The following is a 144179-nucleotide window of genomic DNA, read 5'->3' on the forward strand; positions in this document are numbered from 1 at the left end:
ACCCAGTGGCCGCGTGCAGGGCCCGAGAGCCGAAAAGTGGCTTCAAAGGTTTTGGTAACGACTCTTCGGCCTTTATTTATGCCCCTATTAATACAATATCCATCATGTAGATATCGATCTTTATCCTTTAAACTGATACGCTGAGAATCAATTAGCCATGCAGATTACATTTCCTACATATCCAAATGTTAATCTCTTAGGCTCAGAGCCGGTGACATTATATTTTTGCAGCCAGATAGTATTAGATTTCTTTCAGAAAAAAAGAAGACGAAGAAGAACAGGAAGAAAGACTCTCCGAGGCTCCTTCCTCTTGGGGCTACTTGTCTTAACTCTTGGCCAGGCTGGGGCTGGGGTGCCCCTCACAGAGTTTTCCGGGGCCAAGAAGCGAGACCCCGAGGATGGTGCGCGCGCAGGGCCACGGCGGGGAGCCGGGCAGCTTTCTGCAAGAGGGCTGTGGGAGGTTGGCGGGTTATCGAGGGGTCTGCCCTTCTGCCGCGTGCTCCCTCCAAGCTAATCAACGCGTCTCCGTGGCCCCTTTCGATGGGTTTCTGTGTCGGAGATGGTCAGGTTTCATCTTTTTAGAATTTTTCCACCTGGTTCTCCAATCTCCAAGGTTCTGGATCAAAATTATTCTCCTGTCCCTCGCCCCCAAACCTACGACTTGTTTAAAGGTTCATCTCCAGAAAAAGAAACTTTATTTAAAAGAGGAAACGGGTGTTTTCTTGGGTGATGGGAGATGAAAAAGTTTAAGGTCTAGGAAGGAACTTAATGAAAGTCATATGTAGAAATTCAGGAAGCTGAGGCATCCTGCTTTGGTTGTGGTGATGAGAGTTTCTCCCCTCTTCCCTCGCCCACGCCTTCCCTCCATTCTTCCCTCACTTTAATATATTTTTTAAAAATTTATTTCCTTCTTTCTCTCTTTCCTTCTCCCTCTCTTTCTTCTTTTTCATCCCCTCCGCCTCTTCCCCAGTTTTGAAAGAGTGAGGGGTCGAGAGAGGACGTGTCCTAGGGTGGGCAGCCCTCCTGGGGTCTGTGGACTGCGGGCTCTCAGGAGACGCCCGGGTGGAGTCGAATATCTCCGAGAGGCAGGTGCGCGCAGCACGCTTCAAAACGCCTCTCTGCAGTCCCAGGTCCGCGCTCCCCAAGACTCTGGCCAGATTGCGCGGGGCTTGGCCCCTGACAACTCTGCCTCCTCCACCTGTCGCGTTTACTCCGTTTAGTTGGCTATGCAGTCTCTGGCCCCAGATGTGCTTTTAAAACCCGAGGAACGCGGGTGCCGGACTGATTCTCAGCCTCTTCCCTCGGGGTCCCATGATCCCACTGTGGCGAGCTTCCAGGCTTAGCGAGGAGATGTGGGTTTGAACATTCGTCTTCCATGTTTCTCTTTTCTTGCTCCTCGCGTCACTGGCCCCTCTTCCCTACCGCTGAAATCCGTCTCGAGGAGAAATTTTCTCCGAGGGTTCCAGAGACCCAGGCTGAGAAGCGGCTGCGGCTCACTGCGCTGGTTCAGGAGCTGGGGCCGCGTGGAGTCGGAAGGAGTCCAGTATGGATCTGAGCGAAATAAAGACCAGTTAGTTGTCCCCGCCCAGTACCCTCCTCCCCCAACAGCAGGACACACAGCCCCAGCTCTTTGTGTACAGGCGCCCGGGGGCAAGAGTTCCTGGAGTGGTCACTCGCCTACTTTTTTGCTCCAGGAATCAAGGAAACCAACGGACCCCAAGATTTCTTTTATTCACTTCTTCCAACTCTGTTCCCGCCCCGACCTCACTCACAGCCTTCGCCTGACTCTGCAGAGGTCAGACTTTCTGGTCTTTCCAAGGCCCAGGCTGCCTGCCTCCAATATAAGACGGTCCCTCAGCTAAGTAAGGCCCTTCAACTCTTACCCCTTTCACACACTCCAGGTTCTTTCACTCACACACATACACACAGCCCGAATACACACAGTCCCCGAATACACACACCAAAGAGCAGTTACCGAATTTCTCTTCTAAACATCACCTCCACCCCACCATGAACTTTTACCTAATTGAGTAGAACATTTTTTGGAAGATTAGACAGACTTACTCTAATTTTCTAAAAGACACCTTCCCCCACCCCCACCCCCCCCCCCCCGGAGAATCGGGCTTTGGAATCTTGTCTTCCTTGTTTTGCCTAAAAATAATTTTCTCAGACCCAAATGGACTAGGAGACCAACTGCGATGAGATGTATTCTCTCCCTCCCTCCCTGGCTTTAAAAACCTCTTTCTTCTTTCCCTCTTTTCTTTTTCCTTTCCTATTTTCCTTCTTCCTTTCCTATTTTCTGTCTTCCTTCCTTTCTTCCCACAAACCACATGTTCTTTATTGTAAACCCGCTCACAAGTTCCCTGGGGCTCCCCCAGCTGCAGGAACAAACCCACTTCGGCTGGCCTACACCACGTTTCAATGCGATGTCCACATCCTCATCCAGTCCCTTAATCCGAATTCATCCCGACTGATTTTTCGATGGGGAGAAGAGCGGCGCCAATGCTTTTGACAAATAACTGCGGGGGGCCTAATGGCGGTCACTGAGGCAGCGGCTGCGAAGGACCACGGGTTTAACCCGGGCATTCATCAATCCTGTATCATCACATCCGGACCGGAAGCTCATGATCAGGAACCTGGCGTTTCGATATCCTCCCCGTGAGCCCCCGGCAGCCTTTCTGTGGGACTGGGGGTTTCTCAGCGTTTGCCCAAATTTTACTGCATCCTAAGAGTCACGCCTGGGGCTGGGCGGGTGGCCAGGAGCTTCTCTGCTCGACCGTGTCAGCCTGCTAGAGCTTGGCCCTTCAGACAGGATGAAAAAGGCCTGGGTGGCAGACGCCAGTCCCGCTCCCTACTAGGTCAGGGACATTATTTTGAATAGATCATAATTTCCTCTTAAGACTTGTGTTTCACTGAGTATGAACTCATCCCTCAGAGGCCCGGAGAAATTCATGGGCCATGAAACCCTTGTGCCAGTGTCCTCAAGTGCGGAGGCTGTGCGCTGAAGGGTACTTCGCAGCCCAGACTGAAGTCACCCAAGCGCGACTAGGCTGTAGGTCCACGCATCCAAACGGGCTGCAAGGTAGAACCTTCAAGCCAACAAGGGGAAGCTCCACCCATGCCTGGACAGGCAGCCCACTGTTAATTTCACCTGCAGCGACTCTGAAATTGGAGGTAGAGGGGCAGAGGGGGCAACAGAAGCTATTTCCCCCGCCCCCCGTTTTTTTTTTTTTTTTTTTTTGTTTGTTTTGGGTTTTTTTTTTTTTTTTTTTTGGTCAAATTATCCAAGTACTGTCTTCAAGGCTCCGGTTTCATTTCGAACGTGCACAGAGCGTGAGTGGAGGCTAGGTTCGTTCACAACACCAAGAGTCCCCCTGATGCGTTCTGGGTAATTTGTTAGCCCGGGGAAACTCCACTGCCTCCCAAACCTGGGTTCAAGGATGCAGGCACGGGCCCTCGCCTTCCAAGCCCCACCGCTGGGGCATTCCTTTACCAATTAGCACCTGTACCGCGGCCAAATTTGGCACCAGGACTCCTTGGCTCACCGGCTCCGGATAGGGAAGTGGCCTGGACTCCCACCAAGCTGCGGGGATTGGGGGTGCGGTGGCTTGGGCTCCGGAGAGACTTCAGAAAGAAATAAACGGGAGGCTCAAGCCTCGGAGATGGAAAAAGAGTGGCTGGAATCACCCGACTTTCCTGAGACCTGTTGCGCCCAGTTCTGCGGAGTCCCCGGCTCTGAGCCGGGTTAACTTCGGCAGAGTGCGGGCGCCCTAGGCCGGGCAGCCTCAGCCAACATTACTGTCCTGGCCATCCCAGGTCGGACTTCTGGGACACAGGCCACAAGAAATTTAGATTCCCGAAGTCTTTGGATGTGGCCCAGCTGTCCAGAGCCTAAGGGTGCGCATCCATCCCTCTCCGTGTCTCCAGGCACCTTTGGCCACTGCCCGGTGGAGAAGGGCGGAGCTGATCATCTGGGTACATATGAACCTCAGAGCGCTTGGCAGAAGAGAAAGAGGCCGGAAAGGAGAGAAAATGAGTCACCCCCTGATTCCGGAGTCACATCCTCGTGGCCTCCATTTGTACGATTTTATAGCAAGTGGTGGCTAGTTTATGAACCAGCCCCCATGGACACTTAAGACTCGGCTCAGCCGGCAGTACCTCCGTTCAACGGTCTCGCGGACTCTGCAGTCTAAGGGACCCGGAGAAGGAAGCTTGAACAAGCGCCTCCCTCCAGCATCTGCCGGCTCTCAGGAGAGAAAACTGCCGGCAGGAGAGAGACGGGTGGACTCTGGGAGGGCTTGGCCAAGCCCCCGGCTCAAAAACAAATGAGACTCAGTCCTAGATGTTCTTTAACTGCTCGCGGGGTGCCAGAGTTTATTTTAGCTGAGAGTTGAGCCTGCATTTGCCTTCTTGAAATTACACTTCGGATACCTCCTTCACCCAACAATTACCGCTGACCCCAGAAAGTGCTCTGTCGGCTCTGCTCAACCTTTGGGAAGAAGAAAACTTGGAAAAAGTCTAACTCTCAAAACGCTGTCGCTGAGAAGTGGCTTAAAAAATAAGGACACAGGCTTTGGTGACCCCAGCTCCTTAAAAAGAAAATAAGACAATTTTCCCCTTGGAAAAAAATGGAATCATAATTTGTAAAACCAAGTTAAACAAGGCACATGCCTCCCTCATGGGTCCAGACATTTTTGGGAGTCTCCTGAGACCTGTCCCCGTGGCTCTGAGGGTCAACCAAGCCTTCTGGCATCAGGCAGGCTGAAAGCTTGTCTGTTTTCCCCTATGGTGGGTGGGTTTTTAAAGGACCAACTTGTGGACTGCTGAGCAGCTATACCCCAACCCCCTCACCCCCACCCCCACCATCTTGCCTTCTGAGTTTGCCTTAATTAGGGAATGGCGAAGTACGGTGGGGGCCCGAGTTCACGTCAAAACTGTCAAAGGAGGTGGGGGAGGGGGACAGAGAGAGAGGAGTGGAGAACTCCTGGCGCACGAAAAATTCAAAAATCGTAAAAGGAAAAGGGGGAACTTGAAGCCCAGAAGTCATTGTTTCCTTTATTTCAAAGGGAAAAACCTGCCCGATTCTCATCCTTTTGATTGATTAAGGCCCTGAATACCTCGCGGACCCGGAGTGACAGTCCCTGAATAGACTCGAGCGAATAAAGCGCAGTGCAGAGCGCGGGGCTGGCACTCGGGGGTGTAAAGGAGGCGAGTTCGCTGGCACTTACCAAGTTATAAATAAAAGGCTATGCACAATGGTACCTTCTCTGAGGACAGACAGTCTTTACAACACTCCTGGCGTCATATCCTGCTGGGGACACTTCAGCTCCTAGCCAAGACTTCGTTCCTTTTATTTTTCCAGCAGTTTAGTCTGAATGCCATAATAAATTCCTGAGAACAAACGCTGCAGCCGGGCAAAACTTTAACATATAGACACATCTCTGTCGACGCATCGGGGATCTATATGTGGAGATTTAGAGCCGCAGCTTGCCAGAGGGGTTTTTAAATCAAGGAGAGGAGCCGGGTTTTTTTCTGCACCCTCCCCCCATACCCCCAGCCTTCAACTAACGAGGGCTTGGGCCTAGCGACGGCTGCCTGTGCTTCACACTAGCCCAGCTTGCAGACGGAGAAGACAAAAGAACATCAGCGCACCCTGGACTCACTCCCGGGAGAAACCCCATCGAGAGGACCCCTTAACAAGCCTAGGCCAAGGGGCACTGACCATAGGAAGGAAAGCTAAATATGTCTGGGGCCCCAGATGCCTTCTTATTGGAATTGTGCCCCCTCCAGTGGCAGTAAGCCAAGAGAAATGAGAGCGAGACCTACAGGTAGAAAAAATGAGACATAGAGAGACACAGGAAATCACAAGAGGAATAGAGGCAGAGCGAGACACATAAAGAGAGACACAGAAAGAGACAGAGAGACAGAGAAATAGAAAGTCAAGGAAAGAGAGATCAGACACACACACACACACACACACACTCACACACACACACACACAGAGTGACAGAGACAGAGAGACGGAGACTCTTCTCCACCCTCAGCTACTGCCATTTCCCTAGGGCTGTCTCTCTCAGTTTCCACCGGGCCACCCTTCTCTCCTGGGCAAGGGGCGCAGCGCGGGTCCCCCTCGGGGCCGGCAGAGGCCTCGGCACCACCAGAGATGGGAAGAGAAAGTGGCCGCTGTCGCCCAATCAGCGCGTGTCTCCGCCACCCGGGACGGTCTCCCCATCGGCCAATCGCAGCTCAGGGCTCCTGACCAAGCTTTGGGTAAAAGAATTAATAAATGCTCCCGAGCCCGGATCCCCGCACTCGGTGTCACCACAGGAGGAGACTCAGGCAGGCCGCGCTCCCGCCTCACCCGACTCCCCGGCTTGCCGTGGCTCTCTGAGCCCCCTTTTCAGGGACCCCAGTCGCGGGAGCATTTGCCCGGACTCGCACCAAACTTTTCCGCCCTGGGCTCGGGATCCTGGACTCCGGGGCCTCCCCGCCCTCCCCTTTCCCGGGTTCCAGCTCCGGCCTCTGGACTAGGAACCGACAGCACCCCTCCCCGCGTCCTTCCCTCTCTCTCCAGCCGTTTTGGGGAGGGGCTCTCCACGCTCCGGATAGTTTCCGAGGGTCACTCGCACCGCACTCGCCTTTCCGTTTCGCCTTCACCTGGATATAATTTCCGAGCGAAGCTGCCCCCAGGATGACCACGCTGGCCGGCGCTGTGCCCAGGATGATGCGGCCGGGCCCGGGGCAGAACTACCCGCGCAGCGGGTTCCCTCTGGAAGGTAAGGGAGGGCCTCAGGGCGCCGCCTGGATCCCGGGGCCTGGGACCGGCTGCCTCACCCCATCTGCAGGCTCCACAGGCTCCTTTGGTGCTTCCAGTAAGCCCATTCCCCGGGCACCCCACACCCCAAGAAGCACCAGTCGGGGTAGAGGACCTACTCGATTTCCTTTCTGCAAATGGAGCGCGCTGCTCTCTTCAAATCCGGACGGAGCTGGGCGGCCAGGCCTGCAGCGGGCCGGGGCGACCTGCCCCTGTTGTTTTGGAAATGTCGCGGTGGAGAAAGGGTGAATCAGCTTCTGAGCTGCAGAAGCAACTTCTCCGCAATTTGTCCACTCGAAATTGTCTCGAAATTGTCCCGGCTGCGCCCACACTTGTGAAACATATGTTAGTTCAGGAAGCATTTTTTTGCCCTGCAAAATTGTGGTGGCTGACGCCGCGCCATTGTGATTGGAATTTTTAGAATAATTAAATAAATTAGAATTCTATTTGTGTCAAATAGCGTCTAGAATTTTCTGTAACTTGTTTAGGAATCGCCTTTCAGTCCACTTGAAGATTCTGGGAATCCCGAGGAGGCAGGAAGCCTTGTGCAAGCCTGAGCCGTTTCCAATGGTTTTCGAGGTTAGGGTGCTCCAGCAGAGATGCTCATCGCCCCCACCCCCACCCCCTTCACACCCAGCCTAGAGTAGAATGTAACACCCAGAGCAGGAATGGGGGCTAGGGGACCCAGGAGCAGTCCTGCCGCTGCTGTGGTCTCTGTCCCAAGATGTAACAGGTGACACAGGCACTGCTGCGTGGGCCTCCTTTCTGGACCCGCTTTGACTCTTGGCTGCTGCGCTTTTGGCTAGAAACCCCAAGGGCTATCAGCTCGCCCAAGTCCCTTAGAAAGGGAGCGATCCCAATTGGACAGGGATCGGTGGGATCAGAGTTCATCAAGGCCAGCGCCTGGGTGAACTTCTCTTCGCCAGGCGGCTGTTTCTAGAGCAAGCTAGACACTCTATGAGCTACAGGATCTCCTAAGTTGCCACTCCTCCCGGGCCCAAAATGGAAGATGCTTTCTCTGGGGAGAATTATTTTGCCCCACTTGCTGTCTTTACACAAGGTTACACGCGCTATATTGCTAAATAATTTGAACAAATGTGATTGAAAGGAGGTCTGGGTCTGGGAGTCCGATGTCGAGCAGTTTCAGTGTCGGTGCTGTAACATGAGGATGGGCCAGAAGACTGCGAAATTAAGTGCTGCTCTTCTTTGCTTTTTATTTTCCTCCAGTGACTTTTCCCTTCCCTTCCCTTTTTCCCTCTTTTTCACCTTCCCACAGTGTCCACTCCCCTCGGCCAGGGCCGCGTCAACCAGCTCGGCGGCGTTTTTATCAACGGCAGGCCGCTGCCCAACCACATCCGCCACAAGATCGTGGAGATGGCCCACCACGGCATCCGGCCCTGTGTCATCTCGCGCCAGCTGCGCGTGTCCCACGGCTGCGTCTCCAAGATCCTGTGCAGGTACCAGGAGACCGGCTCCATACGTCCTGGTGCCATCGGCGGCAGCAAGCCCAAGGTGAGAGGGCGGGCCTTGCCCTCCTGGCTCCCAGACTGTGGTCCCCTGTTTGGGGGAAGAGTGGGCAGGGGGGAATGGCTGGCATCTGGGGCTCTCCAATGAGTTATTTTTGAAGTTTGTGGAAGTGTGTAAAGGGGTGTGTGTGTGTATGTGTGTGCGTGCCCTGGACACTTCTTGATGAACACTTAGGGAAAGCTCTCTCCTTTTTGCAAAGGAAAAATCACATTTGTTTTTTACAGCCCATAAGCCTTGCAATCCTCATCAAATTATTTTAATAGATAAACACTTAAAGTAGGCAAGCTGTATGTGCCCACCTGTTGCCGACTTCTTCCTTAAGTGTCTTCCCAGCTCCCACCCATGGCACTGTCCTTTCCAAAACGAATGTAAGGAACCTCTTCAGGTTTTATACCGGTTTGTCTCCCAAACCCCGCCCTCAGTCTCCCCCAGTGCAAATTGTTTTCAATGAGTCAAAAACTAGGATGATTAGTTTTCTTTGTAATAAGCCAATGACTCCATTAAAAAATATAAGCAGTTTGGTGCTATCCTCAAATTATTTTGGTTCCCTTTTTAAAAAGAAAGAGTCACGCCAACTAGGGTTGAGTGGGAGGGAATTACACAAGGTCTGTCTTTTCTTCCAGTTGCCACGGGGCAAAATCAAGAGGGTTATGGTAAACCGAAGACCTCCAAACACCCTCCTCTTCCTTCCCATCTATTGAAACCCTTTCACAGCCTTTCTAAGAATCTTTGGAACCTTCTTCTTCTTTAAAAAATATATATACTGGCGGCGGAGAGAAGAGTCAGTCTCTCTTATTTATATTTGTCATCGACTCGAAGTTTTAAAAACCTAAATACGTACCTTTACATTTCAGTCTTCACTTTAGCATAACTATACCTTTGGAAAAGCACAAGTGGAAGATTTAACTTAATTTTTCAGCTCCTTTTTCAAGCATTGCTTTTTTAGTTTCGTTTTCATGTTGGTTCTGTGTAAGGAGTTGCCTTATTTCCAGGGATGAGAAAGTACAACCCCACCCCACCCCCATCAAGATGTTATAATTCTTTTGAATTTATCCCGGTTGTCTGGGGCCTGTCTCGGGGAGGTAGAGGCTTCCCAGGCTGCTCCGGAATGGGATGTGTTCTTGTCTGTCTCTTTCTAAAGTGCCTCGGAGAGTTGGGGTCTTTTTGCTAACAAAGGGGGACTGTCCCAGAGGATTCAGGGAGGAGCATCCCGACAGGCCCAGCGGCGGTGGGGCCGCCACCTGGCCCAGGGTACTGGGTACCAACGCCTGCCCGCCTGTTCTCTTAAAGCAGGTGACAACGCCTGACGTGGAGAAGAAAATTGAGGAATACAAAAGAGAGAACCCGGGCATGTTCAGCTGGGAAATCCGAGACAAATTACTTAAGGACGCGGTCTGTGATCGAAACACCGTGCCCTCAGGTACTAGGCCCATTAACGTCTCCCCGAGGCGCGATAGTCGCTATTACCCCGGCAGGTAGAACAAGACGTAATCACCCCAATTATCGATCTCAGCTATTGGAAGGTGGCCTCTCCCGAGGCCCTGAAATATTTAACAACCAGGCGTTCTTGGCACTTTATGGAGGGAGGGGTGAAATGCTTGTCCTGGGGGCGGAGGGTGGCGAGACCACCGCTGAGGACTCCCCAAAGAAGATTTCTGACAAGGAGGCAGGGCAGGAAACGTGAGGCGGAGGCAGAGCGTTTATTAATATTGATGTTCCCTTTTAAAGAGAAACAAATGTTTTGGTAACCCCAACCGAAGGGAGATGGGGCCCGCGCCGGGAGGGACTTTGCCGTGTGCGCAGGGCTGTGGAGGCTTTCACAACGGCCCCGATTGCCCCCGAGAGTCTCAGGGACGGTCAGGAGCCCCCTGCCGCGGCAGCCTGGGGGAGGCGGAGGGAGAAGAGGGGCGAGCACGGGGCCAGCTCGAGGGCGCACGGGAGGGTTTGTTTTTAATTAAAAGGAAACTCCCTTTTTCCCTCTGCGAGAAACATATATTTCAGAACATGGATTTGTTTACCAGACTGGAATCTGGAAAAAATAAGTGGGAGAGAGTGCATTTTCTTTTGATTTTTACAATAGGAAACGATTCTACAGTTGAAATTTAAACCCTTTATAGCCTTAAAAAAAAAAAAAAAAGGAAAGGAAAAGAAGAAACTTGATTTACGGGGGTGGGGGCGGGGGCGGTGGTGGACAGGTCAGCTTTGGTTCTTCCTCCCTTAAGGCGAACCGCAGGATCCATGCATTCAGGTGGGGAGGAAGGAGGATACCCAGTGGGCTGGTGGGAGAATTCTCTTAGATTGGAGACCTAGAGCCCGGTCTTTGGAGTCCAAGAAGGGAAACGCTTCCTGCCCAGAATCGAGGGACAAAGATGGCATCCGGCCCTAACCTGGAGGCGCGGTTTTCCCAGGCTCCGTCTTTCAGTACCGAGATACAGATAATAGGGAGGGGGGTTTGAATGGCAGGATGAGAGGGCTGGAGAAGGATGTGGATGCCCAGGGATGCAGGAGGGGACACCCGAGCAGTGCAGGGCAGCGGCTCTAGGGACCTGGCTAGGGGTTGGTGGGGGGGCCTCCTTCCCGCACAGTCCCTCTTGTCTCAGCTATGCGCACTCCCTTGCTTCCTTCCTCCTCCCGCCCTCAGTGAGTTCCATCAGCCGCATCCTGAGGAGTAAATTCGGGAAAGGTGAAGAGGAGGAGGCCGACTTGGAGAGGAAGGAGGCAGAGGAAAGCGAGAAGAAGGCCAAACACAGCATCGACGGCATCCTGAGCGAGCGAGGTAAGAGGTGGCGCCTTGGGCGGCGCACTCGCTGGGGACCTTGGCGGGCATCGGCTCCCTGACGTTGCGGATCTGAAGGCAGCCAAGCCCAGCTTGGATCAAGGTCCCTTCATGCGCGGAGTAAGGGCATGGAAGTGGAAGACCAGAGGGACACTAGGAATTAAAACAAACATTTCTATTCTGCTTAGTTTTTCCGTTTTGTAAATCTTTCTTTCTTACCACTGTCAGCCCCTGGGATTCTAGAACTGTGAATTGTGCTCTGTTGGAGGGGGCAGGGGAAGCTGTTACTCTCTTGCCATTAAACGGTATGAGACTGGGCATCTCTGAGCAATTGTAGGGCCTGGGATAGAGGGTACTTGAATCTTCAGAAGTTGAAGTAGCTTTTATGCTCTCAGGAAAGGCCCTGGTCTCCGGAGTTTCCCCGCAGTAAAGGAGAGAGAGAGAGAGAGAGAGAGAGAGAACTCTTTTGGGCAAGGGCCTTCCAAAAGTTGCCCCCACATTGGCTGCCTTATAAATGTGTGTGTGTGTTCACTGGTTTGATTTGTTTGAAATTAATTTTCAAATGTGACGGGGTTTAACCTGTGTGTGTCTGGGAATTGAAAGGAACCCAAGCTCTGGGTTACAAATTGAAGGGATCTGGGTTCTTAGAGTGCGGGCACCCTCTGTCTTCTAGGGGTACGGACCTCCGATTCCTTTTTGGCTGTGCACTGTCAGCACTAAGAAAAAAAAATCTCCCTCATGGGAGACAGAAGTGCAGCTCGCTTCCCCTTCACCCGCTGCAAGTCATCCTCAAACTTTAAGGGTACACACGCAAAAAGAAAAAAAGAAAAGAAAAGAAATGCCATCAGAGTTGAACCAGGGAGGGATCATTGCAGTGGGAGATGGGGGGATTGTGTCTCAGTGGCTTTGGCCTTGGAGATGGTTGCCCCTTTTCAAATGCACAAATGGTCAAGAGTGGCCAGCAGCCCCACTCGCGCCTGAAGTTACCCCACCTGGGACCTGGAGTTCACCGGGCAAAGTCAGTTTTGGAGTTGCCAGAGGGACAGGAGGCTTTCCAGGGGGGCTCAGAGCCGTCACCAACTGCGACTAGCTGGGTCTGAGCCCTTACCAGAGTGGCATCCAAGTGGGACTTCTTTTATCTTCATTGCCCAACTCTGGGGCAGCCACTGGCTCTCCTGAGCGGCTGCTTTACAAAGCAGTGCAAGATCTGTACACAACCTGGAAGGAACATTTAGATTTGGAAGTTACAGACCCAAATGGCTGATTTGAGGGAAAAACAAATGTAGATACTCTGATGCACACAAGAAATCAAAGACATGTCCAACTACAGCAGATTGGGAAGGGAGATGCTTCCTTTGCTGTATGAGAGAGGCCTCCTACGGACTCAGCCTAAATCCTCTTTTTAGAGAGTGCATTTTTCTGCCCTGGTCTCTGAGAAGATACCTTGGCTGTTATCCCAGGCCTAGCTGCAGCATAGAGGTGCTGAGAAGGGAGGAAGGTAGGGAGTCAGACAACCCCAAACCAAATGTGTTCCTGTGGGCAATGGGGAGAAGAGCCCGGAGCAGTCACAGAGGCTGGGGACTCACGGCTTTGCTACTTGTTGCTGGAGGCACTGGCGTGGCAGGCTGGCTGCTCTCTCGCAGTACAGGCGACTGAGGCCCAGGAGACAAAACGTCCCAAATGAGCTGGTCAAACATTTGTACAACTTTTCCAGCTTTTACAAAGAAGGCCTTCTCTACACAATCTACACTTGGAGATGAACTTGGGAGACAAAGCCTGGAGAGTCCATTGAAACTCACACTTTAGCTCAGCCCAGACAAAGCTCCAGCTCGGAGCAGCTTGATGTGAACAAAGGAAGGCAACCTTTTTATAATTCAAGGAGAAAGGAAGAGAAAACAGCACCACAAAAGGCTGAGAATAGACATTATGGGCTTGCAATGAGGGATGAATTATTCAATGAGCCCCAATAGCTGCTGCGCCAGGAAGTTTTATGGACTCTCCAGCGTGGAAAAAGTGGCCATTTCACCTACAAAATGTTTCTAGTCTTTTGGGCTGTCTAGCTGGGCCGGCTGCTATTCAAGGGCAATTGCTACCATTTTTAAAATCAGAGTATTCTCCCCAGTGGGGGCTGTGCTGTTGGAAACACACACACACACACACACACACACACACACACACACACACACACACACACCTTGGAGACTGAAGCCTAATTTAATTTGGGGTTGTCAAGGAAGATGCAGTGTCAGTCTCTTCAGCACCTCTAGCTCCTTTTTAGGTGAGCCCTGGAGGGCAACAGGGGCCCAGAGAAAGGACAGAGTGAGGTGTAGTTTGAAGTCTAGAAACTTCAAAAACTTCTTTCTGTTGTTTGGGCATCAAAAATCCCAGGCTGCCCGCTTGTAAAATAGAATGAATGCTGATAAAGCGCTCCTAGCGCCCTGGCAGAGAGGGAGGAGAAATCTGAGGGAGGAGGGACTTTGGGGTCCCCTGACCAGTGTGGTGTATTCTTGCCTGTTTCCAGTGAGTGGGTCTGGTGGGTGCTGTTGAGCCTGGCTTTTCAAGGGACATCTTTGGCCTGAGCTCTGCTTGGCAGACACTGGGACAAAAGGATTGAGCCACCTTGAATGAGGTCAGAATCACCCTCATTCTTCTCTCCAGTGTCTTTCTCTCAGATGGTCCTCTTAACTTTCCCAGCTTTCCCTTTTCCCTCGTTCAATCCAAGAGCTGAGTGGCTTGCGGAGCTAGTGCGCTCGGGCCCGCGCTCCCTAACGGGCGCGCACTAAGCATGATGCACCCTTGCTGCATCCATCCTTCCAGCTTCATAGCTCAGGAGAAAGGAGAGGGCTGGGCGGCTCAGGAACACTACCCCCGCCCGCTATCGCCAATCCCCCTAGCTCCTGGCCCGCGCTGAGACTGGAGCAGGGGCAGCCGGGGGAGCCAAGTCCTGGCCGAGGCATCCGGGGCTGTGGGCACGGCCCTGCGCAGCGGCCGCTCAATGGGCGCCTCTGTTCCTCCCCCGGCTCGGCCGAGCGGGCCCGCGGGCGCCGCCACAATGGGCTGGGCCCCCACTCCTGCGCTCTGCGCCAAAGCGCCGCGCCGCGCCGCCCCCTCCCCTACTCTCTGGACGGCTCGAAGCTTAGCTCGCCGGGCTGCAGCCGACTCAATTGCCTCCTTTATGTCCTTCTCACTTTCATCTAGACACAGCCCGCCTCCCCCCTTCTTCTCCTCTTTTTTTTTTCCTCCCTTGCCTGAGGCTCACATTAGTGAAATTTCTGCAACCTCCCCCTATTTTTTTCTTATTTTAAAGAAAGCCCTTAACACAAAAGCGGTGACTAATCAATAGAAACTGCCCCTTCATCATCTCCTCCTCCTCCTCCACCCCTCCTTCTTCTCCTCCAGCAGGGTGACGCTTTTCCTGTTTGTGAGTTTTGGGAAACATTTTTGCTTTGTGCAGTAATGGAATTAGAGGACAGTTGAGGACTGTAAATGGACACGCGACTGCAAGACTCTCGCTTAAATATTTAGATGCAACGTTACAATTACTGACTTGTTGTAGTGGCTTTGAAGTGGCAGCTCCGGAGTGCAGGGGGAGAGAGGCCAGATTGCCAAATTGATGTTTTGATTGGGGACTGGCGATACACTCTCATAAGACTTTCCTCCCTTTTAAAATCACAAGTGAGCGTGGGAGGTTTGCAACAATTTAAAAGATACCGCTAAGAGATCTCAAGCATAGTCGATTGGGGGCTTATATTCCTTTCCTATCTGTCCCCTCCTATTTGACGTTTACAAAAAAGAGTGCTTTCTTAAAAAATTGGAGAAAGTAAAAGTGACAAAAGTTTTGCTCAAGTTTCCATTTTATTTGTAAGCTTGTCAGCTTTTGTAAAGTTCACGAGGACGACTTCAGCTTTTTTGAGGGGAGGTAGGGGAAGATAAATCAGTTTAAAACGTAGAAAAGCATTAAAGGTCTTTGGAATATTTTATTTCCAGTGAAATCATGAAAAGAGCACTCTTATCATTAAGGGACTGCTGAAATCAAGGAAAACGAAGGGTCATTTCTTTTCCCGTTACTGAGCAGGAAGGGACATTTTGGTTCAAGGTTGGGAAGAAGGGAAGGCGGGAGACAAACTTTCCCATAGATTAAAATCATTGGGTGTAGGATCATAGGTTTATGGCCTCGGATCCTTTATTCAAGTGGACGGACCAGACCGCTCTCCAAGTCAATTTGTTAGGATCACGAATTTGACCTCAACGTCGTCTCGATTGTTTAGAGTAAACTTCATATTTTCTGAAGTCCTTGCAAAACTCAACAAAGAAATACCACCCATTTAAAAAAGTGTTGGAAGTATCAGAACTTGAATTCTATTAGAACACCACGCCGTGTTCTATCTGTTAATGTCGCGGTAACAATTTTCCTGCTGCAACGACTTGAAAGGAAACACCAGAGTTCAGCTCCTAGCTTTTTCTTTTCGCCTATTTGGTTTGGTTGACTGCTGTGTGCTTACCTGCTAGCCTTATTGAAAACATGTAGATTTTCTAATTAATGCTTGAAATCGTATGTTTATTTTGGGGTTTGATTTGATTGTTGATAGCACCGGAACCAGGACGTAGGGGCTTCTACTGCGTAATAATTACTGAAGGGTCATTTAAAAGTCCCCAGGGCTGAGCAGTAAAACCCACCCGGGCGGTGAGGCGGAACCAGTCAGCGCGCAGCGGTTCAGGCGAGTGGAATATACAGAAATCGATCACGTGAACAGGAGCGTGGCCGCTAAATCCGAATGGCTTCAGCGTCCATGAATGCATATATTTTGAGAACAACAACAAAAAATTCTTCCTACTGTGAGACTAAATGTTTAAGTTGTATATAAGTAGATGGCCAATGAAAATGAAAAGCTGCAACAGTAACAACAAACAAACGCCGAGAAATAGAGTTTGGCTTGGGCTGGAACAGAACATGTTTTAAGTTCGATTGGATTCTGTATGACAGGTACCCTTACCCAGGAGGGTAAATAAAGATTAAAGAACAGTTTAGAATGTACATATATAACTAACAAGACACTAAAAGGCAATTAAGCAGTCAGTTTAATGTCTTATCTCACTGGCTGCTCTGGGGTTGTTTTACAAGTGGGAATTAAAATCTGAAAAGGAAGTTTTCAGCAGCTCTGGCCAAATATTGATTAAGTAGCTGTTTGTGATACCATTGTTACGCATTAAAAGGCCGGGAGCGCGGCCCCTCAGTGGTCATCTTCCATTGTGCCGGGTTCTTAACCACAGAGATCAAAGCGGGATCATTTCAATTTATCTGTCCTGGAAAATCCTTCTTTTCCTCTGAAATCTCTAAGGAGGAATTGACCAAATTCTCTTTAAGAAATAGGAACTGAAACCAGTTACATGTTGTAGGTTTGTAGAGAAGACTCATGGGGTGTTTTTAATTATCCTATCGTGATTTCTTACTTAGAACTGAGGCTATGATGGTGAATTTATCATCAAATAGATTCTCATTTTGTCGAGGGGTGGGTGGCAGAAAGCACGGCAGCTACTACCTGCCTGTTGCTAAATTTCTAAATACAAAAGTTGCCCTAAAGTTGTCTTCCAAGCTGGAATTTAATGAAAACATAGCAGATTTTTATGTAAGATTAGGTGGGGAATAATTAAATATACAGGAATCTGAGAGTTATATTGACTACATCTCTCTACCCGTGTTTCCATAATTTCTGTGTTTATAGATGGTTAGGTGACTCTCATGTATATTTCTAATCCTCTATAATTTGGGAATAGATATGTGTTTATGTGTGCGGTATGTGTATTGTTAGAGTTTAATTATTACACTAAGAATTATGCTGGCACTAAACTATAGTTGCACAAAATGAAGATATGTTTGTCCTATGGATTGCACTTTCTCAAGTCATCAGAAACTGAGGTAACAGCACAGTCTCCCAGTTGTTGAATGCCAGGAGAAATATTTCCTTGAATCACTTTACGACTTTTTTAAACTGTTGATTCTGAGATGAACTATTAGACTTTTGTTTAAGAACTCAGTGTATTTGCATAGGTTTTTCTTTTATTATGAAAGCAAAACTTCTGCAAAGGAATCTTTTGGAAATACCATCTCTGCGCTTAATTTGCAAATTCCAACAAAGAGCACTAACTGAGGTTGTACAATTCATGCCAGATTTAGGCTTTGGATATATAACTGTGCATCATGAATCTGCCTGTGTGTGAGGTTTTCAAATCTCCTTCTTTGTGCTCATTTCATCACTAAAAAATTGTGCATGAGGCTTTATTATTTTATTTTTTACTCTTGTTCGCTCTTGAGCAAGATGAATCTTGACATAGAGAGCAGAATTTTGGTGGGTATTATCTAATATTTTCTATTAGAATCCTCCTATTAATTAATAATCTATCTGTGCTTAAATGCTCTCTGATGTAAAATATTTACTACCAAACATTGCAGTGTAGAACAACTGCCTGAAATAGATTAAGCCAGAAGTTACAGTTAGCTCAGATTTGTTACGGTTCCCATGTCCTGGGTCCAGATATAGCATTAAATAGTTCTTTGTCGTATATTTCAAATGTATATTTCATATACATACAGAGTTCAAGAACTTTTCATCCTTGTGTATTAGGCTGTGTATTCATACACTGCCCCAGGGACAGCAGCTTCCAGCTCCAAGCTGGGCCTCACCTCAGTACCAACTCAAAATTGCTGACCCAAGAACCGGCTGCCTTTAGTTGGGGAATTGTGAAAAGGAATTTCAGATATTTCTGAGAAAATTCAGATATTGCCATCTTTCTGGAAGATAGACACCAAAGCAGCAGTAAGTATTATAATTCTATAATAGGTGAATAATAGGTGTTATAATTTCTTACCTTCAATACCTATTTTATTTCTTTCCTTCCTAATAAAGGTTAGTGAGAAGACTAATCCCCTAATGGCCATCCTCTGCCCTATTGGGAAAGATATTTTTGTCCCATTCACACCAGTCTTTGGTAGAGCAAGATGCAACTCAGCTTTTAGCTCTACCCTACAGTGTTGGGAAATACTGAGCTCCAATAGCATTGTGAGCTTTTGCTGGAAGCAGAGCACCTCTCCTTTAGGAAAGCTTTCTTCAAATTATCTAAGCTGAGATTATGCTCCAAAATGAACAGAATACATATATTTCCAATTTTTAGTTGGAATATGCACAGTTATCAAAATGCCTATTTAACATTATAAAACACCGATTCAAGAGAGAAGAATTAGAAAGTTCACAACTGTCAAAGGGAGATATGAAAATCATGAAATATAGTTATTGAGGACAGTTGAAGAATAATAGGTGTTATAAATTCTTATCTTCTTCTTTTCCTTCTTTCCTTCCTGATAAATCTTTTTAAAAACCACCAACAGGTAATTGCTGCTGTTGAAGTGGCCACTTGTCTTTGAAAATGAAATTGTATTGAATAAAGGGCAACAGTGTTAACAATTTGATTTGATGCACATTTCTTCTAGGAGAAACGAAAATCTTGAGAAAGCATTTTGCCTCGCACATTGCATACAGCAAAGTTCATAGCATTTTACATTTTGCTGCAGGATTTTAAGTCAAACAAAACAAAACAAAACACCTCCACTTTGTGGTAAAGTAAGTTGATCAAAGTAGTCTGAGTTTTTATGTCCACCTCTTACTAAGGTGATTGATAAATTACCTTCCCTAGCAAAATAGATTAAAACTCAAGGTAGGCAACTATTAAACTAGCTGTATATTTGGCTCCTTAAACTCATTGCGTAATTCCTCGACTACACTTTCTTATGTACTTTTGTTTGGCCATATTTACTGTATCTGTAATAGTATGTGAATATCAACTCTGAATTCTATAAGCCAATTCCCCATGCACCTTGGACCTAATCCAATATATTCTGTTTAAAAATAGCTGATCAAGCAACCCAGCGCGGTGGCTCACGCCTGTAATCCCAGCACTTTGGGAGGCCGAGGGAGGTAGATCACCTGAGGTTGGGAGTTTGAGACCAGCCTGGCCAAATGATGAAACCTCATCTCTACTAAAAATATAAAAATTAGACGGGTGTGATGGCACACGTCTGTAACCCCAGCTACTTTGGAGGCTGAGGCAGGAGAATTGCTTGAACCTGGGAGACGGAGGTTGCAGTGAGCTGAGATCGTGCTACTGCACTTCAGCCTGGATGACAGAGCGAGACTCTGTTTCAGAAAAAAAAAAATAGGTGATCAAAATGCTTTGTGACAGGGACGGGAGACTTCTTGGTTGAACAACATAGGATTGAGAGAGAGGAAATACCACTGATTTTTAGCACTTAAAAATTTATAGGATCATATGGATAATTCAAGTAGTATAGGTTTATCAAGACTTAAATGTAGATTTTCAAAATTTTTATAATTGAAAAGTAGGCATATTTATGGAAACAATGGTAGAATTAAATACATTTGGTCTTGTGTTAATGATTGGAAATAATAAGTAAGTTAGGGTAGAATACTAAGAAAGAAAAGTTAACTGCTATGAAATTTGTGTTTCACCATGGAATTATTGTGTACTCTCATAGTAAATGCTGATATGGTCACATACACATTTGCATTTTTAATAGAAAGCCTGCATTTGCATTTTGTGATTTTTACAGGTACACAGATATGCTAAATGTATATATATACATAAAGTGAAAGTGACTTTTAAATATATCCCTCTTCTCCCCCCACGCTTTTTGTGGCAAACTCCAGTGTAGGCATAACTTACCCAGTTCACAGGCTCTTGGCTCTTACCCAGTTCATTGGCCCTTGCCTTTGAGTACTAACTTCCTAGTTTCCTTTATACTACCTCTTTCTTTCAAAAAGCGTTTCATTTTTAAATGATTATAGATTCATAGAATCTGTCTTCAAACATATATTTAAATTCTTTCAATATTCAAATGTAATATCATGATTAAGAAAATCTTGGCCACAGCGTGTGTGCATGTGTGTGTCTCAATCGTCATGGTTGAGCTTAACCTGAACTAAAGAAAATTAATTGGTCCAATTCATTTTATTATAAGAAAAGCAATAGGTTTCTTCTTTATGAATCCCCACTTGGCTAGTTTCCCAACTGAGGTTCACTAAAGCAATTGAATGCTTTTTGTCTTGTTTGATTTAAACACACTCCAAAGTACCTTTTCAGATCTTTGTTGCATTGTGAAAGCACAGTACCCAAGGTGAAAGTGGTCTGTTTTTGCATCACCAATTTTGCTCTAAAATTGAGACCAAGCACATTTTAGTTGTGACCTCTTGAACTTCAGTTTTGACATCTCTAAGGTAGGGAACTGCATACCAGCTTTCCAGGATTCTGTGAGAAAGAAACGAGAAGGTGCATATTATGTGCAAATTACACCTAGCAGTAAAACTCAAAAGTCTTGGTTGGAGGAAAAAATCTCTGAACATGCAGAAAATGACCAGCCTACAAACTAGCAGATGGGCTCTGCCCAAGGGCAGATAAAACCTAATTCAGGGCTTAGAAACAACAATGAAGACCAAACACACACACACACACACACACACACAGACACCCACCCACACCACTAAGTCCGCTTTCGCCAAGTCAAAAAATTGAGTTTATGAGCAACTATTTAATGTAAATAACTTCAATTTAATGGGTATAAAAAATAAAATTCTAAAACCATTAGCTGAGATGTCAAAACATGCTTCTTAATTACTTTTCCTCCCAGTTTAAAAGGTTACTTTGCTCTTTTAGATTAGCTTGGCTTTTTTTGAAACTACAACTCAAACTTTTTTTGTGTGTTTGGCACAAGTTTTTTCAGCGGAGCAGGAATTGACAAATAGGTTGCTTTTTGAAAATGAGTCTCATATATCCATTCCTATTCCTAAAATGCTGTTACAGTGTTTCATTTTGTGGAATTGTTTTTGCATAGTTTCTCATTATATCCCCTCTTCAGCCTGCGTCATTGTTCTTAAAGGTCTTTATGGCTCTGCACGTGAGGTTGTGTGCATTCTTTTTTCTTTGTGCATGATTCTTCTTAATTCCCTCTCCTTTAAAACTGGAGCTCAGAAGTTTTAAGGATACCTTCCAAAGTAGCACTCTTCAAGCTGAAGGATACATTTTAATGACCTTTCTGTTTCATTTTCCTCCATTTAGTTCCAAAATGTTGGAGGCTTCTGTGTTATTGGGGTGCAGTGTGAGAGTGAAAAAGAAAGTAACCTGGCTAGTAAGGCTCCTAGGAGCTGGAGAGCTCCTGCCCCCATGTTTCTCCTTCTGGCGCAGCTTGGCAGTGCAGCCAGTGGCGGCAAGGAAGGTTGTTTTCTTATCCCCGCATGCACTGGTCTGACCTGTCTCCAAAATAGGTCAGGCTGGGGCACAGCCAGTTTATGCAGCTGTTGCGGCTTAGGCTTCGCAGCAGGCAGCCGAGCTCCTTGGCCAGCCGGGCCCCCAGTGAACTGATAAAAATTCGCTGGCGAGCCATGGGGCCTTCCTTCTGGACGGTCCCGGCCCCCTGAAGGCTTTTAGATGCAAGGAGACTCCTGGATTATGGGGGCCAACTCTCAGCCTCCAAAGGGAAATGTTCTTTTATTCTGAGGATTGCACTCTTGTTGACCCAAACACTCAAGTGAAACATATACTTTGTCAGATTAAAAAAAATTATCGTATTTATTTTTGACTGGGTAAAACGTTCACTTTGCACAAAATTCAAAAGATATAAATGGATGTCCGGTGACTAGTTTTCCTCCCACCTCTGTCTGCTAGTGACCAGTATCTTGTCTATTTTTCCAGACACTCTATGCCAACCAAACAATTACATTTCTCTCTTTTTAAAAAAATATTATCTTACCCCTTTGGCAGAAATGGTAGTCTACCTGCAGTATAAACTTTTCTGCACCTTGATTTTTTTTCTACTTTAGAATATATCTCAGGAATTATTCTGCATAATGTCTTGTTTGTATAGCTGCATAGTACTCCATCATATTGGCAAAGGATGACTTATTTAACAACATGTAGATTGTTTTCAATCTGACAGCACCATTTGGCACCTGTGTGAGTTTATTTGTAAAATCATTCCTCCCTGGTAAGGACAAAAGGAAAGACATTTGTAATTCTGGTAGCTTTGGTGGAATTTGGGTTCTGCATTGAGAACAAATGGTGGGGGAAGTTCTTAGAAAGCATGGTGCAGGAGTGTGTTTGCTTTTGGTCACTTGCACAAGCAAAATGATATGTTTTCTCCTATCACTATATGTGAGTAGGAACATAGGTTTCAAAATTACTGCTTAGAGTTGTTCTGCTATCAGTGACTACCCTCTGGACATTCCTCCAATATTCTATTGCTTCTTCAAATGGAACATTCTCTAAATACAAGGAAAACTTTTTTCTTTGACTTACTGGTTCTTTTTAAAAAATTCTTTTCCCCTATTTGCTGTTCATTTAAGTTTGACAACATCAAAAGTAGTCTCTTTATGTTAAGTATTCTTATTTTTCTTTGTAAGCCAGAAAAATTGTGGGTAGTTTTATAATGACTTAGAGGCAACTTATTATAATTGTTTACTTACAAAAGAAAAGTTGTCTCCAAGGTCACCAAATTAGGTTTGAACTAGTAAGAGAGGGGTTTATGAATAAGAAAATATGGTCTTGTATTTATTTTTCAGAAGTGCTGCCGGATGCTCTAGGGGTTTCTTGAGTTTGGGAATGGCTGACTTTTAATTTGTGAATTTTTAGAGAGTATGTATCCATGCCCATCTCTGCACAAAAGACTTTTTATGTTTTTTCTGAAAGCCTTGCTTCCCCCAAATCATTTCAATCTATTTTCCCTTAAATCTGATGCTACAGAATTCCGTTGTTGCCCTGCTGAATACCTGGTCTACCTAAGCTAGACGTTTCAGTCCGTGAAATGAGCCAGAAAGGACTCTGCTCCAAGTACCTGAGAAAAACAACTCCCTCAAAATCCTCCCGAGAAAACTGGAGCTGTGAATGCCAATGAATATTATAGAGCAAATGTTTCCAGTCATTTCTTCTTAGGAATGGGCCTTTCAGAAATAGGAGAACAAGTTAGGGGTGAAGGATATTTCTGGAAATCAAAATCTTGATTTTGTTTTTAAAAAAATTACAGTAAAACAAAAACACGTCTTCTTTCTTGACTGTTCTTGTGGCCAGGCTCAGAATGTGCAGGACATAGTCTGCCGGTAAGGCAGGAGAATGCGTTTTCTTAATTCTAGAACTTTTGTTTGCGCTTAGATGGAAGACGGCTAGCAAGGTACCCTCAATTTCCTTCTTGCTTTCTCTCTGACTTGCCTATGGAAATCTAAAGGAGTCAGTTAGGGGATGGAAACAGGCCTGCATTAAGAGTGTCTACGAAGAGCTAAGAAAAATCAAAAGCAGCTTTTTAAAAACTCCCTGCTCTGCATAATTTGGGTTGAATCAGGCTCATAGTTTGTGGCATCTGATTACTACCTGTAAAAGTATGCAGCTCTCCACACAGGAAGGAAAGTCTACGGAGGATTAATATCAACATGGAAAAGTTTCATTTGTTCATGAAGTTGCTGTGATGTTCCCAACAAACATTTAGATCATGTAAAATAATTTGCTTCTAGGCCCATAGTGATCAAGCTTTAGGTGACTGACAGATCATCACACTGCTTTTATCCATACAGGTGAAGGGAAGTGGCAGGCAGAGCCATCCTCCAGGGAACTTAAACCTCCAGGCTTAATGTCAGAGAGCAGGTGTTTTGTGGGGAGAGCAGCCCTTTGCTTCTGATTTATAAACTTGCAAGTTTTTAAAAAATAGGAAGTAGATCACTAATTCATTTGAGGAAAGTGTTTCCATTTTCCATTTCATGATTCCCAAGTAGATGGGAACGGTTGGTTACATTTTGGGAAGTTCTGGGTCGTCTAAAACACCCTCTCAGACCATTTCTAAAGAAGGCTGAAAGTCCATTTCAAGTTGAGCAAATAAATGGTCTCCTCGCGGTGCCCCCGGTGGACTAGCAGTATGCCAGAGCAGAATATAATTTGGGAATTGATCCAGTGTGGAAACTTTCCAGGTGGTAGATATGCTTGGCTTTTGTGCAGACAGGGCACATCTGGGGCACGTGTGTACACGACACACATTTATCAGAGGGCAACAGAAAGGCAACTTTTACAGTTTCTCACTAGAAGCCAGTGTCCGTTTGTGGTCACTGGCCCTGCCAAGCTCCAAATACTTGCTGAATTTTTGTCTGAGAGCAGAAGTCGAATGGAAGACTGGGGATTTAGCACCATATCAGAAACTACAAAGAGCCAGGCTTAAGAGTGCAGGGGTTAGAGGAATGCCTGGGTACTGGGCAAGTCCCCATTATACAGGGAATTGGCTCCAAGGAGGAGGCCAGGATGGAAACTCAAGGCCTGTTCTACTTTGGATTCAGTTTCTGGGCTTCTCAGTAAACTTTTTGGGCCTTGGCTCCTCTGGGTCTTCTCCTTGTCTATGGAAAGTATCAGCTGGTCTTTCTTGGGGCATTCCTGAAAATAAAACCAATGGATAAGTGGGATGACTGTCTCATCTTGCTTTTGTAAGAGGCTCAATGTGTTGTCAGTAAAAAGTAGGGAAATACAACTCTTGTGGAGGTCAAAGCAAGTACTCACTCATTTCCTGGCATACCTCTGTCTTATATTATTTGTCCTTTTTAGAAAAATTGAAGCTAAGCCATTGCACAAGACTCTTTCTTTCTCTTTCTTCCTCTCCTCTCCTCTCCTCTCCTCTCCTCTCCTCTCCTCTCCTCCTCCCTCCCCCTCCCCTCCCCTTCCCCTCTCCCTTCCCCTCCCCTCCCCTTCCCCTCTCCCTTCCCCTCCCCTCCCCTTCCCCTCTCCCCTCCCCTCCCTCTTCCTCCCTTCCTCCTTCCCTCCCTCTCTCTTTCCCTCTCTTTCTCTTTTTCTCTTTCTCTCTCTCTTTCCTTCCTTCCTTCCTTCTTCCTTTCTTTCTTTCTTTCTTTCTTTCTTTCTTTCTTTCTTTCTTTCTTTCTTTCTTTCTTTCTTTCTTTCTTTCTTTCTTTCTTTCTTTCTTTCTTTCTTTCTTTCTTTCTTTCTTTCTTTCTTTCCTCCCTTCCCTTCCCTTCCCTTTCTTTCCTTCCTTTCTTCCCTCCCTCCCTCCCCCTTCCCCTCCCCCTCCCTCCCCTCCACCTCCCCCTCCCTGTCTCTCCCTCGCTCCTTACCTCCCTCTCTCCCTCTCTCTCTCCCTCCCTCTCTCTCTTTCTCTCTTTCTCTTTCTTTTCCTTCCTTCCTTCTTTCCTTCCTTCCTTCCTTCCTTCCTTCCTTCCTTCCTTCCTTCCTTCCTTCCTTCCTCCCTTCCTTCCTCTCTCTCTTTCTCTTTCTCTCTTTCTCTCTTTCTTTCCTTCCTGACAGAGTTTTGCTCTTTTTACCCTGGCTGCAGTGCAACAGCATAATCTCAGCTCATTGCAACCTCCACCTCCCACGTTCAAGCAATTCTCCTGTCTCAGCCTCCCGAATAGCTGGGATTACAGGCACGCACCACCACGTCTGGCTAATTTTTGTATTTTTAGTGGAGACAGGGTTTCACCATGTTGGCCAGGCTGGTCTCGAACTCCTGACCTCAGGTGATCCGCCCACCTCAGCCTCCCAAAGTGCTGGGATTACAGGTGTGAGCCACCATGCCTGACCTTGGACTCTATTCCTAATGGGGTGCTAGTATATACCTTGGTCAGATAAGGAGACCAACCATTTCTTTATTATAAAATACAAATGACACAGAGAGCCAAATTTTTTCTGAATCTTTGTTGGCTAACTTTCATCATTTTATTGAATTACTATAATTTAATGTTACTGGTTTAAACTAACAATTTTTCCCCTGAAATGAATCCTTTCTATTTTTTTGTAACATGAAAACCCAAATTAAATTCATTAGGTAAGACAATAACTGTCTTTCACATGGAAATTTCTGGTACTTGGAAAATTCTTATGGAAAAACTTCAGGAACAATAAAAGGAACTGTCACTCAAACTACAATTTACAGGAAATGATGTTACCAGAACAAGTGTAGGCTTTTCGCAGGCATACTTGAAAATTCCCCTACCTCCTAACCCTCCTCTCCCAAAGCCTTTGAAAATGTTTTCCCCCACTTTCCTTCCATAAAGGGCCCTGTGGGCTGACCTTAGGTGAAAAGAATGAAGTCAGTCTTGGGTGCTCTTCCCTCTCCTTTCCTGAATCCCTGTCCCTGCCTTTTGTCTTGTACGTTCCTGCTACTACTACTACCACTACTACTACAACAACACACACACACACACACACACACACACACACACACACACACACAGGCTTGCACCCAGCTATACCTCATTCGTATAGAAACTCAACTGGTTGGCTGGGTGCGGTGGCTCACGCCTGTAATCCTAGCACTTCGGGAGGCTGAGGAGGTCGGATCACTTGAGATCAGGAGGTTGAGACCAGCCTGGTCAATATGGTGAAATCCCATTTCTACTAAAAATACAAAAATTATCCAGGCGTGGTGGCAGGTGCCTGTAGTCCCAGCTACTTGGGAGGCTGAGGCAGGAGAATTGTTTGAACCTGGGAGGCAGAGGTTGCAGTGAGCCAAGATCACACCACTGCACTCCAGCCTGGGCAACAGAGTGAGACTCCATCTCAAAAACAAACAAACAAACAAAAACAAACAAACAAACAAAAACAAACAAACAAATAAACAAAAGAAACTCAACTGGGTAAGCCTTTAACTGGTTAAATGGAAAGTATTTGCTCTTTTCTAAAGGATGCCGAGAGCTGACAACTTAGCATGAAGGAATTAATCCCTAAAGGTAGAATCTCAGGTGTCCATGTTTGGTGGGGGCAGGAGATAGGTTCCTGATGCCCCTAAAATCACACTTCAGCAGATCCTGTCTTTACTGAGAAAGGACAGGATTAGCTCTGCTATGAGGGAGTTCTGTGCTGGTGGGCAGGACCTGCTAGGGCACAATTCCCCATTGAGCTGTCCAGGAGGAGACAGAGCCAGGTTGGACCAAGAACGACCCTCCACCACAGGTGGATTTCCCTCACTTCCTCAGTGCCAGGGAAGGGCCTTGGCTTGTGTCCTTTGGGCTCCCTGGCAAAAAGCAGAAGGACAGGAAGGGTCTCTTTGGCCCAGAGCTATAGACTGGGAAGGAACTGTGGAGCTCATCTCACCTTAAAACTCACAGCCCTCCCTAAGGAGCAGAGGTCTGGGCTGAGCTCTCACATCCCTAGTGGCTCCTGGACACTTGTCAGAGGTCTGAAGAAATGAGATTCCCCTCCTCTAGAGGAGTGGGGTACAAGGGATGTCTGTCATGGATCCGCTAGCTGTGGCTGGGGGTGGGGGAGGCTTCTGGCCAGCGGGGGGCCAGAGACTTAAATCTCTAGACACTCCTAGACTCTCAGTTTTGGGACTCTTGAGATCCTCAGAAACAAATCACTTTGGAGCATATAAACCAAAAGGGTCTCAGTGGAAGAACTGGGATTGAGTTCACCAACGATATCTGGGATTCAGAAACTGCCAGTGTATTCATGGACCATTTTCATCAGGGTGTCCAATCTTTTGGGTTCCCTGGGCCACACTGGAACAAGAAGAATTGTCTTGGGTCACACATAAAATACACTAACACTAACAAGATAGCTGATGAGCTAAAATAATAAATCACAAAAAATCTCAATTTTTTTTTTTTTTTGCGATGGCGTCTCACTCTGATGCCAGGCTGGAGTGCAGTGGCACGATCTCAGCTCACTGCAACCTCTGCCTCCCACGTTCAAGTGATTCTCCTGCCTCAGCCTCCCGAGTAGCTGGGACTACAGGCACATGCCACCATACCCGGCTAATTGTTGTATTTTTGGTAGAGACAGGGTTTCACCACGTTGGCCAGGCTGGTCTCGATCTCTTGACCTCGTGATCCGCCTACCTCGGCCTCCCAAAGTGCTGGGGTTACAGGTGTGAGCTACCACACGGGGCCAAAACTCATGTTTTAACGAAGTTTATGAATTTGTTTTGAGCTATATTCAAAAGCATCCAGGGCTGCATGTGGCCCACGAGCCACAGGTGGAACAAACTTGATTTAAATGATCTTGGGTTCCTATTGGATGGCCAAAGCCGGCACTCAGGCTTGATTTGTGTTTTATAAATATTAGGTAGTGAAACGGAGTATGAGCATCTAGAAAAACAGTCCACGTCTCCCCAGGAGGGGTTCCTGTAAGAGGCGGGTTCAGCACAGAGCTAAGGAACCTTTGTAGGTCCCTTCCAGGCACTGGGAGGAGCCCTAACGATATCTTTATGTCATTAGATTTTTGTAAATATTGTAAAATTAAGATATATTGTATTTATTTCTCAAGAGGAGTCCCCTAAATTGTGAAAGCTTCAGGTCCCACAAAACCATCTACCTTGTCCTTGTTCAGCAGAGGTGGGGAGAGATGGTACGCTTCTGTGTGTAAACTGTGAGTCAGCACACCATGTAAGAGCCAAATACTAACAGTGCCAACTTGCGTCTTGCACTTTAGAATATGCAGGGTGCTTCTTCATTTCCTGTGCCTTATCTTGCTTGCTTCAAGAAGTCAAAGTCTGGGTTTGACTAACAGTTTACTCATATGGTTCTTACTCCACACAGCATCCTCTGTCTCTGTAGGAAGACTCTTTGGGGGGATCTTGGACCGACTCCTCACGAGAAGATGAGAAACATCCACTCACTGCATAGGGGCAGGTGGGAAAAACCCTTCATTGGAGGATGCAGGGAGGCTTAGTTCCCTTAGCTGTAAAGGTTGTGTTAGGCAGTTTCTAGATGTTTCTTGGAGGTCTCCGAAACTATTACTGCAACCAGGTTGCTTTCCCTTTCTGGACCTCATTCTCCCCTCCTCTGACAAATGGAAGCTGTGGGCGAGGTGAAGGCCATGGTCTCTCCCAGCTCTAGCAGGCTGTGGCAGCTGTGGCAGCTGTGGCCCTGTCCACCTCTCAGCCGACTTGTAGAAGGTACAGGCAGCCACTGGAAGAAACCGTGGGGCCCGCAGGCAGCCGGGGAATCAGGGCAAGGATGGAGAGGACCAGGACCCTTGATATCTTAGAAGGTGAGCAACTCCTACCTTGCCTTGAGTTTGGGGGGAAAGATGCCTTTAGGTGCTGGAAGGAGGTGGGAAACGAAGCCTACTGGGAAGAAGCACTTCTGTGCAGTATCACAGGTGAACGCACCGGCTCTTCTCCATCCACGCGGGGAGATGCGTGTTTTCTTGCACCTCTTCTCAAAGCTGTGGCTTTCAGAAGAGGCTGGAAAGGCCTCCGGGTATTGTTTCAAGAGCTTCCCTTTCAATGGGTTGCTCATGATTCTGCCGGGAAGTTAGAGTTGCTTACACAGGAGGGTGAGACTCTCTCTTTCGTCTGTGCCTGAACGATTTTTTTCCTGTGTCCAGAGAGGGACACACAGGATTTCTGGTTACTGACCACAAAGTTAGAAGCTGTCTGGTCTTGAAGAGAAGGAGACTCAGACAATAGTGCATTCATTTCAGATGATTCTAAGTCATATCTTAAATGAACGCCCTAATGGCTCACACTTAGCGATTGTCCCAACTGATTGGGGCAAACAAGATTTTTCTGCTCTTAACTAAAACACACACATATACACTCACGTATTTAAAAATCTTATTTGAATAAATCAAAATTTTCAATGCCAAACAGAGTTTCAGAGAAAACTTGTAAAGATTAAACAGGAGAGCAGTTCAAATCTGAAAACTTTTGTTGTTTTTGTAAGGACATTGAAGCATTTAAAAACTTGGAAAGAATGTAAGAAATATTTTTTTGTTATATTGAAAACAATCCAAAGCAAAATGTCATAGCCTATCAAGGGGAGATTTTACTAAGTTTCATCCTCCCATTTTTTTACTATTTTACTTTTGTGGAGGAAAATTATTTCAAAAATCATCTACACAACATATTCAGCTATATATTCTGAAGGTAGACAATGATTCATTCAAATATTACACTTTTTAATTGCAAAGTCTGAATGGTAAAATTAACAACATAAAATGCACTTTGAAAATTTGGTGATTTTTTTTTTTTGTTCGAGAAAATTTTAGAGCATATAAAATATCCAAACTAATATTTGCATGCATAATTTTTTGTATGTACCTGATATCTATGGCTCAAACTTTATTGTAGGTTATCTTAAATAGGTTTGTGGAAACATATGTAAGCAAATATTGTCATAAAATATTTACTAATCTTTTAAAATAGAAGCCAAACATTATAAAACGAGAATGTTAGGAAGAGAAACTATACCCCTTTGTACATTCAGAATAATAAGCACTGCTGTTTACCATATGAAAGAGTTTGTCTCTATTTTTCTTAGTCATTATCCTGTACTCAGATCAAATATATTGCAATTTTGAACTTTGAATAAATAATTAAAATTTTTCTTTAATAAGAGAGAAAGTCACTACTTGACCTTTACATTAAAGAAGAAATCTGATCTTAGCCACTTCACTTCTAGCTAACATTAGAATTTTTCTTCAGTAATTCCATACAAATCAAAACAATTCAAATTATTAACTCCCTTTTCCGTATCCACAGACAAAACTCTGACAGATTCTGCCACATGAATTGGGTCCTAGCGGGTTTGAAGAAGTTGAATTTGTGAGAGATATGGCATGAATTTGTTTAATATAGTTTGAATAGCAAGATAACTGTATAGCTGTTAAAATGGCAGGCATTCATGATGCTTTGCCAAGCTTGGGGTGGTGAGCAGTACTCCATCTGAGTATTGATTTCCTCTACTTATTTTTTTTTCATGTTTTCTTAGGGAAGTGCTAGTTGAGATTCGAAGAAGAGTTGTTATTCTGTTTAACTATATAAAAACATTAAAACATTTTAGGGAATGCAAAAATACATATGCTTCAAGTTAAAATATTGAGACATCTTGGATATTTTAATAACATTTCCACTCTAAAGTAGCAAAAGCAGAGTTTTTTTCTTTTTTTAAAAAAGCTTCCTTTATAGAGATGATTATGTTTGCTGGTTAAAATAATTTGAACATTTAGAAAGAACGCTAACTCTACAGTGTTGAGACCTTTACTATTTTCCATTCTCTTCAAGAGATTTTAAAAAATTTAAAGTACGAAGAAGATTATTTTTACAGTTGGTCAGAGGGATTGTAATGTTAATATAAATATAAATTTATACTCATTAAGGAAACTGAGATTAAAAAATGCTAAAATGAAACTATAGAATGATTTCTATGAAAGAAGATAAATATATAGTTTGTCAAAATTACTTATATTAATCATGTGTAACAGGGCTTAAAGACTGTTGTACAATTCATTTTGGAGGTTTGAGATTAAAAATATCCTTTTAGAATTTGGAGAAAATGAAATTGTTGCATTTGAGAGGAGAGGGAGTGCGGAACAGAGCACAGTGGAGAGAGCACATTAAGGATTCTGTATATTTTATTTCACAAGTCCTTTGTAAAGTGAATTTCTCACATTAGGTTTAAAAAACTAATTTTTCTAGGAACCAAATAAGTACCAAACTCCGAATTTACTTGCAGGACAGTTTACAATTTATTCCTGCTTTTATTCAAATGATGGCCATTTTCTAATGAAGAGAGTGAATTGAGGAGCAAATTTTAAAAATTATAACACCTAATTTGCCATGTTTTAGTTGAAATTTTATTAGATTATAGTTCCAAGAGCTGTCAAATTACCTAAAGGAAACAATGAGTTTCTCAATAGGAAAAAAAAAAAAAAAAAAAGAAAAGAAGAAGAAAGGGAAATTATCCAAAAATGCTGCAACTAAATAACAATCGTTCCTGCTAAGCTTTGTGCAGCTTTAAATACAATTGAATATTAATTCTTTCAGAAATAGTTGACTTAAAAGCTAGGAAGGATCAGGAGCTGATTTTTGGCATTCCTTCATTTTTCCACTCTTTTGTTCACTTGACACACGGCTTTTATACACTGGCTTTGCAGGAACCACTGGCATGATCTCCGAACAATCTGTTTGAGGAGGAAAGGGTCCTTCCAACCAGCAGCCAGAGTTTTAATTAAATACTGCCCATCCTGTCTACCTTAAACAGTAGAAGAAACAGCTGTTGGCATAAAGGTACCGATGAACTTATGTTTCCTGGTGTTAATAGAGTAAAGAACCTTCTTGGTGTTTAAACACACACAGACACACACGAGTGTGCACACACACACACACCCCCAAAAATCATGTGGTTATATTTTTTAGTTAAGAAGAGTCACAATGAAGCCACAACCCTGTTCCATACTGCTAGATTCAGTATCATGTTGTTAGGAACATGCTGGTTGAAGAAATGATTTTGTTTATTAATTCAGGTTACATGTCCTGCCAGGCTGGCTGGAAGAGAAAGGAAAGAAAGGTGTAACTTTAAGCACACACTGATTTGTTCTTATTACATAACAAAAGTCTATTTCTTTATCATGTTATCATTCAGTTAATAAAAATTAGCTACAATAACAGCATCAACTTAAAAACCCCTCAAAGTCCAGGGGATTTTCTTTCACAATGAACATGAATACTGTTCAGAAATACAAACAGTCAAAGGATAACTTTAGGTCTGAAAGAGAAACCTGGCAAGGGTAATTGAATAAGCCTGGGTCCCCTGACTGTGTCATGGTGAGGGCAGTCAACATGTCATAATTAGGTTTATTGAGGGCCATTCCAACAATCTGCTTCTATTCTTCCTGCCTTATTGTCCACAGCTAGGCAAATAGCCAAGGGACAAAAGGAATCAAGTGCTGACAAAACATGAAAGAGGAAAAAGATTTAGCTGCTTTTATCAAAGAAACTGAGAAGGACTTTGTGTAAATAAAATAAGTGACTGGCCATCCCGCATTTAGGCAATGCCGTTTTCATTAGAATTAATTCTTGACATATTGGAAGAGTTCCAAGGGAAGGATTTCTACTTCTGACAAGTTTAATTTGTAAATTAAAAACAGTTGGTTAAACATGAGCCTCCATCAACAAAACTTAACCAAAGCCATACACGGTAAAGGCCTAAGCAGGTGAAAAAGAGAATTACTTTGAAAACAAAGTCTTCCCCAAAATTATGCAAATTCTTATTACTTCATAACAAATGTTACCCATTGAAGCCTACAGCAGGATGTCTGCTCCTAGAGGTTTGTTTAGATCACATTTTCTTCCCCTTTAAGCCTCTTTAGTTGACATAACACTTACTCCATGCTTGGGAAACATGCTGGTGCTTGGGAGAAGCGGCAGCAAGATTAGAAGAGGTATAATGACATTTTTAAAGAACTAAAGCTAATGCAGCTTTTGTAACTCTACAAATTTCAGAACGGCTTGCTTCACTTTTTTTTCTTTTTTTCCGTTGAAGACGAGAGCTTCTTCTAAGTGTGCCTCTGATTCCTAACTGGGATAAACAGTGGAGGCTACTATGCAGTGTCTCCTGAACTAAACATTCATCAGATCCCAGGTCAATGTTGTCTGGTAGGACAGTTTCATGCAACACGGTCAGCTTTGTGGTCATGACTTGGTGATGCGAAGAAAGTGAAACCTTCAGGAGAGACGTCCAGCAGGCATCTGGACGGACAAGGCTTTCATTTTAAGTCCAGGAAAATTCTTTCATAAAACAGCTCCTTGTGAAGTTGGCATACCTTTCTTGTTGCATTTTTGCAGCTTGCAGGTTAAGTCTTAGAAGGCTTCTTTCATGTGGAACTTAATTTCAGAAGCATCTTTTTGAAATTGCCAATGGGAAGGTAGCTAGGAGGAGGAAGCTGTCACGAATGATTTGTCCCTTGGGAATGTAAATTTCACTTGGGTATCAAATACCCCTCAGCTTTATTGAGAATTACATAGGAAATAAGAAACCTATTACTTAGGTAGCTTCAATGACTAGGTTATTTAGGTTTAAAAACTTCAAAATGCTTTACTTCCCTTGACGTCAAGGCACATTGCCTTATGCCTTGACACTTAAAGTGAAAAAAAGGTTTTTCCTTAACTCAAAGAATTATATAGTTACACCAAATAGTGAGTGTAAAAATACTTTAGGAAGTGCAGAGCCCTAGACAACTGCAAAATATAATCGTTACTGTCACCAGCACCATCATCATCAGCATCACCATTATTGCTATGTTTGGGATGGAACTTGTCACAGTTATATTTACATGACCATAGCATCCTGAGGAAGCGTTGCAATATGTGTTCCAAACATTTTTCTTGTGTCTTGTTAAGCTGGATTTGCAGAGGTCTTGACATTTATTCCACCTAATGGATTTTGGTAAAGAATCCACAGGACATCAGGCTGCCCAGGTCTAGTTCTGCACCAGATATAACCGTGACTTTATGAAAGGCTTTGGGATTAAGAGATTTGGGGTTTTGTCCTGGTTCACCCTCTGAATAGTTGTGATCATGGAAAAGTCACTCTCTGTTCTGAGCTGTCCTCACCTTTTCAATGTAGGTGATAGTATCTGCTCCACTACCTCAAAGGATTGTTGTGTGAGTGACCATGAACACATCACAAGTCCTTAGCGAATGTAAAGTATTATTTACTTAGAATCTGCTGATCGCTTTTGTACTCAACAACAAGGTTTGGTAGCTGATTGATTTGCCTTCTTGCTGTCTCAGAGTACAGTTTAACGAGGATTAAGTGCATCTTCCTGTGGTCAGTCTAAAATACATAGAACTAATTCTACATCTGGGACATAAGGGACCTAGTTGCTGGGATAACATTGCTTTCTTGCAAAGCAGCACACCGCTGCATATCTAGTGAAAAACTGGTATGGGGGAAACTGCTTTTAAGGGTTTGGATTTGGACAAAATAAGTCTTTTGATTTTCACATTGCTCTGATGCCTGTTGGCTCATGTCACAAGACTGGAAGGCCCAGCACGCCAGGAAGGAGTTTCTCTGGAAGGAGTTGGAGATTTATGCAGATTGGCTGACTCTCTGACATTTATTTGCTGCCCTTTTTCACTCTATTTTGGCAACTCTGAACCAGATGGATAAGCTCATGGAAAATAAGGCCAGTGAAGAGAAGATGCTTTTGATTTCCCTGAAGATAAGGCAAAGCTCTCTCTTTCTCTCTTTCTTTTAACATAGCAGTGACAATTTTATGTGCACGAATGTAAAATTGGCAACTCACTTTTGGAGACTGATGGAAACATCTGAACAAGGACCTCCCTTGTACGTCATTGAGGGTAACATAAACTCTGTTTACCAAAGCATCCAGTGAGGGGAGAGAAGCCCTGATGATGGTCCGAATGTTATGTCTACCAGGAGGCCAATCGTTCAGTTTGTAGCTGGGCACCAAGGATGCTAGTCGGAGCTTGAGCTAAGATGATAATTCACCAGGACTGAAATCCTTCTTTAATCATCAACCTCTCTACAAGGAGAATGATGAAGAGGGGGAAACAGGGCTTACTATTTCACTCTGTAATCATTTATGATTTGAGCTGTATTTTACCTTATGTTGACCTCTGGTGCTGTTGGTTTGCTCATTCTATAGCCGTGGCTACAGTGTTGCAAGGGGACACTGCAGACAGTGGTCACTGCATGGTGATTTCTCTGTAAGAAATGGAAAAATATTGTCTAAATGTGTAGATAGAGAGATACAATTTTACTATTTTAGGCTCAAACTAAATTCTCTGTACTAAAAGAAGTTAAGTGTTTAAGCACAAATGTTCATATCAAAAGTAATTCTGTCTTGAGCTCACTAGGACATTTTTTGTGAAAGTGGCATTTTTTTCCCTCTATTTTAAAGTCATCACATTTTCCCTCTGTGCTACCCATGGCACACAATTTCAAACTGAAAATACTTTATCTCAGGCATATTGTTGAGCTTTGCCCTTGGAATTTAAATGTTGAAATATGGTATTTAAAAATGGTGAAGGGATTTGCTGATTAAGTATGCCTTTTTTTTTTTTTTTTTCTTAATGGAAGGGTGGGAGGGAAATGTGCAGCTCGAGAATTTAGCCTTATTATTTATTTTATGTTGTCGTTGTTTGTAGGCTTTTTTTTTTAATTTGTTTACTCTTGTTTGTTTGCACTAATCACTACTTAGGGAGAAGTCCTCACAGGCCAGCCTCCTCTTCACGAAGCCTTTAGCCATGGTGACCGTTCAGGCATAAAAACGTGCTTATCTGCAAATGAATGGCAGCTCTTTGCTTCATTAAAGCCCCTTTCTCTTTTGGCACTCGCATTGTGACCCTTTGATATTAATTCAAAGGGCAATTAATGAATGCGGGCCATCTTTGAAGTAAGGCATTCGGGGCAAGGGTAGGGACGAACCTGGGCCTCTGATGGACTGTGCGCATTCAACAGGCCTTTTCAAGGCAGTTTGAAGTGAGTCAAAGAAAATGGGCAGGAGAAGGTCAAAGAGAAAAAAGGGGCTAAAGAAACAGTCTGTATTTGTTCGGAGTATTAGCCAAGAAAACTGCAAATAGCAACAAAATGAAACAGTTAATAGAGCAGCCAGACAGAGCCATGTCAATCACTTAACTTGAACAGCGTTAGGCTTACCAAGGCTCCTCCACTGAGTTACCTAATTATCTTGGGAAAAGCAGTAACTGGAAGTAATGGTATTGTATTTCTTTCTGCTTACTGCCCAGAAAAGGTGATAAATACTCACTGCTCCATAATTATGCAACATATATACATAAAGGAGTAGGAGGGGGTGGAAGGGAGCTGGGGGCTCGGAGGCTGCCTTGAAGTCGAGTTCCTAGTAAAATGTCAGAATATGGCACAAATATGGCATTTTCAAACATTAGCATGCTGGAGAATCGCTTAACTCGTTTCATCTGGAGCTGGCTGAAATATGCATGATCTCTCCTGGAACAACTCTTAAAGACAAACACGTTTACTCATCTAGGAAAGTTCTCTTTGAGAAAAAATAAAATAGCCTGCAAGAGCTGTGCTTAAATAATATGAAGGATTTGGCGATCACTCCCCTCTGCCCCCCAGCCCCCCGTGGAAACGAGGAGATTCAGAGTGAGGTAGGAAACTCAGCTCTTAGCTTTCCCCATTGTGCCTGGTTATTGAAACACCCTTGGGGAGAGACAGCCGGAAAGCCCTCCGTGGTAACCGCATAGCCACAGCGAGTTGCATATGTTACCTAGAGAGCGGGCAGATAGTAGGTAGGGCTGGGGGGTTGATTGGATATTTGATCGCTTTCTATTAGTGTGGTTAGGATGGATATTTTTGGATTCCGCTTTTATTAGTCACGATAAAAAACAAAACAACAGAAGCCAAGCACTTCTTTGAAAGTGTGAGTAAACCGGTTGAAAAAATATTTCCAGATTCCCCCAGGGGTGTATGGGTAAGGGAGGAGGAACCCAGGCACGCACATAAATGTCTGCAGATAGGTCGAATATGTGTCTGTAATTGCAAAACATGACCAGCCTTTAAAGAGGCCCCCAGGACTCTGCTCAGATTATTTGCAACATGGGCTGCTACAGATTGTTGTTTGATGTTGCATTTATGCATAATGGGTTTTGTTTAGAGGGACAGTAATAGATCTGAAGGATCTGTTATGCAGCTTTTGGACATACTGTTCCAGAATGTAGCTATTAATATAAAAGTTATGGCCTTTGTAAAAAGTCCATTATTGAACTAAGTACTCAGTTGCTCTGCATTTTAACAAAACAGTCATATACTGGTGTTCGAAAACTTCTCTTTTCTTAAAAAAATTCCAATTTGGGAGACACCCAGGATAAGTTGTATATAAAACTATGAATCACAAATTATATGATTTTAAAAAAAACATATTAGTAACTTCAGCTACTCAGTAGGATCAACCAATAAATTATACCTTCTGTCTCGTTTAATGGTACAACAGAACAATGTTTGAAGGGTTAGAGAGTGTCACTGTCTCAGACAGTCAATAGAGCAGTAGCTGCTTAACTAAACAGGAATCAAGTTGGTGGCATTGCAAATTTCCTTCGGTGTCTTAGGAAAAAAGTACCACAAAATGCCCCAAATAATAATAAAAATGTAATATAAAGTAAATTATAAAATAAGGGGAAACTCAAGTAATGGAATAAGCTAGGATACTTTTCCTAATAGTAAGCAGTAACTCTCTTCCACTTACAGAAAGAATAGATTTCTTTTTTCACAATAATTTTGAAAAAGTGTTTTATTTTAAAAAATACATAGCTTATTTTGGTGTCTTTTGAAAGGGTGACTAAATGTCATATATCTGGAAAGATTGGGAAATGTCTATCGTCTTATAATACTGAAAATATTGATGTACCTTGTAAGCTCACAATCAGTGACGTGCGAAGGGACATATGGAGTACTTTTTAATTGTATTCCCCCTCACACCTCCTAGGTGACTTGCACATTTCCATCAACTTTTGCCCTTCTAGTCTCTTTTTTCTTACTCCTTTTCCATGCAACTCAAAAACGTGTGTTATGAGGAGTGAAGGCTGGGCAGCAGTGGTAAGAGAGAACGCTTGTAGTTACTTTTGGTCTCCCATTTTAACTTCTCCCACCTCCTTGAACTATCAGTTAGAATCATGTGCAATCTCTGGGTAAGAGTGTGGCTGTGAATACATTTATCAAGATAAAATTGATCACTTGTTCTGCCTATGCTTTGGTGAATTTGAATTGAAGTGGCTCTATCTAACTTACAGAGCAGACTTCCAGTTATTGCACTTGTAGTGCCTGCTGTATACAGGTTCAATGCCACGTAATTTCATAGGTTGCAAAGGCAACAGACTGATTCTGTTATTTCCTAAGCTGCTTCCTAGAAGTACACAAGGAAATCCTGGGATCTGTATGATCTTTGGGATCTCATGATTTCAGTGGCTCTCTGAAATCATAGAGGAAGAGAATTTTCTCTCCCACCTCCTTTGGACATACATTTCTTCTTGGATCTGACAGGCATCCCCCTTCAAGGGCCAGGCAGACAGCCACAAAGCAGAAATAATAATGTACTAATTGTAAAGCTAAGGAAGCAGAAGTTTAGAGAGATTGTGTAGCAGCTATTAAGGGGCAGAACTGGGCTCAGAATCAGGTTTGCGCAACTCTAGAACCGGCACTTTTAACTGCCATGCTATGTGACTGGCTTGTGCCCTCTGGGAAGACAAATGGTATTAAGAAAGAACTGAGGAGGGGGCTACTCTCAGGGCATGGGTCTAGTGCCTCTGCAGTGGGTAGCTCTGTAAAGTGGGGCCAATAAAAGTATTCACCTTATAAAATTGTGATAAAGACTATATGAGAATATACAGGGATGCCAAGTTCCCCTCAGTAAGCATCAGGTATTGTTCTTGTTAATCTCATTTGTAGGGCCTGGCCCAGAGGGGGCTTTCCCAGGAAGCTAACAGAGCCTAAACTTTGGGACTCTTGCACCTATGAATTCCTGAGTGTGCTGAGGGTTTATTGAGTGCCGTCGTGTTCTAAGTGAGGAGGGGAAACCAGGATGCAATCAGGATGTGTTTCTGTGTAGGCATTCCTGGTAAATTGCCTCGAGAGATACATATAAAAGGAAGCTCCAGTAATTTGTTGTGATTTCTTTCCCATTCTAAACAAATATTCACTTTTTGAGCCAGATTTTGCGCTTGTAAATCTATGTTCTTTTTAAAAGAAAGTCTCCCAAATTTTACAAGCTTCAAGCTCTGCAAAACCTGGATCAACTGGCTGTCCCCACACTATTGGATTGGCCCTGCCTTCAAACCCTTCTACAGGTATCCCTGGGCCAGATTCTGGCAGGATGTAGGAGTTTGGTCATTTTGTTGATTGGTTGATTAAGAGTTTGATTCACCCACAGGTATGAACAAGAATTCTAGCTGTTCTGTCAGATTCTGTGTGTATATGCATAAACTAAAGAAGTCAAAGTCATCATCGTATTCTGGAATTGTTAAAAGTCTGACTTGCTAAATATTCTAACTCTCAGGGTCCTGAAAAGGTTAGAGGAAACATCAAAAATCAGTCTTTCCCTCCCTCCCTCCCTCCTTCCCTCCCTCCCTTCCTTCCTTCCTCTCTCTCTCTCTCTCTCTCTTTTTTTTTTTTTGTGGAGTCTTGCTCTGTCGCCCAGGCTGGAGTACAGTGGCATGATCTCAGCTCCCTGCAAGCTCTGCCTCCTGGGTTCACGCCATTCTCCTGCCTCAGCCTCCTGAGTAGCTGGGACTACAGGTGCCCACCACCATGCCCGGCTAATTTTGTATTTTTAGTAGAGATGGGGTTTCACCGTGTTAGCCAGGATGTCTCCATCTCCTGACATCGTAATCCACCCGCCTCGGCCTCCCAAAGTGCTGGGATTACAGGCCTGGCCGAGAAGAAAAATCTTGCTCCAAGTTTTAAGGATTCACGAGAGGCTAACAGAACTACTGGGAAAGTATAGAACCTAGGGAATAATAATTTATTTTAACGTAAAGGTAACAGGAGAAACTAGGCATTGCCCAGAAACCAATTTAGAGCCTTTTATGAGACATGTACAGCAAAATCCACACAAACAAGCCACTCTTGAATGCCTACTCCATGCTAGATACTGGAGAGAATAGTGATTAATAAGATATATTCTCTCTTTTCCAGAACCTATAGCCTGGAGGGGAAGATGGTCACATGAGCAGATCACAACAATCTCATGTGTTTAAGTACTTTTTAGAGTCCAAGGCACTGTGGGAATGCGGGGGATGGTCGTCTGGCCATTCCCAAGTTCAGGAAATGCTTCCTTGAAGAGAAGATCTCAGAGCTGAGTGTTAGAGGATGACTAATGAGCTGAAGAAGCAAAAAATAAATGGTATTACTGGCAGAGTGAACAGCATGGGCAAAGGTATGGAATGGTCACATAGTGTAGGTGAGAATGGCAAGAAGTTGAAGACAAGAGGTCCTGTCACCAGAATGCCTCAGTCTTCAAAGGCAAAAGCTGTGAGTGACCATTTTGTAGGAGCATTTTGGGAAAGAACAGAGCCTGATACACTGAAATGGGAAGTCCTTTGGAATTTAACAACTTAACTCTTCCTTTGTGCTTTGTTCAAGGAAGTAATCTAAGCATGGAGTTACAAATAATTATTACTTTTTTCTAGTTTCTTTCTTTTTATATGATTTTAAATTTATTTTTTGAAATTATCATGGTGAAATAGACTTTTTTGGATTACTTTGTGTTGGGGTGAAATTTGCATAACACAAAATTAACTATTTTAAAGTGAACAATTCAGTGGCATTTGGTATATTCACAACATATTGCAATCACCAGATCTATCTAATTCTAAAACATTTTAATCACCCAAAAAGAAAACCTGGGACCCGTTAAGCAATTGCTTCCCAATCCCCCATCCATCTCCTGGCAATCATCAATCTGCATTTTATCGCTATGGATTTATTTAACTATTCTGGTTATTTCACAAAAATAGACTCCTACAGTATGCGATCCTTTGTGTCTGGCTTCTTTCACTTAGCATTATGTCTTAGAGGTTCACATATATTGTAGCATGCATCAGTATTTCATTACTTTTTATGGCTGAGTAATATTCTATTGTATTATATATCCTAATTTGGTGATCCATTCATATACTGATGGACATTTGGGCTTCTACCTTTTGACTCAATAGTGCTGCTACGAACATGTATTTGATCTTTTTTTGGAGTCATAATCCATGCTAATTTATGCAATCATCATGACTGCTAGGACACAGCACAGTTCTACCACCCTAAAAACCTCACTTTGAAACTGTATTCTCTACTGCTCTTAGTCCCTGGAAGCTGCTGATCTGTTCCCTATCAATGTAGTTTTGTTCTTCAAGAATATCTTATAAGCGGGATCATACAGTGTGTGATATTTTGAGACTGGCTTCTTTCAATCAGTGTAATTACTTTGAGATTCACCCAAGTCATTGCATGTGTCAATATTTCATCCCTTTGTATTGCTGAGTAGTATTCTACTGATTGGGTATGTCACAGTTTGTTTATCCATCCACCTGTTGAGGAACAACCACCAGTTGAGGGTTTTGGTTATTTCCTAGTTTTGGTCATTATGAATAGAATTGCCATAAACATTTGTCTAGAGGTTTTGTGTGAACACAAGTTTTCATTTCCCTAAATACCTAGAAGTGTGATTTCTGGGTGATATGTTAACTGTATAGTTAACTTTATAAGAAACTGCCAGACTGTTTTATAGAGTAGCTCTATCCTTCTGCATTCCATCAGCAATACACAAAAGTCCCAGGTGCTCTGCATCTGTGCCAACCCTTGGTATTGTCAATATTTTTTATTTTGCCATTATAATATATTCTTACTGATATTTAACAATGGTTTTAATTCATTTTTCTCTAATGGCTAATGATGTTGGACAACTTTTCATGTCCTTATTTGCCAGCCATATATCCTCTTTGGTGAAGTGTCTATTCAACTCTTTTGCTCATTTTTAAAAATTGTTAAATATTTTGTTTTCACATTGTTGAGTTTTGAAAGTTCTTCTTATATTCTCAATACAGGTCTTTTGTCAGATATATGATTTGCAAATATTTCCTCTCAATCTCTACATTGTCTTTTCATTCTTTTAACAGTGTCTTTTGCAGAACCAAAATTTTATTTTGGTGAAGTCCAATTTTTCAATTTTTTAATTTTATCAGTTGTCCTTTAAAGCATCACATCTAAAAACTATTTGACTAGCCTTGGTCCTGAAAATATTCTGAAAATATAGATGGTACATTTATTTCTATGACCCATTTTGAGTTAATTTTTGTATGTGGTGGTGTTAGGTTTAGGGCAAGGTTTGTTAATGTATTTTTTGCATCTGTATGTCTAATTGTTTCAACACTGTTTGTTGAAAAGGAGTTCCTTTCTCCATTCAGTTGCATTTGCACTTTGTCAAAAATTGGCTGTCCATATTTTTGTGGTTGTTTCTGAATTATCTGTTCTGTTCCATATATATATCTGTGTCTTTCCTTATACCACAGTGTCTTGATCACTGTGGCTTCAGAGTAATTCTTAAAATCAAAAAATGTGATTCCTCTAACTTTATTCTTCTTTCTAAATTGTTTTTAGCTATTCTAGTCCTCTGTTTATCCACATAAATTTGTGAATTAATTTGTCTGTATCTACAAAAAAACAACCTTCTGAGAACAATTTACTTTCAAAAGATATTTTATATTGGTTTTAAAGAGTTTTGGAAATCAAAGGGTGATGAAAAAATGAATCTATTTCTATTACATACCCAATTAATAAAATTATCTGCCAAACTGAGGATGTCATTTTATTATAAATTTTTCCTCTATACAAGTGCTCAGTTTTAGTAAAATGGTGAGAGGGGTTGAGTAACGTCATGATATCTACACCTGAAAAAATTTGAATTGTCATGCATTTTTTTCGTTTGTTTGTTCTGTTGTTTTTTAAAAGAATGGTCATAGTAGCTTTATTTGTTATAGCCCAAAAAGGAAATAATCCCTAAGTCCACCAAAATAAAAATTGATAAAATGGATAAATAAATTGTGCTATATACACTATATTGGAGTACTGTTCAGTAATAAAATAAGAATGAACTACTTACATACGCAACAGCATGCATGAATCTGAAAAACGTTATGTTGAGCAAAAGAAGCCAAACGTATGAGTCTACATACACTGTCTGATTCTACTTATCTGGCATTCCAACACATGCAAAACCAATGGATTGTGGTAGAAATTAGAACAGTAACTGCCTCTTAGATGAACTGACCAAAGGGGCACAAAAAAACTATTTGGGGTGCTGGGAAAGTTCTACTTTGGGAACCCATTGGGATATTAGTTACCTGTCATGCTTGTTTAACCTGCTTTACTGATTTGTCATGCAACACTCAAAATTATTTTCAGAGAACACGAAGGCATACATGAAACATTTAATGTACATTCATAAAGAAAAGGTCAATCTCCTCATGGCTTTTATATCATTGATTTAATTTACATAGTTGTAAGCATTTGGGTCTTCTCAAAAACATTTGCAAATGTACAATATTATAAGGTTTGCAGGCCACTGTTATGACTCATGCATTAAAAACTACAATATCAGGAACTTGGGAAGGGAAGTAGAAGGTAAGAAGTTGGTGTTTCTTTTTCTTTTTCTTTTTGTTGTTGTTTCTTTCTGCTTGAGTGAAGACAGAAACCCACCCTCTGTTCTGCCTCAGAAGAGGACAATTAGAGAAATATTACAATCTTCTTGGTATCTTTTCCTCCTAATGTAGAATTTCATTGCATAGTTCCAGTGAACTTCGAACACTGTGTTGTAATGTTCCATACAAATTGACATGTGTGCTAGGTATTTAGTATTTTTTCTTCCTAGCCATTTGCTAACATTTCAAATAGGATTAAAATTTAACACTTACAAAGTCAATGTGAGCATTATGAAAATGAGCTTAAATATAATTAAGGATTCAACAAGTGAGTCTCAAATTTGGCCGAGGCTGCCTGTGAAACTCTTGGCTTTTTGAGAGAGGCTGTTATTAGTTGGTAGCTGTGGATATCCTGGCAGTCCACTGCGTGCATGCCAGCTCTGGCAAAATCGTTGTTTGCTGATATAATTTTGGAACTTCGGGTTAGATGAAGTCTGCATTTCAGGTTACTTAGAAAAAACTGTATATTGAGATGAATGTCTAAGGACAAAACTTATCAGTAAAGTAATTTTAAGAATTCTCTATCGAGGCTGTACTCACTGCATTGAAGGATGTGGTGCTGAGTGCTTCCGGCCACAGCCTGAGTCCATTTTAACTAGTTGTAAAAAGTCTAAGTGACTCCAGGTGATTATTCAATGGTTCTAAGGAAAGCATTATTTTTAAATCTTGTGTTGTGGCATGGTGCGGTGGCTTATGCCTATAATTCCAGCACTTTGGGAGGCCGAGGCAGAACGCTTGAGGTCAGGAGTTCGAGACCAGCCTGTCCAACATGATGAAATCCCGTCTCTACTAAAAACACAAAACTTAGCCGGGCATGGAGGTTCACACCTGTAATTCCAGCTACTCAGGAAGCTGAGGAGGAGAATTGCTTGAACCTGGAGGGTGGAGGTTGCGGTGAGCTGAGATCATGTCACTGCACTCCAACCTGGGCAACAGAGAGAGACTTCACCTCAAAAAAAAAAAAATCTTGTGTGCTTGAAATAGTCTTTTCATTCCTCCACCATAACCTTATGGTATTGAAATACAGACATGTGTAAATGAAAGGGAGTTTGATTTCTCAAAGAACAAGTAGAAAAATAGCACAGCAGGCCGGGCACGGTGGCTGAAGCCTGTAATCCCAGCACTTTGGGAGTCCGAGACAGGCGGATCACAAGGTCAGGAGATCGAGACTATCCTGGCTAACACGGTGAAACCTCGTCTCTACTAAAAAATACAAAAAAACTAGCCGGGCGAGGTGGCGGGCGCCTGTAGTCCCAGCTACTTGGGAGGCTGAGGCAGGAGAATGGGGTAAACCCAGGAGGGCGGAGCTTGCAGTGAGCTGAGATCCGGTCACTGCACTCCAGCCTGGGCGACAGAGAGGGACTTCGTCTCAAAAAAAAAAAAAAAAAAAAAAAAAAGCACAGCAAAACTCTGATAATCCAGCAGTGATCATTAAGAAATTTTCTTTTCCTATTGTTTTCTTTTTGAGAAAGGTCTTGCTCTGTTGCCCAGGCGGAGTGCAGTGGCATGATCATGGCTCACTGTAGCCTTGACCTCCCAGGCTCAAGCAATTCTTATTTTTCTATAGCTTTTTTTTTTTTTTTTTTTTTACATGTAGTCTTAATTTGCCACTTCAATCTTGTGATGTACAACAGAAGAGCATTAAGTTCCCCATCTTAAAGATAAACAGACCAGGCATAGTGGCTCATGCCTATAATCCCAGCACTTTGGGAGACTGAGGCAGGAGAATTGCCTGAGGCCAGGAGTTCCAGGCTAGCCTGGGCAACAAAGCTAGACCTCATTTCTACAAATTTTATTTTTTAAAAAATTATCCCAGCCCGGTGGTGTGTGCCTGTAGTCCCAGCTCCTCTGGAGGATTGCTTGAGTCCAGGAGCTGGAGGATGCAGTGAGCCATGATTGTGCCGCTGCACTCCAGCCTGGGTGACAGAGAGACGTCCTATCTCTTTAAAAAAAAAAAAAAAAAAAGAAAAGAAAGAAAAGAAAAGAAAAGAAAATGAGGATCAGAAAAGTTAAATGAAGCTAACTTCACTAGTAAGTAACTGCTAGTAAGTAGCAGAATCAAGATGATAACCTCATTCTCACACCAATCTAAAATGGCATTTTACTTTTAGGTAAAGCAAATTCCTATCTATATCTATTAGAAAAGAGACAGTATGACTTCAAAGTCCTGAATTTCTGATCCTGGGGCAAAAGTTATTAGGGTTTAAATTTTTTTTCCTTTAAGACAAGATGAAAAAAAGGTAAGAATGCTAAGTTTTGTAGCATCAACTCTGGCTTTGAAATGTTGAAAAAATATGAAAACTTGCGTTTTTCTTTCTTTAAACACAATCAGTGTTATTTCCCAATGTCACTTCTCTGTTTAGTTATAAACCCCTTTTATTCTGATGTTCTTAATAGATGTTGATTGGTATAATGCCATGCCTAGTCTTTATATTTGATATATTTCATATATTACCTACAGAGTGCTTATTTGTTTTGTACAATCTCTTGGCCTTACCTTTTGATCTAGATATAAAACAGGCAGAAGCAATGCGATTCCTGCCTTTAATGTCATATGATTCCAGGAATTAAGAATTTCCATCTCAGAATGTATCAGGAAGTGGAGAATGGGCTTATTCAAACAATGATGTTCTGTTGGATGAGTTGTGTTAGTTGCTTCCGTGTGTGTGTGTGTGTGTGCGCGTTCATTTTGAGGTATGTGTTCAAGGTAGTAAAAGTAGGTTTTCCCCTTCACAGGAAAGCACTTTTGGAAAGTAGATCTCAGCTGCTGCAGATGCAGCAAAACACAGAATAAATTTAGTTGAGGAAACTTGAAATGTTAAGATTTTTTTTTTGAAAAGAAGAAGGAGTTTCCTAATTCTAGTCCTCTTGTTGATGCTGGCTTAGTAGCTCACTCCACAGTATGCCTCAGGGTTTGAGATTTGTATAAAGTGTTTAAAATCAGCACCACACAGTCAACCCCAGATTTGGCTCTAGAGAACAAGACTCAGGAAAAAAAGAAGTCTCAGCATCACCAATAAGAGACTTTTTGTTGTTGTTAAGAACTGAATTTCAGATCCACCCATTAGAACATTAGAAAAATGTAATCCATACACAATAAAACTCAGATTTCAAAAATCCTCCATGTATGCCATATATTCTGTAATTGCAAACAGTACGCAAGATTGGGAAATCAAGTCCCAAGCTGAAAGGTTCTTCCTGGGCAGCTGCAGAGGAAGGGGAGAAGCATATTGATGCATGTCAGTTTCCAGACTCTGCGATCAAGCTGTTATTCTTAAAGGGAACAAGGCATCTTCAGAAAAAGTGTGATTATCAAACAACAGGTCAAAGTTTATCTCTAGGTCAACAAAAAGGCAGGGGCAGGATGGTGGTGGTGGTGGTGACGGTGTCATCATTCTGGTTGTGACTATAAGCTCCATATTTAAATAAATTTGTGGTAGTGTATTCAGATGTTTTTTCAAATTACCCTATTAGATTTACTAAGTATTATTTAATAATGAAAACAGAAAATTGTTCTTACTTATAATAATCTAACAATGGGTAATAATAATAAAGTTTCATATACATTACATAATTTAATCCTCACAGCAATGCTATGAGGTAAATATTATTCTCACTTTCCAGATGAAATAATTGAGGCTTAAAAACATGATTGCTTCCTTTAGGCATACAGATACATTGTTTTTTCCACCACTATAGTTCCCTCTGAAAAAGCTGGATGATGTAGTATGAATTCATCTTTTTTGGGTTTGCTTTTGTTTTTACTTGTTTCCACTAGGGTTGGAGGATTCATCTTAATTTGATTTAATTTAAAATATACATGCACTTGAAAGCACTCTAGAAAACTAAGTTTTAGAATAGAAGGGTGTCTCTTGAATAGAATATTCCTCTTTCTTGGAGCTGTTCTTTTTTCCTTCCCTTTTCCCCAGAAGGGTTTGCCGTCCATCCCTATTACAAAGCTCCTCTGTGCCCTGCCTGGATGTTCTCACAGAGGTGGTGTGGGAACTCCCTAAGCCAAGACCAATGCAGTCAGCAGCATGGGGGTGACCGTGGGGAGGCCCTGGTAGGCACAAAACAGCCCCATTTCCTGCCCAGCCTTGCGCTGCCTTGAGCCTCAGGAGGCCCCGACTTCTGACTTCTGCCCTGCTGTCAGATGCAAAGGGCCCTCTGGTCTTTATCACTCTTTATTGTTTTATTTTTTAAACATAATTCTGTGGGAGAACATATCGTACAGTGACCAGTGCTTGCATTCTTACTGGCATTTGAAATGATGAATTGAGACAGGTAGTCAATTTAGATGACTTTTTCAACACAAAATGAAGGATATGTTTAAAACAACGTCTGAAAAATAGACACTATCTCAGTGAAAGTCCCTGAGAACAAGTCCCAATAATTAGCATGGCAAAACAGCAATAATTAATTATTTTTTGAGCATTTACTAGCTATGGGGTTTCAAATTTTTTGTAGCTGCTGAGGTAGAAAAATAATTGTTCTAGCATAGTACTATGCTTAAAACATACAAGTACATTATTAATTGGCCCTTTATATTTGGCTTTATGAGTTAAAAGACATGAAAACAACATACATCTTGAATTGTCATAGCATGAAAACTTAAAAGTAAATTTCAATAGTAAGTGAGTGTGAAGGAACAAAAACTTATCTGAAAGTCAAAAAAAAAAAAAAATGCTGAGCCATTTATACAGCTGATGTTTACTGTGTCCCTGTTAAGAGGAAGGCACCTGGAGACATTTAAGCAAAGCATAGACATTGTAAAATATATATCTGTGTCAAAATTATCTTTGTCCCCAACTACTATTTTCCCTTACCATAAAAGAGGCCATGGTGGGGTGTGCCTGTGTGTGCCTATTCTGTGACTATTTCCCAGATTTTACCTACATATTGATTATATTTATTGTCTCGAATTAGCTTTATTATACAAACTATCTCACAATTGCAGGGTCCATTTCAATGATACGAATGAAAGCAAAGTTTAGAGTTTAGTGGTAGGTGGCCCTATCTGTCTTTTCAGAGGTAGAATAAGTCTTGGGCCAGTCTGTCGAATTTCAAAATGGAAAGCGAGTTCTTCAAGTGCCGTGACTGCTTTCTGAGATGACGTCAGGTTACTTTCTCTAAAACAAATTGTGTCATTGAAGCATAACATGAAAAATACTGCATTATTATTCACTTTATGATGTTTAGGAAGAGAAAATAGAAGAGTATTAGTTTTAAAAGTGCTGTTATATACAGCATATAATTTTGCATATACAGTATTTAATTTTGCATTCATGAGAAAATGAGACTTCCAGACTACTGGTAATGAAAAGTTAATTCCTTGCAGTAGAGAAATCAAAGAGCAGTTTCCGAGTCTCTGGGGCCGAAGGACTTGAAGGAGGTTAGGGGGTCTTTGTGCCTGAGGGATTGTCTCAGTGGGAGTGGAGAGGGAGAGAGAAGGATCAGGAAGTGCCTGCCTCAGTGTGAGCCCAAGGGATCAAGGAAGAACGGCAGGGGTCTCTGAGAGGCAGGGATGGCATTATTGGGATGCGAGGACGTCCTGCTCCTATCAAGGCGTCATCCAAAGGATGATGAGCACTGTCTGCAGGGCTGGCTGGAGGGAAGAATGGTTTTTTTGTAAACAGAGAAAGTCTTCCTACAAATTCTGAAAACCCTTACGAGGATCTGCCTGATGGCCAGTTTGCCTCCTTGGAATGTAATTGATTCTGGCGCATTCCAAATAGCAGAGGAAGAAAGGAGCCCATGACTCCAAGGTTTCAAGATCAGCGTTTGGTACAAGCTAAAGCTCATCCTCAAGGTAGGTGCTAACAACTTCGAGTAAAGAATATAATCAGGGCCAGGCGCGGTTGCTCACGCCTGTAATCCCAGCACCTTGGGAGGGCGAGGCGGGCGGATCACGAGGTCAGGGGATTGAGACCGTCCTGGCTAACACAAGGTGAAACCCCATCTCTACTACAAATACAAAAAAAAAAAAAATTAGCCAGGCGAGGTGGTGTGCGCCTGTAGTCCCAGCTACTTGGGAGGCTGAGGCAGGAGAATGGCCAATATCGCACCACTGCACTCCAGCCTGAGTGACAGAGTGAAACTCTGTCTCAAAAAAAAAAAAAAAAAAAAAAAAAAAAAAAAAAAGAGTGTTATTGGGCATGTCATTACTATTCTATTATAGACATGTGAAATAGCATGTGCTATGGTCACACTGCTAAATATGACAGATCAAGGAATTCACTTTATGTGCATCTTCCTTCAAAATCTAGGTAGGTATCTTCCTTCAAAATCTAGGTAGGTTAGTACTTCCCTACCATCAAGATATCTGAGCTGCCTGCAAGAGAACCTGAGTTCCTGTACGTAAAATGCCAAGAACACTGACGGACTGACATGGTAGATGCTAGATAGGTGTCAGTATTATTACAATTAATTTCTGAGGCCCTTGTTTAAAAAGAACATTTCTGGGACCACTTTAAGTGATTTTGATGTTGCAGTCTGAGGTGGGGCCCCCAGGTCTTCCTTTTTAACAAAGAGCTCAGGTGATTCTGATGCAGGTGCTGGTAGATGATTTGCATGAGATCGCCTAGTGGAGATTTTCCAGCTAGGAGGTCTCTATACTGCTCAGCTGATCTCCTTGAAGACTTCACCATATTTAGGCAGGGCAGGCATCTTCTATCACATGCCTCTACAGTGGAATGACCTCATTTAGTATCAAAATCAAATCCCATGACTCATATTTTTGAAGGCTGCACATTGTCTTCCCCCCAGTGAAATCTGTAAATGAATCTGGCCTGAACAAAACAAAATATCAATTTGTATTAATGCTGCAACTTGCCCTGCTGAGTCCCTGAGTTGAAAATGTAAAGCTTGCCAGGTGCGGTGGCTCAAGCCTGTAATTTCAGTACTTTGGGAGACCGAGGTGGGTGGATCACTTGAGGTCAGGAGTTCAAGACCAGCCTGGCCAACATGGTGAAACCCCATCTCTTCTAAAAATACAAAAATTAGCCAGGTGTGATGGTGGTGTGCCTGTAGTACCAGCTACTTGGGAGGCTGAGGTAGGAGAATCGCTTGAACCCAGGAGGCAGAGGTTGCAGTGAACCGAGATTGTGCCACTGCACTCTAGCCTGGCCAATAGAGCAAGACTAAGTTTCAGAAAAACAAAAAATAGAAAATGTAAAGCTTAATAGTGAACCTTAAATATATGAGAGTCTATGATAAATGCTATGTTGATGCTGAGTTTTTGACATGCTTATACTGTAGAGTATCATCAGAAACACTAAACAATATGAAATCATTGCTCGTTAACTCTCTCTAAGGGATCTTCTGGTAGTCCTAGCTAGCCACAATGTTCTCCTGCATCCTAAGTAATTATGACATTGATGGAGACATCAGTTTAGGGGCAGATCCAGAGATGGGTCTGCCAGATGCCTTTTTGATAAAATAATACTTGGTGACTGTGGGAAACCCAAATTTCCGAAGGTCTTCCTGGTCATCTAAGAAACTCTGAATTTCAAGCCGGGCGCGGTGGCTCAAGCCTGTAATCCCAGCACTTTGGGAGGCCGAGACGGGCGGATCACAAGGTCAGGAGATCGAGACCATCCTGGCTAACACGGTGAAACCCCGTCTCTACTACAAAATACAAAAAACTAGCCGGGCGAGGTGGCAGGCGCCTGTAGTCCCAGCTACTCGGGAGGCTGAGGCAGGAGAATGGCGTAAACCCGGGAGGCAGAGCTTGCAGTGAGCTGAGATCCGGCCACTGCACTCCAGCCTGGGTGACAGAGCGAGACTCCGTCTCAAAAAAAAAAAAAAAAAAAAAAAAAAAAAAAGAAACTCTGAATTTCAGACCCTTAGGGTAACATTATATGTCCGATGCACTGGACAACGCTTATTGCAAGAGGAAGCATGTCAGAACAGACGAGCATATTTCATACAACAAGACCAATCTACATGTAAGGTGAGAAAAGACTGACAAAATGTAAGATGAAAAAACACTGTGACAGCTACCCTCCTTTCCCCAGGCAAATAACATATCAACTGAACACAAAATGGGATTAGAAGTCCAACTATTATCAGGTTAACCATCTAACATGTCTGATTGAATACTTACAGTGAAACTTTCTGTTTAAAAAACATTTGTAATTGACATTTCCTGGAGATTGGATGTCATATTAAAAAAAAAAAAACAACGATATTCGCTGTACTATGAGCTCTGTTCTGCTCAGCTTCTTATGTGCACTGCTTTGCAGAGAACTGGAAATACTGTGGGCACTGAGTAAGTATTTGGTGAATAAATGAATGTAAATTTAGAGAAACATTTTGAAGAAAAAAAAGAAGGCCAGGTGTGGTGGCTCGTGTCTATATTTCCAGCACTTTGGGAGGCCAAGACAGGAGGATTGCTTGTGCCCAGGAGTTTGAGAACAGCCTGGGCAACATAATGAGAGCCCTATCTCTTAAAAAAAGTTAGCGGGATGTGGTGGCATGCTTCTGTAGTCCCAGCTACTTAACTACTCAGGGGGCTGAGGTGGGAGGATCACTTGAGCCTAGAAGGTTGAGGCTGCAGTGAGCTAGGATCATGACACTGCACTCCAGGCTGGGCAACAGGCTCTTTTCTTCTATCTCTAAAAGAAAATAAAAAGAAAGAAAAAGTGAGAAATTTTGTAGTGAGGTTGTTAAAAATTTTGACTTATTTTTTTTTCTTGGGAAAGAAAACGTATGCCTAAATGTATGTATGTTGTAGGTTGTGCCCTATTCTCTGGACTCTGGCTGTATCTTTGACAACTTGTTTTATTGTTGTTTTTCTGGTGCATCACCTAGGTTTACTCAGAATCTTAGTTTGCATGAAGTTTTGGATGCTAAGTCACACGCTAAAATGCCTAAAATGTCTTTAGAGTTTGAGAAAGTCAACAAACTAATGTCAAACCAGGATATGCATTTCATACCTCAACACTATAACTTACCTGTATTTTACATTCTACAAGCACTCTATGTTTTCCAAAGTCTGTTGATACCCCTGTAAATTTGTTCCTCAGAGCTACCTGTGGAGTGTTAGCACTCCTTCACAGACAGGGAATCTAAGAGCCATACCATTTAAGCAGCTCACCCAACTGGTCATCTGGGTTGAGAATAGAATCCTCAGAATAGAACAACAGTTCTTTCTTTCATGCTACTTCTAGTTTCCTTGTTTACTAAGTAAGTAAGCTTGGCCGGGCGCGGTGGCTCAAGCCTGTAATCCCAGCACTTTGGGAGGCCGAGACGGGCGGATCACGAGGTCAGGAGATCGAGACCATCCTGGCTAACACGGTGAAACCCCGTCTCTACTAAAAATACAAAAAACTAGCCAGGCGAGATGGCGGGCGCCTGTAGTCCCAGCTACTCAGGAGGCTGAGGCAGGAGAATGGCGTAAACCTGGGAGGTGGAGCTTGCAGTGAGCTGAGATCCGGCCACTGCACTCCAACCTGGGCGACAGAGCGAGACTCTGTCTCAAAAAAAAAAAAAAAAAAAAAAAAAAAGTAGGTAAGCTTGCTGCTCCGGGGGTGGCCATTTAGATAGAGGCAATGGAAGTAGCCTATGGGGCACCAGGGCATAAGATTGGGGAGTGAGGTGACAACTTTGGTTCTAGCATTTCTGGGAGAGTAGTTGGTGGTTCATGTCGGAGGTCACTGAGTCTGAAGTCAAAAGCAAGGATCAGTAAGCTAAACCAATCATAGCACCAAGACTCCAGACCACTTAGAAAACTACTGTCCCGTTAAAAGAGTTTCCTGGTTCTCACCCTTTTTATGAACTAAGCAATAGCTCAGTTTTTGGGTGTAATTAATTCATAAATTAAGTTGGACACCAGCCCTGTAAGGTTGAGTAACATCACAGAGACCTGGGCCCTCATGAGAAAAAAATTCCACACAACTCTGGATTCATTAATGTCTGAACATAGGAGAATAACAGGAGATAGGGCATGGCGTCCCTCCATCCACATGGCAGAGGGATTGGGACTTGCATTATGCTGTGGTTAATGGGAGTTTTGAGTCTTAGATGATGGTACTGATGATGGGCTTTGGTGGTAACGGAATGTGGGGATGAAGTTTGGCACAAAATTCATAAACACAAGCTTCTATATGAGAGACACTGAAAGTTAATTCTATCCTCACTACAGACTAGCTATTAGTATATAACCTCTCTGAACCTCATTTATTCCATCTGTAAAATGGGGGACAATAATAATGTTGATTTGAAGATTGGATGAGGGAAAGCAAGTAAAGATGCTTGGCATGGCAGCTGGTGCATAGTAAGCACCTATTAAATGTTGGCTATCATATAGACTAGGCAAATATTTTCTGTCAAGGTCCATATAGCAAATATTTTTGGCTTTTTGGGGCCACTGGCCTCTGTTACCACTACTCAGCTCTGCAGTTGTAGCATGCAGCCATAGAAAATACAGGAATGGATGAGCATGGCTGTGTTCTAATAGAATTTATCAACACTAACATTATATGTAATTTTCATGTTTCAGTGTTATTCTTCTTGTTTTCAACCATGAAGTAATGTAATAACCATCCTTAGCTCAGAGGTAAAAACAGGCAGTGGATCACGTTTGGCTGACCTTTGGTATAGTCTGTTACATCTTTGATTTGGAGATATTCTTTTGTCTCCTAGCACTCCATTTGTGTTTGTGATGATTCTTCTTAGAGTTCTGTTGGTAAATTCTGATTATATAGCAAAGCAATCTCAAAAAGCCACCGTGAAATTGTGGTGGGTATTGACAGTGTTCCCCCTTCACCTGAGGGTGGTTATGACCACAAAGTGGTTACCACTAGAGGACAGTGGAAGTGTTGGGGGAGGTGGTTCTTTAAATGCAAATGTGCATTTTCAATTTTGTTTATAATCCAGGAGCCTTGGCAGTCAGCCCAAAACTTCTGTGTTAAATAAATCTTCCTCAAATGATCATGTGTTGGAACTGCTGAGGTAAGTGAAAATTTGTGTTTTATTTATTTGAAAGTGTGAAGAAATGTAGAGAAATTTAGCTCCTAATGAATCATTTGGGGCAGAACTGTATGAGGTCCTGTGTCATATTTAGAATTTAAGAAATCTCAGATGAGAATAAAGCCACATCGTCGGATGCAAATAGAGGAGAACTATAAGATAGTATTTAGGTAAGTGAAATTCTAATGCCCTTGTCCTTGAAATAATCAACCAATCTAACCAAAAACATTCTTTTTTCTTGTAAATTTCTAATTGCCCCAATTCTTCTACTTCAGTTTCTAGGGTATTACGTCTGGCCTATGTCTGGCCCATGTTCCCTTTCTCATAACACCTTTTTTGAAGTTTCTGTGGTGCAGGTATTTCCTATGCAAGATGTTACAAAGTGAATTGGCATGCATAGAATTTTCAGTGGTATATAATTTTTTTCAAGTTTGAGAGGGTGCTAGCAGTATCATTTTTTAGGGACAAAAAGATTATATATGCTGGCTAAAATCCTGAATTGACTCAAGGTTGTTTGAAAATTCTCATGAAAATACCAAAGATCCCAATAATGGAACTACTTCCATTGCACAAAAGTAATACATATTCACTACAGAAGATATATTCATAGTAGAATTTCACAAGCTATTTCAACTGCATTCTTTTGAGGCTTAGTGAGTGTAAAGATATGCACATGGAGGAACCAGAGTGATGGGAAGGGTGCAACCATCCTCATAAGATCCCCCTACCTGTGATAAAGTCCAGGTTCTCAAGACATTTCTTTAAGTGTGGCACATAAAGCAAAAAATAAAACCACAGTTTTAATCATGAGGTTCTCTGAACTATCCATGACCTATATGTCTCCATTTACTCATAAGTCAAGGTAGGTTGATTTCAAGTGGAATTGGGAAATAAACCCTATTCCCCTATCAAAGACTCTAGGTAGTTTATAAGCATGAGTATTGATTGACTTGATTATTCCTGCTATTTGGGGATGGGGGAGGGCTGTCATTACTGTTATTTAGGGATATTTTATACTGTGTCATTAGCAGGAAGGGCAGACATAGAAGGAAAGTGTCTGTCACTTGAAGACTGGCTTCACCAGAGGTTCATGGGCAGAGTGAATTTGCAATGGAGAGAACTGCAGGACCCCGGGGGCAAGGGCGTCTTCTGAATCTCTGCAGAAGGCCCTTACAATGTGTCACATGGTCATGTGATTTTGTAGAATATGCAGAAGAAAGCTAGTTTTGTGTTCTTAAAGTGGATCTTCCCAAATCGGAAAAGCTTCAGACCTCTGCAAAACATGGATCTACTTCTAACACTGCACTTTTGGGCTAGGACTTACTCAAACCTTTTTTGAAAGGGGAGAAGTAAAAAACCTCTTTGTTGACAAATATGTAGGACTCTGGAAGTTGAAGAGTAAACCTTTCCTAAGGCATAAGACTGAAGATGAAACTGGGAAAAGGAAAGATTTACTCAAGGAAATGGTCACTGAGCTGAGAGAGGAATGGTATTGTTGATGTCTTCTTGTATTCAAAGAAAAGAATCAGGACATTTGAGAAAAAGAGGGGCAAGTGTATTTAGTTCATCAGAGAAAATGACTTCATACCCTTATGTTTTTATTTTTTGCAGAAAGTGAAAGGCTTAGTATAATGCCTCTTTAATTTAATTCTTGCTAATAAAGTTTAACTGGTGCTTTACTGTCTACTATAATAATAACAGTCTGGTGGGGGTGCTGCTGCTTATGAAAACATGTATGTTACATGAATGTTACAGTTTAGTAAACACCTTCACAGTTTTTCTCCTTTGGTAAATACTGAAACCAAGAAAGAGCCTCCTTATCTACTGTCTGTGAATGTCTCCAAAATTAACTGCAATCCTATGAAAGACTGAAGTAGAATTGATCACATACTCCTCAGTCACTTTCTTTGTATTGTAATAATGCCATGTCATACCATCAGCCAGTTTTTCCTCCTTTCCTCAGATTTTTTTTTTTAGCATTGTGGCAGTCAAAATAACCACTAAACTTTAACACACAAAGACATTTCTCTTAAAATGACCTCTAATTTTTTGCTTACAAAACAACTCAACAGGCAAGCAAAGAACCAAGCTCCCTCAAAACCTGCTTTTAGTAAGGCAATGTTTGCATTTTTTAGATTTGTCTATATGAACTTACTAGTTGCTTTGCTGACCTCTGACTATTTGACCCTTTAAAATGAAAAGTACTGCTGGGACACACAGCTAGATGGATACAAATTCAAGGAAGTGGTCAATCAGAGAAATAAGTGTGGTTGCAACAAGAGTTGACCTGCAAGTTGTAGTCAATAGTTCAATTACCAAGGAAAGGCACGGTGTGTATGCTAAGTACAAAATGCTCTTGCAGTACAGAGAAGGGAGGGGTATCGATGGCTGCAAGGTTCAGTGAATGCTTTGTGCAACTGGGCTTTGAGATCTGCATGTGACACTGTGTGACGATGTGCAGAAAGGTATTCAAGGTAGCACAGACAGTGAGAAAGTCAAGTTATGACAAACAGTTGGTCCATTTTGGCAAGCACATGAGATTCTGGGAAGTAGTTTTGTTCCACTCTAATGAACACTTTAAATTCCATAAAGTGAGTTCCTAGCAGGTTTTTGTGTACATGTTCAATTTCACATTAATTATTAGTTTTCTATATTTTATAGCTAATTTACTTTGAAATTTATTAATCATTATTTCTTATAAAATTGGTTTTTAATCAGTATTTGAATATACATGTTATTGAGTGAAAGAAAATTTGTGAACAATACTAAACAGTAAATGATCCAGAGGACATTTTTATGCATATTTAGAGGGAAGACTGATGATTATCTTTGAATCCCTGACATCTAATTGACCTGCTGAGACTTTGGGCAAATTCTTTTATCAATATCATTTTAAAAACAAAGATAATATCCAACTCACATAGTAGTTATAAAGATGTAATAAGGTAGACATTATGAGATATAGTGAGAATTTAAGAATCAGAAAACAGCATTATATAATGGTTAGATGTAAATAGAATGGTTAAGATACTAAAACAAATTTTTTTTTTTTCCTGTCTGGGCCCAATTATGAGTTCACCTAATTCCGCTAATTTTCAGATTCAGTGGGTCTGTTGGTGGTAGGACTCTAGCTACCATCAGAAAATAGGAGTAAATTCACCTACAGATCCACAGAAAATAATGAGTTGATCATGTGATAAAGTGAAAACAGCCAGAATTTAGAACTTGGAGATATAGGTTTGAAATTTAATTTGCCCTCAAGCCAGTTGATGATGATGGTATCATTTCATTCCTCTGAAACTCATTTTTGTTTCTTGAATTTTTAAAATCTAGAGTAAAGAGTTGTCTGCTGATATTTAAAGTGATTTCTAGGTTTTAAAATTCTATGCTAAGCAGCACATTTAGCACAAAACATGAACATCTCTGACCAACAGTGGGAAAAACTTTTTAAAAGCGATCTATTTCTAATTTTCTCCCTGCAATTTAGTTACGTTGTTAGTTACCTGGGATTTGCATTCCTGTGCTTCCGCTGGTTTTCTTCTCTTGCCACCCTCTCTGTGCAGAGGCTTACACTCAGCCATTCACACTCTCACCTTGCTCTAGCTTCTTCTATCAGAAAGAAGGAAGTATTTGAAGAGCCCCCTCCTACTTCATTGAGGCCTGAATAGGAATAATGACAAGGACTTGCGGGGGATGATCTGTAAGGACAATAACCTCTGATGACCCAGGCCTAGACAAGCTTTCTTAAACTTGTGGCTAACTTATTGTGAGAAGAGCAAGAGAGATATTTAAGTGGGTTCAATGCTTGTTTGGATGAATTGGATACCTGAGTTATACAAAGACAATGAGAATATATGTGCATTTGTCTCAGCTCTCATAAAGAGAAACTGGCAAATTTTCATATCTGCATATCCAAATGCATCCACAGGTAAATATGAACAAATCAGAAGGAGTAGTGCTTTATAATCTCAGAAAACAACTTTCAGAAAGTTAAATTTTCAAATATAAACAATACTATTAACCAAGCAACTTTTGTTATTGCTAAAATAACAAAGATAAATTCACTTGAAAACTTGCTGGAGGAAAGAGTTTTATTTACGTTTTTAATGTATAATTAAGAAAGTTTTTAAAAACTTGTATTTTGTTAATAATATACACAGAAAAAAAGAATGGCAAGAAACATAGCAAAGGAGTTTGGTCTATCTATATCTATCTATTGATATATTCATCCATCCATCCATCCATCCATCCATCCATCCATCCATCCATCCATCCATCCATCCATCTACCCATCCATCTGTATAATCTAATTTTCTAATTTAAAATCAATAGTAATTCTTTTTGATTCTGGGACTAGCATTATTTTTTATTTTTAGACATTGCTCAAATTTTATTTTATAATGTAATGTACTTTTATAGTATGAAAACAAAAAAGTACAATGAAATAAGAAACATATTTTGCCCAAAAAACTTTTCTTAGGAACAAACACGTAAATTGGGTGGTGAAGAATGAGCTTGAGTTTGAACTGAATTGGCAGTAGTTTCTTTAAATGTTGGCATCTGTCTTGACATAGTGATGGGATGATTTCCAGTTAAAACCACGGGCTGGTGTGGGTGGGAAGAATGGGTGGGACTACTTTTGGTTTTTACCGAGGAAAAGCTTTAATTTATTTAAAGCTGCCAGGGATTAGGACACATTGTCAGACCCTCAGCCTCAACTTCAGTCCCTCAGAGCAGGCTTTCCTAACTCAGAAAGGCTTGTCAGAGGAGACTTTTGGGGAAAAAAGTGGTTGTGATGAACCCATTGACTCTGAAACTGCCGATTGCTTTATTGTCTATCCTTCTTTGCTAGAAAGGAAAGTTGATCCTCTCTCTCTCTCTTTCTCTCTGTCTGTCTCTCTCTCTCTCTCTTTGAGACAGAGTCTCGCTCTGTCACCCAGGCGAGAGTACAGTGACATGATCTCAGCTCACTGCAACCTCTGCCTCCAGAGTTCAAGTGATTCTCCTGCTTTAGCCTCCAGAGTAAGTGGGATTACAGGTGTGCACCACCATGCCCAGCTAATTTTTTTTTTTTTTTTTTTGTATTTTTAGTAAAGATGGGGTTTCACCCTGTTGGCTAGGCTGTTCTCAAACTCCTGACCTCAGGTGATCCACTTGCCTTGGCCTCCCAAAATGCTGGGATTACAGGCATGAGCCACAGTACCTGACCTCTCTTCTCTTCTTTCTCCCCTCTTTTATTCTTTTTGGTGATTTTCTCTTCTCTCCTCCCCTCCTTTACTCTCTCCCACATAGCACTTCCTAATTAATTTTCCTCCAGTTCTGCAAGATTGTCCCTGAAAAGGCAATGTGGAAAGGAAAGGCAGTTGTCCAATAATTCATGCAGAAACTTGCTACTGAAGACATTCTTGTTTTTTCTGATGTTGGGTACCTGACCTGTTCACACTGGTTGTGGACACTGATAAAAATGATCAGATGGTGAATTGCTCACAATTCTACTGCATTTTGCCTATGCAGATCCATATCAATAGAGATAGAGAAGACAAGAATTTGCCTCCAAGCAAACATACTCGGTTTTTCCCCATGAAAATCAAACTAAATGTTGGCATATGCTTAATTTCTTTTAGGCTGGTTGCCTGATTTTTGTTAAGCTCAGTCTTCTTGTTTAGGCCCGGAGGTATTTGGGAGCACTGAATTTATTTACTTTCATAGCTACCTTAATTTTATTCTACTTCTTTTTTCTTTTTTTTTTGAGACAGTCTCATTCTGTTGTCCAGGCTGGAGTGCAGTGGCATGATCTCAGCTCATTGCAACCTCTGCCTCCCGGGTTCAAGTGATTCTCGTGCTTCAGCCTCCTGAATAGCTGGGATCACAGGCGTGCACCATCATATCCGGCTAATTTTTGTATTTTCATTAGAGACAGGATTTTGCCACTTTGGCCAGGCTGGTTTCATACCTGTGGCCTCAAGTGATCTGCCCACCTCAGCCTCTCAAAGTGCTGAGATTACAGGCATACACCACCACACTTGGCCTAATTTTTGATCCCACAGTACAGATACAGGTCCTGGGCTAGGTGAAGTTGAGTAACTTTGATCTTCATTTTGGATTTTTAAGGGAATTGGGAATGAGCAAGAGCTGAATATCTTTTTTTTTTTTTTTTTTTTTTTCCTTTTTGGTGAACAATATACTGTCCAACTATGGGCAGGTTCTTCTGAAGAGGAAGCTGATGGAGATTGGATCATGCTTATTGTACACATTTGGGAACTTCTACAAATACCTACAAAGCTTTGGTGGCGATTTTTCTCTCTCAGTCTTAGGATGTAGCTAACCTTCTTCTCATGCTATTCCTTTATGCCTGGTAGGACTGGTTAACAAGAAGGGGAATAGGTGCAGAGCGGGTAACATTTGCTGAGGACAAATTGTGTGTCGGGAATTGTATTATGTTTTGCAAACTACCTCCTTTCCTTAAAAACTGGTCTTTGCAGCAGATGTTTTAAATCCTACTTTGCTGATGAGAAAACTGATTCAGAGGGTTAATAAGCTTGTCCCAAATCAGAGACGAAGTGGCCAATTAGGTATTTGAAGTAGTTTGGCCTCTCTCCTAAGCTGTAGGACACGTCACCATGACATGAAACTTCCTTTGCCCAGACCTTTGATATCACCTCTTGTAAGTTCAATGGCAACTGTTGCTTAGACACAAAAAGAAGACAAAAATTTCAAAAAGCAACTGTCCCTACCTAAGGCTGGTGATAAATCATTTACATCATCTATTTAGTCATTTTGACTGGTTTGCCAATTCCTCCCCTAGGTCCATTGGTGGGATGTGACACTAATCTGAATGACCACCTTCTAGACAGGACACTTATACTTTTGCATGATGAAGGGGAAGAATCACACTCTCTTCTCATTCATTATCCCCTCTTCACAGCCGCTAGGGAAGTACTTCTTGCACAGTAGGTATCCCAAGCATGATTTCTGATGATGACCTTGACGTTGCTGCTAATTCCTTTGCCAGCAAGGATTAAGCTCACCCTTCTCCATTGCCTCCAGGAAAAGAGTTTTCTCTTATGTTCAGTTATTGCCTCTTTCTATCTTCCAACAAGCAGTAATTGACCCAGATAAGATTTGGATTTTCAAAACAAGCTTCCTGTGCTACCCTTTTTCTTTTTTATAGAACCCAAGAGAAGATGGGAAGCAAAGAAACAATCTTGAAATGCCATATGGGAAGTGTCATTAAAAGCATTTCTGTATTATTTTGATCTTTATACTAAAGATTACAGAATCTATGGCTCTGTTTTTTAGTAAATAGCATATCTAGGTTTTTCAGCTTTGACAGGCCATTTAATCTTTCTGTTGCCACAGGGCATGACTAGATTAACTCCTATGTATACTGACGCTTTCTTTTGCCTTAGTGGAAAGAGTACGGGAATGGGAGTTTTACTTTTTGAGTCTAGCCTCCATATATTATTCATATTTGCATTCCTGGTGCCAAGGACAGTATCAGCCACATCTCAGGCATTTAATAAATGTTTATTGCATGATGTCTCATTTGAGATAACCTCACTTGCTCTCTCTGGGCTTCATCTGTATAATGAAGGGATTGGCTTAGGGTTCCTTTCAAGGATTCTGCAATTTTGTAAATTCTTTGTCTTGGCATTTTCAATTCTCTACTCATTTATCTTCTTACCTCTTCGCATAGGCTTTGGCACAAAAAAAGTGTAGTATTTAACTTTCTTCTAAAATCTGCCTTTATTTTATTTTCCAAACATCTCGTGTCATGCTAATCTTGGCAAAGTTTCATTGTGGATAAAGCTGTTCAGGTTTTGTGTATCTTTGGGTAGTTTTGTCTTAATAAGGGTGACAGGAGAATTATTTTGTTTTCTACCTGCTCCAAGAGGCTCTGTATGTAACTAACTTATTATCTCCTTTACACATTGAATCTTAGTTTATTTGTTGACTTTTAAACAATGTATGCACACAATAGCAAACATATTTGATAGTGGAAAATAAGGATGAAGGCAAAGTACTTTGTCTTGGTCAATTATGTCATGAGCCTTATTGAACACTCAGGTCTCATTTAAAGTTCTGTAAAGGCAGCTAAAGTTTGGATTTCATAAGCAGAGTTCTTTCTTGGTAACTGTATAGAACATAATTTCCACCTACACCAACCACCACTGAAAGTATTACTTACCTTTTATGCTTATGTTTTCACAACTGATTTACAGGGTTGTGATATCTGAGTCCTAGCTCAGTGGATCAGGAAGAAAGAAGTGAAGATATTGGCCACAGTTTTTCTTTCAACCCTCATCAATCCTATTCCTCAAATGACAATGCTGATACGATTTTTATATTAGGGTAGCCTCTCTGAGTTCTCATGAATCAGGTAGGTAACATCACTCTTTTTTGCCTCATTTTGCCCATCTGTAAGATGGGGATGACAATACCCCTCCAAAGAGGGTTTTGTTAAAGGTGAAAGAAAATGCACAGCAAGGACTTCGCAGGGAGCAGGGATTGGGTGGAGGAAGCTGTTAGCAGGTCAGTAAGTAGCTGCTTTTCTTACATCATAATTATTATTATTAAGTTAATTTTGTCCATAATGGTAAAAAGTCCATCACAAGAAGGGCTTTGAGAGATCTGTGTTCTGCCTCTAGTTAACCAGTTTACATAGCTATGATTTCAGAAGTAAGTTGTTCAATGGATGAAACACACTTGGATCAAAAAACGTGGTTCCAATTCGGTTGTAGTAACAAAAACATAAGTGAAATCCCCTCATAAAACTAGTCTTGCAACATAGTTTTTCTTTCCCTGTTAAAGAAATATTTTTTTTTTTCCGAAGGAAGAAGGTATGTTGAAAAAATGAAATGGCTAGAAACAATTACTTTAATCTGCTTATTTTTTGTTCGATCACTGATTTTGTTGTGTCATGGTAATCAACCCAGAATGAGAGCATTTCTAAAATTCTGCAGTTTTGAATAAGTAAGAGGTAAATTGCAGAAAGGTATATAATTACTACAGGGAACACGATCTTATGTCCTATTTCATAGAGTTAATTATTTTCATTTATAACATCTTAGAAATGCATACTTAATTGTGAGAGATTAAAAATGCCCATTGTTCTTTCAAATTGTTTGCAGTGTTCTTTCATTCTGACTCAATTCCATTGAATATCTACGAGTTGTCACATTTCTAGTAAGTAATAACTGTGTCAAGCTGTGCTGACAAAATGTCCCAACATAACTGTTAATAAGCATTGTCATTTTAAGCATGAAACAGTTTAGCTAATGATTTATCTCTTATAATGCAGCACTCGGGGCAGCTGTATGATTTGTCTCTTTAGCAAGTCAAGTAATTTCTTTAACAAAATGTTAAGCACAGATGGGCCATAAGCTGTCAGTTAACTATTATTGTGCCTGCATCTGCTTGCTTTCAACGCACTGTTTTATGTATTCAGTCAGTTACTTAGCGGCAGCTCCGTGAAAAGCTGAACCTACTCTGATTGGCAAATAAAATGTTCATTTGTCTCTTCTTCCTATTGTTTTGTTTTGGTAACACATGTCAGCAGCTCAATTACCCAGTTCATTAACAGCTCCCAAAGGACGTGATGGCCAGCCCGCGATAAGAGGGCAATTGTGGCACATATGGTCAATAATGGCCTCTCTCTTGGCAATTGTAAATAAAAGTCACTTGGCCCTTTTCCTTTCACGAGAACTACTGTTTTCCTGTTCCCCTTCAGTGTGCAAATTACCTTTCTGCGCTCCTTGCCATCCAATCCCAGTAAACTAGAACTTAGCTTACTGCTTTTAGAGACATGGAGCCTTACTATAGATAGCAGCCGTGGCTCTTAATTTTAATTATGGCTGACTTTTAAGCTCTTGGATGGGGAGAAAGTTCTTATCATGGGAGACTATTCTTAGAACGCTGTTAGCTGATTAATTAGTTAACTAATCAGTTTTCCTAATTGAATAGGGACACATTTTCTTGTGGACTTTCCTCTCTTTTTCTCTTTGAAATGCTTTGGTGGTGGTTACCATGGCGTTTTAAAAAGCTATCAAAAACAATAGCAAATAGAAGTCTTTTGCAGGGGACTGTAGGAAAGGGAAATCTCATTCGTGTTGTAAAAGGAATTTTTGTTACATACATATACACACATACCTCAAAATAAGGGGGTTAAGAAGCCACCGGGCTAATTTGGGTCAGTGTTAGGGTTCTCAAGCCAACAACGAATTCCTCCTTCACTTTAAGCCTTTGAAAGGAGTTGCTTAAACAGATACGGATTGGTGGGTATTCTGTGCCTCTTTTAAGCAAAATGTTGCTTGTACGAGTGGTTGAAAAAGACCCAAGCATGGTTTTACATAAACATACCAGTGAATACAGCTACTAAAAATAATCACTGGCAGGGCTGCATGAATGAATGAAGGAGAAATAAGCCCTTCTTGTTTGCTGCTGCTATTAAAAAGGAGAGGCCTTTTCGATGACCAATGGTCAGGTGGTGGCTTGAGAGAGAACTCCATCCAGAGAAAGCTGTCTCAAGGAAATGTGGATAGAAATCCTGCACACACCTGACACCTCACATTCTGGGAAGCTTAGGATATTGGGGGGCCTTAGGGATGCGCAGTTCAGCGCTTCAGAGGCAGCTTGCCATGCCGCCAGCCTCTGCTTGTCAGCCCTTATCTTAAATAAACACCCAGTGGTGCATGTTGTGCATTAAAAATAACTCCGGAGCAACGGAGCACACGGCCAGGCCCTCCTGGACTGTCCCCGTGGCCAGCCATATTCATAACCAATCTGTACTCTCCTCCCAGGGCAGCAGGCACTCGGGGAGTTGTTCAGTGTCAGGGTTTATTTGTGCTATTTTGATTAGCCCCAACCTGGCAGGAGCTTATTTTCCTTCTAATGACCTCGTGCTGTGAGACGGCAGCTTCCGAGGGAAGGGCTTGGGTCAGAAGGGAGGGGAATAGCGTTACTTTTCCCCAGCCAAAAAATGGGGGACTGCTGGGCAGGAACAAGACTAGGTAAATGGCTGGAGGGTCTTAATTAGATTTAGTGTTCTTGAAAGAACCTTTGCTCAAGAAAATCCAGCATATCCTTGCCAAAAATTCTATTTTTTTTTTTTCGCACTTGCTAAAGAGTCTTTTGCTGGCACATTTCGGGGAGAAAGCATGGAGGGACTAAAAACAAAACAAGACCCCTTTACCTACCCCTCACCCCCACCACTGAATAGACCATTGAACAGGTTATAAACCCTCCCTCCTAGTTGATCAACTAACAATTGTTTATCAAAATAACAATTACTTGGACCTTACTTCTGGGTTAAGAATTCCGGAAAGTTCAATGTATGGCTTGATAGTTACACAATGTATAGTTCTAGCTGCACGTTAGAATTTTATTTTAAATCTTTTTTTTTTTTTTTTGCTCAGCTACGTATCTGTTTTCTTTTCTCAACATATATACAATTTTAAAATACTTTAAAAATGACATCGCCTATTACTTCTTAGCTTGTGAATTAATGTGGAAGAGAAGCTTCCAGGTGCTGAAGCCTCTCAACTGGCTTGGATTAACCCCTACTGTGTATCCATTTCAACCTCCCCCCTCCTTCCCTCTTTGAAAAAAAAAAAAAAAAAAAAAACCACCCCAACCTCCCCTTTCTCATCCACTCCAGCTTTCTTTGTGTCTCCTGCGCCCTGCCAGGCAGGTGTCAGAACCCTGAATGAGGGTAAATGCCCTGCTGATGGATTCCACAGATGGAGCGTGGAAATCGGTAGAATAGGCCTCAGCCACAGGCCATTTCTTGGGATCCAACAAAAGCCTCCAAATAAGTCAACAAAAATCCCAAAGATCACAAAGGGAAAATGTCATTTGTCATTTACTCTGGGTCCGCAAGGGAATATCAGTCTTGCTTCACTCCTCCTGACTTTCACCCGAGTAAACACGAGAGAGGTCATTCACATCTTTCTCAGCGTAAAAGGGCTACTCCAGATCAGAAAACAGTTCGTTGTCCCATTGTACCCTTCACGTTGAATGGCAAAACTCACAAGCACAGGAGACGTTCTGCAATTAGCCAAGTAGGTGCATCAAACTTCGAGTTGACCTGTTAAAGACCTTCTGGAATATACTTGTGAAATACCCTTAAGTGATCAGACTCGCAGTATAAAAAGGCTTCATGGAACTCTCAGGCAGGATTCTTATTTTTGTCTTGTTCTTTTATCAGTGAAACACAGCTGGGAGTAAAAGTGCTGACAAGTCTAGCTCAGAAAGATTAAAACTGACGAAAAGACCATCGGGTTTGGTATGAGGCCATCTTATAGTAAATAAACTATGACTAGGAAGTTCAGCCTCCAGAGATCCCCCCACCTCCTCCGGTGTCTGTAAATCACATTGTATTATATCTAGGGCAAACATAGAGTTTAAATGGTTGTCATGTTTTGATTCTTTAATTATTCAAATGAAACGTCTTGCTGAGAAGAAAGACAATGTACCAAATTCATGCTTGTGAATTATTTTGTTTCTCCATTTTTTGCCTGTCTCCCATCTCTGAATTATATTTGTCTGAACACCAATAATTATAGAATTTCACATGACTAAATCCCTATAAAATTGAGGCAAGATTTCATGTATAATAGTGTTAACTAGGATGAAATATTTCCCGAGGCTACAGAGGAGGTCACAAGGGGCTAACAGACAAAGACATACTCTCTAATTCTGTAATTCCTTCTTTAATTAAACTTCATGGTTAGCCCGCTGGTGGTAATACTTTTGCCTTCTCCTCCCAGTTTGATTTGTCTCTGAAGGAAGAGTTTGTAATCCTGTGTGGTATGACAGTTGCCCTGTGCTTGATCCTGTCTTTCTTTTTACTGACAATGTCCATTTTCCCAAGTGTAATCTTGGGAGTTAATGTGAGATCATTAGGATAACTAAAAATTGGGCTCCCGTATCTAAAATTAGCTTGAGATCGAACTTTCTTATAAAGCACAGAGTTGAAATACTTCAGTGAGAGGTGATACTTTCCAGTGATCACACTGGAGTTTCTGCTGAATAACCTGAGAATATCCTGATATGTTTCCAGTTATTCCTTCCTGCACTTTTGCTTCAGAAGACCATTTTAGCTCTTGATATATTTTTGTTACATTCATTGTAACACAAAATACCAAAATAAAGCTTTAATAAAGATATAAAATGAATAATCAATTCACCTGCTTCTTATTATTGGTGGGTTCCAGACTGACCCTAGATATCAACGGTCTGTGTTGGTTCTTAGTAGAGACTGCAAATGGTTAGATGAACTACTTTGATTTCTTAAATCCATTTAATATCTTGGCAAAATTGATTTATTTCTTATTGTTGTTTAAAAACTATACCTTGGAAACATATAAAGATTTCAATAAGTGTTTGTTGAATTGAATCCACTGGAAAATCATTTGGAGTGGTGTATAATATTGATCCAACTCTAGTAGTTCTGTGGATTTCATTTTATTCAGGCAGTTTTTGAAAATTTGGGATAAATGCTAGCAATAGTGGCGATTAGCTAAGTGATTGATATTTCAGTTCCCGTTTTCGTTCATTTCTGTTATTCCTCTACAAAAGAATTGTGTGTGTGTGTGTGTGTGTGTGTGTGAGATAAAAGACTCAACACTCATTTAAGATACTCCAAGCTAGAAGCAAGCCAGCAAGCATGTCCTCTGAAGTCCCACAGACCTGGGTCAAATTCTAGTTTCCTTATATGTATGACCTGAACAAACTCTTGGAGTCTCAGTTTCCTTTTTCTGTACAGTGGGATAAGTACCTAATTCCTAGGGTGGCTGTGCAGTTAAAGGGGAAGGGAGAGAAATCTTCATTTTCCTAGAAAGCATTGCTCTAGGGTCATTGGTGACATTGAGTTAAACTAATGGATAAACCAGATAATGGATTGTAAAGGGGTTTTAATAATAGAGTCAAGAATTTCTAAATCTGATAACAATATAGATTGGGATAAAATCTGCAATTTTTTTTTTTTTTTGCAATTTAAAGCAATGAAGTTTCCATTTAGAATGCTGTGCATGATGTATTGATATGGATTTTCTTATGACATCTATTCTGGAATTTCAAATTTGGGAACAATATCTCTAATAATAAAGGAAATCTTCTTTGTGAAGGCGTCTGTAAAATACGATTGAGCAACTTAAGTGTAATTTAAAATATTCCCTTAATATTAAAGTTGTACAGTAGTAATAGTCCAAAGAGTTTATATTTAATTGCTGTATCCTGGCAATTTGTTAACTCATTTATACAACTGTCCTGCTAACACATCTGTGGTTTCCAAATCATAGAATCAGATATTCTATACAGAAAAAAGATATGATTTCTTTCTATTAAGCTTCCTGAAAGAAAGCTTTGTTTTTACTTTCCATGTGATATTTAGAATTAGATTCTTTGTATCTAGTATCCAATTGGTTCTAGTAGCCTAAGTAAAACTGAATATGTAAAATAGATGAAATCCAACAAAATGAGCCTCCTATGTGCTCTTAAAATGGGATTTAAGTTTTAGATTTGTTCTTGCTAAAAACTGGATGATTCTGCCAGGTGGTGTGAGTCTGTAGTCCCAGCTATTTGGGAGGCTGGGGTGGGAAGATTGCTAGAGCCCAGGAGTTTAAGACCAGCCTGGACAACACAGCAAGACCCTGTCTCTAAAACAAACAAACAAACAAACAAAAATGAAATGAATCAAATTGAGGTGATCATTGTGAATCAAGTATTATACAAACAAATTTTATTTCTGTTGAATGATATAAGAAATAGTAGTATTTCCATGTTTAGAAATAGCTAGTTTTTCCTAGCTGGCAGATTAATCTTGGGTTGCTGACTTTACATATTTTAAAGCCCACATCCCTTTGGGGTTTACAGATGGGGAAAAGTTAGAATTAACTTGTAAGATTGTGGCTTCATATTGCCAAAAATTATCTGGTTTCTCTAAGTTTCCAGCCGAAAAATCAGGCAAATCATTTCCTCAACATCTTCTGAAATTATGCTATATGGTGGTTTTCCCAGTTAGATGCAACCTTTCCATTGCTTTTGAATAAAGAGTCTGGAAGTAAGAGTAGTGATTTGTAAGCTTGTTAAAGAGAGTTTTATTTTTGGTGGTAACGGCTGTCCTATTGAACTCTTAAATTCTGAGACTTTTTTTATTTTAAAGAATCACCAGGCCCTGCTTTCATGGCCTATATTTATACTGAAAGTCAGGATCAAGGGAGCTTTTGCCCTTCTCCTCCACTGGAAGTTTCTGTCCTCCCTGAACTCACCTTAGGATACCTGTACTCCCATTTGACAGCTGTACTGTCCCAAATTCTGAGGCTTTTACATTATTAGCTATGCTAGTTTTCATCTTTTAAAAAACCCACAAACCTCTGAAAAAATTAGTAATCATTCTTCCAAACAATGCAGGTATACAAATACCTGCTAAACATTCAAAGTGATTGTTGAGGCCTCACAGACTTCCAAAGCCCATCTGAATAGATGTTGGGAGATGTCCTAAGAGAAGAATTTCCATTTTAAAAATAAAGATGTAAAACAGTGGCAAATAAATCAGTGTTGGAGCAAATCTGAAATTTGTCCCACACTTGGCATTCATTCAACGTGTCCTTATTGAGCTCCTACTGTGTTCTAAGGGTTCCAGCAGTGAACAAGGCAGAGAAGGGCTTTGAGCTCACCTAGTTTATATTCTGGGGGATGTTGATTGTTAAGGTGAAACATCGTGGTCTTGACCCTCAGGATTAATTCTCGCTGGTGCTTGTAAATCTAACCAGTCTTTTTCTTCAGAAACCAGAGATGATTTTGATTAATTGACCTGACAGTGCATGGCACATCATATTTACTTGAAAGAATTTAATAACCCCAGAGACTCCCAAAGGAAACATGAAAATTTCCACATACTATTATCCTAATGGGATCGTAGTAAGAGAATGTGCAAGCAAAGATTTAGGGTTCTCTTGGGCAGAGGAAGCTTTTGGTCAGTCTTAAAATGCTACTGAGTGTTTCACCTGAATTCACTTTGGAAAGAAAGGTTAGAAACTGGAAACACTGAAGGAAAATATTTTATGGAAATTTGTTTTCTTAGGGGAATATATAATTTGTTTCTTAGGGAGCATATTGTTCACAATTTAAAAATATATATGTAAGAGTGTCTTTTACAGTTAATTGTGGCAGATGTATTTTATAGAGTTGAAACTTTTGAGAGTGGCAAGAATTAATCTAGAGTATTCTATAGAGGTGCTTCTCAGTGTTGTCTGGGGTCAGTAGAATCAGCATCAATCACCTGAGAATGTGTTAGATGTGCAAACTCTTGGAGCCCACCTGAGATCTACTGAATCGAAACCATGGACGGGGAGCCACCAGTCTACATTTTACCAAGCCCTCCAGGTGATCCTAATGCTCCAAAAGCTTATGAAACACTGCTCTATGACTCAGCACAAATTATTGCTCATTTAGTTTAGCTTACATTTATCAATCATACATGCATATAAGTTGCATTGGGAGCTTTTGGAGTTTATAATGCAATGCATGGCATATTTTTTTAGCATATTAATAGTCCTTTAAAATATTGCCATAGCTAAAGAAAGTCTAGTTTTCTTTCTTTAAGTTAATAGTAAAATATCCTAACATAAGATTTATGTTAAATGAAACAATTTTATATTAAATTAGATAATTGAAAAATCAAAAGTAACATTAACACACATCAGATGCATTATATATAATACTTCTCTTTTGTTTAGGCACATGTATTTGTTTTCAGGTATATTTTAAAAAATTATCACATACACTATTAATTTACTCTATTGCCTCTTAGTTTCATAATGTTTAGATGTAAATAAAGTATGGAAGTATTAAAATGTTAGAAAACTGAAAATCATATTTACGGGTTCATTTTGGATGTGTACTATTTGGGGCAGTTTAAAATTTCTACTGAAATATAATGAAATTTTAGATTTCTGTAGGGCAGAGTTAAGTTGGAATTTAAGATAAAAGATAATTAGAAATATAGGACTTACACATTTTCACATTGCTTCTAGCACCACCTTCATTTCCCCAGGTCCTATCAGCCTGAGGGTGCAAATGAATTAGCGTAACATTGACATTAACAATCTACAATTTTCTGGATTACTGTTGCATTTGCTGACAGTAACCTTGGCCCCTTCTTTACAGGATCCCTTAGTTATTTGGGAGAATTTTCAGAGCACATTTGGATGTGTTCAAGAGCCAGACTGCTCTGGTTCCCCCTCTAGGTTCAGAGTCTGTGGCCTGATAACCCTTTGACAGACCTTTGCCCACTACACCAGTATCTGGGATCTTGAGAGAGGGCTGCTGTCCCTGCCCAGAGCCCCAGTCTGATGCATTCTCCCTCACACTGCAGAACCCTCTATAGCCGGTGTTACTCTATTACTGTAAGGGTTCACTTTGCTATGGGATCCCTAATGCATTCTTAGCAGAAACAGGGAAAATGCCTGCTCCACCCCTGCCCTCATCAAATTCTGGCCTGAAAAATGGAACCACTCGTGCCCAGGCTTTGCTAGTTGCAGCCACAGATTCAGACCCAGTTCTTACAGGAGTACTAACCGTAATGTATCATTAACGTAATTTCTATCTAATTTCCCAGTTCCTGCTTCTCTTGCCCATATACCAGGCCACTCAATTTTGAAGTTCCCTTCCACATATGAGTACAGGCAAATACGCACAAGCTTTGTGTGTGTTAGGCCACCACAGAGAGGCTTCAGGGGCATTTTTGTCTTATGCAGTTGCTCAGGGCCACACACTCAGAATGGCCCTGGGATTGGGTTAATGATCTGTTGTTGCCTTCTTGAAACTCGTTATATTTTTTTTACAAAAGGGACCATACTTTTTTTTTTTTTTTTTGCATTGGGTTTCTAAAATAAAGCAGCTGTCCTGGACAGATGCCCGCCTATTCAGCAGAGTCCCAGACTCTAAACTTTAGTTTAGGGACAGTTCACAAGACAATGCTTGCCTGCTTCTTCTCGAGTCAGTTCTAGAGATTTACATTTTCATAGTATGTGTATTTTCTTTTTTTTCTTTTTTTTTTTATTTTGAGACGGAGTCTCGCTCTGTCGCCCAGGCTGGAGTGCAGTGGCCGGATCTCAGCTCACTGCAAGCTCCGCCTCCCGGGTTCACACCGTTCTCCTGCCTCAGCCTCCTGAGTAGCTGGGACTACAGGCGCCCGCCACCTCGCCCGGCTAATTTTTTGTATTTTTTAAGTAGAGACGGGGTTTCACCGTGTTAGCCAGGATGGTCTTGATCTCCTGACCTCGTGATCCGCCCGTCTTGGCCTCCCAGACTGCTGGGATTACAGGCTTGAGCCACCGCGCCTGGCCTAGTATGTGTATTTTCTTTAAAGCATTTCCCCATATCTGGTAATAAGATACTAGATTTAAATGTACTTTTTTTTTTTTTTTTTTAAGAGCAGTGGAGTCTATAAACACATAGGAATCTGGGAATAGTTTACTGTTACTGGTTTCTTAGGTCAAGTTTGGAATATTTTTAAAAAAATCACATTGAACAGATTTCCGGGTGTAAAGGGTGGTGAAAATTTATCAGAAACAAAACGCAATGTGATTCATTCATTAGACACGAAGGAAACACCCATTAAGTAGTAAGCATAGGGCCATACAAATGGAATAAGGCCTGTCCCTATTTTCTAAGAGCTCATGATTGGCCTAGAATGACAGATGCAATGAGCAATTATTTCTGCCTAGGGGACAGAAAGATAGAGTAGGGGACGAGATTAAATATTATTTAATGATGCAGGACTGTGGTGGCGGGGGGTGCTTGGTGTCCATGGAAGACATTGGGAATGCACCGTAGACCAGGATTTAGATTATTATGGGTTGGTTAGACTTATTTTTTGATCCACATTTATTTTACTTTTGGTATAGGGACCACTGTAATGAGGTCTTGCAGTTGGAGAGAGAACTTGGATTCAATCTCAGTTTTATTTTTTTGATTCACATTTTATGATGTTTTTTTCTTCTGTGCTTTTAGCCTCAGCACCCCAATCAGATGAAGGCTCTGATATTGACTCTGAACCAGATTTACCACTAAAGAGGAAACAGCGCAGAAGCCGAACCACCTTCACAGCAGAACAGCTGGAGGAACTGGAGCGTGCTTTTGAGAGAACTCATTACCCTGACATTTATACTAGGGAGGAACTGGCCCAGAGGGCAAAGCTCACCGAGGCCCGAGTACAGGTACTGTTGCCCAAACCTCTGTGTCCTACTTCAGTCCAGACAGGAAACAAACAAGCATCTTCTCATCTAAAACATATGTCAACCCCTGCCAAAAATATATTAGGAATGGCCCTTTACTAGGGATGCATATTGTTAAGACTTTGATGATTATTACTGAAGGAATACAACTATATCATTTATGACACACAGAAGTCCACCACTTCACGTGACTTACTCAACATTTCAGGAATCCTTATTGTGCACCAACACTAAATGGACTTTGGGGGTGATACACAAGCAAGAGCAAATAAATTTTGAGTGGTTACTCTGTCCCAGGCACTATTTTCAGTGCTTCACATGAATTAACCCATTGAATCATTATTAAAATCCTAGGCGGGTACTATGATTGCTACTCTCCATTTACAAATAAGGAAACTGAGACTTGGACTATATAAGTAACTACCCAAGGTGGCATAGCTGCAAAGTGAGTCTAGAGATAATTGGATCCCATATGCTTCATCTCTGTGACCTTTCAATTGTGAAAATGTGCAAAGGTGCATAACGTGAAATTCCTTCCTTTAAAGATTTTATAATTAAGAAGCATTTCAAGTAATTATGTTACTTAAAGAACATGTTGAATTATCTTTTGAACTCTTAGAGGCGCTCTGAACCTTCTGGAAAGGCTACTTAGATGTAATATGTTTCTATTGAGTATAGAATAATGTTTTCATCATTAATGAGGAACTTTCCCCTGGAGTTAGTAAAACAGGGTTTGAAAGATGGCAGATATCTTAGGGTATCCTGGAACTCCTCACCACCCTAGAAGTTAGGTTACCTTGTCTGCAAATATTGTGTGTTGTTTCCAGATTCTTAACGTGCAGGCTGGGGACTCAGCAGTGAACTAGTCAGTTGACATGGTCCCTAGATTCATCAACACGTTCATAGATGCAGCTAATTAACTCTCCTATTACAGAATGTTACAGAAATAGCCTCTTCCAGGCTGCAGAGCTCAGTCAGAGAGATTGTTTTCTCCAAACTTCCATATAGTCATCATAGTGCTAGGAAAGTCGAGGAATGCCAAGATCAATTAAGTCTCTCAAGGAGCTGCAATCTAAGAAAGGTAAAAAAGTAAACATACAAATAATTTAAAAATAACACAGACGTGATAAGTGCAGAAAGAGAAAAAGTGCAATGGGAGTTGAGAAGAGGAAAGGATAAGGTTTTTTTTTTTTTTTTTCTTTTTTTTAGATGGAGTCTCGCTCAGTCACGCAGGCTAGAGTGCAGTGGTGCAACCTCAGCTCGGTGCAACCTCAGCTCACTGCAACCTCTGCCTTCTAAGTTCAAGCGATTCTCCTGCCTCAGCCTCCTGAGCAGCTGGAATTACAGGTGCATGCCACCAGGCCCGGCTAGTTTTTGTATTTTTAGTAGAGATGGGGTTTCACCATGTTGGTCAGGCTGGTCTCGAACTCCTAACCTCGTGATCTGGCCGCCTTGGCCTCCCAAAGCGCTGGGATTACAGGCATGAGCCACCGTGCCCCCCTTTTTTTTTTTTTTTAAATTATACTTTAAGTTCTGGGATACTTGTGCAGAACGGGCAGGTTTGTTACATAGGTATAACACATGCCATGGTTGTTTGCTACACCCATCAACCCGTCATCTACATTAGATATTTCTCCTAATGCTATCCCTCCCCTAACCCCCCACCCCCAACAGGCCCTGGTGTGTGATTTTCCCCTCCCTGTGTCCATGTGTTCTCATTGTTCAACTCCCACTTATAAGTGAGAACATGCAGTGTTTGGTTTTCTGTTCCTGTGTTAGTTTGTTGAGAATGATGGTTTTTCCAGCTTCATAAATGTCCCTGCAAAGGACACGAACTCAAGGGATGATATCCTGAAGGAATGAAGAGAGATATATGAAGATGGCAGATTTAATTTTTTTTTTTTTTTTTTTTAAGAGACAGAGTCTCATTCTGTAGCCCAGGTTGGAGTACAGTGGTACGATCACAGCTCACTGCAGCCTCCACCTCCTGAGCTCAGGTGATCCTCCCACCTCAGCCTCCCAGATAGTTGAGACTTCAGGTGCATGCCACTATGCCTGGATAATTTTTTGTAGAGATGGGATTTTGCCACGTTGCCCAGGCTGTTCTTCAACTCCCAGGTTCGAGCGATCCACTTGCCCTGGCTTCCCAAAGGGCTGGGATTATAGTCATGAGCCATTGTGCTGGACCCAGAGGGCAGACTTAAGATGAACTTTCCAGGCTAGATAGATATTCACTGGACCAGTTGCATAAGGAGAGTATATTAGTAATAGGGAATTATATGAGCGGAGGCACAGAGAGGTAGAAGTGGTGGGTAACATGTAAGATGACCTTTCATTTTCACTCTAGTCATATTGGGAGAACAGTTAGTTTGATTAGAATGTAAGGAGTGGTAGGGTGGTGGAAGAAATGGGGTTTGGTAGCTAGGTTGAAGACATCCTGTGGAGGTCTTGGGTTTCAGGCTAGTGAGCTCACATTTGATGTGACAGGGAGTGGGGGCTATGGCATGAGATAGGTAGTGGCAGTGGGAATGGCAAGGAAGAGATGGTGGTGAAGGTATTCAGAGGTAGAATGGGCAACTGATTGTGTAATCTAGAAGTGGGGAGGAAGGTGAGTGAAAGGAAGAGTTGTAGATACACCAAGGTTCACAGGGCTGATGTTTTAAAGTTAGGAAACGTATTATCATTGGGAAACAGTGTTTCTCTCCACCGCACAGTGTAGAAATAACCTTTATTAACTAAATTACAATATTTTAATAGAAAAACATTTTAATACAGTATTGATATAGTAATATTATATAATATACTACTATATAAATATTATATTAACATACCATTAATATTACTATGTCAATGTAATGATATTAATATGCATATTAATATAACATGATTTGTGGTTAATGGAGGTCATTTCTGTGCGGTGGGGAGAAAAACTCTGTCTCTCAATCAAATGGGCAAATTAAATCATATTATAATAGTATAATATTATAGATAACAATGTTGTAAATAATGTGTTTCAAATCTACTTTGCTTTTATTATAGTTCTGTGATTACCTGCAAATGTTAGGTGAGGTCCAATCATGTGTCTTTTAAGTGGCCACTATATTTCAGGATTTGGTACCTGTCCTCTGTAACTGGTCAAGCCCACCTACTAGATCTGGTTTTTTTTTTTTTTTTTTTTTTTTTTTTTTTTTTTGAGACGGAGTCTCACTTTGTTGCCCAGCCTGGAGTACAGTGGCTTAATCACGGCTCACTGTGTAGCCTCGATCTTCCAAGCTCAAGTGATTCTTCCGCCTCAGCTTCCAGAGTAGCTGGGTCTACAGGTGTGTGCCACTATGTCTGGCTAATTATTTTTCTTTCTTTTTTTTTTTTTTGTAGAAATGGGGTCTTGCTATGTTGCTCAGGTTGCTCTCGAGCTCCTGGACTCAAGTGATCCTCCCTTCTCGACTTCCCAAAGTGTTGAGATTACAGGTGTGAGCCACTGGCACTAGATCTATTTTTAAGATAGGCCGAGTATCAGCTCTGAACTCAATGTGAGTAAAAAAACCAAAAAAAACCAAAAAACCAAAAAACAAAACATTTATTGTAAAGAGATCAGACAATGAGTGTGATGGAAAACTGAGGAGTGTTCGGTGTTGCTCTCTTTCATTCCTGCCTTTGTCAAAACTAAGGATGGAGACAGAATATATTTCAAACCCATGTAGCTTGTACAGCACCCAGCATTCTCATCTGGCTCAATGAATGTCAAAGGATAATAATAATAATGGCCCATTAACTTTCAGAGGACATGGGATCAAACCAATAAAGAGTAGTTCATACTTTTCCATATAGTGACCTCCTCTTCGAAGCAGGGCCTTCATTAACGTAACAGCTGTCTTAATGTGGCTTTAACCCGGTGACTCTTGACATTCCTTATGGCTTCTTTAGTTCCCTTGAGACACATCATGGCTCGCACTACAGCTGTGATCTATAGCCTAACAAATTCCCTAGAACACCCAGCATATGGGTCTTTTACTTAACCCAGCAGGAAAAAGAAGGGAGTAGTTAATCACTGATTAAAATGCCAGAAGAAAATCCTTTAGTTTTTAGAGGATCTGGGAAAGCAGTAGCCAAGTCAACTCAGTTTGAGTGATAGCCAGAAAGTGGGAGTTAGTTTAATTTGGGGCACCTGGGAAAACCAAACACGAAACCCCCCAAACCCCAAACCATGTCTACATTTCATTTTTTTCCCCCTGAGGAAAAATATTTCTACACTCTTCTAAATAGAGATGGGACTAAAACTATAATAACTTTAGCTTTTGTCAGTGTTTTATATAAATTCATTTAGGCTGTAGCTGTGTTGAGTTTATCATAACCAAATATGAGTACACAATGTGAGAATTGTTGTATACTAATGACTATTTGCCTAGTAATAATAACACTACAAGGTGGGTTTTTTTTTTTTTTTAAAAAAAAAAGATGTTTTGCCTAATTCATCTGTAATTAGGGTAGCTGTTATTAATATTCTGCAAGTAATGACAAACATCAAAGTTTTGTGGGGAGGAATTACTTGCAAATATTAATTAATTTTTTTTTGAGACAGGGTCTCATTCTGTTGCCTGAGCTGGAGCACACTGGAGTACAGTGGTGCGATCTCTGCTCACCGCAACCTCTGCCTCCTGGGCTCAGATGATCCTCCCGCCTCAGCCTCCTGGGTAGCTGGGACTACAGGCTTGTGCCACCATACCCGGCTAATTTTTGTATTGTAGAGATGAAGTTTCACCATGTTGCCCAGGCTGATCTCAAACTCCTGGAATCAAGCAATCCTCCTATTTCAGCCTCCCAAAGTGCTGAGATTACAGGTGTGAGCCACTGTACCTGGCCCAAATATTTGTGATGTGCAAAAGTTTTAGTAAATATTCCATCGAAGCATCCCATGAAGTAGGCAAGTAACATCCTCTTTTACCACCAAGACAATGGAAGACAGAAAAAAAGTTACTGGGGAAATAGAATTTAACTAGGAGTTAGACGATATGGGTTTGGTTCCCAGTTGACAAATGTGTTTTGTTGAGCAAGTTACTTAATCCTGCTGGAATCATTTTGGACTTCAGGTTTTAAATTTTTTTTAATTTTAAAATATATGGGGTTAGTTGGATCCATGATCTAAGCTTGGGTTCATGCCCCACCAGGATAATCATGGATGGACTTCAGGAGATCTGGGAGATTTAAGATTTGTACACAAAATTTTGCTCCTTTGCTTGTGTATGTGTATACACAACTGTTAACCAGAGAAAGGGGGCCTCTGGCTTTCATTATATGTTCAAATACCTTTCCCCCATGCCCCAATTAAAAGCTAGTAGAACGCATGATTTCTCAGGACCCTTGTAGCATCAGTAATTTAGGATTCCCAAAAAATAACAATGGTGATTCCCAAGGGTCCTGAGAAATCATGCATTTTGGGAATGACCCAAATGCATGATTTCTCAGGACCCTTGGGAATGAGAAAGGGAATGAGAATATGACAGAATCCTTATAGCATCAGTAATTTGGAATTCCCAAAAAAGCACCAGGGTGATTTAAAGCAGTCTAACTGATCTGTATAGTTCAGAAGTTCAGATAGGTATAGAATATCCTAAGCTTCATAATGAAGCAAACATATGTTCATCCTGAAGCTCTTTGCAGGAGTTTGCTTTTGGGATGTATCAAGATGCAGTTGAGTGTGCTTTTGTGTGTGTCCATGGTCTTTTCACATGCATGGGAGCATGGCGTTCCTCCTGTTCAATCTGGCCCATCCTGTTTCCAACCTGCTCTCTGAATGGTGGCCAAAGTTGGATAGCAGCAGTGATAGGAAGGCTGGGAGAACCTGGTATAGAAAGAGAAAGGAGGTGAGAGTGAAGGAGAAGGTCCAGGGAAATGAGCAGCTTGCCATGAATTTCTCTACTTGGAAAGTACTGTACTTGGCACTTCAGCATTCAACATCCTGAGTCTAGTATTTAACCAAACGTTTTACAATCTTGTTGCAAATTCTCTTTCTAAGGATTAACTATTATGTTCTCTCACCATTTTTCAAATTGCCTTTGAAATAATCCATCTTGAATAATACAGGCTGAGTTGCCTTTGAGAACGCCACCAAAAATGTGAACCAGTAATTTATTGATGGGCAAAATTAGGCTGACACCATGGGACAATTAGCACTAATCCATGAAACTTGGAAGCAAATTTGACCTAAGCCTCCATTGAAGTCAAACCGGCTTTCAATTATTTGAGGTGTTCCCTGGGCACTTTCCTGTTTACTCATAGACACAAAAGGCTTTGACTGGACACCACAGAGTGAAGGAAGCAAAACAGAGCTTTAATTCTTGGTTTTCTCAGATAGAAGTGTCAGTGTGAGACTTTTTACTTAATAGCTAACATTTATTGAACATTTAATATCTCCTTGGTATTCTTTTGAATGCTAAGATTGTACTGTATTTTTAATTGTCACAACAATCTTGTGAAGTAGTTTTTGTATTCCTCATTTAGCACATGGGAAAACAAAGACCCCCAGATATTAAGCAAATTGTTCATGGTCACAGAAGTATTAATATAAGTGAGGAGTTGAAATTCAACTTTTGCCTGGTCTGCATTGCACACGTGAATAAGATGTATTGTTGTATCTTTACTGTAGAAAGTACTAGTTTCCCCATCCTCACCCGTCCCCACAACTTGTAATGTTGAGAGTCTGAACAAATTGGTTTGCTTACTCATGAAGAGAAAAAGTTAGGAAAATTTCTTTTCTAATTACTATCTTTTTTTCCTACTTATCATGATGTTATGGGGCTCTTTCAACCAATTTAAATTTTGTTTCAAAAAATCACTGGACATTATACTACCAGATGCATCTAAAGATCATTTTTCAAAGACATGAAATACGGCTTTATGGAAGGGCTCAGTAGAGAGACATCCAAGTTGGGAAGTACAGGAGGCAGATAAAAACGAACCAGGCTGCAGTTTATCAAATGAAATAACAACTTGCTTTGAGGGAGACTTTTGGTGTAATATTATACATGCAGTGATAGGCAATTAACTGTGCCTAATAGTATAGTAGGTTACTGACCAATTTGTACCTCCTGCCCCCACTTCCTTAACATGCTAAGTGTGATGTGGAAGGCCAGGTAATCTTGTATGGGGATAGTAAAATTACATTGAATTGTAGATCATAGAATTTCATTTAAACGTGTGTAGTCAACTTTGTAAAGCTTGTTCTTTCCACCCTACTGGCAAAGACATTGTGTGGAAAATTTCTTTTCTCTCCTAGAACATCAGTCATAGGCCAGTTTGCCTCTGTTGCTACTGCTGTTCTTTTCAAAACAAGGGGAAATTTCTAGAAAGTGTAACCACTGAGTTATAAATATGTATATTATAGATGAACTTATTCAGTGTTATACACTCACACATGCCATTCCGTAGATTGTTCATTGATTGTCTGTTAGGAATTAGTGATTCAATATTGAAAGAGTTATCTAAGACTTAGGAGTATCAAGAAAATTTCAGTTAAATGTGGACTGATAACAGCCTCCTAGGATCACTACACTTGGTTTGTTCAGGTATTGAAAGTGAAGGTCATTTCTAGGGTACTCTTTTTAGTCTACTAAACATAGAAGATTTGTCTTTTTTGAGTTTCAAAACATAAAGAAGGCAAAGACCAGTTCTTAATTTGCAACTTTAGTGTATTTTCCCTTTAATGCTTCTTTTGACAAATTCAGCTGGTTCTAGAAAATGCAGAAGGCTGGCAATGGTAAGATGATAAAAAAATTGGGTTAAATGGCCAGAGACAGGTAGGCCAGTCCTCACTAAGCCCTGGTTCTCTCAGAAATAGCCCTCTGGATTTATTTCACCTAAATTTAAACATTTGGATTCCTTCCTTTGGGAATCTCTTGAACCTCTTGTTGAAGTTTTGTTTTTCAGTAAAAATTTGCTTCACAACAATTTCTCTTCACTTTTTATTGTAGATATAATAGATATCGTAGTATAAATATAAGGACTTTTTAATCCAACTCCTGGTGGGTTTACTCAATGTCCTTGTTACCTATTTATGTCATTTTAGAAAATATGAAAACAAACCCCAAAACTCTTATATTCCTCCTCTGTTTGGATTCTGTCTTTTGAAGGTATTTGTAGAAACTCATGATGCTTCTTCTTTATTATTTGAGCAAAGACATTTTTGTTTTTAAAAATTGGGTTATGGTGGAGTTAGAATGAACCTTGAGTCAACAGTAACTTGAGATTGATGGAGAGATCAGGCTTCACTACCCCTGGGTTTGCTTATCTAAAGGTTATAGAAGGCAGGTGGCACACAGAGATTGGCAACAAATCTGACAACCGAAGCATACCTTTCTGAGTTCTTCATAAAGGATTTCATGGGTGGAATTGAGCATAGCGAATCTTCATGAGTGAAGTTACATCAAAACTTTTGGAAGTCCAGTTCTCCTCCCAGCAATATAAAGCTGGAGATGCACTGTACATTGCTGGGCTGGACAGTTGCAGAGGACTACCTCATCTGAGCCGGGAGTACCTCCTTAATCTTGAAGTATTATAATATAAACTGCAACCACAGTGTGTGGTATAGTACAGTGCACTCAGGCATGAACATGACCCTAATTTCCCAACCTCAGCCTCCCCAAGCTAATACAGTTTGTTCCCAGAATTTTCTTGAAAATGATTTTCTTACCCTGATGCCTTTGGGAGTCATGGTAATAGGCGCTCAGACTTGCAGTGACCACAGTTGATGCAGACCTGAAATTAAGTGCTGCTCATGGTTCTATTACCCCAGGTGGCAATTTATTAAGTTAAGTAAAACTCTAATTCAATTATATATCAACATGGGAAAATATTAACTTACCTCGTTTTCCTGTTGGAAACTTAAGGAGTATTACATGTTGATGTTTTGAGGAAGTTCAAACAGCTTTCCTTACCAGTATCTTGCAACAACGGCGAGAGAAGACAAAACTCTTTTCAGACAAATGCTTGGGTGAGTACCAAAAGTTTGAGCAAATCCCTCGGCCAAGGATTTACTAAATTGAGCTTTCCTGCTCCAGAAAAATCTTTTCCTTCCCTCTTAAATGGATCTGACTTTAAAAATTACAATTGAGTTGCAAAATTGTTAACATTGCTCTGGAAGGAAATCAATTCTCATCTTCTCTTAGACCAGCTGACCTCCTGGAACAAGCCGCATCTGCCTGCCCTGTACGACAGGAAGGAGATGTCACTTCCATCTCGAGCGATCGCTCGTCGAAATTAGAATCAAACTTTAAAATAAGCTGAAACTTTTGCTTCCAACTTTAGAGTTTTCCTAATTCTCTGTGCTTCCAAATATGGAGTTTCTACCTCTAGTGAGCAATTATTTTGGTCTCCTTGACTGCTCTGGGAATCCCATGAGGACAAGACAGCAAACTACCAGAGTGCAGAGATCCTACTTTATTCCCTTTATATCCTTCCATCCCCAAGCACAGTGCTTTCCTCCATATTCAGTTTCAATGGGTGGCTCACACCTGTAATCCCCACACTTTGGGAGGCTGAGGTGGGTGGATCACCTGAGGTCAGGAGTTCAAGACCAACATGGTGAAACCCTATCTCTACTAAAAATACAAAAATTAGCTGGGCGTGGTGGTGGGCACCTGTAATCACAGCTACTCGGGAGGCTGAGGCAAGAGAATCACTTGAACTCGGGAGGTGGAGGTTGGGGTGAGCTGAGATCGTGCCATTGCACTCCAGCCTGGGTGACAGAGCAAGAGACTGTTTCAAAAAAAACAAAAAAAAGTTTCAATGAACTTTTGATGTAGGAATTAGAATATCTTTAGTTGGTAGAAATTCTCTCTCATTTTGAGGGAAACATCATGTGTGGTCCGTGGAAAAATCACCCCAAGTTCTACATTTAAACTCTGCACATGTAAGTGTTGGGCAGGAGCACGGAACCCATTAAAGGCCTTATATCACAATTTCTCAACATTTTAGATATTCAGTTACATTTCTTGCTGTCATGATTGCCCTTTCTCTCCATTGACTCATACAAAATACTTGGGCTTTGAATTCTTTGAGGGCATTTTATTATATTGTATCTGGCTTTTCTGAATGTACCTGGTTAGCATAGTGCTTGACACAGCGTATTCTAGGAGCTTAAAGCCGTTGTTGAAAGAAATAAGACACAAATGAATTATTTTAGATTTAAAAAAAGAGGCTTTCATTTTTTGAAACACTTACCTCTTTGGCATTTATTTCCACCGAGATCAGAGCAATGTCTCATATTTTGGAAGAGATGAAAAAATGGCTCCACCTATCCTCTGTTCAGTTTATATGACCATCCAGAAGCTATACCCATAGTGACCAGAGAAATACAGAGACAGACTAATAAGAATATAAATACAAGGCTTGGTGTAATAGGCAAGGCCACATTTAGGACACGTGTCACGCAGGGTCACAGAGGCTCACGTATCCTCCCCAGAAGGCTCTCCATATGTAGGTGGGTGGGTGTTGAGGGAAGGGAGGGGAATTCCTGTTGTTCCTGCTCCTGCTCAGTGATTCCTGCCCATAGTCCTCAGAAGGTTCATGGGGGCTGCTGTTGCAAGACCATGGAGGGTCCCTGAAGCCCCTCTACTGACCTTTGACGCTAAAATTTTCTTTCAGTCATGACAATTCGCCCAAACAACACAGAAGGCGGGGAACTCTTGCATCTATTTCCCTGTCAGTCAGGGGCCTTTAATCTGTTTTAGCATGAAAAATTCATTAAGAATGTACTATTATTTAGTCAGTGAAATCCTTAACTTTTAAATTAAATCCATAGGTCTGGTTTAGCAACCGCCGCGCAAGATGGAGGAAGCAAGCTGGGGCCAATCAACTGATGGCTTTCAACCATCTCATTCCGGGAGGGTTCCCTCCCACTGCCATGCCGACCCTGCCGACGTACCAGCTGTCGGAGACCTCTTACCAGCCCACATCTATTCCACAAGGTATCGAGGAAGAGTCAAGGAGATTAAAAAGTAGCTTCCAGGCGATTTCTCTGGTGGATATTTTATACAAGTGAATCCTTCTGCAGTGCTGACACCCATGTTGTTTGTAATTATAATACATCGGGTTGTCCTGGACGTACCTGTCACATTTCAGAAACATAGTTCTATGATGTATCTGAATATCTCTAGATAAACTGTGCTGTAATAGAATTCCAATGCAGCATTTTAAAACAAAACAAACTTCCTAAATAACCATGGGATTTGCTTTTCTTTTGTTAAAATTTTACCTCTACATTTCACTCCAGTTTGCAACTAACTGGAATTCGATGATGCTTACTAACTGTAGGAATAATAGAGGGAAGGTAAGCTTTGACTAAGTCATTATTTGTTAGTACATGGAGGTGAATGGGATAAAGTTAAATTGTAAGACCCAATTATTTTGGATTATGAAATAGCATTCCAGGCATTTGAAACTATATTATTACACAAATATTTAGGTGCTTTAAAAGTATATTTGATAAGAAATTTGAGACTTGCAGTCCTTACATTGGTTAATTCTCATATTGATGAATAACATTCACTACCAAAATATGCTTGTTAGCATTGCTAATATGATTTCTACATTTGTATTCTGGGTGAGCCTGCCGTGAGAGTATATATGTTACTTACAAATATGTGCAGAGATGGGTGTGACTGTATCTGTTATGGGTGATTCTACACCTGCATGTTAAGAAATGCAATTTGAAGTGAACATTTGATTTGATCAATAGATGCTCCTGATGGCCTGGTGGCTGATGAACTTTTGCACGGAACTTTCTCTGCTGGCCTAAAAGAAAACGTGATGGTTGACAGTCTTTTTCATTTCAGCCGTGTCAGATCCCAGCAGTACCGTTCACAGACCTCAACCGCTTCCTCCAAGCACTGTACACCAAAGCACGATTCCTTCCAACCCAGACAGCAGCTCTGCCTACTGCCTCCCCAGCACCAGGCATGGATTTTCCAGCTACACAGACAGCTTTGTGCCTCCGTCCGGGCCCTCCAACCCCATGAACCCCACCATTGGCAATGGCCTCTCACCTCAGGTCAGTCCCGTGTTTCCAGACAGATGATTTGCTGTATACCAGAACCAAATACTCAATTCCCTGAGGCAGTGGTGTAATGAATTGCCAAATTTAAACCATAATGTATTCTTTATACAAGCCACATGATTTCGGTTTTCTAGTTTCCTTTCTCTCCACCCTTCCTACTGGCTTCATCAAAAGTTGTAGCTTAGACTTAAAATTCAAGTGATTTTTGATGTAATCTTGGAGACTTTGTGTTCGTATTTAGTTGTGAAGGTGTTTGCCATGTTTTGTCTTCTCCATCCTAGTTCTGGGCTTTGGTTAAGAAACTTGCAAACAGTGGCAGGCTTTTTGTTTTGTTTTTTGTTTTAAATTGTATTTGGTCAGCTGATGAAGTTTCGATCAAAAGCACCTCGTAAGAAAACACTAAAGCTTTGACAAAACAATCAGAGCGGAAGCAAACGAGTCCTGTGGAGAGAGACCCAGCTGATGACTACAAACTCTGGAATAAATGAGTTATAAATGCACAAATTAGGGGAATTACTGCTCTTTGGGACTATATAAATATTTGAATGTTGTAATTGTTTTTCTAATTGGCATTGGACTATGAGCTTTTCTTGGGAGATCATATTAATAAATTGCCTTGATAATTGCATGTGAGAGGGTTGGTTAAATTTCCTACATGTGGCATCTGTCCGAGGTTGACATTATTAGCAGTTGTTTAAATACAGATCCCTTGATTTTATTAGAGAGTGCTTGGCCCAGGTGGCGAGGATAGCTGCCCACTAAATTTGGAGAAATGTCACAAGGGGTTGCAATCTATAATTGCAATCGAGAAGCTCTTCAGAGAGTTTGAACAGCTTTATCTGTTTTCAACCCCCTTTTTCCTCTTGGTGGTTAGAAAAACAGAGAGAAGCTCAGAATGACACAAATGAAAAGTGAAAAGACAATTATACTCAATTACACACTAATCACTGACTATCACCACTGCCTAAGCACCAAGAGGGCATTCTAATAGGCAGAAAATGAGATTTTAATGGCACAAAGGGTGGCCAAAATAACGACTCGTATATATTTGCCTTCTTCGTTTTCTTCAACTTGTGGTGTGTGTCTTGGGAGTGGAGTTCCTGGGCTCTGCACCACGGTGATAACTGTGAGCAGCTGAAAAGTTCAAAGTCGGAGGAGTTGAAAAGAATGGATAGCAAAGGCAATGAAATAAACATTTCCGCCTAAAGGCAAAAGTTCATAAATCCTTTTTTGTAACAGTAAATGTAATTAAGTTTCATAGATTCCTATAGCACATCCTGGGATTAAAAAAAAAAAAAATGAAGTGGCTTTAAACCTCAGCTGAAAAATAACAACATGAAAACAATGAAAGTGCTTCCTACAGGACTTTAATACATTTTATTTCCAAGTGCTGGAATTTGTGAATGTGATTTCTGCATGAAAATAATGGACTTATATTCATAAAGTCATCCTTAAAATACCCAGATTCATAGCATATAAGCTTCTTCCACAACTTAGAAGTAACATCAAATGTACTTATCTCTGCAACTTTTTCAACATTTGTAGTTTTGGGGGCCATAGAAAAGCTTTTTATGAACGTGATTTGGTTGAAACTTTTAATATAAGTAAACTCCCGCCCTAGCTGCTTCTGAAAAGGGAGATCCCAGATTCCATTGGCATTTCTTAGTACCTTATTTTATTCAATAGCAATAAAACTAACAAGAACCTGTATTCTATAAGTGAAACTGGTAGTTTCTTGTATAAGTGTATTACCTTGTATGTTATGATGTGTATTCTTTTGTATTATACAAGTATCACATAAGTAGAATTGCTAGAATGTGATCTCCTAACTATTAATCCTTGACTTCAAGAAGCCTGGCTATGATTCTGGAGTTGATGTTAGAGCGAAATCATTCTAATACTAAGCAATGGAAAATTCATAGGCATTTTTTCCTGTATTTCTTTACTGTATCTTACATAATTATGTTAATTCCTGATTACATTGCAATATGCAAGGTATTTTGCGTTTCTGCCATACATTTCCACCTCAAACCACCACTAGGAATTTATGTTCTCTTGGTTTTTGTGGCAACCCCACTGAGTTAGAAAAGAGACACATAATATGAAGTTCTTCCTTATTTCCTCAGGCAAAGTTAAAGAACACAGGACAACGAGTAAATCAGTATCTTGCCAAACATGTTTATGTAACAATGGAGTAGGAGAATTGGATTTGAACTTAGATTTCTGTAGACTTTGGGCTGTATCACTTCTCTATGATGACTCTATTTAAACAAGAGGTGCTTGTCTGGCTTTCTTAAAAATATTTTAAAGAAAAATGTGGAGCAAAGAGCTCATGTCTAGCACCCTGGTTTGCTTGTTAACTAAAGAAGAGACTAGAGAAAGGCTGGTGACCTCTAATAAGTCACTGCTTATTATAGAGTACTTATTAATATATTGGATCATGTAACACAGACAATGTTATGCTAACTGATGATAACTAATAGCATTATGATTACCATTTCTCCTCTTCCTTGTTACTTACTCTCCTACTTCCTCTACCTCTGTCTGGTTATCTAATACGCAGAAAAACCAACTGAGGCCCAAAATGATTGTCACCTTCTGCCAGCCAAAGGACTGACAGGGAGGGAATTGAGACTAGAATCTAGGATTCCTGGTTCCTGGTCTAGGATCTTGTCTATTATAGCCCATAGTTGAATGAAGAGAAAACAGGTTTCATGAAAAAACAAATACAGGGAGTTTTAGTCATATTATAAAATAATTTAGTAGAGATTAGTTTTTTAAAGTTTTCTGTTCAGGTTAATTTATGCTCTTTTTGCTAAGTTTAATTTCCATTGGTCTTTTATCTTATCCCCAGAATAAAAGCACTGGATGTTCATTGTAGAGAAATAAAAAAAGTTGCTTACATTGCTTAAAAAGTGTCTGTAAAGTAGAAAAAAGAATCCCCCAGGGCAACTACCATGAATATCTTTGCATATTGCCTTCTAGCCTTTTTAGGTTCTTATGCCTCCTTTAGAAACATAATTGAGAAAGTAGAAAGTAGTGTATACACCTTTGTATCTTGCCTTTTCTCTGTATTTACGTGTCATCATAGGTCTTTTGCCACCTGTCAATTTACATGGAATTGGATATAGTTTTTTGAGTCACTGTCGTCAGTTCACTATATATCTCTCTGGTGGAGCTATTTGATATGTTAAAAATATTTCTGCGTTTTATTCAACTTTTCCCCTAGAGCCATTGACATTGATGTATTGTTTGCCATCCACAGTTAGAAATTGTGAGCTAGAATTCGTGTGAACCATTGTAGAATGGGCTTTCTAGTTTCTCATCAAGGAGCTAATAGACACTGTAAGGATAGCCAAAGCATTTCTCTCTCTCTCTCTCTCTCTGTGTGTGTGTGTGTGTATGTATACAATAGTTGGTTTTTGTTTTGCATCTCTAACGTATCTGTTCTCCCGAGCAAAGGCTGGGAATTAGAGCCATTTGCCAAATGGCGCATCATAGATGCCCTCAGTCCGTTCCTCAGAGAAGGCCTCAGCTTCATGAGGGGCTGGCGTGAAACAGTGTCTCAGGGAGGTCACACCTGTCCAGATGGTCAGAGCCTGACAATGGACTGATCTGTATTTGTGACAGCCTAAATCTCAGAATACCAATAGCAACCTTTAGAAACTCTGATGTTATTCCTCCTCAAGTTGCTGAAAGGGTCTGTGCATTACTTAATCATTGGCAAGGTTTTCTTGTTCTGAGGGAATCAGCAACAATATCTGGGGAATATTTTCATTTTACTTATTGGAAAACTGAGGCCAAGGCAACACAATCACCTAATTGATGGAGTGAGCTAGTGGCAGGGTTAAGAGCCAACTCTATGTCTTGTCCAGTTCTTACTAGTTCTTCTATGAACACAAATTACACATTTTAGTGGCTGGTCGCCACCAGAGGAAGCATAATGTCCTAAGAAATTTTCCAAGGGCTGCCCCACTGATATGCGACTGAATTTTCTTGCAGTCAGGGTGGAATGGCTTCACAAATGGTGGGCTTGGTTTTTCATTCCATTGAAGGCTGGATGTGTCAGGGAACTTGAGGTGAGATTCTCAGTGATGCGTGAGAGGGTGGAGACAGGCTAATGACCTCAAAATTTTCTGTCATCTCTGGATTGCTGTCTGAACTGCATAACCTGTTTGGAGATGGGGCTTATAATGAATGACAAAATACCCTCTGGGAAGGAAAGCATTTAACTCATTGCAACACAGGCTTTCTTCTGTAGTACCATCCTTCTGAAAGTTTCTGTTCTGTGGATGTGAGGACAATATAGTACAGGGGGTAATACAGACCATTTATTTCCCCTGCATCCCAGGAGAGTACATTACCAGCACCTTCCTACACATGTGGGAAGAAAAAGGAATGCTGCCTTGGAATACAGAGTGCTGAGGAAGTACTACCATATGCTCAAGATGTGAGGCTAATTAACATTTGGCCCATGTTCTTCTAATTAACTTTTCTTTGCAAGAAATACTACCCTCACTGCTCCCCCACCCCCAAGACACACATAGCCAAACCCCCAAAACAAGACCAATTAAATTAACAAACTTTTATCATTTCATGCCTCACCCCCACCCCACTTCTACAAACTCCACAGTTCTTTGATAACAGTTTCTAAAGATTTCCTGAGTGAAATACAGTATCAGTGGGTTACACGATTTCTAGGAAGTTTTCCTATTGTTTTGTAGTATACAAAATGGGCCAACTTGGCTGCATTTAGGGTTCATCAACCATTGCAAATGATTCTTCAAATGTTTTGGGTTTGGTAAAACCTAAAACACATTTTTGCCAAGCACTTTTCCTCCTTAATTTTTCAAACTGTGTATTTTAGGGAAAATTTGATCCATATGGTTTTGATTCATTTACTCTTATATCACTGACATTTTTTTTCCCTATGAAGCCATTTGATATCCAAGAAGCTTTCTGAGCTTTTCCTACATTCATTTTAAGCATTTTCCTCTCTAAAAAGAGGAAGTTCTGTTTGCAACCTCAGAGCCCATAAATTTTGAGTTCCTCTCAATTCAGCAATACTTACAAATACATTTGGTATAAATCTGGATTATTATGAACATATTTTATGTTTAGAGCAGATGGGCAGATTTTAGTTTCTGGTTTATGAGTGAAACCAATGACAAAATAAGAAAATAGGCTTAAATTACAAAAAAGTTTTGTTTTAGAGAACCTTTAACTGTTATTAATAAATCCCCATGGTAAGAACTATGCTGTGAGTCCTCGTTTCAAATTTTGTTCAGGTCTTGGGTAAGATGTAATTGAATAACCAGTACACCTGTCCTATTTCATGGATAATCTACTGAGGAAAGAAAAAATTCTCATAAAGATTTGTGTACTGGGCTTGAAAATGCCTGAATGTTTGCCCACCACTCAGCACCACTCAGGAACAAAGAGGAGGTCTGCAGATCTCATCTGCAGTTTATCCACCATTCATCTAGTAAGTCCGGCTGAATCATCACAGACTTATGGTGATGAGATACCATCTCTGAAATAGACTCAGAAAGAGCAGATAGCTCTTTACACTAAGACGACTGTGGTTAATGACATAAAATGCCAGGATCAACTTTTTGTTCTTATTCACATTTTACAAAAGCAAACCTTTAACTCTACCACCCATCCAGTTGCTTTTAAAGAATAATATTAAAATTGAGATTATTAGTGTGTAATGTATGTAAATTGCATATTTGGTGTCAGCTACGCCTATTAGGAAGCTTCTTCGTTTCATGCATATATGTATTAGACTATCATGGTTCCATTTCAAATTAGATTTCAATTGCTCAGCACAGTTCCTTTTGACAAACATTTGTTAATCCTGAAACTTATTAGGAAGAAGCATTTAAGTGTTAATATGTGTACTCAAAACTCAAGACTGTTTTTGATTTCACTTGTCATTTTTGGGACCACAGTGCTAACAACGATCTCAAATTCTTTAGCGGCCAAGGCAAAATGATGGTTGTTTGCTCATCCAAGGGGTAAGGACCTGTTATGTGGATGGGATATAGTCATTAAAAATGGTTGCAGTGGGTACTTCTCTGTTTCATTTGTTGCTGTGAAAATCTTTCCCACCGTGGCTTGGTGATTCCTTGCCTTTTTCTTTTGCTGTTGATATAGGGCAAAGCAATAAGGTTCAGCCTGGCGGTACAGCCAGCTTCTGTTTCAAGATAGATAATTTTTTGGGACATTTTTGGGTGCATATCCAGAAGCTACTTGATGCTATTCTTGTTGACAAGCCATTCATTTTGTCCATTTCACACACTGGTTGCAAATTCTGTGCCCTTGACCTGCCTTTATCATTGTGAAGAATCAGACAAGCAGATAGCCTGCCACCATCCTATTTCCCAATGGAGGGGCTTTCTTCCCTTTACACTTTCCAGGAATTCATCTGTAGAAGAAAAAGGAGTGATTTTGATTAAAGAAATTTGTTGGGTGTAAGAAATTTGTTAGGTGTCAAACAAAGCTGGGGACAGAGAGATATTTTTTTACAAAAGTGGCAGCCTCTCAAAGACTTGAGCCTCTTTCTGTTTCTTTTCTAAAGCAGTTTGTGAGCTGATTGCCAGGACTTCAGAAGCCTCCATGTTTATGAAGGCTCAAGAATGTTTATGATCATAAACGAGCCCATTTCAGCTACACCAGAATAACCACTGGCCATTTGGAGGTTTCCATTCTGCCATATCAGGTTTTCGAGATGTTCTGCTCCTGGATGAAAACATGGCTATTAATCCATTTGTTGAATCAATGCAGCCTGTAATTGACCTGGTACTTTTGGTTTTTCTCTAAGGCTGTGGCTGCTACACTTAAAGAGTATGAGGAGAGCCCTGGTTTATGTCAGCTCCAGTCATAGCCTCTTGAGTTAGTTAAATTTGGCGAATTGTGAGAGAGACAACGACTTGGCCCACATCTCCTTTTTAAAGAAAGGGAGAATGTAGCAACCAGTGACTGAATCTTACATCATGTCACTGAAATGAGCCACAAGAAAACCTTCCTTGCTGAATTAATTATTTTTGTGTCTGCTGAACTGATTTAAATAGAAATTCTGTCAGCTATGTTCTCCTGTACATTGGGCAAATCGAATGCAACAACCTTGTGTTTTCTCTTTTAGTCACATTTGAATTCCTCTAGCTATTGAGTAGAAAAAAAAAATGAGCATTATTGCTTTGTCTATAACAAAGCAACTAGGATAAAAAGTTTCTCTTTGTAGTCGGCAATACACAGCCGTGCTAGATACTATGTGGGGCCAATGGCCTGAATCAACCTTTTATATGTGGTTGGAATGCAATGTAAAGCTTTTAATTTATTATTGCATTTGCAAAATGGCAATATCTTCAGAAATCTGAATACTTGCATATTTATTCAATTAGGGGATGAATGTGTGCTTTGTATTACAGGCATAGAAGACTTGATTCAGTCATTAGTTGTATACTGTTTGTGTGTGTGTGTGTGTGTGTTTGTTTTTCCAAAGAATCTGTCTCTGTAAAACAGTCTGGGTTTCATCAGAGGTATATATTTTTCAATGTATAGTATAATATTTAAAAATTGCTCTTGACATTTAGCTCGAATGCAGTAAACTAGAGTTTCTGAGATTAGCGATTGCATTGGTCCTGCTGATCAATGGAACAGATGGCAAATTGGGAGACATTTGAGGAGAGTGCATTTTGCAGAATCATGGGGTATTGTGTCTACATTGGAGGGAATATTTCTTAGCTGTAAGATGACTGTTCGGGTAACCTTTAGCACTGAACTAATGAAAGAAGCAAGCATTACTTAAAGAAGTAACTCTTCTTTTTTTTCTCACGAAAATACTAATATCTCATTTTGGGCAGCTTGTATTAAAAAAAAATCTAGTTAAACTCTTGCATCTGTCAAACTCTTGCATCTGTCCTGAGATTTCAAAATACCTGCTGTAGAGATGATCCTCTATTTGTGTCGCTCTGTGCTTCTAGCTCAATGTCAACCGTTCCATGACTCTTCCAGGCAAAATTTCTTTTTTAGCTTCTATTGATGCCACATTATTATATTTATACCTTGTTAAAACACATACTAGACTCTATTCTATTATAGTGTATCCATACCCCCACTGCCTTTGATTATAAGCTTCTAGAGGAATGATACTATTTGCACACTCTGAAACCAAACCAAGTCTCATGATAAAGACTTGTTCCCCAAAGCAGGCTCTGTAGAACAGTGGTGTGATAGAAAAGCATTCTGAAGGTAAAATTTGGTAAAACTCAGAAATTACATCCCTTTACCTTTCAGTGTATGAGTGCACATTAGCCTACTAAAGGCCCTGACAAGTCTTGCAGTATGAAAATATGTTTAACTTTGTTTAATTCAGTGTATTCTAATCTGATTATGGCACCCTTTTGTTGAATACCGAGCTATCAAGTTTTGAGGAACATCTCCTGGGATGTACTGAATGATGGAAAACCCAGGTGGAGACCCAACTCTTGATTCATTTGTTTCTAAAATGGCTTCTTGATTTTTTCCATGGGTGAATGTTTTTCTCTAATTAATGTCTGATAGTGCCTTCTACCTTAAAACAGTGTCAGCCGTTTGTGTAAGAACTTAGAGTAGGGGGAGACTAATTTTAAAGAAGAGACTATAAACTACCTAATAATATTTAGGATGAGGCAAATAAGGGGGTAAAGGAGAAGAAAGAATTCCTATCTAGTGAATTGATTGCAGTGTAAGTATAACTCATTAATTTAAAGACAGCCCCAATAGAGTTCAAACTTATCAGTCGCTTACTAGCTGCACATTTTCACATAAACTGTTTAAACTGTCTCAGCTTCTGCTGTGCCTTCTTGTTCAACTTAGATGATACTAAAAAAAATCGTCTTGTAGACTTAGGCTGAGGAACATTAAATGCTTTTTTATAAAGCTAATGCTGTTGCAACAGGGCTTCATTATTGTTGACTTAAAAATACCATGTATGGCCAAGTGTGGTGGTTCACACCTGTAATCTCAGGACTTTGGCAGGCTAAGGTGGGATCGCTTGTGTCTAGGAGTTTGAGACCAGCCTAGGCAACATAGTGAGACCTCCTCTCTACAAAAGATACAAAAATTATCTTGGAATGGTGGCCTGCACCTGTAGTCCCAACTACTCAGGAGGCTGAGGTGAGAGGACACCTTAAGCCCGGGAGGGTGAGACTGCAGTGAGCCATGATTGTACCATTGCACTCAGCCTGGGTGACAGAGTCAGAAAAAAAATTATGTGAATCTCTGACAGAAAATATCCTTTTGCTTGTCCATGAAAAATAAAGCAAACATGGAAACTGAGTGACATCAAAGGAAAGGCGGTATGTTGGTAAACTTACCACTTGAATATTTTCAAGTATTCCACTTAGACATTTCAAAGATCTAAGGATTCATATTGATGTCCACTCAGAATGCAGTAACTCTAAGGTGGCTGGATAAGATAGTCTCCAGAAATATAATGTACTAATATCAATTTATTTGAGAAATTCAGATTACAATAACATGAGAACCCACTATAATGAAAACCAAAGTCAACCATCCTTCATTTCATGGGGCTGGGAGCAGGGAGGGGAGAGGGTCGTCCTGCTGTTTTTCTTTTTGTATTCTAGTTTTGACTTATTGAAATGTAATATTGACATGAATGTATTTTTGAAAATATACAGTCCCTCTTCTATAACAATAGATAATGGGTAAATTAGAAGCATGATACTTGCCTCAAAGGCAGGGGAATCTGATATGCAGTGATGCTTCTCTCTCACCAGCCAAGGATAAGGGTAGCTAAAACATCATGTACCATCAAAAGGTTTTGGAACAGCCGGGCGCGGTGGCTCACGCCTGTAATGCCAGCACTTTGGGAGGCGGGCGGATCAGGAGGTCAGGAGATCAAGACCATCCTGGCTAACACAGTGAAACCCCGTCTCTACTGAAAATACAAAAAATTAGCCGGGCGTAGTGGCGGGCGCCTGTAGTCCCAGCTACTCGGGAGTCTGAGGCAGGAGAATGATGTGAACCCAGGAGGTGGAGCTTGCAGTGAGCCGAGATCACACCACTGCACTCCAGCCTGGGTGACAGAGCAAGACTCCGTCTCAAAAAAAAAAGGTTTTGGAACATAAGGGGCAATCTAAGTGATTTTGGGAGCACTTTTTAAAATCACTAGATTACAAAGATTTTATTTTGCTAGGATCTGCAGGAGCAGAATTAGTTTCTGTAGATGGAAGTAGATTCTGTATGTTGCCAGTCTACACCAAGCTGCCTGTGCGGTAGGAGACATAACCACTGCCCAGATTATGACCATAAGTACAAGTCGTAAGGTAGAAAAGAGAGCACAGCATCATTATTGGTTCAGCATCCCTGGAGTTAGGAATGGGAGAGAATTAAGGTAAATACGATTTTAGCTTAATGGTGTAGTAGTTTCTAGCTTTTGGAAGACTGTGTTCTCAGATGTTGTCTCACGTTTGTAGAGTTGGTACAAATTCCATTAATTTGATTAAATTTAATATTTTTTTGAGACAGAGTGTCACTCTGTCACCCAGGCTGGAGTACAGTGATGCAAACATGGCTCATTGCAGCCTTGACTTCCTGGGCTCAGGTGATTCTCTTCCCTTAGGCCCCCAGTAGCTGGGACTACAGGTGCATGCCACCACACCCAGCTAATTTTTTTTCTTTTGTAGAGACGGAGTTTTGCTGTATTGACTAGGTTGGTCTTGAACTCCTGGGCTCAAGCAATCCTCTGGCCTCAGCCTCCCGAAGTGCTGAGATTACAGGCATGAGCCACCACATCTGGCCAAATTCCATGAATTTTAAATGAATGCTTATTCTGTCTTACCAGAGAGCCTATGAAACAGACCAGAAAGTGTTTTCTAAAGAGTATGCTCATGCCTGTTCTCCATTTCCCCATGATTAACAGAAATACGTTTCCTGACATCTACTCATCAGTATCACAGGTAAATCAGTATCGCCAGGTATTTTCAGTTAGTTCTTTTCTTTATCTTAAGGATGTACCTTCCTTCACATGAAGAGAAGGGTAGGGAAGTTTCTTTTCTGTAGTCTTCAGACATTTCATAGATGGAACCTTATGCTATTGACTTTGGGCAGCCACAGAAATATTTGTTTACATCCTACATAGTTTGGAAGAAAGAAGACATTTATTTGTTGAGCTGGACAACCATTTTCTTCTTTTAGCAGATCAGAATGTCTGCCTTACATGTTGTTAGAGTGGTAGGTGGAGGGAAAACTTTTAGGGAAATGGGAATATAGCATATATAGACCAACATTCCTCTGCTTGGGATAGGCAGAGTTGAAGCTCTTTTTGCTAAAAGGCAGTGTTTCTAGTTTATTATAAGTGATCTGTGAGTCTCAAATGGTACTGTGAAGTTAAAGGTCAGCAAGATTTGCATTTATGAATGGTTATTAGGGTGAATCAGCTCTGCATTTCCTTACATGGAAGTTTGGTTTACAGGCAATTAGAGAGAAAATTTTGAATGCCATATCACTGAAGTATTGTGAGATGCCCAAACATAGAGCTTTTCTCTTTCTATATTTAGAATCCCAAGTCTCAAAGGGTCAATTAATATTTAGCAAAAGTATCCTAGAGTAGTCATGAAATGAAACCAAGATACACGTTTGATTTTCCACAGTCATGTTCTCAGACTGAATTTTGAAACGGTGATAGGTTTGAGCACACACGCTTTAGAGGGCTACTGTGGTTGTGAGAAATTTCCTGAAATGAGAAGAGTTAACAGCAGGTAATGTCATTCCTCCCAGAAAGAGTTTGAGGCTCTCTGTGTTAAGTGATGAATGAGGGTATCTGACCCACATCTGTTTTACATTAGAATGGAACATTGCCCTGACATCCTCAGGAGCATTTGTCAAGATTCCCTGGACAGAGCTTCTGTAAATTACATGTTGCAAATGTGTCAGGGTCAGATAAGAGGATATCATTAACTCCCCCAAGTTTACTCAGGGCTCCGTCAGTCCCTCTTAATATGCTAAGGGCCAACAATTTTCCTTGAGCCGTTTTGTTATATTTTTCATTCATAGAAGAAAAAAATATTTGCTATACTCCCCCGATATTGCACATGTTCTTTTCCCATAAATCATATTAATTGTAGACATGGTCACAAAGCATATTAAATGCAGGCATGCGTAAATGAATTAAAACATATGAGAATTTTATTATGCCCATGGTGGGTCTAACATAGTCAAATACCAGTGGTATTAACTGGCATGCTTTTTCATTTAGGTGGAATGAGCTTTTCCTTAATGGGCTTTATTGATAATAGATGGACATGATATGGTTATTCATCACTGGCTAGAAGTAAACTAGAAGTTATATATATATATACTTTAGAGGGAAGACTAGAAGGCTGAAAAACCCTTTATATCATACAAAATCATAATTCACAATGGTTTTTTATAAAACAACTAAATGTGCATATAAAATGTTAAATTAAAAGAACATCTGCCTTGTTAAGAACAAGTACCTATGGTTATGCAACTCATTTCTGTGCTAATTCTCTGTCTAGATTTATATTTTAGTCATCAGTCCCCAAAGAATATTGCTACTAAATTTAGCACTTAGCTCTATTGAGCAATACGTATTCAAAATAATTGGTAAAAAATAAGCTATTTCTGTGATTGGTCACAGGGCTGGAGATGAAACATACATAACCCCTTAGAGTTTAACTGAGACAATACTTACTGTACTCTTTACAATGAAAACTTGGAAATGTATGCTGCATATGAAGCACACTTGTCTGGCACTCATACTTCTTCATCATGCACTAAGCACAGCTACTTGTAAAATGTAGGCTAAGGATTAAAATAAAACAGATAAAGACATACTAAGCTGGGCATTTTACATGCACAGGTTTTCTATCTGGTTAGGTAAAGGTCAGTCTTGGCCTTTCCCTAACTCTCAGGATGGGTGAGAAGGTCACCACACATACCTTAAGAGAAACTTCTGCCTTCAGGCAACTTCCCTCTTGTGGCTTTCAAACAGACAGGACCCAAAATCTAATTATTTAGATGCTAATCAACTGCAGGATAATTCCTAAGGCATTTGAATCTGAGGACAACATTTTCAGGAAAGTCTCTGCTCTTTAAATTTAGTTTTTTAACCTCAAAGATACAGTTACTGAAATTTAACCATTAGATGACTCCAGTAACACCCATATTGGTAAAAAAAAAAATTGGATAAATATTTGAACATTTTTGTTTGATTCTGAAAATAAATTATATCTAAATAAAAGATATAGTCAGTAGATTTTTGGAGGAAAGGATAGAAGGCTGAAAAAACTCTTTATGTCATACAAAGCTGTAATTCACAACATTAAAAAAAACTAACTAAATGTGTATGTTAAATGTTAAATCAGAACATCTGATTTCTTAAGAACAGGAAAGAAAATAAAGACGTGAATCAAGAATTCCTACTAAAGAAAAAAGAAGCGCCTGGATGTACACCATAATTTACTAAATCATTTTAGATTTCTGATAAGCTTCAGGCACTTTCAACTGATGGGAAAACCATAATGCTTGTGCCAAGACAAATATTTTCCAGACATAGTTTTAAAGGTAAATCTTCATTTGGCCCACAGTTTTTATCTTTTTTATTTAATCTTACAATAGGAAAATTAATTCAAGAGAAATATGGCATGGAGCAATTGTAAAGACTTAAGTTTTTCCTGAACCATATAATCTTCCAATCAAGATATAAACAACCTATTTGGAATTCTGAAACTTGAGAATGAGTTTAAAGAGATCTTCACAAAATGTCTCTCTAATAATGCAAAAGATGGAGGAGCTGGTAGAAGAAATGTGGACATAAATTCGGAAGCTTTGAATTTGTTTTTAAAGGCTGTTCAGAAAACAGTTTAGGAACAGTATGTGGGACACATTTTGGAGGTAACAATTCAGAAATCTGCTTAATAGATTTTGTTTTTAGATGGTTCACAACTAAAAGTAAAAAGAAAGAGTTCTCCTTACTTCCTTTTCTGGCGAGACAGAACAGAGATCTTTATTAAAGAAAAACTCTTTCTGGTCATTGCATCTCCTGGATTTACCTGGCATTCAATGAGTGTGATCAGTGTTCAGGAGACAGAACTGAGTAGCCTTGAATTTGTTTCTTTTTCTTTGAAATTGTTTGTCAAAACTAGGCAATCAAGCTTCTCTAATACCCCAAATTAAAACAACAACAAAAAAATCAGGTACAAAATGCCAGCCCTGTAGTAGAAATAGCTTACTAATGGTTTAAGGGGAGGGCAAAAAAATCCACTTTACAACAAATGAAGGTTTTATTTTAGGCTTTGAATTACAAATTCGAAGGAATTTGTAGGAAAAGCATGCATAAAAGAAATTCTAACATTATTCTTAAAAAGAAAATGTGACTGGAAGGCATTCCATAACCATATTGGATAAGTTCTAAGAAGTTCATTTACCAACTTGTTTGTGCACAGAAAGAAATTTCCATAGCTTCCCTTGAACCACGTGAAACACAAAGTAGCTTTTAAAGAAACATACATGAAAGTGTAACGGAACCTTCCACAGAGATTTGAGGTTTTACATTATGTGAGGGGAGAGTAATGCATTTTCTATTGATGTCCTCACTTCCCCTGCCAACACATAATTTTAAAAAATGTAAAACAGTAGGTTTGTAAAATGGTGTATATTTCTCAAGTTTTCTCAGTGTGAAATATTGAAATAAATCACATTATAGTTATTTATTAATCTCAGTTTCAGGCCAAATGTAGGAAAATGTTAGTGCAGTATTCCCCATCCTTATAAGATTCTTGAGATTATGATAATCATATGTGACCATCACAGTGGAAATAAGAACTTGTGAATGTCTGTCTTAGGGGCTCTATCAGGGAAGTCAAAGGAACAAAAGATAACTGGTCTCTGGTCCCCTCTGTGCCCTCACATCAGCCCCTGCAAGTATTGGTTTGCTGTGCTGAGTGCTGTGGCTAAAGGAGACGCCCTCACTAGCTTCCTGTGTGTGACAATAGTGACACACAGGAAGACTCTGCAGGTGTCCTCCCTATTTGAGTCATGTTTCAGGATGTCTTAAAGCTACTCAGCCCTAGAATCTTTGAGGAACTATCTTTCTATTGCCCTAATATGGCCCTGCAGACAGGGTACCTTCTCCATCCTTCAATAGATATACTTCAAGGTCTTAGAGTTAAATCCTGTCCTAAGGAATTTTCTAATGCAGTGACTGCCAAAAACTGCTTCATGAACAACATCATAAGCTGATTTTTGCTTATAGGAAGGACTTGTTTCTTCTCTTTTAGGACCTTCTTGGGTCCGCCTATCCCCTGTAATTGCTTATTGCTGCCTTCAAAGTTATGCAAACAAAAAATGTATGGCAGGGGATTTTTAAAAAAGTTTATCACAAAAATGTACATATAGCTCATGGGAAAGTGTGCATGTTTTGAATAAAATTCTGCTCTGAGCTCATCAAGTATAACTGTAGATAGAGCATTCCATTTCTCCCTTAAAGCGACATACCATTGACTGAATTTCAAGTAAGTGTCTTCATGAAGGACACTATTAATTTAAAGTTTATTTTCCTTTTATTTAGTGCCACTGGATATCTTTCCTCTCTGGACTAATATAGTTACCAAATTGCTTTTTCTAAGTTTTTGAATTTTCCTTAACACAACTTATTCCTGGTAAAATATTTAGCCTGTGCGATGTATTCCCTTTCATTAAAAAAATCACATTTTAAAATGTTTTTATGTTCATGTCCAATCTCACTCATCAGGATCTCACACAAAAATGTACTCCTGATGTGAAAAGAGTGTGACCAGCACCAAACAACCTCTAACTTAAAGAATCTTTCCTTCTAAAAGAGATGTCTAATTTGGGCTGAAATTTCATAATTAATAAATTAGTGTATCAACTGAAATTCATGAATTTTCCAGGTATACCCTGTGAAATCATCTGTAAAGCTCAAAGAAACGCAAAAAGAACCCATGTAGATGGAAAACATATCCAGGAACTAATTTAAATCCATTCTTAGTTATGTTCAAGTTTTTTAAAATAGAGAAATGAAGAAATTAACTTGCTATAAACCATGCTGGGTAGGGCCCTAAAAGAGCCTACATTCTAGTGATTTTCCATCTTCCTGGAATTGTCAGTCCTGTTGATGCTTACTTTATTTTTTGACTTTCACTTTCTCCAAATCCCCATTAAAACAAAACTAAGCTCTGCCACAAATGATGTTTTGTTTGTTTGTTTGTTTTAAAGAATATAACATTTTAAAAAATTGTAAAAAACAGATGTTTTACCACATAGCTCAAAAAATTTTACATTCCTGGGATGTCTTTCAAAATGTGGGCATTGCTGTGTTGCTTTGCCCACACGGGCCCACCTTCCCATGTGCGTGCATAGACAATAACTCAAATGAAAGAGAGACAGCAAAATGAAAAACAGGATTTCTGGGGAAGGCAGGGACATCCATCCAAATGATCTGTTCAAATGGAGGAAGAGTGGATAACTGATAACCCACAGAAGGTGGATCTCTTTTTCTCTGTCTGTTGGGGGCTAACTGAAGATGGATCAGCTCAGAGCTGTAGTTCAAGAAGATTTGGCTTAATCATAAGGATTATGCAAACCCTTCCCAAAGGCAATTATGGGATCCTTGCTTTTGGAATCTGACTTGAGATGCTTTCTGGGAAGCAAAACTAGACCTGCCCCGTGCCCGACCTGCCTCTCAGATTCCTGCCTTGCTGGAACTCCTCCTAGATCCAGGGTTCTATTGCCTGAATTATGAGAGCTATTTTGCAGTTAGCACGAGGGCTTATAATAAGGGCTTGGTTGTCATTTCTGCCCTCTCCTCTTTCTCTTAGTTGCACACTTTAATCTCTATAGGCTTCAGACTTCCAAAAATAAGACACAACTGTTGTGGAAATGTTGTGGAATTGTTGGATACTGCATTTAAATACTTTGTAAGTAGATGTGTCTTGAGGGGCTCTTCACCTGGTGTTAGATTTCTTTTGCAATTGCTTTTGAACCCTGCCACAGAAGGGTACACAGTTTAGAACAATCACTTCCCCTCTCGTGTGGCAGTTTTCCAGCTGCAAAATTAATTATCCACTTACTTTCACCATGAGGTGCTGTAAGGGTCAGGGATCTTGAGTTTGTGAAACACTTCACCAGGTTGATCTGAAAGTTGTTCTTTCACAGGATATTTTTTTCCCTCAAGTTGTCTTACTCTCCAGGTTATTTACAAAACTGAACGTTTTAAGAACATGTTTGCATTTCAGGCATGTCTTTCCTTTTAACACTATATATCTATGAAATGGTGGTTTAGGGAAGAAATAAAATAGTAGGTAATGGAGGCTTTTACTTGGAGAATCATTTACATTTCATTCATCCGGCACTTAATATGTGTCAAGCACTCACTGCTTTAGGTGCTGGGATATAAAGATGAGTAGGTTGCTCCTCTCAAAACTCTCACCAGTCAAAGCAGGTGACTGAACTAATGGATATACAGTGGAAGGGGTAAGTAAAGTACCAGGGACCATCAGAAGGGGAGTAAATATTTCTAATTACCAGAGGATGGCCAAGATAAGGAAAGGGGCTTTCTTGAGAGGGAACACTATTTAAAAAAAAAAAGGCACAGAGATCTCAAAGTACATGAAAAATAACTTGATTTGGATTCATTTATCTTTTAAAAATATAAGCAAATGACTGTTTAAAAACCACATGTGAAACTTCCAGATATAATGTATGAATAGACATTTTTCTGTATGAACAGATATAATTTCTCCCTCTTTTCATCCTTTTTTTCCTCTTCTTTGAAATTCCAGTCTGATTTTATCACTGGAGACATGGTGTAATTTCTCGCTTTCCTCTTCTCCTTCCTTCTTTTCCTTTCCCCCCTCTTCTCCCTTCTTCTCCCTCCCCCTTTCCTTCTTCTGAAACTGCAGTCAGATGTTATCGTCGGGCATGATGTAATATCTCTGCCACTTAGAATTGGGGTCATAGTCTCCAGGACAGCTCTTTAACAGATTTCCAAAGAAATAAAAACTGAACCGTCAAGTTATTCTTTCAGCTGTAGGCTGCAATCTGGTTCTCTCTGCATTTTAACTTCTTCCCAATCTGGCTGTTTTTTTAGGTAATGGGACTCCTGACCAACCACGGTGGGGTACCTCATCAGCCCCAGACTGATTACGCGCTCTCCCCTCTCACCGGGGGTCTGGAACCTACCACCACGGTGTCGGCCAGCTGCAGTCAGAGACTAGACCATATGAAGAGCTTGGACAGTCTGCCAACATCTCAGTCCTACTGTCCACCCACCTATAGCACCACAGGCTACAGTATGGACCCTGTCACAGGCTACCAATATGGGCAATATGGACAAAGTAAGCCTTGGACTTTTTAGGGGGCAATTACTCCTGGAAGGGAGATAAACTCAACTCTTACTTAAGAAAGGTCAATTAGAGGCATGATTAAGCCTCACATGCCGGTATTGATTTTTTTTTTTTTTTTTTGCAAAACCAGCTGACTGTTCCAGCAAGGGCTTCCTTGTGTAATTATTTTCTTAACTGATGTCAACAACATCTTGCGATTATTAATTGTTGAGACGTGAAACTGATTGCCACTAGGTAAAACACAAGGGTTGGCCAAAATGAAATAATCCCTGACATTAGAAACACATGTTCTTAATGAGGTCAGCTCCAGGATCATATGGGGGATAATCCCAGGGACACAGAGTTGTGTCAAACTTGTCTCAGGAATAAAAATATTAGTCTCAAGCCTTTGATACCACGGTATTAAATATGACATTGTCAGCCTGTAGCTGATCTTGCCCCTGACTGTGAATTGTCCCAGCATGACCTAAGAAGCTGCGTGTGTTTCCTTACAGGTGCCTTTCATTATCTCAAGCCAGATATCGCATAAGTGAACTGTCCACTTGGAGCTAAAACTGGCCCTGTTTCTGGTCTTCGCAGCCTAGACATGAAGAATCTGCTCAGAAAACAAACAAACAAAAAATTACCCTTTTGTTTGGGGCAGGGAGGTCCCAATAGGAGACAAAGGAGAGCGATTGATTTTCTTCCTCCAATAGTTGGTTTCAAATTTTTTGAACATGTTTGACAAAAGTGGTGGAGAAGAAGAAGACCTGGAGCAATAAAGAACAAATGCAACATTTTAAGGCAATGGTTTCACATGGTTACATATCAAAATATCCCAGTTCTTTAGTGCTGATCATCGAGGAGCTAGAACATTCCATTTGCTTGTGTGCATGCACGTGTGTGTGTGTGTGTGTGTGTGTGTGTGTGTGTATTGAGATTTACCTGGACTGGTTTGGGCAAGCAGGCTATTTTAAAATATGATAGAATACTCTAAAGTATAACATGTTGATGTTCGATGCTGATACTTGTACAACTTTAAAACTGCTCACTTCATGAAGCAAGAATGGAGGAATCCTTGACTCTTACACACTGGAAATTGATGTAAAAATAAATGCCACCATTTTTTAGGAAGCTAGACTAGCTGTAAAGGACCTCCTAAATAAATTATTTGTTACTGTATCCTCATTTGTAATCTAGTTGTCAATAAATGTCCCGGATACGTCTTGCTAACAGGATATGGGCTACCAGGAAGAAGGACTTGTTTCCTTTTCTGGTGTGGGGAGAGGTGTGTGACGTTTTTCCAGTTCACATTTATTTGGTAGCCCACCTGGGTTGGAGGAAGGGCATGGTGGAGAGAAAGTGACATGCATTCATATATCTGCTTATCAGTGTGCAATACTGTGTACCTCATGGATGCTTTGGCAATGCCCAAGGCGATATAAACAAAATCAGAACTATATTTTTGCAGGTGCTTTTATTTTCACAGCCCATAATTCATAGTTATAGAGTGCAGTGATGTTTGCCATTTGCTGGACAACCAACACCCATGTTGCTCCTTTGATTAGAGATCAGATCAGATAATTATGCTTTTAAACTGATTACGTTTACATTCTTCTCTTTTCTATGAAAGGCAGGGCAAGAACAGAAATGTTCACATGGCTCTCATGTACTTTTAAATTATACATTGATATCCAATATTAAAAGATTATAGGAACTGAGGTTTACATACGTTTGTGTGGCGACATTTTAGAATGTCAATAAATTTGTTTTTTGAATTGTTGAGAGGAACAAGAAGGTGAAAGGCAGTGTTATTTATTTCTTTCTATTCTTGGAACCATGAATGAGGTAGGCACAAATACATTCCTTTTAGAGTTAAGAACTATGACGTAGCGAGTTAGTGAGACTAGACATAGTACCGAGTTTAGTTCATGCATTGGTCTTAGAGGGTGATGGAACAAGAGAAGTACTATCTTTGTGTTGCAGCCTCAACCAACAACAATGTGTTGTAAAAATGTCTTTCATGTAAAAAGTGCAGTAAATATTTACTATTTATAATGAATAAACAGTTATGAAAACTTGCCCACTACTGCTTTTTTGGGGGAACTGGTGAATGTAGTATAAATGAAAACTTGGCAATGGGGAGCCCAATATACATGTACTTCACTTCTAGTGGAACCTTTCTATGAGAATATACTGTAGACAAATAAGGTTACACAACCCACAGTTGTACTCTCTTGAAGAAGCTTGTTGAACACACTTTTAAGGATTGAAGTTTATGTTTTTATCAGTGTAGCATCTAGAAAAACCCTTCAGTTTAGCTTCCTTCATCTTCCTTTGGTTCTCTCAGAGTTATCCAGTCCCTTACCTGTCACTTAGATATATGTTTTCCCTGGAGTACCAGGCTCCATCTTCATCTCTAAGTCATCTCCACTGAAATTTGTAATTAAAACTCTCATATTTTATTTATTTTATTTTAGCAGCCTACTTTATTCTATATGAAAGATATTACTGCCTACTTCATTCATTCTTCCTTTCTTCCTTCTCCTTCCCTCCTTCTCCTGATCCTTTCTTCTCTCCCTCCCTCCCTTCTTCCTGAAAGTATTTAATGAGAGTCCAAATGTGCTAGGCATGGTGATTGGCACTTGTGTTATAGCAGTGCTTGTAGCCTAGTGGAGAAGGCAGAGGAATAAATGCACAGTTTCAATAAAGTGTGAGGACTGTTATTGTAGAAGGAATAATCATAATACCTTTTGAAGCTCTTACTTGTATTAACTTATTTACTACTCTTCACATGTCACATGCAGCAAGTGATGTCATTACCATTTCTTTTCTACAGATGAAAAAACTGAGGCTTAAGGAACTTACATGAATCACTCAGTGGCAGAGCTAGGATTTGAACCTAGTGCAATCTCGGTGCCCAAGGTGTTTAAACTCATGCTCTTCTGCTTCCTCAAGACTGGTGTGAGAAAACCTTACAGTCAGGAAGATCTAAAAGGGTGCTGTCCAATTAGAAGCTACTAGCCATGTATCCCTATTTAAATTTAAAGCAAACCGAAGTACATAAAATGACAAAATTAGTTCTTAAGTTGCACTAGCCACATTTCAAGTGTGCAATAGCCACATGGGGCCAGAAGCTGCCATACTGGGGATCATTGCTGTGGAACATTCCACAGCACAGGAAAGTTCCACTGGTCAGCTGATTGAACACATATGAGTTCATAGTTTAACAATATCAAAAACTTGAAATGCAGTAGGTAACATTTTCCAAAGTTGTAAAATGGTTTAGGTTTTTTTAGTTCACACACTCATCTTTCTGATCAAATGTGTTGCTCTTCTTCTGACAATTATTCCAAAAATAAGAGGAAAGGAAGATAATCTTTACAGCACACTTACTTTCGTTGTCTTGTTTAATCCTCACAATGTCGCATAAGGTAGGCATTATTAACCCCAATTTATAGATAAATGCACTGAGGCCAAAGTTGTTAAGAAGCTGGGCCAACATTACATATAGCCAGAAAAGGAAAAAAAAAAAAAAAAAAAAAAAAAAAAAAAGACTTTGGCTTCTATGCAACCATGTGGCAGAACCTGTTTGTTTTATTTGCCTCTCCAAATGCTGCTTGCAATACCCACTTAATTATATCAGTCTAACCTCATGCCAAACTCAAGTTGCAAACAGGCATTTTAAAAAATCATTCACTCCCAATACATGAGAGGAATGCTGCTGGGATTCAGATTACACAAGAGAAACTCATTTTACATGATCGGTTTTCCTTTCTGTCTCCTGATACCAGAACTTGCCATGAATGGCTTATATCTTATTTTGATATATTTCTTTGTGTCCTTTTCTTGTTTCTGCGTGTCTTTGAAATCTATTTCTCTGCTATTACTTCTCATGTTGAAAGTCCCTGTAAATCTTTTTTCTCCAGACTCTTAAAATATCTAATAAATCTCTGGAGAAATGCCATGTGATTTCTTTCAGTCAGAGTTCCTACCCTCATTTGCTGGGACAAGTAGCCTTAAGAACTTTGACCTTTTGACATTCAACAGAACTTGAACCTGATTTTATGTGGGGGGTTCCCCCTTGTCCATGGAGTTATTTAATTTCATCTGAAAAATTAAAAGTAAAAGCTGAAAACTAAAACTCAAATATTAAATTGTGGATGTAACATTGTCAGCTGCTGAGCCATTCCTTGGCAGCAATTTTTCTAGGAATAGATATCATACATTTCACATCTATGACAGAAGCAAGCATATTGTTTTATGCCTTTGATTTAGCCCAGTCTGGAAATGTATTTTCATATACACTTGGATGCTTGGGAAACATCCTAGGTTAGAAGGGATCTTCATTAGTGCTGGCGTATAGAGCCAGCCACTGGTTCATGGCTATAAGTTTAGGAAGTCTTAAATGGAGAAGGAGATGGATTCATTAATGCCTTTTATCTGAATATGGCATGGAAGACTCTATCTGAAAACTACATAATTAAGAGTTAAAATTAATACACAGGACCAGAACCAAAGTATCTGTAAGAAGGAAATCTATTTACCTGAGCCTCAACCATTCTGATGGAATAAGTCTTGGTGTTAAGTCATTCACGGATAAGGAAAGCTGATGTCAAACATGGTGGGCACAGTAAGTGGTGACTGGCAGTATTTGTGCAAAAAGTTCCACATGGCCAGCCTCAGCCTCAGATAAGTACTCACGGAGCTTTAAGTCAGTGATAGATGATGCATGAGAGAAAAGGAAGAAAACAAAGCTGGGTACAGGACTTCTCACCAGATGCCAGTGATATGAGCTAGTTCTCCTTTTTCCATAGACCCCGCTTTGAAATTGCTGACCATGGCGTCCCACGTGCCTAGCACCATGTCTGACCCATTACAGGTACTCAGAACATGCCTGTTGAATAAATGAATAAATAAATAGATGAAAAGCGATTTTCTTATACTGTCCCTACATGATCTTCTGAGCAGGGAGATAATTGTATGACCAGAGGTACACAGATTGCCCCAAGGTTAGATTGGCACGAAGTCTTAGGAAAGGAGTGAGAGGCAGCTGGCCTAACAAGTCACTCAAAAGCCATATTTCTGATGATTTTGACTGTAGCAGAGGATACAAGGTGGTGATTTGTGGGATTCACAGATCACAGGATTAGAACAGAAAAGGGAAATAGCCAGTTGCTTTATTGCTTAGAAAAGTAGCTATTAGCCCTGGCTGTTCAGTAATCTGCACATTAAAAACAAAGAGAGAGAAAGAGAGAGAGAGAGAGGAGAAAAAGAGAGAACATTCAGATCACTGAACTTAGAATCCACGAAGACAAATGCCAGAAAAGTTGACAAAGCAGGAACTCTGGGAGAGGCCTCTGGCTGCATTGCAACCGTGGCCACACCTGATTAGATAACTTTTCTGGGGCTTGAAGCAGTGGTCAGGGCTGTTCACCACAGCCCACCTGAGACAGGAAGTATGGACACAGCTTAGCCTTATCTCCCGACAAACCTGACTACCCGCTCTCAAGCCAGACGGTGAGATACAGAAAGGCAGGAGTTCCGGCCATGGTGCATGAGGAAGACGGGTGGAATTAGGAGGATGAGTCATGCCAAGTTGGTTGATATTGTGTTATGATCCCATCATTTTCCCAGCTGGAGGCCTACAAAGCCCCACCATGCAAAAATGAGGAATGCTTGAGCTCTTCCCCAAGAGGTGTGGCGACATCTTATTCCCCAGGCTCACGTGATCCTGTGGCATTTGGGAGAGTGTAAAGCACGGAGCTGAAAGCCTAATTGCCTTTCCATTCTGCTTGTCTGGCATCCCCCATTCCATGCCGCTGAACATACATAGAGCTGCCGAGTCTCAAAAACAATCCCCACAATCCCGACTCTTCACTGCTTGCAGAGTTGAGGGAGATGGGCAGTGATTGTTATTTCCTAATTAATTGCTTAATGCATTGGATACTAACCAAGCTCCTATTGTGCAAGTAGGAACAGCGGGACTATAATGGTGAGTAAAACACAGTTTCTGTTGTTGAAAGACCCCAGGACAGAGGAATGAGCTGGATAACTCAGGAAAGAGTTGGAACACAAATAACATGTAAGCAAAAGTTAGTATAAGAACCAAAGAGAGGGTATGACTCTGCCTGACGTTGGAGCACTTTTCAGAGGAAGTGACCCTGGGGCTGAATCTCTAAGGATAAGTGGAAATTTATTGGTTAGATACAGTGGCAAAGGGCATGCCAGTTCATTTTTACATGATGCCATCTGTTAGATTATCAAATTAAAGGAGCCAGGAGATCAGACAGGGGCTGCCCCCCACCGATTCTCTAGTCAGAAGGGTCCGCAGGCAGAGCCTTCTGGGAAACCCTAGTTGATAGGGTCCAGAAGGTCTGAGATGAGGTACAGTGGGGCAATTCTTTCTTTCCTAAAAACAGATTCAGAGAGTCTCAATCTCAAGGGCCAGTTAAGAAACTCATAGGTGAGCCTGTAATCCCAGCACTTTGGGAGGCTGAGGCAGGCAGATCACTTGAGGTAAGGAATTCAAGACCAGCCTGGCCAACATAGTGAAACCTTGTTTCTACTAAAAAAGTACAAAAATCGGCTGGCAGTGGTGGTGGGCACTGTAATCCCAACTACTTGGGAGGCTGAGGCACGAGAATTGCTTGAACCCAGGAGGCAGAAGTTGCAATGAGCCGAGATCATGCCACTGCACTCCAGCCTGGGTGACACTGTGAAAATCCATCTCGAAAAAAAAGAAAAGAAAGGAGGAAAGAAAGGAAGGAAGGAAGGAAGGAAGAAGGAAGGAAGGAAGGAAGGAAGGAAGGAAGGAAGGAAGGAAGGAAGGAAGGAAGGAAAGAGAAAGAGAGAAAAAAGAAGGAAAGAAAGAAAGAGAGAGAGAAAGAAAGAAAGAGAGAGAGAAAGAAAGAAAGAAAGAGAGAAAGAAAGAAAGAAAGAAAGAAGAAAGAAAGAAAGAAAGAAAGAAAGAAAGAAAGAAAAAGAAAGAGAAAGAAAGAAACTCATGGGTGAAGGAACATATGTCTACTATCATTATCCTCTTCCTAAGCTGATCCCCCAAAGTTTGGTAGGGGGGTAATGCTCACTCTTAGTGGCCCAGCTGCATTTTTATAGATGGACAACTCTTTGTTGGAGGTCTGGAAGCTGCTCCATGCTTGTCCCTGGCATTTGCCTGGGAAGCTGCAATGCTCCTCAATACTTCTATAGATTGTTCCAGGCTTACTGGGATGATCCATTCTTACTTAACTGGGTGCTTTGCCAAGGACAGGCCCCAAGATCTCTTTGCTCAACTTTGATGGGTCAAAATGAGAAAAACTGTTGCTTTCTCTCTTCTACTTGAGCTCCAAGTTTAAATTCTTCTTTGGGGCAAGCTTTACCCTTTTCCCCTTTGTAAGCACACTAGTGGGTCTCTTGGTTGTGTAAAGGAAAAGCGAACATCTGACTCTGAGATGGAGGGTAGACTACACGTAGATGCATATAGAGATGACGAGAAGCTAAGCAGCTTTGTACAAGCATGTCAAAAGCTCAATTTGTAGGTAGAGTTTTATGTTTGCAGATTATACCTAGTTGTAGGGAACCAACTCCTGCTTTCTGTCTTGGAAGAGTAGAGGCCTACTCAAGGGAAGGAAACTACCCCCAGAAACAAAGGGGGCAGGCTGAGGGCCCCAGTAGAAGAATGTGGGTCTGGGAGAGCTGCTGTCCTCTCAGGCAATCATGGCTGAGTCAGGTTCCCAACAGAAAACAGCCACTATACTTGAATTGGAAATTTAGAGAAGGATTTTTAATAAGAGACTATTTACAAATGAAGTGGTGGAGGGAAATCACAAAGGATGATGTAGAAACCTGAGGATAGTTGGGCAGCTATGGAGTGGGGTGGGTGAGCTTACTGAAACCTGGAAATAAAGAGCTGTGTAGAACAAGTGGTTCTGACACTGACCTCTGAAGAACGATGCAGACATCCAGAGGAAACCTCAAAGGGAGGGATCCAGGGGACAAATGTCCTGGTCTAATTTTCTTCTCATCTCCCAACTCCTGCTGGGGCTCCCATGGACTGAACCCAGTTAGAACCAGAGGGCACAGGAGTCAAGCTTGTGCTCCATACACCAATCCCCTGCAGAGAGAGAGAGAGAGAGAGCCAGGTAGGGAAAGGCGGAGAAGGATCTGGGAGAGTCTGCAGCTTATGCCTAGGCTTGGGTTTTCTATTTCGCAGTCTGCTATGGTCTGAATGTTTGTGTCCCCTCCCCACCCTGCCCCCAAATTTTTATGTTGAAATCCTAATCCTCAGGGTAATGGTGTTATAAGGTGGGGTCTTCGGAAGATAATTAGGATTAGATGAGGTCGGGAAGGTGAAGCCGTCATGAATGGGATTAGTGTCCTTGTCAATAAGAGTCCCAAGAGAGTTTGCTACTTCTTCTCTGCCATCTGAGGACACAGTGAGAAGGTGCCATCTATGAAACAGGAAGCAGGCTCTCCTTAGACACTAAATCTGCCAGTGCCTTGATCTGAGACTTCCCAGCCTCCAGAACTGTGATAAATAAACTTCTGTGGTTCATAAGCCACCCAGTTTATGGTAGTCTGTTTTATTAGCCTGAATGAACTATAACACAGTCCCTTTCAGTTATCCCCAACCCCTTAAAAAGCCTTAGACAGCCTTAACCATCATCCTAAGGAATTCAGGGAAGGATCCATGCCCAAGTTGGGGAGAGATGATGCAATGTACGAGGACACTGCTGGAGGAAGGCTAATCTCCAGGGGGCAAGCAGCATTGTGTGCAGCAGCCATTTAAAGTCAACTGGTTGACTGAGATGACAGAGTGAGGTTTAGGAAAGACACACTCTTTGCTTAGGAATTCCCAGAAGTATTTGGAGGAGAGGAACCTGGTCAAATGCTGTACTTCTTGTCATTAATCAGTATGGCTCTTTGCAGTATAAGAAACTGGATATCAAAAGGAAAGTGAGAATGGTCCTTTTTAGTCACCATACCAGGAGATCTGGAACACCAGACTTAGCCATAGGAACAGTTTCATAACTGCTTTAGATTTGTCTATTTCTTCCATAGTTTAAGTTTTTGGAAGATAAAGACAGTGTCTTGGTCATTCTTGCGTTTCCAACTTTGTTTTGTTCACTATCAACCTGTCTGACATGTTTATTGAATGGAATTAAATTGTTGCTTCCCATGTATGCTTGATTATTATGCAGCACATGAATAGTTCTTTATACCTTAAACATAACAGATTTACTTGTTTTCAGCTGCAATTGATTTAAATACTGAAATTCTGTAATTGTGTGTTTTAATCTTTATGGATTTCTGATAACGTAAAAGAGATGGTCCATTACAATTGGAGAAAAAAATACAGAAGGCATTTAGGATGTTATAGAATTCACTGCATTTACTCTACATCCCAGGTGTTTGGGAGATAGACAAAACAAATCATGATTCCTACATTCAAGAAGCTCTAATCTATGGATGAATTCAAAATACAGTTTGTATGATTATATGATAAAAGCTAAAGTTTAGTTAACTTTTGTATTAGAAATAAAGAACTTGCCAAGAAAATTGTGATGTAAATATGATTATACTGACAATAATAAGAGTACTTAATAAAGTCAAGTCTTCAAGATCACAAGAACTATTTATGAATGAACAAAGTTATATGGCAATTATAATTCAGAGGGCATGTATTTTTTTAAAAAGGACTTACAGAAATTTGTGTTTGGCAACACTTCTTTAGTTGGCAGCTGAAGTTACGATATATATTTGATAGTAGTAACATTTCTTTTCTTAAAAAAAGTTCTATCAATTTAATTTCATTCCAATTAAAAATTAAGACAAGAGTCCAATTTTAGAGAAAGCTTAACAGTATGTTATTCTACCAACATGAGAGACATTTTCAGTTTCGTATATTCTCTTCCAGTCTTTAGCCAAGTATACCTATGAGTATACTAAGTATACCTTTTCATGATCATTCAAGTACAGTAAATTAAACAACAACAACAACACACAAACCTGTGTTTTTCTTTTTTTTTTTTCTTGAGAAGGAGTCTTGCTCTGTCTCCCAGATTGTGCAGTGCCATGATCCCAGCTCACTGCAACCTCTGCCTCCCAGGTTCAAGTGATTCTCCTGTGTCAGCCTCCCAAGTAGCTGGGACTACAGTCTCCTGTCACCACGCATGGCTAATTTTTCTATTTTTAGTAGAGATGGGGTTTTACCATGTTGGCTGGGCTGGTCTTGAACTCCTGACTTCAAGTGATCCACCTGCCTTGCCTCTCAAAATGCTGGCGTTACAGGCATAGCCACTGCACCTGGCCACAAAAAATTTTTAGAAAAAAAATTATTACTAATGTCAATTACTACATAACTGTCTCATTTCTCCATGTGTCTACTATAATTTTCTAAAATTCTAGTTACACGTGTGATTTGTCTAAAGCATAGGACTTTTTATGTGCTCCATTTCTTCTTTTTGCTCAGATCTATTCTCTGCTTACAGTGTACAATAAAGGGAATATTAATAAACACTAAATTTCTTAAATCTGGTTTTCTTTTGCAAAATTCAAGTACTTTGGGGGGGTTGTTTTATTTTGTTTTAGCTTCTTATCTAATCTAACTTATTTTCCTTTTTTCTTTTGTTTTTACTCTCAAGCTTAATATTAAAAAGAAAAAGTCAACTTGAACATTGATAGTAAGAAAATATCTCCATGTCTATTTCTATATTTGTAGACTTTTTATTTAATTGTAAATATCAAAGAGTTTGAGGAGTAGTATTATGCATCTGTGATGGTCTGTACAACACCTTAGAATTTCAAGGAATTTTCACATTCATTACATTGCCCTTCCCAATATCTTCATTAGGAAGGCAGCTCATGAATATGATTCTCAGTTTACAGCAAGAATATTAAGCAACAGAAAAGTCAAATGATTGTCTAATAGTTCCAACTCAGCTAATAATGGTGGAATCAGGAATACAATTCAGGCTTCCTACTTTTCCATTTAGTAATCGCTCCACAACACCATGTTTCAGTTAGAATATGCCCTCAGTGAATTCTTAAATACTTGCTTACTGTTACTCTCTATTAGACCTCTAGACCCCTGCTCACATTATTTAAGCTCGTAAGAGAAACTGGCTTTCTAAGTTTTATAAGGCATTATGGATCTTTGCTTACTCTTCTAATATAATATGAATATAATACTGAGCCAGTTTTTAAAAGATTGCCTGCTGGTTATGGTTGCTCAGTCCTCACAGTGTTGACAGCTCCAGCTCAACTGTGTAAGAGCAGATGGGGGTGAAGGGAAGCAATGGTGATGGGAGAAAGGGATGTCTAAGCTGCATTTGAATCTTGTTGATAAATATAACATTAGTTGTCTACCTGACAGAATGATGGTGGAAGTGATCTGATGGAGATACTTGGAGAACTTAATCATCTATCCTGGATAGCTAGTCATTCCTCAGCCCTGTCTACTGCTTTGCAGGTTCATGCACTGATTTCAGCTCTATAAGGTAAATGGCTTCTTCCTGGATTTCAACACCTCAGGTTTCTAATTAATGTAAACCTTTAGAGTCCCATAATGGGTTGTCCATGAATGGGTCTATTTTGCTTCAAGGAGCACATAGCAGAATCAGGAAGATGTGAGTAAGTAGATATCTCACCTGGAGAGGGTTGGACAAAGAGAAGGGTCTCCTGAGTCAGACCTGGGTAGTGTGATCCAGGAAGGTTTGGAAGGGGGACACTGGTTTAGGTCTGAAAGGTGAAAAGAAAAGTATCCAGGAGTAGAAGCTTGACTTGATTGGGTTGAAGGGAAGTGAGTTTTTCATGGCAAGAGCTTAACATACTTTGAGAACTGCCTTTGGGTGAGATCATGGAGAAGCAAGGAAAGATGGGCTTGGAAAGGTAGCCAGGACCCAGTGACACAATGCCTTGTGCTGTATTGTGTCTACTATATTTCTCCATGTGTCTACTATAATTTTCTAAAATTCTAGTTACACTTGTGATTTGTCTAAAGCATAGGACTTTTTATATGCTCTATTTCTTCTTTTTGCTCAGATCTATTCTCTGCTTACAGTGTACAATAAAGGGATATCCAAGTATCTCCATCAGATCACTTCCACCATCATTCTGTCAGGTAGACAACTGGTGTCAGGTTGACACATTTGTATCTTATTCTAAAGAAGAAAAGATTCCACTGAAGAGCTCTAAGTAGAAGACTGACAATTTAGATTGTTAATTTAAAAATAACTGCAGGCTGGGCGTGGTGACTCATGCCTGTAATCACAGCACTTTGGGAGGCCAAGGCGGGTGGATCATGAGCTCAGGAGATTGAGACCATCCTGGCTAACACGGTGAAATCCCATCTCTACTAAAAATACAAAAAATTAGCCAGGCGTGGTGGTGGGCACCTGTAGTCACAGCTACTCGGGAGGCTGAGGCAGGAGAATGGCGTGAACCCAGGAGGCAGAGCTTGCAGTGAGCCTAGATCACGCCACTGCCCTCCAGCCTGGGCAACAGAGCGAGACTCCAACTCAAAGAAGAAAAAAAAAACCTCTATAATTACAATAGTTATGTTTTACTGAGCTTTTACAAGTATGGCCTCTCCAGCATTATGAAAGGAACTTTATATATTATCCAAAAATACAGCAACTCAACAATATGGTGATATCATCTCATGCTCAGAGAGTTTAAGTACTCTCCTAAAGCAACAGGCAAGCTTTGATGCCTGGTAAGATGAAATCTGACTAGCTCTTTTCGTGTCCTTCTGCCCCAAAGGCAGACCTTCATACTCTCCTTGGATTTTTTCCTCCCAAACCTTACAGTAATTTACAAAAATAACAAACATAGAGTAAGTGTCAAAGCTTCTAAGTGAGCATTGTGCTTGTTGGTCTACAAGACACAATTGTCTTTGATATGGTATCTAAAATCATTGTGGAGAACAGTTTGAAAGGAATTGACTGAAGGCAGGGATTCTAATTTAAGAAGCTATTGCAGTAGTTTAAGGAAAGATGGAAAGGGCTCAGAGCAGCACCATGGAGCAGGGGAAGGGATTTGGGAGATATTTAAAGGTAAACTGCTGATAGATCTTGTTGACAGATGTTTGTGCAAGGTTAGGACAGAGAGGAATCTAGGATAATTTCCAGGATTCTCTCCTGGGTAATGGGCTGGCGGTGATTCTACTCCTCAAGACAGGGAATACAGGAGGAGGAGTAGGTGTGGAGAAGGTAACGCCTTTTTGTGCATGACCTATAGGTGGTGAAGTGACCCTAAGACCTTCAAGGGGAGTTGCCTAATAGGTGGCCGGATAAATAAATCTGAAGTTAGGAAGTGATGTCTGGCCAAAGATACTTGTTTAAAAGTCACAGATGGCTCGGGAAACAGGGTATTTATTTTCATAAAATTGGAGAGCTTTAACCATGTTCGTGGGCTGAGGGGAATACGTTGATAGCGTGGGAAATATTTGTGTTTTGAAATTTGCAACCCCAAAAAAGGTATGTTCAAGTCTTAATCCTTGATACCTGTGAATGTGACTTTACTTGGTAATTGGATCTTTGTGGATGTGCTATAATTAAAATGTAAATTAGGATGAGGTCATATTGGAGTATGATTGGCCCTTAATCCAATATGACTGGTGTCTTTATAAAAAGAGAAGTGCTACAGACACATGAGGGGAGAATGTCATGTGAGGACAGAGGGCGAGAGTGAAGGGCAGCAGCTGCAAGGCAAGGGATGGAGAGGACTGTCAGACACCACCAGAGGATGCGAGAGAGGCATGGAGCAGATTCTCCCAGAGCACCCAGAAGAAATCAATGCTGCAGACATTTGATTTCAGGCTTCCAGCCTCCAGATCTGTAAGAGTAAAATTTCTGTTTTCATAAACTACCCAGTTTGTGGTACCTTTGTTATGGCAGCCCCAGAGAACTAACAGAGGTGTTATAAGAAAGGGGGTCAATGGATGGAAGCAAGCAAGTCCTTGCAAAGCAGGAAGGAAATGAATAGGATGCAGTGTACATATGGAAGTACTGGCTTTATCCAGGAAGAAGTGAGCCTTTTAAATCTTTTCTATTTAAACAAGGGAAGCGGGGAATAATGAAGATACATTTGCAGGTGGAAGAAGAAAGCTTGAAGTTGAGGGAGTTCATTTCCTCTGCCTCTATTTTCTCTAAAGTTGAGAGCAGGGGTTTAGGCGGGTAGTGGTGATGGGGTGGAGGTGGAGGAGCATTTAAGATGATTGCTTGCAGGCAGGAGAATAAAACTGGACCCTTACCTTTCACCATATACAAAAATTAACTCAAGATGGATTAATGATTTTTTTTGTTTCTTTTTTTATTATTATACTTTAAGTTCTAGAGTACATGTGCACAAAGTGCAGGTTTGTTACATATGTATACATGTGCCGTGTTGGTGTGCTGCACCCATTCATTTACATTAGGTATTTCTCCTAATGCTATCCCTCCCCTCTCCCTCCACCCCACATCAGGCCCCAGTGTGTGATGTTACCCACCCTGTGTCCACGTGTTCTCATTGTTCAATTCCCACCCATGAGTGAGAACATGTGGTGTTTGGTTTTCTGTCCTTGCGATAGTTTGCTCAGAAAGATGATTTCCAGCTTCATCTATGTCCCTACAAAGGACATGAACTCATCCTTTTTATGGTTGCATAGTATTCCGTGGTGTATATGTGCCACATTTTCTTAATCCAGTCTATCATTGATGGGCATTTGGGTTGGTTCCAAGTCTTTGCTATTGTGAATAGTGCTGCAATAAATATACGTGTGCATGTGTCTATACAGCAGCATGATTTATAATCCTTTGGGTATATGCCCAGTAATGGGATGGCTGGGTCAAATGGTATTTCTAGTTCTAGATCCTTGAGGAATCGCCACACTGTCTTCCACAATGGTTGAACTAGTTTACAGTCCCACCAACAGTGTAAAAGCATTCCTATTTCTCCACATCATCTCCAGCACCTGCTGTTTCCTGACTTTTTAATGATCGCCATTCTAACTGGTGTGAGATGGTATCTCATTGTGTTTTGATTTGCATTTCTCTGATGGCCAGTGATGGTGAGCATTTTTTCATGTGTCTGTTGGCTGCGTAAATGCCTTCTTTTGAGAAGTGTGTGTTCATATCCTTCACCCACTTTTTGATGGAGTTGTTTCATTTTTTATTGTAATTTTGTTTAAGTTTTTTGTAGATTCTGGATATTAGCCCTTTGTCAGATGAGTAGATTGCAAAAATTTTCTCCCATTCTGTAGGTTGCCTGTTCACTCTGATGGTAGTTTCTTTTGCTGTGCAGAAGCTCTTTAGTTTAATTAGATCCCATTTGTCTATTTTGGCTTTTGTTGCTATTGCTTTTGGTGTTTTAGTCATGAAGCCCTTGTAAGATGGATTAAAGATTTAAATGGAAGACCTCAAGCTATAATAATCCTAGAAGAAAACCTAGGATACATCCTTCTCAACATCGACTTTGGCAAATAATTTTTGGCTAAGTGCAATTGCAACAAAAACAAAAATTTACAGGTGGAGTCTAATTAAACTAAAGAGCTTCTGCACTATAAAAGAAACTACTAACAGAGTAAACAGACAACCTACAGAATGGGAGAAAAATATTTGCAAACTACACATCTGACAAAAGTCTAATATCCAGAATCTATAAGGAACTTAAATCAACAAGCAAAAACAAATAAACCCACTAAAAAATGACAAAAACCATAAACAGGCATCTCAAAAGAAGACACAAGCAGTCAACAAACATGTGGAAAAATTCACAGCATCATTTACATCAAAATGTAAATCAAAACCACGATGAAATACTATCTCCCAGGAGTGAGAATGGCTGTTACTAAAAAGTCAAAAAAACAACAGATGCTGGTGAGGCTGTGGAGAAAAGGGAACACTTATACATTTTTGATGGGAATAAAAATTAGTTCAGTCACTGTGGAAAACAGTTTGGAGATTTCTCAAAGAACTTAAAAAAGAACTACCATTTGCCCCATCAATCTCATTACTGGGTATATGGGTATATATATCCCAACCCCTAAAATTGATCATTATACCAAAAACACACATTCACTCATATGTTCATCATAGCGCTATTCACAATAGCAAAGACATGGAGTCAACCTAGGTGTTCATCAGTGGTGAATTGGATAAAGAAAATGTGGTAGCTATATACCATGGAATACTACACAGCTTTAAAAAATGAAATTGTGTCTTTGCAGTAACATTGATGGTGCTGGGGGCCATAATCCTAAGTGAGTTAACACAGGAACAGAAAACCAAATGCCTCATGTTCTCATTTACAAGTGAGAACTAAACACGGAGTACATATGGAATTAAACAGGGAAATAGACTCTGTGGACTACTAGAATGGAGAGAGAGGGAGGTGGGTGTGGGTTAAAACACTACCTTTTGGCTACTATGCTCACTACCTAGGTGTGTTATACCCATGTAACAAACCTACAAATGTACTCCCTGTATCTAAAATAAAAGCATAAATAAATAAATACCTAAATAAATAATAAATAAAATCATTGCTTAAAGGCATTGTCTTGGGACACCGGGAAGGATGGTGGCACAGCCTTGAACACCCAGGTGTGGAGGGGGTGATTGTCTGCAGCTGAACTTCATGGCTCAGGCTTAAGGACTGAGAATGAAGACTAGATTGATTATTTCTGGGCAATGTCCAGCACAGCAAGCAAGGAGTAAATGATTGAAATGCCATTGGAGAGAACGGCAGAAACTGGGTCTTGTAGGACCTTGTGGAATAGTATAAGGGATTCCTCCTAAGTCTATGTAAAACTGCTAGACTAGGCTTTTGAAGCAGAGAGAAACACAATCTAAACAATCTAAATTATGTTGTTGTAAACATCATTTTGGAGAGATGCATTTTGGTGCTTGTGACAATGCATGAAATGGAAACTACTGCATGGCCAGAGAAGAGATGGCCTAATCTCTACCTAAGGATTCCATAGATCCATTAACGAACCCCAAGCTGCTCAGCTTGATAGGATGCCATGTACAAGAGACATTCTTCTGAGACAACTCCTCCCCTCTGTACCTTTAACAATGTCCTATTGCTTTGAATGTGATATTCGCAAGGCTTTGTAGCCTAGTGCTAAAGAGCAAAGACTTTGATAAGCTTAGTTTTTAAAATTCTGGATTGGCAATTTTAAAATGTTTTGCTAGCTGTGTGAGTTTGAATAAGTTATCTAAGTTGTCTAATTTCCAGTTCTGTAAAGAAAGAAAAATGATGATGGTTTCTTTATCACACACTAGTGAAGATCAAATGAAATCTTGCATTCGTTTGGACTATGGGGAACAATCAATAAATGTTAGCCATTAATATTATTATTTGATCACCTTCATCATAAAATGCAGATTATAAAATGTGTTCCTGAGCTTTTAAACTTGCACATTAATCTATCCAAGTTACTAAAATAATCAAGGGATTATTTTTAATGACCATGAGTGAAGAAGTCACAAACTAGCTTTTTATTTATTTATTTATTTATTTAGAGATGGAGTCTCCCTCTGTCACCCAGGTTGGAGTGCAATAGTATGATCTCGGCTCACTGCAACCTCCGCCTCGCAGGTTCAAGTGATTTTACTGCCTCAGTCCTCCAAGTAGCTGGGGTTATAGGCTCCCGGCACCATGCCTGGCTAATTTTTGCATTTTTAGTAGAGAGAGGGTTTCACCATGTTGACCAAGCTGGTCTCGATCTCCTGACCTCAAGTAATCCACCCTCCTCAGCCTCCGAAAGTGCTGAGATTACAGGTGTGAGCCACAAAATAACTATTTCGTATGAACATAATTTATTGAGAAGATATAGCCATAGTTTCTTTTTTTCACCATATGTGGTCATGGTTTTTAAATGACTCTCCTTTATCACAGAGAGTTACAAAAATAATGGGACTAAAGCACAAACAAGAAAAAAATAAGCTTGTCTCTACTCCAAAGAGTGTTTACTGATGGTAGCTTATTTAGCACTGCAACTTAAGCCATGAAAACAGGTATGTATCTAAGGCTCAGAGAAAGTGCAGTAAGAGTCATATCAAGGCAGTGGTTTCCAGCTTCCCCACTTCCCCTGCATTTGTACACAGGAATATCTCCATAGCAAGACTAATTCTTAACAGTGACATAAGAGTTCTGGGGGAGCAGTTACTAGCTGTATCAAAATCTCTGGTAGAAAGACTTTTCTAGTTTTGCTTGTTTGGATTTTACAGAAATCTGTTTTTTGTTTGTTTGTTTGTTTGTTTGAGACAGAGTCTTACTCTGTCACCCAGGCTGGAGTGCAGTGGGGCAATCTCAGATCACTGCAAGCTCCGCCTCCTGGGTTCACACCATTCTTCTGCCTCAGTCTCCCAAGTAGCTGGGACTATAGGCACCTGCCACCACGCCCGGCTAATTTTTATTTATTTATTTATTTTTTTGCATTTTTAGTAGAGACAGGGTTTCACTGTGTTAGCCAGGATGGTCTCGATCTCCTGACCTCTTGATCCGTCTGCCTCGGCCTCCCAAAGTTCTGGGATTACAAGCGTCAGCCACTGAGCCTGGACAGAAATCTGTACTTTTAGGGAGAAACTGTGAGTAGATTTTTGCAGGCACAGGTCTATGGGTTTTTAATCTCATGGTCCACAGCAAGAAGTGATTTTTTTTTTGACCACCCAAATGGCCATTCCTATCTTCTTCTTTGCTAAAAGAACCCCAGTTTTTTTTAGGTATATGGCAGCCATGAACCCCTTGGAATTCATGAAAATGATGGAGAAAGAAAGAAGAATGATGTTTCAGTAATACTATTAACACACTCTTGAAGATAAAAGCAAGGCAAATACTAATTTATGGCAGAGTTGGACCCAGGCAGGACAAACGACCTTTTGAATGAACACTAAAAAATCATGTTAGCAATGAGAGTGTGAGCTGGGAGTCAATGAGACTTGAGATCCAACTCTTACATTCATTTATTTGGTAAATACTTTTTGAAAATCTTCTACCAGCCAGGAATTGTTTTAGTGTCTTTGTTGTTTTGGTCAACAAACAGACTTGAGTCTCAGTTTCTGAAGCTCGTGTGGCGAAGATAGATATAAATGAATAAAAACGTGAACTTCTAATTTGAAATTATGCTTAGTGTTAAAAGGAAAAGAATAGCATGAGGAGAAAATAACACGACCCACTGAGGCTGACAGGTCACTGAAGGTCCTGGAATTGAGCCGTGGGAAGAAAATAGAGAGGTTTTCTAGACAGAGGGAACAGTGTGTGTGATGGCCCAGATTTGAGAAAGAGCTTTGCCTGTTTGAGGTACTGAAATTAGGTGCTTGTGTCAGGTGTGCAGGGGTTGAATAGGGTGGGGTGGTGCAATGTGGCATATGATGAGGCTGGCCACAGTAATGAGCTTAGATTTGATTCTATATGCAGTGGGAGCTTGTCTGAAGGCTTTCAAGCATAAGAGCGATATTATCTCATTTCCATCCTTGATGGAGGATGCACTGAAGGGAGGCAGAATTGGAAACACTAAGAAAGTAGCAAGAAGAGGCTTGAGCTGCGTGTCCAGGACTGGAAAGTGTGTTGGTTTTAGACTCAGTCCGACATGGGTTTGGATTCTGATATGATCTCCTATTATTGGCTGACTTATACCCTTGACTTGTAGCTTCTCTAAGCTGCCATTTTCAAATCTACCAAGTGAAAATTAAGGAATATTTAGCTCACAGGTTGGCGAGATTAACTGGGTTAAGGTTATGTGTCTTAGAACAGTTCCGGCACATATAGTGACCTTTCAAAGATGTTAATTGTCTTTTCTTCCTTCCTGGGTATACAGGGCATGACGTTCTGCTTCTTAATGAGGAAGCAAGTGTGGCATAGAGGCCAATGGGTTGGTGACAATAAGGCAGAGAGAAGACATTGAATCCATGTTTTAGGTAGTATATGATGGGGTGAGAGATATCTGTCAGTATTTGCTTCAAAATGTTGAAATTCTATTTTCATTGTAAAAACAATAACTAAAGAATAACTGAAAAATACAGAAGAGTAGAAAGATTTAAAAAATTAAGGAGCCACAGTCCAAACACATCCACCAAAAACATTGTGTTTTCTTTGCCTCTTTGCACTGGGGATAATAACCTCTGGTAGTGCCCACTTGTTAGGGATGCTGAAAGAAAGATGAGATAGTATTTGCAGAAAGTGTCATAATTTCTGAGTAAAAGATACTGCATAAATACAGTGCTCTTTTGTTTCATGGCCACTTTCAAAATTATCAAAAGAGTGATGTAGTAAAAATTTAACTATTTGGGTCCTCTTTTGCACTGGTCAACCATTCAGTGTCTCCAACTTTGCCCTAATATGACAAAAAAGAAGGCGTATTGACTAACAGAACTTTGACAGCTTAAAAATCACTATCCTAGGAGCTAAATGGATTTCATGCCTTTTGAATAAATTACTTTGCTCAAGAAACATGTTGACTGTGGCAGCCTGAGGATATCATGCCCTGTTGCTCTCAAGATGAATTGAAACTGGTTTCTTATTTTAATGAGAAACAGTTAAAGTGGACTTTTGACAGCTGGTAACTGGAAAATTTTCAGGCACCAAAGAAGGAACTGGCTGACAGACAGTACATACACAGTGTCATATAAAACCCCATTGTCTAAGTGACTAATATCACACCACAGGAAATCAGCATTTGGGTGTAAATGTCTTCCAGTCTTTGGAAATACAGTGTATACTATGCAGTTATTTAGTCTGTCATGAAATATGAAAATAGTCCAGAAAAGACACATCCCACTTGACCTTTGCAGAATGATTTAACAAAGTTAGCTTGATACAAAAATATGAGAGTAATCACTGATAAAAGCAGAATTGTGACTTCCTTCAGATTCTCCTTTCTTTGGGAACACTTCACAAGCTTTATTAACTCTTTAATGTTTTTGTAATTGGTGGCGTTTGTCCCTGGGGCCATATTGCCAGCCTTGGAGTTGGGTTCCATTAGAACAGAGATTCCATATCTCCTAGTTTTTCATCCCCTTTCAGCACCCATCTTGATATTCTTGTCTGTATAATTAGGCAAATACGTTTTCAATTGTTTTTACGTGTGTACACATTTCACCCCTTTTACTGCTATCTTGATTGATGTTTCATGGGATAAATTTCCCATTGGTGGCCTCCTCCACTTAGAGAGGTGCCAATGTTTGTCTCTGTATCCACTTATGACTCTATCAGTTCCATCTGCAGGTGTAACTGAATATGGTCCTTCACTTTCCAGATGAAGGCTGGGCCGCCTGGGTTTTCTAGCTGAGGACTTTATTACTCCACCATTTTACCCACTCTTACTTGTTTATTTTATGGTGTTATTTTGATTTAAAATGAAACATAGACCTACTTGAGAAAATTTGGAAACTATGGAAAAGTTTAAAGAAACTTCTTCGTGGTTTTAGAAACACAGTTGTCTCTTGGTATACGCCCCCCTCATCCCCCAAGTACATCCATGCATACTCAAGCCCATGCATTGGAAAAATTGGCCTTTCCTGTAGGTGGGCTTCCCATCCTGCAATACTGTATTTTTGATTTGCGTTTGGTTGAAAACAATCCACAGATAAGTGGACCCGTGCAGTTCAAACCCATGTTGTTCAAGGGTTCACTGTATTATAATTGCAACCATCAGCTTAAGTGATTTCTTCCCAGAAGCCTCTCTGACCACCCTTCTGATACCATCATGGGGCTTTATTTCTATCAGCCCGTGCATCGTTACCTGATATCATCTTACTTATTAATTTGCGTTAATTGTGAGAGTGGGGCTCTTGTTTGTCTTTTTTAATGGTACTTCCCCTGTGCCTGTAGTGCCTGGTACACATTTGGTCCTCAATAAATATTTGCTTAATGAGTAAATAAACTGATATATTATTTTAAAACGTATGTTTTCCTTAACATTTAAAAGTACGAAATGTTACAATGTAATTGTTAGGTTTGTATTTCCTTTGTACTCCCCAGCATTTCTTTTTTAAAAAATGTTTTTGGAGACAGGGTCTCCCTTTGTTGTCCAGGCTGGAGTGCAGTGGCAGGATCATGGCTCACTGGAGCCTTGAACTCTTGGGCTCAAGCAATCCTCCTGCCTCAGCCTCCCGAGTACCTAGGGCTACAGATGTGTGTGCCACTATGCCCAGCTAGTACATATATATGTGTGTGTGTGTATATATCTATATATATCATTTGATATATATATCATATTGATATCAAATATATATCATATCAATATGATGTATATATCATATATATTTGATATATATCATATGATATGTATCATATTGATATGCATCATATATCATTTGATATACATATCATTTGATATACATATATAAATCGTATCATTTGATATATATCATATATCATATCAGTTGATAGATGTATATATCATATATACATATGTGTGTGTATGTATATATATATAGAGAGAGGCAAGTTCTCTCTCTGTCACCAAGTTGAAGGACAGTGGCACAATCTCGGCTCTGTGCAGCCTCAACTTCCCAGGCTCAAGCAATCCTTCCACCTCAGCCTCCCAAGTAGCTAGGACTACAGGCACGTGCCACCATGCTCAGCTAATTTTTTTAATGTTTTGTAGAGATGGGATCTTGCTGTGTTGCCCAGGCTGGTCTCTAACTCTCGGCCTCAAATGATCCTTCCACTTCACCATCAAAAGCACTGGAACTACAGGCTTGGGCTTGTAATGTTTTATCAGTCAGGATAGGCTGGGTGATGCTGCCAAAACAAACAACTCCAAATGTTAGTGGCTTCACTAAGGATTATTTACAACATGGATTATTTCTCATTCTATGTGTCTGATATGAGTTGGCAGCAGAGCTTTGCTCATCATAGTCACTCAGGGACCCCAGCTGACGAAAGTTTTATGTCTACACATGCTTTCAGTGTGGCTGGGACAAGAGAAGGGAATGTGGTGAGTTGGACATTGATTCCTAAAACTTTGACCTACACATGCCACATTTCACATCTGCTCACATTTTATTGACAAAAGCAAGCCACACAGACTAACCTCATAAAGGGTGGGAGGAGTACATTCTTGCCATGTGCCAGGGAAGAGATTTGAAATTATTTGAACTACCACTCATGACTACCACACAGGTTAAAAGCACACATAGGAAACAATGAAAAGTAATAAGTACTTTTCTCTTTCTTTCTCTTTCTTTATTTCTCTTTCTTTCTTTCTTTCTCTTTCTTTCTCTCTTTCTTTCTTTCTCTCCTTCCTTCCTTCCTTCCTCCCTCCCTCCCTCTCTCCCTCCTTTCTTTCTTTCTTCTTTCTTTCTTTCTTTCTTTCTTTCTTTTTCTTTCTCCTTCCTTCCTTCCTTCCTCCCTCCCTCTCTCCCTCCCTCCCTCCTTCCTTCCTTTCTTCCTTCCTTCCTTCCTTCCTTCCTTTCTTTTACTCTCTCTCTCTTTCTTTCTTTCTTTTTCTCTCTCTCTCTTTCTTTCTTTTTCTTCTCTCTCTTTTTCAGACAGAGTCTCACTCTGTCACCCAGGCTGGAGTGCAATGACGTGATCTCAGCTCACTACACCCTCCGCCTCCCGGGCTTAAGTGATTCTTCTACCTCAGTCCCGAGTAGCTGGGACTACAGGTACACACCATGTCAGGCTAACGGTTTTTTTTTTTTTTCTTTTTTTTTTGTATTTTTAGTAGAGACGGAAGATGGGGTTTCGCCATGTTGGCCAGGCTGGTCTTGAACCTTGAACTCTTGGCCTCAAACGATGCACCTGCCTCGGCCTCTCAGTGCTGGGATTACAGGTGTGAGCCACTGTGCCTGGCCAGTAATTTTATTTCTTACCTTAGACCCTCAAGTCCTTCTCTCCATGGGCAGCCACTGTTAGCAGGCTCTCATATATCATGCTTAAAAATTTCCCTTCATGTATAAGCATATGTGGTGTCTACATGGCTATATGTATGTAACCTTTTTTTGCTACTGAAATAAGAATGTTCAATAAACACTATTCTGTCTTTTTTGATTGTTGAATTATTTTGTCATTTTATTTCTGCATAGCATATGTTGGAGACCTTTCTATATCATATCAAATAGTTCTTGTGCTTGCATTCGTGTTTAATTGATTAAATGTACCATAATTGACTTAACCATTCCCTTTTTGACAATGAAGTAGGGTGCTTACAATCTCTTCCTTTGACAAACAATGCCAACAGCACACTTAGAGGAAGCTGTTGTGATAATAGTGTAACAAGAACCAGCTTGGCTTGACTCCAGAAAGATCTGGTTTGCAATCCCAAGTCCCACTGATTAGCTGAATAGGCAACTCATTAAACCTAATGAGTCTTGGTTTTCTTATTGAAGACTTAAAAGTTAGACCTAAAACCATAAAAACCATAGAAGAAAACCTAGGTAATATCATTCAGGACATAGGCATGGGCAAGGACTTCATGTCTAAAACACCAAAAGCAACAGCAACAAAAGCCAAAATTGACAAATGGGATCTAATTAAACTAAAGAGCTTCCACACAGCAAAAGAAACTACCATCAGAGTGAACAGGCAACCTACAGAATGGGAGAAAATTTTTGCAATCTACTCATCTGACAAAGGGCTAATATCCAGAACCTATAAAGAACACAATCAAATTTACAAGAGAAAAAAAACAACCCCGTCAAAAAGTGGGCAAAGGATATGAACAGACACTTCTCAAAAGAAGACATGCATACAGCCAACAGACACGTGAAAAAATGCTCATCATCACTGGCCATCAGAGAAATGCAAATCAAAACCACAATGAGATACCATCTCACACCAGTTAGAATGGCAATCATTAAAAAGTCAGGAAACAACAGGTGCTGGAGAGGATGTGGAGAAATAGGAACACTTTTACACTGTTGTTGGGACTGTAAACTAGTTCAACCATTGTGGAAAACTGTGTGGTGATTCCTCAAGGATCTAGAACTAGAAATATCATTTGACCCAGCCATCCCATTACTGGGTATATACCCAAAGGATTATAAGTCATGCTGCTATAAAGACACATGCACACGTATGTTTATTGCGGCACTATTCACAATAGCAAAGACTTGGAATCAACCCAAATGTCCATCAGTGACAGACTGGATTAAGAAACTGTGGCACATATACACCATGGAATACTATACAACCATAAAAAAGGATGAGTTTGTGTCCTTTGTAGGGACATGGATGCAGCTGGAAACCATCACTCTCAGCAAACTATCGCAAGAACAGAAAACCAAATACCGCATGTTCTTACTCATAGGTGGGAATTGAACAATGAGATCACTTGGACACAGGAAGAGAAACATCACACACTGGGTCCTATTGTGGGAAGGGGGGAGGAGGGAGGGATAGCATTAGGAGATATACCTAATGTAAATGACGAGTTAATGGGTGCAGCACACCAACATGGCACATGTATACATACGTAACAAACCTGCACGTTGTGCACATGTACCCTAGAACTTAAAGTATAATTAAAAAAAAAAAAAAAAAAAATAAAATAAAATAGAGACATTAATTTATCCCACCAAAAGTTGTCATGAGAAACAACTGAGATAATTTTCCTGCAACCTAATTGCTGTTCCATAAATATTTGTTGTCGATTGAGTATTTCAAGTCATTTAACTTGAATGTAAGTGCTTGTTCATATGAATCTTATTATAATAGGAGATAACAGTTAGCAACCATTCAAATGTATGGAAGTCATGGAGATTCTTTCATTCTTTTTCCTATCTCATATATAAAACCTGAGTTTTAAAGAAGAGGAAGAAAATTTGGGTTTATTAATTTTATGATTTCAAATATTGGAGGCACACAAATATGACTGGAGGTATGGATGTAAACACAGAAAAATGACACCGTCATCAAGATTCTTGAGTACATGCAAAAATAACCATGGGGTAAATGGTCATGGATGGGCCCTTTGGTCCTTGTAGTATTATGTATCCCAGATGGCTTATAAACTCATCTAAAGAAAGAGAACAAGGTAGAAAAGGGCCAGTGGAGGGAGGGTTAGCTTTAGGTTGTGACCCAGGAATTTTTCTCTAGCAATTTATGTTCAATTCCTATGTCTTAACTGAAAATGTATACAACATGATACCTGTTAGGGTAAACCGTCACCTACTGGAAAGTCAAATAAGATGCAGGTGAATAAAAGAACAAATAAGGTTGTATTTTTTTTGGACAAGTGTGTAGTTCTTGCTAAGTGTACATGTGGTGTCCTTTGATCTATTCTTGTTCTATTCTATTCTATTCTATTCTATTCTATTCTATTCTATTCTATTCCTTTCTGTTCTGTTCTTTTCTGTTCTGTTCTATTCTGTTCTATTCTATTCTATTCCATCCTATCCTATCCTATCAATTTCATTTCATTTCATCCAAAGAATGCTGGCCATGACCCGTACATGCATTTCATGACTGATTAAATGGGCCAAGATTCGCAATTTAAAAATCCTGACCTAAAAGCTTTCCTTTTGTTCTGTGACTTTACTTGCTGGCCACATAGATCGTGACATCATCCAAATTTATATCTCCACCAGAGTGACACACTTTACTTTTGCTCATACTTCATTGACCAAAGCAAGCCACATGGCCGTTCTAACTTCAAACTGAGACACTTAACTTCTCCAAGTGGGTGTCTGAAAGGCAAGTAGACCTCTTTACCCTCTTTGCTATAATTTGCTGCTACTATATTGCTGCTCTTCTAAGTAAATGGCATCACCATTCACCCAGTTGATCATCCCCCTGTAGGAGACATTACTGATGCTTCTTCTCTCACATGACACTTCTAAATTATCAGTATGTTCTGGTGGCTTTGTATTAAAAATATATGCTAAACCCAATCACCTTGAATTGTTTACACTGCTGGCATTCTAGTCTAGCCACCACTCTCTTAGCTAGCCCACTGCCTCAATATCCCCCAAATGGAATATTTGTTTTCTCTCTTGCCACCCCACTTTTAGTCTATTTCTATACAGCAGCCAGAGTGATTCTTTTAAATGCCTGTCAAATCTTGTAACTCTTCTGCTTCTGGTGATTTTTTCTCAAACTTAGAATAAAATTTATTGTTTCTCAAACTGTGCCTTATGATCTGTGTGTGTGTGTGTGTGTGTATGTGTGTATACATGTGAATGTAGGGATGATTTGTTTATGATGTTAAAGTATTTTTCTTACTTTGAATTGCAGTTAAAAAAAATTGAAAATACCTTGGATGATTTGGCCCCTGGGTCCTTTTGTAACCTGTTTTGTTCTAATCATTTCTTTCACCCAGCTCTAACCTCACTGACTTCCTTGCTATTTCTGAACACTACAGGCACCCTCTACCTCAGAGCTTTTGCATTCTGAGTTTTTTCTTCCCAAAACATTAATTCTCTAGATATTCTGCAACTTCAGTTTCCTTTGCCAACTTGGAAACCCTCTCCCTATTCTTCTTCATCGTTTTCAGAGGCCCTAAGGGTTGGTTCAAAATATTACATTCTGGATCAAAGGATTGCAAAAAAAGAAAAAATGGTTAGGGGGCAAAACTTATGTATTATCTCCTTACAGTCCTTTATTTTACATATATAACATAGTTTACATGTTATATATATATACACACACATACACACATATATGTGTGCATGTATATAAACTGATTCTATACTACTTGTGACTAAACCCAAAAGAGGCATGTAAAGAAAGTTAAGAGTTTGCCTATCTCTCTCTAATCTCCTAACGTTAATTGTATCCTTCTGTTTAGTCCTTATGCTCATATAAACTTTATTTTTTTGCTTAAAAGTAGATCATAAATAGCCTGCTAAACAATATTGCTGAGGGTGGGTCTGTCATAATTCATTACACCATTTCCTAGTGAGTGAATGTAAATATACTGTAATAAACTATTGCATCTTGGTGTTTTTAGTTCCATAGGTTAGATTCCCGGAAGTAGGGTTGCTGGGGCAATAACTCTATTTTCAGTTGACTCCCCACCCTCTTCAGTAGCTTACCATCCTTTTCCCCTTAGCGTTGGGCCATGTTGGCTCCCTCCCCTACCCGTTCCACCAAAGTGCACACAGGATGGAGACAGCAGGAGGGGAAGTAGCTATTGTGGCTCCTGACCTAAGTTGTTTGTTTATAGTGACCCAACCTCAGAAGCTGACAGCCTGCTCTTTTTGACTGCTGACAAAGGAGGCAATTAATATAAAATTCATGTGCTTTCCTGGATTCTGTTCTGTGCTATGTTCCTTTAAGAGAAATCTGAATGAAACTAAAAGCACCTGGATTTAGAAAAAAAGGTTACATAGTTCATAAAAGAAGTGGCAGAATGAGGTGCTGTTAAACACTATTCAAAGTTCCATGAAATAGTATTGGTGGTCTACATATGCCTGGATGTTTGACAAAGAGTATATTAAATATATTACTAGAGTACCTAAATGGTGTAGATAATTTTAAAATATAATTCCACCAGATAATTTAGAATTTGAATCTAATTTCTACTAGAATTCATTTGACATTAATGTAATTAACAACTTTCAATTTTTCTATCTCGTCTTTCATGATTGGCTGCTTCTCTGCCTTACCCTTTAGTGTTTCCAAGTTCATTGATTTTATTATTTTTCAAGCCATAAATATTTGAAAATTGAAAGAAATCTGTGATTAAAATGAGTTTAGTTTTAGATTAACTGGAGTGAAGGCAGTAACAGTGACAACAAAAAGCCAAACGCAGAAGAAAATATGTGGACCAGAAAAAAATATGAAGACAAAATTGCTATAAATCAACCAAGGATAAAATAGACAAAACAGATCGACAAACACACATATTTAATGGTAAAGTGTATATTCTACTTTAAGATATACAAAATTAATTTTATCAAGTTGAGTAATATAATATATGCAACCCGAAACACTTTCTATAACCCAAAGTGAATTTAAGTGATTACTTCTGGTATCCAAAAGGTATAATTAAAAAAGAAAGAACATCATTAAATGACTCTACATGTCAGGGTTGGCTCTGATTTTACTATACCAGAGATCTAAACTCAGAACCCAGGGCACTGATCAAATAAAAATCAATAAATGAAAGGGAACGTCACACATTTATTATTGTTGACTATGTTCTCTTAGCTTGTTTCTTTTTTCCCCCCTGAGAAAATGAAGAATTTGATTCTAGAAAGCAGTGGGGGTGTTATACAAAACATGAGACTATAGTGCTATCGCTTCTTTTCTGATCTTGCTCAAGTTTATCAGGGAAAATTAACCTTGGCAGCTTATTCAGTGACTAAATCTTGATATTTTTCTGGCTTAATTCATAACATAACTGTACGCTATTGCTTTGTGTTTATATTTCCCATCCATTTCTCACATTTCCAAAGCATGCTGATATGTGATCCGGGCAGTTTAGCTACCATAATTGGCATTTTTCTTGGGCCGAAAGGAAACAAATTCCTTATCCACCATACTTTTTTAATTTCTGAAAAACAACAAGTAACATGGTTAATCCCCTTTTTGATCTTTTCCCCTTTTGAATTTTCCTTATATTCTTTCCCTCTTTTAATCTTTTACTCTTTTTAATCTTCTCATTTTGCCCCACCCCTTTTATTTGACTTCTTATTATGTATCACTCTAAAAGAATTGGTTCAGTCTATGGAAATGGGTCTTTAGAGTCTGTTCAAAGACCCATTATCCACATTTAGAGGCCTCACAATTTCTTTAAAGAATTTCACTGCAGCATTTGCCAAGATGTTCCAACAGACTATCTTTCACAGCATTAATAGAACACAAATTTTGTGGACAAAATGACACAATGAAGTGATTTCTTATAATGAGAAGTAAAACAAGACTTTTTTGTCTTCTGCATATCATACACATTTAAGATAAAATGTTATCTTAGCAACTCACAAAATGTGGCAATTGAGTTAACAAGCTACTTGACTTTTTCAATCAGAAGCATCTATACATAAGCTTTTTTACAATTTCTGTTAGGCAACTTTGGTGATGGTCATAGTGGTGGAAGGACAGGTTAGTTTCAGATATAAGCGCTGTTTAAGACTTAATCTTTATATTATTTTTATATGATTTTGCAACTCATATAGCAGTCATGTTGTTCATGTATAAGGTAGACTTCTAACATTAGCTACTAGTTTGAAAAAGAAATAAATAAAACTTAAGGAAGTTATAAATAAAAATATAAATATTTCTTTGATATAGTGCTATATATATGCCTTCTACATAACTACTTGAAAGACTTATTTAAAATGAGTTGCCCATTTCTTTTATAAGTCACATTTTCAAAACACACTCATAATATGTTTGGCTGATGGTCTAATATTACACCTTTGTCTTTCATCTTTCTTTTTACTACAAACCCTTAATGACAAATGCAGGCAGGTCAGTGATACTGATATACCTTGCTCTTAGCATGTGAATTAGTCATCAGACAATCAGTTCAGGGGTCAGGCTTAGAGAAACAGTGCAAAGTTAGCAAAATGCAGGTCGGCAGAGGTACTCTCCACTTCAAAGGAGGAGTGCTTGGCCACTAGGATTGGGATCACAGGCAGAAACAGCTGGGATTGTCGTTTGCTCAGAGGTGGAGAGTTTGTGTGTGTTTGAGCATGTTTGTAGCTGAGATAGGGTTTCACTACTTTGTAAAACAACAGTTTACTTTAGAATGACTTTACTGGTAAAACCCAACAGGAAGTTAGAAGCCACAGGAGCCCAGGTGCCTGATATCAAACAAGGGAACCTGATTTAGAACAAACTAAAAAAAAAAAAAAAAAAAACGACAACAACAATTCATGTCAGCAAAAATTCATGCTGTCCACTTGCCTGGGAGAGTTAAGGATTTTATTTTCTGAGAAATTTATGAAAGGGTTTTCTTTTCTTGGGGGTAAAGTTAGAACATGGTCTTGTTTGAGAATTAATAAGAAAATATTAAATTTTGAGTCTCTCCCGAAGATTCTAAAATATACTTTTTCTCTCTCTTATTTTTTCTAAGAGCAAATATATGAAATGAGAGTTACGAGTTAGATTTGTGTGAAAATATTATATACCAATCCGTCTTTTTAAACTTCTTCATTTTTCCTGGAAAAACGTGAAGTCAAGCCTGCATGTCTCCCCAATATTAGCACTTGATTTACTTAAAGTTGCAATGAACGTTTAAAAGTATATTCAGTCTTCAGTTGTATGTTAGTTTCAGTTTTAGAAATGAATTTTCTTCTTGGGGTACTCAGGGTTTTAGGACCAACCCTTGTTCATTATCAAGTAGTTAGAATTCCATAAGTAGGAAAGACTCTGCCTTACAAAGAAGGGTCTCAAGATAAAGTCACCCTTTTTTATTCTTGAGAAAAGCTACAGCATAAATCAAGAAAACTAGATTCATCTCTGAGTTTTGGAAAACTACTGGAAAGAAAACTGGAAAGAGAAGTAAAAAGTGCTACAGAAGAGAAAATTCCAAAATGCAAACCATATGACAATGTCTATTTCTTCCTTTTCTTTGTCATGTTGTTTTACCCTTTCCTGGCATTAACTGTCTTTTGGGTTATTTTTGCTCCAAGAAAGCCATTTCAAAGAAAGATCTTTAGCGGGAATTAAATGAGAGTAAGTACTGAAACAAAAATGTGACCTGTCCATGGCGGAGAAGTATTACTTTGAAGACAAAAATATTCTTTGAACACTTAAACGAGGATACTGTGCTAAACACTTACGGAAAGCACTTATCTCAGGGATATGAAGACACCTTATTCAGCTTTGTACAGCTTGAAAAGCCAAAATTATTGCCTAAATGTAGGTGGTGTCTGAAGCAAAAGAAAAAAGATGAACTTTCTAGAAAACTGATTTATTTGCAAGAGACCTCTCAAGGACCAGCATGACTTATAATAACTTCTCCTCCTTTATTTTATAAGTTGGGGAAGACTGAGTTAGTATTAACATGCCACTAACTTATCCTGCAGCATCAGTAATGGATTTTTTTTTCTGATTGTGTTCTTTTAAGTGATAGGCAGGAAAAGAAGAAAAACAGTTTAAATCAAGAATGTAAGTAGTTCACAGGAATTTGTCACTTATGATATTATCAGGCTACAAAGGCCATCAGTTTTTACTTTCTTTGGGAATTAACTCTGAGAGTATCTGCAGTATGGCAGAGCATGTTTTAAACTTCCTTGTATATTAATCCCACTGAATATGGAAAAATATATCAATTCCCTTACTTACCCTCTCTCCCCCCAGATTGAATTTATATGCAATGGGAAAATTATTAGCACAACATCTGCAGAATGTAATTACAGTGCTGTTTTATATCCTTTGACAAGAAAGCTATGAGTTGAAGGTTAACATTTTTTTCTTTCTATGATTTGGGAACATTTGTAAATCTTACGACACAAGTGTTTCTCTGATTTTCATTAGTGGTTATTAATGGTCATGTAATTCCATTGGTGATTTTCATGACTGTAAAAATAGTATATTTTAAATGCCTATTAAGCTAATGCAAATGCATAGTATATTTAATGTGAATTTATTTACCATACATCAGATTATCTGACATTTGGGTCAATGATTGCAATGGACTGACTGTTTATGTCCCCTCTAAATTAATACATTGAAATCTAAATCTCTAAAGTGATGGTATTAGTATGTAGGGCCTTTGGGAGGTGTTTAGGCCTTAGGGACAGAGCTCTCATGAATGGGAAAAGATACCTCAGAGAGATCCCTCTCAATGACACAAGAAGATGGCTGTCTAAGATCCAGGAAGTGAGCCCTCGCCAGACACAGAATCTACCAATGCCTTGATCTTGGACTTCCCAGACTCCTGAACTTTGAGAAATAAATGTTTGTTGTTTGTAAATCACCCATGGTATTTTGTTATGACAGCCACAACTATGGTTTTGTTATAACAGCCAGAACAGACTAATCTCAATATTTTTGAGATCATAGACCAATTTAGAGACCCTTTGTGCTTGTTTTGAATATCAAATATTTTAGTAGCACTCCTGAGGGAAATAAGATGATAACAACACTATCAATATTTAAGAACATTGAACTATAAACATTATTAATAAATAATAAATAAGTTATTTTATGGTCAACTTCCACTACTGTCCTATGCATTCATTAATTGTATACTATGTGACAGACAGTCTTCTAGGAGCTGGAGATCTACATATGTGCTAAAAATACACCACACTTACCCTCATGGAGCTTAAATTCTAGTGAAGGAGACAGACAAGAAATAAAGGCCAGGTCAAGTTGTCATGATAAGAAGAGTAAAGTAGGACAAGAGGTTAGGGTTGGAAGTGCTGTTTTAGGTAAGGTGGTTAGATTCCATGAGTCTGGGTGATATTTGAGTAGACCCAAATGACAAAAAGTTAGCTAGGCAATGATCTTGGAAGAGAAGATTCTAGGCAAAGGGACCAGAAAGCATGAAGGCAATGAATGCAAAGGGGAAGAGTTTGGCATATTGGAGAATAAGAGAAGCTGAGGAGGACAGAAGGAGGAGTAAACCATAGGACCTGAGTCTGGGAGAACTGGACAGGTACAGATGATGCAAAGCTTTCTTGGCCAGTCCAAATATTGGCTTTTATTCTAAGCATAAAGAGAAGGAACTAGAATATTTTTATTTTATTTTTTTAAAAATTGCTCTAGCTGTTGTGTGAAGAATAAACACTTAGTGTATTAGTCCATTCACATGCTGCTAAAAAAGACGTAGTGGGTAACTTATCAAGAAAAGAGGTTCAATGGACTCAGTTCAGCATGGCTTGGGAGACCTCAGGAAACTTACAATCATGGCAGAAGGGGAAGCAAATACATCCTTCTTCACATGATGGCAGGAAGGAGAAGAACGAGCATAGAGGGGAAAAGCCTCTTATAAAAAACCATCAGATATCTTGAGAGCTCACTCACTATCATGAGAACAACATGAGGGTAACTGCCCCCACGATTCAGTTACCTCCCACCAGATCCCTCCCATGACACATCGGGATTATGGGACTACAATTCAAGATAAGATTTGGGTGGGGACACAGACAAGCCATATCACTTAGGGAAGCAAGAGTGAAGTCAGGAGATCACTTAGGAAGCCACTGAAATGGTCCAGAGGAGAAATGATAGCTTCTTAGACCCAGGGCTACAGATTGTGTGCAGCCTGAGAACAATCAAGTGCAGTTCTGCTCAGTCATTCATCTGTGGATCAATTCTGTCCACAATTAAAGATTCGGTTTTGTTTAATTTTAATGTAACTTGGGCTTTTGTATTATGGTTTTTAAATTCTCCCTGACTTCCTGGGGCTGATACCTCCCAGGGGCTGAGATAGGAATGCACTTATGGAAGAAGATGGGAGTGAGAGGGGTTAGGGATCAACTGACCCAACTGTGCATGAAGGAAGTCTTTGTGAGCAGGGACCTTACAGGGAACTAGCAAACTTTAATTTTTTAAATGTCTGTTATGCTTGACATTTAGCCATATTAGGAGTCTATTGGGAATAAACAAACAAGGAGAATATCAGCACATTTGCTGCACTACACTTTCTGATATGGTTAGGCTGTGTCCTCACCCAAATCTCATTTTGAATTGTAACTACCACAACTCCCATGTGTTATGGAAGGAGCCCAGTGGGAGGTGATTGACTTGTGGGAGCAGGTCTTTCCTGCACTGTTCTCGTGATAGTGAATGAGTCTTATGAGATCTGATGGTTTTAAAAACTGGGGTTTTGTTTTGCACAAACTCTCTCTTTGCTTGCTGCCATCCATGTAAGAGATGACTTGCTCCTCCTTGCCTTCTGCCATGATTGTGAGGGAGGCTTCCCCACCTTGCGGAATTGTAAGTCCAATTAAACCTCTTTCTTTTGTAAATTGCCTAGTCTTGGGTATGTCTTTATCAGCAGCATGAAAAACGAACTAACACACTTTCCTATTTTCTTTTTGCTTTTAGACTTCCAGTTTCTGTATGTAAGAAAACCACAAAATTCTATATTTAATAATTGAAATTTTGAGGATCAAAGTCCCCCAATGGACTATAATCTATGTGGTGTATGGTGCTGGCTGCATTGTTAGTTAAATCCTCGATGGCCTTTGGCAACCCACTTGGGTTCCTTTCCACGCTCTGGAAGCTTTGTTCTTTTGCTCTTCACACTAAATCTTGCTGCTGCTCCAAAAAAACCCAAAAAAACCCAAAAAATCCTCAATGGCCTCCTCAGTGTCCATTCCCTGCTTTTTCCATTCTAATAGAACTTTGATATTACTCAGCTATTTAGTCAACCCTGTGCAGCTGTGTGACTTAGTAGAGGCTGAATCCCCCTCCCTCCTGCTCTAGGGGTGGGTGTAATTCACTAAGAGGAATCACATTTCCCTAAATGGCGATTTGTTTAAAAGTAAGCATGTGACTTGAGGAGGAATCTGCAAACTGTTTCTGGGAAGAGTTTTGCCTCTTCCCTCAGAAAAAAGGCAAAAGAAGAGACAGATTCTTTATCTTCTTCCTCCTGTCCTTGTCTCCTGATATGGTGTTTGGTGCTAATTCAGCCATTTCCACCCAACTTTATCAGGCATCTGATGTGGGCAGAAGAGAAAAGAGAGAACTTGGTTCCTCTTGACCCCGTTGGTCTGTGGAATTAACCAACCCTGAAGCTTGATTCAGCATTGGACTTTCTGCTATGTAAGAGATTAAAATTCCTTTTTGCTTAAGCCAGTTTGAATTTGGTTTTGTTGCCAAAAAACATTCTCACTGATGTTATCTGCTGTTATTTCCATGGTGCCAAAAAGTTTGGACACAGCTTTATTCCGTACCCACATGGCTGCTTGGGTAAGAGGAAATGCATGCTTCTTTTTTTTTTTCCCCTACCATTATATTCTTCCTTTATTGGCTGTCCTTGTATAATACAAATCTGCAAGTTTAGATAAAAAAAAAATCTGGAAATAAAAGATAGAAAAGTACCTGCCTGGCACCCATCCTTCTTCTTCCCAGACCCCTCCCCAGTGGGCACCAACATGAGGTGACTGCACATTTTCTGCCCCTGTCACTCACCACCACCTGGGCCCCCAACTTGGCCCCAGACCCAGAAATTCATGCTTTTTTACCTAGATTACCATAAATGAACAAAGTTTCTAAATTGGAAGTCCTAGCATTAGCCAGTACTGTTTTCAACTCTCATTCTATCCTGCTCCCTCATCGTTTATTGAAACTGCTCGCCTGGTGTAGCCCTGTTAGAAAGAGAGGACATGTTTTTAACAAAGGATGTTGTTACAGTCTCTAGCAACCAGCTGATTTAAGAGTCTGGACAGGATATCTGCACTCCCCCGTCTGTTGTAGCGCAGTTCACAATAGTCAAGATTTAGGAGCAACCTAAGTGTCTATCAACAGATGAATGAATAAAGCAAGTGTGGTGTATATACACAATGGAGTACTATTCAGCCATAAAGAGAATTCGATTCCATCATTTGCAACAACATGGATAGCTCTGGAGGTCATTATATTAAGTGAAATAAACCAGGCACAGAAAGATAAATGTTGCATGTTCTCACTTATTTGTGGGAGTTAAAAATTAAAACAATTCAACTCGTGGAGACAGAGAGTACAAGGATGGTTACCAGAGTCTGGGAAGGGTAGTGAGGGAGGTGGAGGGAAAGTGGGGATGATAAATGGGTGCAAAAAGTAGTTAGAATGAATAAGACCTAGTATTTGATAGGACAACAGGGTATCATCCATAACAATCTAATTGTACATTTACAATTAGCTAAGAGTATGATACGATTGTTTTTAACACAAAGTAAATGCTTGAGATGATGGATACCCCATTTACCAGGATGTGATTATTGCGTATTTCATGCTTGTATCAAAGTATCTCATGTATCCCATAAATGTGTTCACCTACTATATACCCACAAAAATTTAAAAAAAGAGGCTGGACAATTGTCTCAACTGAACCAATTGTATTCCTATTCTGGAATTTGTTTTGCTTTAAAATAAAATGCAGATATCAAAAGGAACACAAAACAAAGCCTTTGCTTCATGAATTATTATAAGGCAAACACCTTTATCACCATTCCCTTGGATCAAGAAGTAGAACTTTTCCCATCATCTCCGAAGCCCCCTCAGGTACCCCATCCCAATAACTATCCTGACTTTTATATAAATCACTTCCTCAAGCTTCTTTCTTGTCATTAAACTGTGCACCTCTAGGCACAATAGTTTAGTCGTGCCCACTTAAATAAAAAATCATAGAAGTCTCTTAGACCTAGGAGTCTCTTGTAATCTACATTGGCTCTTTATAGTTGATATTGTGGTGCACCCTCCAGTTCCACACTCAGGACTGAGGTGCTCATCACCATCTATCAGGGGGACCGTGGGGACACTCTCAGGTTGTCCTCTATGAGCCCTGCCTCCTCGTGTTCATGCCTTTGTATAATGCTCTTCTTTTGAGTGTGGGCAGGACTTATGACTTACTTCTTACTAATAGAATATGGCAAAGGCAGGGGAATGTCATCCGTGATTACGTTACATTATATAAGACCCTGCCTTGCCAGCAGAGTTGCTCTAGAAACTGTCTCTGCTGGTTTGATGAAGTAAGTGGACATGCTGAGGAATGATGGCAAAAAACTAGGGGCCTCTAGGCCAGTTTCCTGTGGATAGCCTGCATCTGCTGACTGGTCTAGGCAAAGCCTGACTTGGTTTGTCTTTCTTCCATCAATTCGAATAACTGAAGAGCCACTCCTCCAGTGCTGCGTCTTTGTTACACCTACATGGTAGGGTCACCTTCCCTCTGCCCAATCTTGCTTCCCTCACTTTCTTACAAATGTTGTTCTATATTTCCTTCCCCAGTAAATCTTCTGCACACAAATATTTGTCTCAGAATCTGTTTTTAGGAAACCCCTCCAACCATTTCCTTTCCTTACAACTTATCTTTTGAAGATTCTAGTCTATTTGACCTGTAGAGTTTCCCTCTATCTGGATTTTACTGATTGCAAACTCCTTGTGCATGTCAGCATGGTTCTCTGCCCTCTGTTGTTCCTGCAAATTAGCAGCTGGATACAGGGAATGGATGAGACTCCAGTTCCATTCACTTGGAAAGACCACAGGTGGTGGTGTTTCTTGGATAAGATGGCCCATAATGTTTATTTTGCATTTTGATGTTGATACTTTTTTGATATTGATCAGAGATGTTGATACTCAGTGCCTAGTTGCATTAATTCATTGGGGGTTAAAAAATGATGCTATTCTAATTTTATTATTTTGCTTTTACTTATTAGCTGGGATAATTTTATAAAGAGATGCTTGTCCTCATTTACCTAGTGGTGTAGCTCATGTAGAAAACACAAGACAAATATATGATTCTTTCCTTTTATTTACTCAGTTTTTTGAGACAATGAGTTGGATTCCTGTCCTCCTCAGATGAGCAGTTTTTAGTATGATTTTTAAACATTATAATCTCGTGATTTAGGCATATTTGATAGATTTTCATTTATTATAATTCTTATGTTTATTAGAGTTCAGGTTGGCCTGTTTTTGCCAGTGAGATACTCTTTGGATGGGTTCCTGATTTTTTATGTTTTATATTTTGCTGTGGCCCTAACAGTCTCTTATAGCTCCCCTACTCTCTGGTACATCAAGAGGTCCTTGGTTTATTTTATATGTTTCTTGCCTAGGGCCAGGAATAAGCCATTTCTCCAAGAAGCCCTGGTTTCTTGTTGTGTAAAATGGTATTTCAAGACCATAATCTGGGTTTTAGGGATCCTCATTGATCTCGGGTTGCGTCATTGTTTCTAGATCTTTTAAATGGTGAGAGCCAATGGAGAGAAAAAATGTGAAGAGAAATAAGTATGTAAATTAAATACATATGTGTGTTTATTTTTTAACATACATACACAAATTGCACATATACACATACATATATAAAATAAATATTTGAAATAAATATATATGTGCATGTATTTAAAATACTATATATAATCCATATATACAATATACATGTAAATAAATGTATAAAATAAATATATGTGTATTAAAAAATATAACACATATTAAATTACTTGCACATGCATACATTATGTATATCAACAATCTTGTGAATTCATACAGAAATATCCAATTCAAATTTAGGAATTGCTTTTCACTTAACATCTCCTATATTAAATCTTTATTTCTTGTCTTTTACACTAGGAATCCTATTTCTCAAGGCCACAGAGAATGATAAAATTAAAATCCCATAAACACTCATTTACTTTATTCCACATTACATATGCAATGATCTCAGAATAACAACACTAATAATACTTTCACCACTTCTGATTACTGAAAACAGTTACTGCTATTGTTATCTATTGTTGATTGTTATTTATTGTTATCATTATTTAGTAAATGCAGTCCTCACTCTCCCACGCTTTTCTGGTTGTACTATATCGTAATTGGTCATAGAGCCATTCGCATATTAGATTTTTTCCTTTCTAATGCTCACTTAGTATG

At 40.3% G+C, this 144179-nt stretch overlaps 1 protein-coding gene and 1 pseudogene across 1 annotated transcript; one reads left to right on the plus strand and one right to left on the minus strand.

Annotated features, from left to right (window-relative positions):
• Window positions 1–892: 892 nt before the first annotated feature.
• Window positions 893–1377, minus strand: LOC126933028 (coiled-coil domain-containing protein 140-like; annotated as a pseudogene).
• Window positions 1378–6330: 4953 nt separating this feature from the next.
• PAX3 (paired box 3) lies at window positions 6331–106855 on the plus strand. Its single transcript, XM_050752483.1, has 9 exons — window positions 6331–6776; window positions 8091–8326; window positions 9632–9761; window positions 10983–11117; window positions 74125–74330; window positions 85144–85309; window positions 86177–86391; window positions 104540–104786; window positions 105290–106855. Exons 1-9 carry the CDS (start codon window positions 6692–6694, stop codon window positions 105322–105324), a joined length of 1455 nt encoding a protein of 484 aa, XP_050608440.1. The 5' UTR covers window positions 6331–6691; the 3' UTR covers window positions 105325–106855.
• Window positions 106856–144179: the final 37324 nt, after the last annotated feature.

This window comes from Macaca thibetana, chromosome 12, assembly GCF_024542745.1.
Source record: "Macaca thibetana thibetana isolate TM-01 chromosome 12, ASM2454274v1, whole genome shotgun sequence".
In the NCBI taxonomy this organism is placed as follows: Eukaryota; Metazoa; Chordata; class Mammalia; order Primates; family Cercopithecidae; genus Macaca; species Macaca thibetana.

Excerpts from the sequence above, each read along its gene's own strand:
- PAX3 (XM_050752483.1), top strand. The coding sequence starts at position 6,692 with ATGACCACGCTGGCCGGCGCTGTGCCCAGGATGATGCGGCCGGGCCCG. Across the intron at positions 6,777-8,090 it reads CAGCGGGTTCCCTCTGGAAG|TGTCCACTCCCCTCGGCCAG; the intron begins GTAAGGGAGGGC and ends ACCTTCCCACAG. Across the intron at positions 8,327-9,631 it reads TCGGCGGCAGCAAGCCCAAG|CAGGTGACAACGCCTGACGT; the intron begins GTGAGAGGGCGG and ends GTTCTCTTAAAG.